The sequence below is a fragment of the Somniosus microcephalus genome, unplaced genomic scaffold, assembly GCF_052327205.1.
Source record: "Somniosus microcephalus isolate GS21.2 unplaced genomic scaffold, FLI_Smic_1.0 scaffold19, whole genome shotgun sequence".
NCBI classification, from domain to species: domain Eukaryota; kingdom Metazoa; phylum Chordata; class Chondrichthyes; order Squaliformes; family Somniosidae; genus Somniosus; species Somniosus microcephalus.
The window spans coordinates 22,748-166,926 of record NW_028225206.1 but is presented as its reverse complement, the minus strand read 5'-3'; the positions used below and the strand labels follow the sequence as shown (position 1 = coordinate 166,926).

Below are 144,179 nucleotides of genomic sequence, written 5' to 3'. Positions count from 1 at the left end.
GTTTCTAACCCGTGCTGTACATATCCTTGGAGTGTTTGATGGGCCAGCATAGAAGGAGCTTTACTCTATCTAACCCGTGTTGTACCTGCCCTGGGAGTGTTGATGGGACAATGTAGAGGGAGGGTTACTCTGTACCTAACCCATGCTCTACCAGCCCTGGGGAGTGTTTGATGGGACAATGTAAAGGGAGCTTTCGTCTGTATCTAACCCGTGCTGTCCCTGCCCTGGGAGTATTTGATGGGACAGTTTACAGGGAGTTTTACTCTATTTAACCCGTGCTATACCTGATCTGAGTGTGTTTGATAGGACTGTGTAGAGGGAGCTTTACTCAGTAACTAACCGGAGCTGTTCCTGCCCTGGGGAGTGTTTGATGGGACAGTGTAGAGGGAGCTTTACTCTGTAACTATCCCGTGCTGTACCTGCCCCGGGAGTGTTTGATGGGACAATGTAAAGGGAGCTTTACTCTGTATCTAACCCGTGCTGTACCTGCCCTGGGAGTGTTTGATGGGACAGTGCACAGGGAGTTTTACTCTATTTAACCCGTGCTATACCTGATCTGAGTGTTTCATAGGACTGTGTAGAGGGAGCTTTATTCTGTATCTAACACGTGCTGTACCTGCCCCGGGAGTGTTTGATGGGACAATGCAGTGGGAGCTTCACTCTGTATCTAACCTGTGCTGCTCCTGCCCTGGGAGTGTTTGATGGGACAGTGTAGAGGGAGCTTTACATTGTTTCTAACCCGTGCTGTACCTGCCCTGGGAGTGTTTAATGGGACAGTGTAGAGGGAGCTTTACTCTGTATCTAACCGGTGCTGATCCTGCCCTGGGAGTGTTTGATGGGGCATTGTACAGGGAGTTTTAATCTGTATCTAACGCATGCTCTACCTGTCCTGGGAGTGTTTGACGGGACAGTGTAGAGGAAGCATTACTCTGTATCTAACCCTAGCATTTCCTGCCTCGGGAGTGTTTGATGGGACAGTGTAGAGGGAGCTTTACGCTGTGTGATGAAATATGCCATTCATCAGGCACGCTGTATTCTCTGTGTATGATTGTGCCTGTGACTGTGACAAGCAGGGGAGTTTAGTTTCAGTTCCATTTCCTTACCTGTATTGTAATGTGTGTAGGGCTCCACCCATACCTGGCCCCTACTTAAGCAGGCCCCAGCGTGTCTCACAGGCAGTACAGCAGATCTCTGGATGAGAGACACATCTCCACTGTGTATTACTTTCTGAGTTAATGAAAGCCTTGCTTTGCTCTGTTAACGTTGGGTCTCGGATTCATTGAGGCACATCAATTTTATTAACTCAGTTTTCAACGCAATGGATCGACTCTTGAAACCCGAACGTTTGGATTGGGACCCGCATGCTTCGGACGCATCGGCATGATTCAGACACTGGTTTAAGTGTATTGAATTCTTCCTGGACAATTCCGCAGCCATCATAGACGCTACGGATGCTGAAAGTATGAAACTCGGAATCCTGCGGAATTGGGTAAGCCACCGGGTTTACCCCCTCATCCAAGACGCCGACATGTACCTGTCCACCTGCGACATCCTAAAGGTGCATTACCAGCAGCCTACGAACGAGGTGTATGCTAGGCTTCTGCTCACTACTCGCACACAGCGACCTTGGGAATCGCTGGATGAGTTCCTAGTCACCCTGAAAATGCTTGGCAAAGACTGCAAGTGCCAAGATGTAAAAGCCGCAGTGTACACTGACGAGCTTGTTGGTGCTGCCTTTATCACAGGCCTCAGCTCCACTTACATCCGGCAGAGACTACTGGAAAAAACGGGATTGGACCTGAAACAGGCTGTGGACACAGCGCGATCCCTGGATGTGGCCCAGAGAAACTCGGACGCCTACTCTTCAGCCCGCGCCGCCCATGCCACCACGTGTGCACCAAGGGCACCACCATCTTGGAAGGCATCTTCCCCGCCCGGCAGCCTGACACCGTCAGGGCCCCGCTCTCCCCCCCAGAAGCCCTACGACAGCCGCGATGCGTCGGGGCACCAACTGCTACTTCTGCGGGCAGCCGAAGCACACCAGAAACCTCTGCCCAGCGAAAGGCACCACCTGCTTTAAGTGCGGTAAGAAGGGGCACTTCGGGAAGGTGTGCAGAGGGAACCCCGCTGGATAACCCGCCACCGCCGCGTGTGCGCTGTGGGAGCGGCCATCTTGGACGCCATCTTGCCCGACCTCGTGGGGTCCGCCATCTTGTGAGCAGACAGCGTGGACGCCATCTTGTCTCGATCAGGGCCCTACAGTGGCATCGGTCACAGTGGACCAGACCAGATCGCACCCGTTATCCAAATCAATGGTGGACATCAAGGTAAATGGGTGCGGGGTTAAATGTTTAATTGACAGTGGAAGCACGGAGAGTTTTATTCACCTTGGACTAGTCCAACAACTCTCTCTAACGGTGGTGCCTGCTTGGGGCACCATCTCTATGGCTGATAAAACCCAGACATCAACTATTATGGGTTACTGTGCGGTACAATTGTCCATTAACGGAACTGTATACGATAATTTTAAATTACTAATCATGAAGAGTCTATGTGCGAGCGTGATCTTGGGCCTGGACTTCCAGTGCCACCACCAAAGCATCACGCTCAATTACGGTGGGTCCCAGCCGCCCCTCACAGTGTGCGGCCTGGCTACCCTGAAGGTAAAGCCGCCTTCGCTATTCACGAACCTTACTCCCAACTGCCGGCCAATAGCGACCAAAAGCAGGAGGTACAGCTGGGAGGACAGGCAGTTTATCGCGACCGAGGTGGACAGGCTGCTGAGGGAGCGCATTATTGAACGCAGCAACAGCCCGTGGCGCGCCCAAGTGGTGGTGGTGAGGGGTAGTGAGAAGAAACGGATGGTGATCGACTATAGCCAAACGATCAACATGTACACCCAACTAGACGCCTACCCGCTACCCCGCATATCAGAAATGGTGAACCAAATTGCCCAATAACGGGTGTTCTCCACCATCAACCTCAAGTCAGCGTACCACCAGCTCCCTATCAGACCAGAGGACCGCCCGTACACCGCCTTCGAGGCGAACGGACGCCTCTACCAATTCCTCAGAGTCCCCTTTGGGGTGACGAATGGGGTCTCGGTCTTCCAGAGGGAGATGGACCACATGGTCGATGACCACCACTTGCAGGCAACCTTCCCCTACCTCGACAACGTCACCATCTGTGGTCACAACCAGCAGGATCACGACTCGAACCTCGAGAGGTTCCTGAAAACCGCACAAAAACTCAACCTCACTTACAACAAGGACAAGTGCGTTTTCAACACCACGCGCCTCTGCATACTAGGCAGCGTGGTGAAGAATGGGGAAATCGGACCAGACCCCGACCGATTGCGCCCCCTACGGGAGCTGCCCCTGCCCAACACTCCCAAAGCCCTGAAAAGGTGCCTGGGGTTATTTTCTTATTATGCCCAATGGGTCCCCAACTACTCCGACAAAGCCCACCCCCTCTTGAATGCATCCTCTTTTCCGCTCTCTGCTGAGGTCCACGCCGCCTTCAAAAGCATTAAGCGGGATATTGAGCGGGCCATGCTACAGGCAGTGGTCGGGAACACTCCCTTTCAAGTGGAAAGTGATGCGTCTGACTTTGCCTTGGCGGCCACCCTCAACCAGGGGGGGCGACCCGTAGCTTTCTTCTCGAGGGCCCTCCAAGGGCCCGAGATCAGACACTCCTCTGTGGAAAAGGAGGCCCAAGCCATCGTGGAGGCAGTGCGCCACTGGCGCCACTACCTAGCCGGCAAACGCTTCACCCTACTTACCGACCAGCGGTCGGTAGCGTTTATGTTTAATAATAAACAGAAGGGGAAGATTAAAAATGATAAGATTCTCAGGTGGCGGATCGAGCTCTCCACCTTCGAGTATGATATCATTTACCGGCCAGGGGCCCTTAACGAATCCCCCGACGCCCTCTCACGAGGGATGTGTGCCAGCGCCACCGGGGATCGGCTACAGACCCTCCACAACGACCTCTGCCACCCAGGGGTCACACGGCTGTTCCACTTCATAAAGTCCCGCAACTTAGCCTACTCGATTGAGGAAGTTCGGTCTCTGACCAGGAACTGCCGCACTTGCGCTGAGTGCAAGCCTCGGTTCTACTGCCCAGATAGAGCCCACTTAATCAAAGCTACACGGCCCTTTGAGCGGCTCAGCTTAGATTTCAAGGGCCCCCTCCCATCAGTCAACCGCAATGTTTACTTCCTGAACATTGTGGACGAATACTCCCGTTGCCCATTCGCCTTCCCCTGCCCAGACATGACCAGCGCCACGGTCTTTAAATGCCTCAACAGCCTGTTCTGCCTGTTCGGTATGCTGAGCTACATCCATACGGATAGGGGGGCGTCCTTCATGAGTGAAGAGCTACGCCAGTACATGCTGTCCAGGGGGATCGCCACGAGCCGTACCACCAGCTACAACCCCCAGGGTAACGGTCAGGTGGAGCAAGAGAACGGGACAGTATGGAAAGTAGTCACTCTAGCTCTAAGGACCAAGGGCCTCCCTACCTCCCGCTGGCAGGAAGTCCTCCCAGATGTGCTCCATTCGATACGGTCCCTATTGTGTACTGCCACTAATGCCACGCCTCATGAACGAATGTTTGTCTTTCCCCAGAAATCCACCTCAGGCGTATCCATGCCGTCATGGCTCTCCACCCCAGGTCCGATATTTGTACGAAGGCATGTGAGGGGTCACAAGACGGACCCTCTCGTGGAGTCAGTGCACCTACTCCACGCCAACCCCCAATATGCGTATGTCCGGCACGCCGACGGAAGGGAGGACACCGTGTCCATAAAAGACATCGCCCCAGCCGGTAACAACAACAACCATGACAACAACAGCAACAACGATCACAGCAACTCTTACCCACCCACAATTCTTTCATCACCCCCGGAAGAACATAGACCAACGGTGCCCTCACCATCTACCCCTTCAACAACCCTGGCGGCGCCCCCGGCAGAGACCCAGGAGGCCACCGGGGACACCCAGCCGACACCCGCGGCACCACAACAGCTACGTTGATCACAGAGGACTACCAAACCCCCGAACAGACTAAATCTGTAGAAGGGGTGAATGTGATGAAATATTCCATTCATCAGGCACGCTGTATTCTCTGTGTTTGATTGTGCCTGCGACTGTGACAAGCAGGGGAGTTTAGTTTCTGTTCCATTTCCTTACCTGTATTGTATTGTGTGTAGGGCTCCGCCCATACCTGGCCCCTAATTAAGCAGGCCCCAGCGTGTCTCACAGGCAGTACAGCAGATCTCTGGATGAGAGACACTTCTCCACTGTGTATTACTTTCTGAGTTAATAAAAGCCTTGCTTTGCTCCGTTAATGTTGGGTCTCGGATTCATTGAGGCACATCACTCTGTTACTAAACCGTGCTGTAACTGCCCAGGGGAGTGTTTGATGGGCAGTGTAGAGGGAGCTTTACTCTGTATCTGACAAGTGCTGCACCTGCCCCATGAGTGTTTGATGGGGCAATGTAGAGGGAGATTTACTCTATCTAACCCGTGCTGTACCTGCCCTGGGACTGTTTGATGGGACAGTGTAGAGGGAGCTTTACTCTGAATCTAAACTATGATGTAACTGACCTGGGACTGTTTGATGGGACACTGTAGAGGGAGCTTTACTCCGTATCTAACCCGTGCTGTACCTGCCCTGTGAGTGTTTGATGGGACAGTGTAGAGGGAGTTTTACTCTGTATCTAACCAGCGCTATTCCTGCCCTGGGAGTGTTTGATGGAACAGTGTTGAGGGAGCTTTACTCTGTATCTAATCAGCGTTGTGCGTGCCTTGGGAGTGTTTGAAGGGACAGTGTAGAGGGAGCGTTACTCTCTATCTAACCTCAGCTGTACATGCCCTGGGTGTTTTCATGGTACAGTGTAGAGGAAGGGTTACTCTGAACCAATCCCATGCTCTACCTGCCCTAGGGATTGCTTGATGAGACAGTGTAGAGGGAGCTGTAGTCTGTATCTAACCCTAGCTGTACCTGCCCCGGGAGTGTTTGATGGGTCAGTGAACAGGGAGCTTTACTCTGTATCTAACCTGTGCTGTTCCTGCCCCGGGAGATTTGGATGGGACAGTGTAGAGGGAGATTTACTCTGTATCTAGCCCACGCTGTACCTGACACGGGAGTGTTTGCTGGGTCAATGCAGAGGTAGCTTTACTCTGTATTTAACGTGTGCTGTAACTGCCCAGGGGAGTGTTTGATGGGACAGTGTAGAGGGAGATTTACTCTGTACCTATCCCGTGCTGTACCTGCCCCGGGAGTGTTTGATGGGACAATGTGGAGGCAGCTTTACTCTGTATCTAACACGTGCTGTACCTGCCCCGGGAGTGTTTGATGAGACAGTGTAGAGGCTGCTTTATTCTGTACCTAACCCCTGCTGTAACTGCCCTGGGGAGTGTTTGTTGGGACAGTGTAGATGGAGCTTTATTCTGTATCGAACCCGTGCTGCACATGCCCTGGGAGTGTTTGATGGGACAGTTAGAGGGAGCTTTACTCTGTAGTTAACCGGTGCTGTTCCTGCCCTGGGAGTGTTTGATGGGACAGTGTACAGGGAGATTTACTCTGTATCTAACCCGTGCTGTTCCTGCCCCGGGAGTGTTTGATGGGACAGTGTCGAGGGAGATTTACTCTGTATCTAACCTGTGCTTTTCCTGCCCTGGAAGTGTTTGATGGGACAGTGTAGAGGGAGATTTACTCTGTATCAAAACCGTGATGTCCGTGCCCTGGGAGTGTTGATGGGAGAGTGTAGACGGAGCTTTACTCTGTTTCTAACCCGTGCTGTACCTGCCCTGGGAGTGCTTGATGGGACAGTGTAGAGGGAGCTTTACTCTGCATCTAACCCGTGCAGTACCTGTCCCGTGAGTGTTTGATAGGAAAATCTAGAGGGAGCTTTACACTGTATCTAACCCGTGCTGTACCTGCCCTGGGGGTGTTTCAAGGGACAGTGTAGAGGGAGCTTTACTCTGTATCTAACCCGTGCTGTACCTGCCCTGGGATTGTTTGCTGGGAGAGTGTAGAGCGAGCTTTATTCTGTATCTAATCCGTGCTGTTCCTGCCCTGGGAGTGTTTGATAGAACACTGTACAGGGAGCGTTACACTAATCTCTGCAGGACCTGTCCTGGGAGTGTTTGATGGAGCGTTAATCTGTACATAACCCTATCTGTAGCTGCCCTGGGGAGTGTTTGATGTGACAGTTTAGAAGGAGCTTTACTCTGCATCTAACCCGTGCTGCACCTGCCCCGTGAGTGTTTGATGGGATAATGTAGAGGGAGCTTTACTCTGTATCTAACCCGTGCTGTACCTGCCCTGGGAGTGTTTGCTGGGACAATGTTGAGGGAGCTTTGCACTGTATCTAACCCGTGCTGTACCTGTCCTGGGGGTTGTTTGATGGGACAGTGTACAGGGAGCTTTATTCTGTACCTAACCAGTGCTGTTCCTGCCCTGGGAATGTTTGATGGGACAGTGTAGAGGTAGCTTTACTCTGTACCTAAACCGTGCTGTACCTGCCCCGGGAGTGTTTGATGGGACAATGTAGAGTGAGGTTTACTCTGCATCTAACCCGTGCTGTACCTGCCCTGGGGATTGTTTGATGGGACAGTGTAGAGGGAGCTTTGCTCTGTATCTAACCCATGCTGTCCCAGCCCTGGGTGTGTTTGATGGGACATTTTAGATGGAGCTTTACTTTATCTCTAAGCCGTGCTGTACCTGCCCTGGGAGTGTTGATGGGAAAGTGTAGAGGGAGATTTACTCTGGATCTAACCCGTGCTGTACCTGCCCTGGGAGTGTTTGATGGGACAGTGTAGAGGGAGTTTTACTCTGTATCTAACCTGTGCTGTACCTGCCCCGGGAGTGTTTGCTGGGACAATGTAGAGGGAGATTTAATCTGCATCTAACCCATGCAGTACCTGCCCTGCGAGCGTTTTATGGGACAGTGTAGATTGAGCTTTACTCTGTATCTAATCTTTGTTGAACCTTCCCTGGGAGTGTTTGATGGGACAGTGTAGAGGGAGTTTTACACAGCATCTAACCCGTGTAGTACCTGCCATGGGAGTGTCTGATGGAACAGCGTAGAGGGAGCTTTACTCTGTGTCTAACCCTTAAGATAACTTCCCTGGGAGTGTTTAATGGGACAGTGTAGAGGGAGCTTTTCTCTGTATCTAATCAGTGTTGTACCTGCCCTGGGAGTGCTTGATGGGAAAGTGTAGAGAGAGCATTACTCTGTATCTAACCACTGATATACCTACCCTGGGAGTGTTTGATGGGACAGTGTAGAGGGCACTCTACTTGATCTAACACGTGCTATACCTGCCCTGATTATATTTGCTGGGACACTGTAGATGGAGTTTTACTCTGTATCTAACCCGTGCTGTACCTATCCTGGGAGTGTTTGATGGGTCAATTTAGAGGGAGGTTTATTCTGTATCTAACACGTGCTGTACCTGCCCTGGGATGTTTGATGGGACATTGTAGAGCGAGCTTTACTCTGTATCTACCCACTGATGTGCCTGCCATGGGAGTGTTTGATGGGACAGTGTAGAGGGAGCTTTACTCTACCTAACACGTGCTAAGCATGCCTTGAGGGTGTTTGATGGGACAGTGTAGAGGGAGCTTTACTCTGTATCTAATCCATGCTGTACCTGTCCTGGGAGTGTTTGATGGGAGAGTGTAGAGGGAACATTACTCTGCACCTAACCCGTTCTGTACCTGCCCTGGGAGTGTTTGATGGGACAATGTAGAGGGAGCTTTACTCTGTATATTACCCGTGCTGTACCTGCCCTGGGAGTGTTTGATGGGACAATGTAGAGGGAGCTTTACTCTGTATATTACCCGTGCTGTACCTGCCCTGGGGATTGTTTGATGGGACAGTGTAGAGGGAGCTTTTCTCTGCATCAATCTGTGTTGTAACTGCCCTGGGAGCTTTGATGGGACAGTGTAGAGGGAGCCTTACTCTGTATGTAACACGTGATGTCACAGCCCTGGGATTGTTTGATGGGACAGTGTCGAGGGAGATTAGCTCTGCCTCTAACCGTGCTGTACATGCCCTGGGAGTGTTTGATGGGACAGTGTAGAGGGAGCTTTACTCTGTAACTAACCTGTGCTGCACCTGCCCTGGGAGTGCTTGATGGGACAGAGTAGAGGGAGCTTTACTCTGTATCTAACCTGTGCTGTACCTGCCCTGGGGATTGCTTGATGGGACATTGTAGAGTGAGCTTTACTCTGTATCTAACCCGTGCTGTACCTGCCCTGAGAGTGTTTGATGGCACAGTGTAGAAGGAGTTTACTCTGTTTCTAACTCGTGCTCTACCTGCCCTGGGAGTTTTTGATGAGGCAGTATAGACGGAGCTTTACCCTATATCTAACATCCATGCTGTACCTGTCCTGGGAGTGTTTGATGGGGCAGTGTAGAGGGAGATTTACTCTGTTTCTAACCCATGCTCTACCTACCGTGGCAGTTTTTGATGAGGCAGTATGGAAGGAGTTCTCCTCTGTATCTAACCCATGCTGTCCCTGCCCTGGGAGTGTTTGATAGGACAGTGTAGAGGGAGCTCTACTCTGTATCTAATCAGTGTTGTAACTGCCCTGGGAGTTTTTGATGGGACAGTGTAGAGGGAGCTTTACACTGTATCTTACCCATGCTGTACATGCCCTGGGAGTGTTGGATGGGACAGTTTAGAGTGAGCTTTACTCTGTATCTACCCACAGATGTACCTGCCATGGGAGTGTTTGATGGGACACTGTAGAGGGAGATTTCGTCTATCTAACACGTGCTAAACCTGCCCTGAGAGTGTTTGATGGGACAGTGTAGAGGCAGCTTTACTCTGCACCAAACCCGTGCTGTACCTGCCCTGGGAATGTTTGATGGGACAATGTAGAGGGAGCTTTACTCTGTATCTAACCCGTTCTGTACCTGCCTTGTACGGTGTTTCTCTTGCTCGGTGAGCAAATTTTCCCTGATTCCTCTCATCCAAACACTCCTGGTAATTAACTATCTATGACCCCCACGGCATATGCAGTTCCCATTTCAGAAAAATTACCTTGTGTACAGTTGGACAATAATAGGCAGTATTATCTTATACTATAACACATTCATTTATTCAGATGTGAAGGGGGCCAATGCCCCTTGCACCACCTGCATACACCTTTTATTAATCAATCAAAACAAAACTTCACCAACGGCTATAACATAACAGTATTCACACACTTAAACCATACTGTGGCTGACATCCAAAAATGGAGGGCCGCTTTAACTTTTAATACTAGCCGCTTACACTGGGGTGTCCTCTTCCCCCACTCGTACATAGCGTTCTCTCCATTCTCCTGTGTTCTCATGCCTCTGGAGGCGTTTGCCTCTTTTGCAATGCACGAACAATAAAAATATTACAATTAACACCTGACACACTACTAGGATGTGGGATGCTATTCTAATCCAGGCCGGGATCTCTATATTGGTGAACAGGACCCACCATGGTGGGGTGACTATGTCCAATATGTCTTTCCCTATCTCTATTGTCTTCTGCTCCAGTGTGTAGAAATGTTTCTGTGAAACTGTAACGGCTTTTAAGATCTTGGTGAGGTGTTCGGGGAGAGGGGGAATGACATATCTGAAATGCGCGATGAATCGCTGCAAGTCCGTGAAATTCTCTTTTACAGTGAGGTGAACGGTGGAGGGTGCAGGAATGGGGACAATCCGTTGTTGTGCCACTTGAACTTCAGCCCTGGGTTTGAAACAGAAACTGCTGTCACTGACCGGACACCCCTCGTGCTGTCCGTGGCGGTAGTGAGGCGCTGCAGTGGTGACACATGTCCCACCTCCGATATATGCCACCTGCGGGGGCACATGGTCCTTTGTCATTGCCTCCATGGTGCAATTTATCGGCTTCACGCTAGCGGCTCTGAACCCGCACTGTGGTTTCAAAAAGGCATTCAAATGCTGGGGGCACAGGGTGATGTGTGCTCCCCGGCTACGACACCCTGAGAGGTCGGTGCCTGTCATCGTACGCTCCCATCTGATGACATAAGGTGGGACCACTGTGTAATGAATGTGCGCACCCCCCTGAATGACTCCAATGTTCTCCACCCTGTATACCGGGGCGGGCTTTGCTGTGGGACCCAACACCGGCATCCTTACCACTATTCCCATGATAGTGTGGTTTGAGCGTCTGCAGTCCACTGGGACTGGGTACGCTTCTGCAGCTAGTCTGAGCTGGCACGGACTTAATGCATTCTCAAAAGGGTGGAGTGCTTGCAAGTGCTTGTTGCTGATCCAGGACGGGACCAAACCTTGTTTCAAATCCTCCAGATTACTGCGGCCCTCGCCCAGTAACCACGCCCCGTATAGCACACAAGCCTCGTTCTGCGCAGACTGATCGGACGCATTCCAATCCTCCTTAATGAGCGCATTTACCGTCCTAGCGTGCTTCTCCAGCTCAGCGATTATTTCCTTTAAGTGTAGTGTCATGGCTTGGTCTTCATGCAGCTCAGAACCCACTACCTTATTTTCGCCTGTCAGTATGTTCCTCAACTGTGTTTTTAAACCATTGATCTGTGTCTGCAGCTCCACGTTGTCGAGCGCGTTGACAACAGATGTTCCGGTGTTAAAAGCAGTGAAAATGTCATTTACAGTACCCCTTCTTTGCCTTCCTACCCGATCCAAAACTTCCTGTGGTGTGGTGTATAATTTGGCCTTGTCGATGTCGGCAAAGTCAAACTCGTAAAATTGTCTGAACATTCGGGTCAACAGTACCTGGTACAACTGTTCTGTTTCCCTGGGACACCACTCCGGCAATCGTACCTCAGTGAGATTTAAAATCACTGAAGCCACCGCATAGTGTACCCCTTGGTACAGCACCTGACCGGTGGGTACCAATACTAGACCATTCCCGGGTCCCTTTGTGGTGGTGGGGCACCCTTCCATCTGGGCTAGTGCTACTGGAATCGTGGGCAGTGGCTTTCGTGGGCGGGTGATGAGTTCAGTGGCGTTTACTGGAATCGGGGGTATGGGGCTCCGCATGCCCGAGTGCTGACATCCCATCTCATCCCCTTTCCTTCATCTTGCCACTGCCTCTGGAAAAAGATGGATACGCCCTTGGGGCAAGCGCGTTTCGAACCCCACATACAGACATATATCCCTTCATCTGGTTCCCACCATTTGTCCCAACACACACGTAATTGTCCGTGAGTCCCCGTAATTGTCCGATGGGTATTGTTACCCAGTCGTTCCCACTCGATGGTAGAGTACTTCATGTCCTTCCCCAGCTTTCGTAACCACCACCATCTACTTAACGGTACGTTCCCATTACACACCAAACAGATCCTCTTTCCCACGGTAGCGCTGACTCTGGGTGCAAGGATCCTCACCCGAGGGCACGATAATGAAGTCTCTTGTTAGGCGAAACCGAAATTGCTGGAGTATTCCGTAGAATTCGTCCCCAGCCATCCTGGCCATCTCCCTTGGTGGAAGTAGGTGGCGGTTTCCTCAACCTCTCGCTTCCCCGTCCCATCCGTCGCGATGGGGGCTGTGTCCCCGGAACATCCGAACACGATGATGTCCTTGGTGCAGCCCCGGTAGGCCAGCCCGCACCGGATCGCCGTGATCGCTACGAGAATCCTTTCCATCGTATCTCGGGTTTCTGTAATCGATAAGATGATGTAGCCAGGCTCCCAACAGGTGCTGGCTTAATTAAACGGACGCTGGGGTCCCCTGACCCCGCTTCCAAACAACCACACATTCTGGGCAGACTCCGAAAACTACCTTTTAAACATCCCCATCATCTTACACTTTACCCATCTTAAACTAACATTAATCACTTACCTAACTTAACTTATCATTACCTAAACCTATGTTCAGCACCGCCCTCCTCCGGGCAGCCTACTTAATTCCTGTGAGGGCTGCAGCGTGCCGCTCCCTGTGGCGGGGCTGCACTGACCTTCGGCTTTGATCCCCCGCAGCCTGTCGCTGCTGAACGGGAATCGTGCCTTTCTTGGGCTGCTCTGGACCGAGGTTGGGGAAGATAGGGAGAATTTGGCCATTGCTTTATGGGCTGGGGCATTCGAGTCGACCTACGAGGGGCTGCCTTGGGTGAGGCTCCCAGGGCTGACGGACCGGGGGTCGGGACTTTCACCGTCACAGCCTGTGGTTCCACCACAGCTGCCAGCTCCTGCTCCACTCCCTCTGGCTCCGCCCCCCGGGGCCAGGATTTGTGACATCCGACTCCACCTCGCCTGTCCCTGCAGGTAGTGAGTCTCCGCCCCCAATCCCTACCTCCCCTAAGCTTGAGTCGAGGGCGGGATCTTCGTCCTCCGACTCTTCCTCCTCTGTGATCTGGTCTAGGGCGGGGTCGAGCTGTTCGGGCTCTTCCTCGTCCGAATCCCAAATCAGAGGGGAGACCACCCACTCCAATGGGATGACTCCTCCCTTCACGCAGGCCACTGTTCCAGCCTGTGTGGTCTGTGACTCTGTCGCAGTCTGAGGATTTTTGTCCTCAGACCTGGCCCCGGTTGTTGGCCCTTGTGCACCCGACTTAAACAGTTTGCACTGGTTATGTGAAACCATTTAGTACGTCGGGGCACCTTCAATGCATAAACCATGGGGCTGGCCTTGTCTACAATGCTGTAAGGCCCCATGTACAGTGGTTCAAAACTCCCCACCCGGGCATAGTTCCTAACCGACTTCCCACTCTTGTTGCTTACGAGGTTCCAGCAACAGTTGATTTCACTGGTGCTGTCTCCCCATGTTCCCAGCCGCCTGCCCATAAATCTGTTTCAGGCGCCCCAAAAGGGTTTGCACGAACTTCTCTCACTTCACCTCTTGGAGCTGGCCCTCAGTGAGCACCGGGGCTAGTACATGGGTGGGTGTTCGCATGATCCTTCCAGTCATTAATTCGTGCAAGGAGTACCCCGTACTTTTGGACTGGCTGGCCCGGATCCCCATGAGGACTGAAGGCAGGATCTCCGCCCATTTCTGGGGCGAGCCCATTGTCTCTTTCCTCAGCTTTTCCTTGAGGGTCCGGTTCATGCGTTCAACAATCCCGGATGACTGGGGATTGTACGCTACGTGCCACTTCCCTTCAATGCCCAAGAGCATGAGGGTGTTCTGCATCACTTGACCGGTGAACTGACTCCCTTGGTCGGACTCCACAAAACGGGGGAGCCCCCACCGTGACAACACTTCCCGGACCAAGATCTTGGCAGTACCCAGCGCCGTAACTGTTCTGTATGGGAAAGCTTCTACCCATTTTGTCAATACATCCACCAGGACAAGGCAATACTTATAGCCGCCTTGGGCGGCGGGCAGGGGCCCTGTGTAGTCGACCTGAATCGACTGCCATGGGCCCTCTACCCTTCTGATGTGCCCCATGGGCACCTTCCTTTTCTGGGGGTCTGGGTTGTTTGCAGCGCACACAAGACAGCTTGCACAGAACTCGCGGACATCGTCTCTAAGTCCTGGCCACCATCCCGCCTGCTCTACCCGTTGCCAGGTAACCTCAGGCCCGGGGTGTCCTGCCCCTGGACCCTCATGGGCCAGTTGAAGGAATTCCCTCCGGTGCTGCTGTGGCACAACCCACTGTCCCTCTCGGAACAGCATGCCTTCCTTGACTGAAAGGGCTGCCGTACTGTACGGACCCTCTACCTGCTTGCCCTCAGAAATGGCTTTGAGGACTGTTTTAAGGGCGGGGTCCAGGGTCTGGATGGTCTTTAGGTCTAGGGTTAGTGCCACCCCTGTGTTCCCTAGAGTCCCCTCCCCATCTCGGATCGCCGCCACGGGTCCGGGTCCATAGGGGTCCCAGAAAATGCCGATGCGGGCACCCTCCCTGGCTAGCATATCCGCCTGCTGGTTACCCTGACCGCGGGGTTCTGTGGTGGAATGAGCCTTCACCTTGTGGATGAACACCTCCCCTTCCGCCCCCACTGCTGCCAGGATCTTTTCCAGCAAGGGCTTAACAGTTAAAGGTCGTCCGTCCACGGAGGTATATCCGCGATAAGACCAGATGGCAAGGTATTCTGTACACGAATTGCACGTGAACATGCTGTCCGAGCAAATCGTGTATGGGGTTGGGAATGTCTCCGGGTGGGTAACCACATACGCCACCGCAGACAGTTCAGCCTCTGTGCACTCATAGTGCTGGGGAGCTTAATCGCCAGGGCAATGTCTGCCACAGGGTCATAAACTCCACACCCTGTGTGTCGTTCGCCAGCAGATACCGTGCTGGATCCGTCTACATAGATTTCGCGGCCTGTGGGGTGTATCCCGGCCCGTAAACCTATGTCGACCTCCCATACCCCTTCTACGGAACACCGATGGGCTGTTCCGGGATATACCAGGTTGGCTGCGAGCTTCGGCTCGCAGAGACCTTTAACTTTGAGATCCATCTGGGAAAGGAGGAGGGTCCAGTGTGCAATCCGAGCGCTGCTTACATTCCCATCCTTAATCCTTCCATCCAGAAGCATCTTTGTGGGGGTGTGATGGGTGAGGAGCATGATGGGAGAGGTTCCTGTGAAGATCACTGATCTGTTCACAGCCCAATGCATGGCCAGGAGACACCGTTCGCAATTGGAAAAACTCCTCTCCACATCCATAAGTACCCTGGAGGAATAGACTACTGGTCTCAGCTTGCCGTGTCGTTCCTGGAGCAGCACGGCGCTCAGGCTGTCTCCACTAGTGGCTACTTCCAGGAAAAACTCTACCCCCCCATCTATGGCCCCTAGGGCTGGCGCGGTCTGCAGATCTCTTTTCAACTTCTCGAATGCTGCCTGACAACCCTCATCCCAAGACCACTCGACTCCCTTGTGTAAGAGTCGGAGTAGCGGGGCTGCTGTGGCTGCATAGTCCTCGATGAAATCCCTGCAGTACCCGGTCAATCCCAAAAAGGACCTTACACCCGTTACTCTGTTGGGGATCGGTAGATCTTGCACCGATTCCCGTCTAGCCTTATCTATGGCTCTTTCCCCAGCATGGATGGCCAGACCCAGGAATTTCACCTCCTGCTGGCCGATCTGTGCTTTCTTTGGGTTTACTTTAAAACCCTCTCTTTCCAGCAGCTCCAATAATTCGGCTAATAGTGGGCCGTGCTCCTCCCTTGAATCCGTGAACAGGAGTAAGTCGTCCACATACTATACTATCTGATTGGGCTGGCTAAATTCCTTTTAACTTCCCGCGATGCATTGATGGAAAATGCTGGGGCTTTTGTGAAACCCTTGTGGCAAGCAGTTCCAAGTATACTGTTGCCCTTTAAAAGTAAAGGCAAACTTGTACTGATCCTCCCGCCACATCGGAATGGACCAAAAACCATTCGAGATATCCAGCACCGTGAACATGGTCGCAGATGCTGGAATACTCCCTACCTATTAGGTCGGCAACTGCTGCTACCATGGGCGCACAGGCTGGGATGTTACTGTTGAGGACTCTATAGTCCACCGTGGCCCTCCACGAATTGTCCGGCTTCTTTACCGGCCACAATGGGGAGTTCACGTGAGTGGCTATTGGTCTCAACACGCCCTGCTGCACCAATGAAGATATTGCTATCTCCCTGTCGGGTTCGGCCTCCTTGGGGAAGTTATACTGCTTTTGGGGTCGGATCATGGGGTCCCCGTCTTCGATGACCTCAAACCCGGTGACTCTCCCACAGTCGTGCTTGTGGGTGGCGAACGCGGTCAGATTGCCCGACACACACGCCTGCAAGTCCGTTGGGACGTCTGCGACCATAAGCTCGAGATTGTAACCTCCTGACGGCTTCATGGTGCACAGGGTCCCCTTTTCTCCCTTCGCTGGGATCACAACTACCTTTCCTAACCCATTCTCGGCTCCCCAGAGACAGTGATTTCTAAGGTCCACGAGGATTCCATGCTCCACCAAGAAATCATGCCCGAGGATGCCTTTCCCACCCCCCTCATTCCACTTCAATAGGACGCACGTCCATGTGGTGTGGAGTGCTCCCAAATGAATGCAGAGCGGGATGGAGTGCGCGCCAGCCTGTTCTCTGCCTGTGAAACCCGCTACTGAGAATGGAGCCTGGGTAGATAGAGGTGAAGCAAAAGGCTTAGCTGTGTGGATCACGGTGCATGATGCTCCCGTATCCAACAGGTAACTACCCTTTTCCTTTTCCACCTCCATCTCCACAACGGGTCTTCTCCACGCGTCATAACGGAGCGGACACAGGTAGACGGGCTGCGCGGGCTTCAGTCATTTGGGCGCTTCGGTTGCGGTTGGGGAAGCAACAGGGCTGCTGGCAACTGCCACCTTCCCCTGCGAGGTCATTAGAGACCACATTGCCTCTAAAACTGACTCGATCATATCGGGATGGATCAACACATCGGCTCCCCTCTCCCGGATGGGCTCTTGGGCTGGGGCTGGGGAAGTTTTTCCCTTTAAATCCTTCCAGGGATTTTTACAGTCCCGGCGCCAATGACCCTCCTTTCCACACCCGTAACAACTGCTCTTGGCTTGGGGGGCGTGATTCCCCTCCTGATGCCATTCCTTTTTAGCAGGAGCTGCAGGCCTTGCCTCATGCACCTTTCCTTTTGAGGAAGGCACATCCCTACTCTTGTTGTTCCTGTAACTTATTGTGAGCTGATCCAGTACTACTTCCTCCATGGAGCGTGGGTTAGTGGGGTCAAACCATGCTTTGGCCTGCTCCCTCAACGGCGGCAAGCAATTTGCGACCAGACACCAGAGCCAATGAGCCCTTTGGTCATCATTTAGCGCATTCCGGTCCGGTCCTCCCGGGCAGCTGCGCCGGTACACTGGCCACAACCTTCCGGCGAAAACCCGTGGGGGTTCTCCCTCTAGCTGTACCGTCCGTTCCAATCGGAGGAACGGAGTTCCGTCACCCTCCCCTATAATCTCCAGGATCTCGTCCCATATCTCCTTGTACGTCTTTCGCCCTCTTTTGCTCTCGTCAGGGAGACACTGGAGGAGCGAGCTGTCCAGGGAGAACAGCAGCATTTTGGACTGTTCAGCCCCGTCGCAGTCATTAACTGCTGCGGTCTGCTCCACGTCCCTAAAATGGACGGAGGGATCTCCTGACTCGGAGAGTTTTGGGATGTGACTTATCATTGCCCTCTGCTGTTGCGCGGTGTGGGGCATTACGATCTGATTCACGAGGGGTCCGTCATCGCCATTTTCTTCGTTCGGACCGAGCCTTCGGTGTCGAGTTGGACACATCGGCGCCGGCCCCGACTCTACTACCTGGTGTTCCTCTACCTCAAGAACCTCTGGGTCTGACATCTCCGTTTCCTTCCCCGGAGTCCAAGACTCATCATAGGCAGGAGGTGCTGAGGGCTCGGGGGTTGGTACCCTAACTGCCTCCTGTGGAATTGGTCTTGTTGAATCCTTGGCTTACAGTAACTGGCTTGCTGGCGGGTTTATGAGACACACCAAGCCGGTTGCCTTTGTTAGGGCCATTCTCAGGTCCTCTAGCTCTCTGTGGCAAGCGCTATGGTTGGTGTTCTCAGACCTGTCCTGCATGGTCATCTTATAAGCTGCCCTAGCCCCCAAGATACTTTCCTCCTGTGTCGCTACCTGCTTAGCTAGGTGGAAACACCTCTCTCTCATTCTACCTTCACTGGCCTTGGCCTCAGTGACCTGACATTCCAAATACTCTATCCGGGTTTCATGGTGGTGAGTTACGGATTGGTGTTCCTGATTCAGTACGTTAAGCGATTGAATCAGTTTCTGATCTCCCGCAACCTTTTCCTCTACTTCTGTGAGCAGCCCTTTGATCTGGGCTGTCTGCGCTACAACGACTTGGTCCAAAAGCTGGACTTGCTTCTTGTAGCACATCAGCCAGACCGCCTTTTCCACTGACTTTTATGCTCTTTCCCTTCTGTCCACTTGATGGCTGCGTCTAGAGGACGCCTGTCTCACAATAGGTCTGATATCCACTGTTTTGTAAGGTTTACCTTCCCAAAAACATAGTCCGCTATCCCCTCACCCATCACATTTCGTTTATTCAAACCTTGATCTAACACGCTACATTCCTGCTGCCAAGGTCCTGCCGCGGTCGCCATTTCTGTAGGGGGTTTCTCTTGCTCGTTCTGGTCTCCTACCAGGCTTCGTGCAATAATTACCCTTGAGTGGTTCGACCCACTCTCCCCTATGGTTCTAGACCTTGGACTTAGGTGCAGGGGACTGTAGTGCAGAGAAAGACTCAATAGACCAGGTTGAATAGCACGAAATGGATGCTTTTATTATTAAACAGTCTGCAGCATTATAAAATACATGTCATAAGCACAAATTAAAGCAATTACAAGCATGCACATATCTATAAACTTAATTCCATGGAAATGGGAAACACACGGCACATCGAAAAAGGGAAAACACATTACGATTACCCTTACCCCCCTCCCCTAGACCTAGACTAAGTTTCGACCTGAGGAACTCGGAATCATGCTCACCACTTTCAGATTCGCAAAAGAGGGGGTTCGCAGCCCCTTTGGCACAGCTTTCCGTCGTCACGTGGATTTGGAAACTTCTGGCACAGCTTGTTTTTCTCTTCTCTCAGGCGATGAGGCAGCGGACACAGCCTCGATGAGCGCTCGTCATGACTGAATCCGTTAACAGTTGTTGAAGAACTGGATGCCCATGGAAGAATCTGCCACCGATGTGATGTTGAGGCACTGGAGTGTAGGACCATTAGTGTCTTCTTCTCCGACCTCGGTCGTCGGTCTCTCGATGGTCTTCCACGGGGCAGGACGCTGGTACCGAATTGCTTTCTTTATGCAGTCATAGTTATCCTTTGAAACAGAGCTGGAGGGTGTCTTTTCCTTCGGCCTGGGTCGTCGATGATCTCCCGACAAAAGTACCCGGGCCACCCTCGTCGTCGTCCCGTCGTCACCGGGCCTTGCCTGGCCGAGCTGGCTTCCAAGCCAAAGTCTTCTCGTCGTCCCCGAAGTTACGAATTGTAGCGTAGCGAAGCTGGTTTTCTTCCCCCAAAAAGAAGAAGCGTCCTGAGAAGCGAAGCGCCCTGATGGACTTTTTAATCCATAGTTATACCCTTTTGGGACAGTCTTATCTCCCGCCAGATCATAGTCCAGTCTTTTTAATATTCTTGGCGGGCAGAAATCTCTGCAGGGGCGCTTTGTCTTGTAACGGGAGCCGGTGATAGCCTAACTGGCCTTCCTGGCTGATAATGTCTTTTACTTTGTCACCGTAACTCGGTTTGCATATTGATTGATCTGGAGATTGCCCTTGATGGCTGTTAAACGGTCTTTCCTTTGTACAGTAAATGGGTTTAAGTGTTCGTTCAATTGTCCACCCATTCCTTGATGGGCCCCATCCTGTTACCTGAAAATGTCTTGTACTTAGAATCCAATTATTATGCATGCTCAGTTCCCTGAGTTTCGGTTTCCCGATACTGGCTTTCGCGGGCTTACTGTCCTCAATCCACAAGCCTGTCTGGCTTGCAGTAACAGAATTCAAATGGTCCCAGAAACTGATCACGAGGTCCGGCGGCCAATTTGTATGCCCCTTTTTTATCAATGGTTTTTCTGTATAAGCTTCTTTTGGTCAATAAAGCTGCATTAATAATCCTGTTTTCTTGCATGATTAGTCAATGAAATTTTTCGAATCTTACAGCCTTGGGGATTGTTTGATGGGACAGTGTAGCGGGAGCTTTACTCTGTATCTAATCTGTGTTGTAACTGCCCTGGGAGTTTATGATGGGGCAGTGTAGAGGGAGCTTTACTCTGTATCTTACCAATGCTGTACCTGCCCTGGGAGTGTTTGATGGGACATTCTAGAGGGATCATTAGTCTGTATTTAACCCATGCTGTACCTGCCCTCGGAGTGTTTGATGGGGCAGTATAGAAGGAGCTTTACTCTGTATCTAACACGTGCTGTTCCTGCCCTGGGAGAGTTTGATAGGACAGTGTAGTGGGAGCTTTACTCTGTACCTAACCCGTGCTATACCTGTCCTGGGAGTGTTTGGTGGGACAGTGCAGAGGGAGCGTTAATCTGTATCAAACCTTAGCTGTACCTGCCCCGGGAGTGTTTGATGGGACAATGTAGACGCAGCATTACTCTGTATCCAACCTGTGCTCCACATGCCCTGGGAGTGTTTGATGGGACAGTGTAGAGGGAGCTTTACTCTGTATCTAACCCATGCTGTATCTTCCCTGGGGAGTGTTTGATAAGACAGTGTAGTGGGAGCTTTACTCTGTATCTAACCCGTGCTGTACCTGCCCTGGGAGTGTTTGATGGGACAATGTAGAGCGAGCTTTACTCTGTATCTAACCCGCGCTGTACCTGCCCTGGGGGTTGTTTGATTGGACAGTGTAGAGGGAGCTTTACTCTGTGTCTAATCTGTGTTGTAACTGCCCTGGGAGCTTTTGATGGGATAGTGTAGAGAGAGTTTTACTCTGTATCTTACCCGTGCTGTACCTGCCCTGGGAGTGATTGATGGGACGGTGTAGAGGGAGACTTACTCTGTATGTAAGCCGTGCTGTACCTGCCCTTGGAGTGTTTGATGGGACAGTGTAGAGGGAGCTTTACTTTGTATCAAACCCGTGCTGTACCTGCCCTGGGAGTGCTTGATGGGACAGTGTAGAGGGAGTTTTACACTGTATCTAACCCGTGCTATTCCTGCCCTGGGAGTGTTTGGTGGGACAGTTTAGAGGAAGCTTTACTCTGTATCTAACCCGTGCTGTACCTGCCCTGGGGATTGTTTGATGGGACAGTGTAGAGGGAGCTTTACTCTGTATCCAACCCGTGCTGTTCCTGCCCTGGGAGTGTTTGATGGGACAGTTTAGAGGGATCTTTACTCTGTTTCTAACCCATGCTCTACCTACCCTGTGAGTGTTTGATGAGGCAGTATAGAAGTAGATTTACTCGGTATCTAACCCGTGCTGCTGCTGCACTGGGAGTGTTTGATGGGACAGTGTAGAGGCAGCTATACTCTGTATCTAACCCATGCTGGGACTGTCCTGGGAGTCTTTGATGGGACAGTGTAGAGGGAACGTTTAGCTGTATAAAATCCGTGCTGTACCTGCCCTGGGGATTGTTTGATGGGACAGTGTAGAGGGAGATTTACTCTGTATCTAATCTGTGTTGTAACTGCCCTGGGAGTGTTTGATGGGACAGTGTAGAGAGAGCTTTACTCTGTGTCTTACCCGTGCTGTACCTGCCCTGGGAGTGTTTGATGGGACAGTTTAGAGGGCGCCTTGCTCTGTATGTAACCCGTGCTGTACCAGCCCTGGGATTGTTTGATGGGACAGTGAAGAGGGAGCTTTACTCTGTATCTAACACGTGCTGTACATGTCCTGGGGGTGTTTCATGGGACAGTGTAGAGGGAGCTTTACTCTGTATCTAACCCGTGCTGTACATGCCCTGGGAGTGTTTGATGGGACAGTGTAGAGGGAGAGTTACTCTGCATGTAACCCGAGCTGTACCTGCCCTGAGAGTGTTTGATGGGACACTGTAGAGAGAGCTTTACTCTGTTTCTAACCCATGCTGTTCCTGCCCTAGGTGTGTTTGATGGGACAGTGTAGAGGGAGCTTTGCTCTGTTTCTAACCCATGCTGTTACTGCCCTAGTTGTGTTTGATGGGACAGTGTAGAGGGAGCTTTTCTCTGTTTCTAACCCGTGCTCTACCTGCCCTGGGAGTGTTTGATGAGGCAGTATAGAAGGAGCTTAACTCTCTATCTAACCCGTACTCTTCCTGCCGTGGAAGTGTTTGATGGGGCAGTATAGAAGGAGCTTTACTCAATCTAACCTGTGCTGTACCTGTCCTGTGTGTTTGATGGGACATTGTAGAGGGATCTTTATTCTGTTTCTAACCCGTGCTCTTCCTGCCCTGGGAGTGTTTGATGAGGCAATATAGAAGGAGCTTTATTCTGTATCTAACCCGTGCTGTTCCTGCCCTGGGAGGGTTTGATAGGACAGTGTAGAGGGAGCTTTGTTCCATATCTAATCTGTGTTGTAACTGCCCTGGGAGTTTATGATGGGACAGTGTAGAGGGAGCTTTACTCTGTATCTTACCCATGCTGTACCTACCCTGGGAGTGTTTTGTTGGGACAGTGCAGAGTGAGCTTTACTCTGTATCTACCCACTGATGTACCTGCCCTGGGAGTGCTTGATGAGGCAGTATAGAAGGAGCTTTACTCTGTAACTTACCCGTGCTGTTCCTGCCCTGAGAGTGTTTGATAGGACAGTGTAGAGGGAGCTTTACTCTGTAGCTAATCTGTGTTATAACTGCCCTGGGAGTTTTTGATGGGACAGTGTGGAGTGAGCTTTACTCTGTATCTACCCACTGATGTACCTGCCTTGGGAGTGTTTGATGGGACAGTGTAGAGGGAGCTTTACTCTATCTAACACGTGCTGTTACTGCCCTAGTTGTGTTTGATGGGACAGTGAAGAGGGAGCTTTGCTCTGTTTCTAACCCATGCTGTTACTGCCCTAGTTGTGTTTGATGGGACAGTGTAGAGGGAGCTTTTCTCTGTTTCTAACCCGTGCTCTACCTGCCCTGGGAGTGCTTGATGAGGCAGTATAGAAGGAGCTTTACTCTGTAACTTACCCGTGCTGTTCCTGCCCTGAGAGTGTTTGATAGGACAGTGTAGAGGGAGCTTTACTCTGTAGCTAATCTGTGTTATAACTGCCCTGGGAGTTTTTGATGGGACAGTGTGGAGTGAGCTTTACTCTGTATCTAACCCATGCTGTACCTGTCCTGGGAGTGTTTGATGGGACAGTTTAGAGGGAGCTCTACTCTGTACCTAACCCGTGCTGTACCTGTCCTGGGAGTGTTTGATGGGACAGTGTAGAGGGAGCTTTGCTCTGTAACAAACCTTAGCTGTATCTGCCCCGGGAGTTTTTGATGGGACAATGTAGACGCAGCTTTACTCTGTATCTACCCACTGATGCTCCTGACCTGGGAGTGTTTGATGGGGCAGTGTAGAGGGAGCTTTACTCTGTATCTAACCCGTGCTGTAACTGCTCTGGTGATTGTTTGATGGGACAGTTTAGAGGGATCTTTACTCTGTATCTAATCTGTGTTGTAACTGCCCTGGGAGTTTTTGATGGGACAGTGTGGAGAGTGCTTTTCTTTGTATCTTACCCGTGCTGTACCTGCCCTGGGAGTGTTTGATGGGACAGTGTAGAGGGAGCTTTACTCTGTATCTAACCCCGTGCTGTACCTGCCCTGGGAGTTTTTGATGGGACAGTGTAGAGGGAGCTTTTCTCTGTATCTTACCCGTGCTGTACCTGCCCTGGGAGTGTTTGATGGGACAGTGTAGAGGGAGCTTTGCTCTGTTCAACCTCGCAGTTTCCGAAGCTCCCTCTACTTTTGACCCCTTGATGGGCTTCGACTTCTCTCTCTGGAACGCCCCCTTCCCTCCCTGCAGCTCCTCCTTAATTGGACCCCAGTGGCTTCACCAAGGCTGGGGTAGGCCTGCTGAGTGGCCGAAAGCCTGGATCGATTGATACACTAGCATGGAGTCTCCAGGACCTCTGTGCAGCTCAGGATGGAGTGCGCAGGCCTTCTCCGATGCACAGGAAAGGACTGTGCAGGGCATCACTGAAGCACTGGGAAGGACATTTCAAGGCCCTCTACAGCTCTTGTGAATGATGGGGATGTGTTGGTTACTGTCGCGGGTTTGACAGACATTAAAGTTGTATTTCCTTGCTGATGTGTTAAATCCTTGTTCTGTTTTTTGCCGTTACTTTTGTGTTAAATCCTTAGTTATGTGTTAAGCCGTTCCTTTAGTGTTATTTCGTTAGTTTTGCTTTCTGCTGCAATTGCTTTATGAATTTGGAAGGCTCCACTTTGTGAAAATAAAGACAATTTTTTATTTACATTTATATTGAAATAAAGAATAGATTTGCCTTTCTAATCTAGGCTTTATTAACTTTAAAATCCCAGCAGCATATTTTCCAACACCAGTCTCCCACAATGACTGGAGAGAACTGAATTTAAGATGGCCACCACAAATCACCTGACATCCACTACCAATGAGTTTACAGTATATATCTCAAGGTAGAAACAAACAACCAATTACAATACTTCTTACTAATACAGAGAACAACCACCCCATTCACCAATCACAATACTTCTTATTAAACATAGGAAATAATCACCACATTCAACCCTCCTTTTAAAGCATGCTCCAACCTAAATAACCTTTACAATTTATAATTAATTTATTTACAACTAAAATACAAATATAATATTTCAACAATTTTAAAACATTACTATCAATTTAAAAGTCCATTTTCAATCGGTCGACCGGATATCTTATTCATCTCGACCTTCTTAACCTTGGTGAAATTCCTTGCCCTCCCACACTCGGAGACACTGAAGTATCAACTGCAGGAAGGCTATCCATATCCCGATTATCAACGGTTTCCGGATTGGAAATCCCATCAGGAAGTAAACTAGGACGGTCATGAACATCCATCAAAGGCTGACTAATAGAAGTATAATTATCTGCAATAGCATTGGAAACATTCGTAGTATCTATAACAACATCCACATTATCTGAATCATGACTATTATTAGTATCCTTGGAAGAGGGCTGGCCACCACAAGGAGCCAAGTCTTTAATTGAAACAGTACTTTCTTTCCCATCTTGGAATCGAATATGAGCATATTGGGAATTTGCCTCCAACAGCTCCACCTCCTCCACTAAAGGATCATATTTTGACAATCTAACATGGCGTCGAAGCAACACAGGTCCCTGCATAGTAAGCCATGAAGGTACCGAATATCCCATAGTAGATCTCCGTGGGTAATTAAAGAGCCTTTCATGGGGGGTCACATTAGTAGCCGTTGAAAACAATGATCTAATGGAATGCAGGGCATCAGGCAGTACCATTTCCCACTGTGTATTCTTAAGATTTTGGGATGTCAAAGCCAACATAACTGCCTTCCAGAACACCCCATTGTATCGTTCGCACTGTCCATTACCCTGGGGGTTATACGGGGTAGTTCTACTAGTAGAAATTCCCTGACTCTGAAGGTATTCCTTCAACTGGGAAGACATAAAAGAACTTCCTTGATCCAAATGGATATACGCAGGCATCCCAAAGATGACAAAAATTTGAGTCAGACATTTGATAACTGTAGCAGCTGATACATCTGCGCAAGGAAAAGCAAAAGGAAACCTTGAAAACTCATCCACAACAGTAAATATGTATCGATTTTGAGTCGTTGAAGGAAGAGGCCCCTTAAAATCAACGCTCAAATGTTCAAAAGGAGAAGTAGCCTTTATAAGATGAGCTCGTTGAGGCTTAAAGAAATTCGGTTTACACCGAGCACAGATAGAACATGATGAAGTCATCCGCTTGACGTCTTCAACTGAAAAGGGCAAATTCTTACTGTGTACGAAGTGTATCATCCTCATAACCCCAGGATGACATAAGGCATTGTGAAGATTAATAAGCGTATCTCCATGAATGACAGAACAATAAGCCCTCGACAGTGCATCAGCAGCAACATTATCCTTCCCCGGACGATAAACTATATCAAAATGGTAACATGCCAACTCAATCCTCCACCTCATTATTTTATCATTTTTGATCTTTCCAAAATGTTTAACATCAAACATAAAGGACACAGATTTTTGATCAGTTACCAACGTGAAATGTCGCCCCGATAAATAATGTCTCCATTTACGCAGTGCTTCTACTATTGCATATGCCTCTTTCTCTATTGAAGAATGCCTTTTTTCACTATTGTTCAAAGTACGTGAGAAAAAGGCCACAGGTCTTCCATTTTGGTTCAGAGTAGCCCCAATTGCAAAATCAGAAGCATCCATCTCAATCACAAAGGGAACCTGCTCATCAATAGAATGCACAACTGCTCCTAGGATATCCTTTTTAAATTTATCAAAACATGTCCTGGCCTCCCATGATAGAGTATATGTCGTAACCCATATAAGGGGCCGGATCTTCTGTGAAAAGTTTGCAATCCAATTAGAATAGTAAGAAAACAGTCCAACAACTCGTTGCAAAGCCTTAGAATTAGTAGGATAAGGTAAATCGATCAATGGTCGCAGACGTTCTGGATCTGGTTTAATCTTATTTCCCGAGATAATATACCCCAGTATATTTACCTCAGTAGTCGAAAAGATACACTTCTCTTTATTAAAAGTTAAACCAACTTTTTCCGCAGCTTGAAGGAATCTTTCTAAATTAGAATCATGCTCCACCCTTGATTTACCACACACCGTGATATCATCTAAATATGAAAAGGTGTCAGAGAGAGAGTTATCACTTTTAAAAGCATCCATTGCCCGTTGCAAACAAGCAACACCATTAGTAACACCAAATGGTATTCGGCAAAACTGATACAGCTTTCCACCAGCCTCAAAGGCTGTATATGGTTGATCCCTCTTAACAATAGGAATCTGATGATAAGCACTCTTTAAATCAATAGTGCTAAAAAAACTTATACTGAGATACTTTGTTGATCAGCTCATCAATCTTAGGCAAAGGGTACGCATCTAATTGAGTATACCTATTAATAGTTTGAGAGTAGTCTATCACCATTCGTTTCTTATGCCTCTCGTTAGTGGTGACAACTACCTGAGCCCGCCAAGGCGAACAACGAGGTTCAATGATTCCTTCCAATAAAAGACATTGGACTTCAGAATTAATAAATTCTCTATCCTGACTGCTACACCTTCTTGACTTGGTAGCAATTGGCTTACAATCCGGCATCAAATTGGAAAAAAGTGATAATGGAGAAATGGATAAAGAAGTTAATCCACAAATGGATAAGGGTGGCTTAGCCCCTCCAAACGAAAGACTGAGAGACTCGTGTAATTTAAGCACATCATGACCAATCAAAATATCAGCACAAAGATTAGGCAAAACAGATAGGCATATATCAGTATACATATTACCTAGAAGAATCAATTTCACAAGGCAACAACCAGCTACTTGTGAAGTAAGGGTCGTCTGAGCCATACACACCTGATAAGTAACAGGCAAGATTTTCAAACACTTTTCCTTCGCAAACTGAAGACTTATAAAACTCTCGGTACTGCCCGTATCTATGAGAGCCTTCACTTCTAACCCATTAACTTGGGCCATAACTATAGCTTTGTTTAGGCCATGAGCAAATGCAGCAGAAATTGATGCAATAAACGCCCTCTCTACAGGTTGAATAGTCGCAGAAGAGAAGGTAATTGAACCTAATGATTTACAAACACGTGCATAATGACCTCTCTTGCCGCATTTACTACATACAGCCTCCCGGGCAGGACACTTCAAACGAGGATGTTGGACGTTCCCACAAAAATAACACTTCTGAATCCTAGAGGCAACAGCCGCCGAAGTAGAAGGTGGAGCTGTTGGAGTAGAAACTATTTCAGAATCTAGTAAACCACTCCCATTAAGTCCACCTAATTCCTTTTCATCCGGAACTGCCGAAACCACAGTCACAGGCTGATTAGAAAGAGCATAAGAATCCGAACTTCTCTGAGCCATATCCAATTTAGAAGCTTGCTCAAAAGCACTCTTGAGATCCAAAGTCTTATTTTCTAACAACCGTTGATGAATTGATCTAGACAGTAGTCCATTAATAAAAACATCCCGTACCGATTCTTCCTTATATTCTTCGGCCGTCACGGCTTTATAATTACAGTTAGCACTAAGGTGCCGAAGTGCTTGTAAATAAGTATCCAATGATTCTCCCACCTGCTGCCTACGGGCAGGTAGAAGGTAACGTGCAAATACCTCATTCTTTGGTTTAACAAAAATCTTCTCCAATGTAGAAATAGCCAATTCGTAAATTTTACAGTCCAAAATATACTTATGCACATCCGGAACAATGTAGTTGATCAGCATATTCAGCTTATTCAGAGACTCTTGTTCCAACACACCCAAAAAGTTTGTAAATGTACAATACCAATGTTTCCATTTATCATCCACTCCTGCAGAATTAGGGTCAGCATTGAATCGTTCCGGTTGAAGATATCGCTCCATTCTGATAAAAAGTTAATATATTGAAATAAAGAATAGATTTGCCTTTCTAATCTCGGCTTTATTAACTTTAAAAACCCAGTAGCACATCTTTCAACACCAGTCTCCAACAATGACTGGAGAGAACTGAATTTAAGATGGCCACCACAAATCACCTGACATCCACTACCAATGAGTTTACAGCATATATCTCAAGGTAGAAACAAACAACCAATTACAATACTTCTTACTAATACAGAGAACAACCACTCCATTCACCAATCACAATACTTCTTATTAAACATAGGAAATAATCACCACAGATATCTAATCTATTTACACTTAATCTGTCCTTCATAGGCTTTCGGTGAACCGGACGGTCCTCTCCCAAACACACCAAACAATCCGTCAGTGGGGCCTAGAAACGAGTCGTTATGAGCCTCTGACGAACGGCCCTTCCAGTTTCGGGAACCCTCCCGTCTTCCTCCTCCTCCTCCTCCTCCTCTTCTGGTCCTTCAAGCTCGGCTGGCATTGGCTGGGTGTATTGGATGGCGAGGTTGTGGAGCATGCAGCAGACAACGACGATGTGGGTGACTCGATCCGGCGAGTACTGCAGGGCACCCCCCAAATGGTCGAGACATCGGAACCGCTGCTTCAGCATGCCGATTGTGTGCTCCACAGTGTTCTGTGCCGCCTGATGGCTGGAGTTGTAGTTCTCCTCTGCCTGGGTGCTTGGCGAACGTAGCGGTGTCATAAGCCATGGGAACAGAGGATAGCCCTTGTCTCCAAGAAGCCAGCTCGTGGGTGAGCCAGGGCCTCAAAAAGGTCTGCCACTGTGGTCTGACGCAAGATGAATGTGTTGTGGCTGCTGCCAGGGAGTTGTGCATTAACTGCGAGGATCAGCAGCCGGTGGTCACACACCAGCTGTACATTAAGGGAGTGGAACCCCTTGCGGTTGCGGTAATCCTCAGGGTTGTTCACAGGTGCCCGCAAAGCCACGTGCATACAGTCAATGGCGCCCTGCACCATGGGGAAGCCAGCTATTGCCGCAAAGCCTTCTGCACGCTCCTGCTGCTTCTCCGGTGTCAAAGGGAATGAAATAAATTGCTGCCTCCTGTTATATAGGGCATCTGTAACTTGACGGATGCAGCAATGCACTGCAAACTGGGAAATGTTAGCTATGTCCCCAGTCGCAGCCTGAAAGGAGCCGCTGGCACTTCACAGGAGCGTAGGACAGACAAAAGTTTAACACCGAACCACATAAGGAGATATTGGGACAGGTAACCAAAAACTTGGTCACAGGTAGGTTTTCACGAGTGTCTTCAAGGAAGAGAGAGAGGCGGAGAGGTTTAGGGAGGGAATTCCAGAGCTTGGGGCCGAGGCAGCTGAAGGTACGGCCGCCAATTGTGGGGCAATGAAAATCGGGGATACACAGGAGGCCAGAATTGAAGGACAGCAGAGATCTCAGAGGGTTGTAGGGCTGGAGGAGGTTACAGAGATAAGGAGAGGAGCGAGGCAATTGAGGGATTTGAAGACAAGGATGATTATTTTTAAATCGAGCCTTTGCCATACTGGGACCCAATGTAGGTCAGCGAGCACAGGGTTGCTGGGTGCACCGGACTTGGTGCGAGGTACGATATGGGGCAGCAGAGTTTTGGATGAGCTGAACTATACGGAGCGGGAAGATGGGAGGCCGGCCAGGAGAGCATTAGAATCGTCGTGTATGGAGTATCAAAGGCTCGGATGAGGGTTTCAGTAGCAGATGAGCTGAGGCAGGGGCAGAGACGGGTGATGTTACGGGGGTGGAAATAGGCGGTCTTGATGGTTGAGAGGATATGGGGGTCGGAAGCTCAGCTTAGTGTCAAATAGGAGACAGAAGGGAAAAAGACAAGCAGAGAATAACCATTTGAGTCTGTACAAGCAACAGATCTGATAAATTCCCAGGATTAACTCACATTCCCGATGTATATGCAATACATTGACAGCAACATTGTCCAATGTCCAGGCAGAAGGTGTGTAAGAGTTTGCAGTAAGATTTAACTGCAGAAGCTGCTTGGCCCATAAGAACACTCACAGATCAGATCATGGTGTGAATTGCCAAGCTCCGTACAGCTTGTAGATCATTAGCACCTTCATTATCGACAGTCTCACAAACTTTTCAAACTTTCATGAAAACATTACAGTTCATATGAGTGTCTATAAGTGTGCCTGTGTGAGTGTGTGAGTGTATTTGGGTGAGTGAGTGTGTGTGTGAGACTGAGAGTCATAGATTCATAGAGTCATAGAGTTATACAGCACAGAAAGAGGCCCTTGGGCCCATCACGTCCACGCCGGCCATCAAGCCCTGTCTAATCTAATCGCATTTTCCAGCATTTGGTCCGTAGCCTTGTATGCTATGGCATTTCAAGTGCTCATCCAAATGCTTCTTGAATGTTGTGAGGGTTCCTGCCTCTACCGCCCTTTCAGGCAGTGAGTTCCAGATTCCAACCACCCTCTGGGTGAAACAGTTCTTCCTCAAATCCCCTCTATACCTCCTGCCCCTTACCTTGAATCTATGCAACCTTGTTATTGTAAAAAAACTGCACATTTCACCCCGAACGCCATCAAACTGTCGCTTTTGCTCCGGTCCTGACGTATTATTTCCCTCTACATTGGGGAGACCAAACGCAGATTTGGTGACCACTTTGCAGAACACCTCCGTTCAGTCCATAAGAGGGACCCCGAGCTTCTGGTTGCCTGTCACTTTAATTCACCACTCCATTCCCACTCAGAGCTCACTGTCCTCGGCCTCTTGCATTGTTCCACGGAAGCTCAGTGTAAGCTCGAGGAACAGCACCTCATCTTCCGATTAGGCACTCTGCAGCCCTCTGGACTCAACACAGAGTTCAACAATTTCAGCTCATAACCTCTGCCCTTATCATATTTAGATATTTTATCCACACTTTTTGTTTGCCCTTTTCCTTTCTTTTCTTCCCTCCCACGTGGCAGCTGTCTTTCATTCTATCAGCGCAATTCACACTTAGAAACATAGAAACATAGAAGATAGGAGGAGGAGTTGGCCATTCGGCCCCTCGAGCCAGCTCTGCCATTCAAGGAGATCATGGCTGATCATCTAAACTCTGTACCCTGTCCCTGCCTTCTCCCCATATCCCTAGAGCCGTTTAACCTTAAGAAATATATCTAACACTTCATCCAGAGCCATCCTCTGTTTCTTAACCTGTCCCATTACCTTCTCCTCTTGCCTTGAATATCTCTTAATGCCTCTTTAATTCTCCTGCCTTCGATCCTATCACAGACCTTCCCTTCTGTTCTTTCATCCCATCACCCATTTACAAGCCCCTAAACTTGCTTTTAAATCTGTTTCTTTTCCTGCTTTTTTCCAGTTCTGACAAAAGGTCATTGACCTGAAACGTTAACTCTGTTTCTCTCTCCACGGAAGCTGCCTGGCCTGCTGAGTTTTTCCAGCATTCTTTGTTCTTATTTCAGATTTCCAGCATCCGCAGTATTTTGCTATTGTATAATTTCGCTGTTTGTTTCCTTCCTTAGAATTAACTTAATGACGATTGTGATCCTATCTCGGTGGCATAGTGGTTAGCACTGTTGCCTCACAGCGCCAGGGACCCGGGTTCGAGTCCGGCCTCGGGTGACTGTCTGTGTGGAGTTTGCACATTCTCCCCGTGTTTGTGTGGGTTTCCTCCGGGTGCTCCGGTTTCCTCCCACAGTCCAAAGATGTGCGGGTTAGGTTGATTGGTTGTGATAAATTGACACTTAGTGTTAGGGGGATTAAATACGTGGGGTTACAGGGATAGGGTGGGATATGTGTTGTTGTAGGGATTACGGGGATCGGGTTGGATATGTGTTGGTGCAGGCTCGATGGGCCGAAATGGCCTCTACCTGCACTGTGGGGTTTCTGTGATTTCTGTGAAGTGCAGTCTCTCCAACTGTGTCATTCGCTACCTGGTGGCCATGGCAACAGCGGATCTACCCTATCAATCCCCTTCAGAATCTTTTATGTTTCAATGAGATCACCTTTCATTCTTCTAATCTCCAGAGAGTATAGGCCCATGCTACATCATTTCCCTTCATTGGACAGCCCCCTCATCCCAGTAATCAATCGCGTGGACCTCCAAGGCAGGTATATCCTTCCTTAGATAAAGTAACCAAAACTGTGCACAGTACTCCAGGTGTGGTCTCACCAAAACCCTGAACAACTGCAGCAAGACTTCCTTACTCTTATACTGCAACCCCTTGCAATAATGGCCGACATGCCATTTGCCTTACCCATTGCTTGCAGTACCTGCATGCTAGCTTTCTGTGCTACTTGAACGAGGACATACACGTCTCACAGAACATCAATATTTAAAAGATTCTCACCATTTAAAATATATTCTGTTTTTGTATCCTTCCTTCCAAAGTGAATAACCACACATTTCCCTACATTATACTTCATCTGCCACATTACTGCCCACTCACTTAGATTACCTATATCCCTTTGCAGATTCTTGGTGTTCTCCTCACAGCTTGCTCATCAGCAAGGTTTCTATCATCAGCAAACTTGGTACATTACACTCAGTCCCTTCATCTAGGTCATTAATATAGATTGTAAATAACGGACGCCCCAGCACTGATCTTGTGACACCCCACTAGTTACAGCCTGCCAACCCGAAAAAGACCCATTTATCCCTACTCTCTGTGTTCTGTTCTTTAACCAATTCTCTATCCATGCTTCTATATTACCCTATACTCCATGTACCCTTATCTTCTGTAATAACATTTTATGTGGCACCTTATCGAATGCCTTTTGGAAATCCAAATATACTACATGCACTTTATCTACCCTGCTAGTTACATTCTGAAAAATCTCTAATAAATCTGTCAAACACATTTTCCTTTCCTAAAATCAAATTGACTCTGCTAATCAGGTTATGATGTTCCAAGTGCCCTGATTCCACACCCTTAACAATGAATTCCATATGGTCAGCAATGTATGACTTGGGACAGCAGCCTGATGAAAGGTCATCTACCTGAAACGTGAACTCGGTTTCTCACTCCAGATATTTTCCTGCCCTGCTGAGTGTTTCCCGCACTTTCTGTTTTTATTATTGATTTCCAGCATCTGCAATATTTTACTTTTGGTACCTAATTTCCAGCTGGGTTGCTACAAAAATTCGAACATATGTTGTATCTCCTGAGTTTGTAAATATCTGAGTCCCAAGCGCTCATCCTTGTGACACCACAATAGTTACAGCCTGACAATCTGAAAATGACCCATTTATCCCTACATTCTGTTTTCTCTCTGATCACCAATCCTCTATCCATGCTAATAACTTACCCCCAAACCCATGTGCCATTATCTTGCTTAACAATCTTTTATGCGGCACATTATCAAATGCCTTTTGGAACTCCAAATATACTATATCCATTGGTTCCCCTTTATCTACGCTGCTGGTTACATCCTCAAAAAACTCTAATAAATTTGTCAAACATGATTTACATTTCATATAACCATGTTGATGCTGCCTAATCATATGGGCCCTGAATTTGTGGCCAGAGGCTTCCCGTAATGAATTGCCTCTGATCTGCAAATAAAATGCCCGTGTACCTGGTGGTCTGGAGATTCATGGTCCTGGGCTTCTCTGGGTACCCGCGGATAGAGGCTCACATACCTCAGTGGCGCACGTGGTTTGCAAGTGCCCCTGGGATCAGGTGGACCATCGCAATGAAAGAAAGAATGGGATCCCAATCATATTTATGGGGATTCCATATGTATGGAAACACCATATGCATAAATGGGCATACACCCAAAATTACAACTACACAGCAAATAAATAAGAAATAAATATTTAAAATTAATTAAAATGGCATTTAATTAAATATTATACAAAAATGTAATTTTCTGAAAAAGAAATAAAAATGTTTAAAGGGGCTAAAAATAAACTTACCTTATTGCACTAGTTTTTAAATGTATAAATTATTGATAAAAAATTGATGGATTCGGAGCTGTTTGGAGACCAGTCACTAGTGGTGTCCCATACGGATCAGTATTGGGATCTTTCCTCTTGACCATTTTTATTACTGATCTAGATATAGGTGTTGGGGGCACGATCTGCAAGTTTGCAGATAGTACTAGGATTTTTGCGCCTGTCCAGACTGCTGATGATGCTCGATTGCTTCAGGCCGCTCCTGATGTGTTGGGGGCTTAGGCTTGTGATTGGCAAATGATGTTTAACTTGGTTAATTAGGACCAGGGGTCATAAATTTAAGTTGTAAATATTAAGTACAAGGCCAGCACTAGCTGAGATGTCAGGGGGTGGGACACTTCCCAGAGAATAGTGGGGCTCTGGAACCATCTGCCGGCTCAAGCGGTGGACGCCGATTCGCTGACTTCCTTCAAGCGAGAGCTGGACCTGTTTCTGGCCGGGCTGGAGATCAATTTGTACAAAAGGTTGGTACTGTATAGAATTATCAGTCTGCAGTGATCTCCTGGTCTAGATTCGATTGCCTGGGGGTGTCGGAGAGGAATTTCCCAGATTATTGCCCCTAAATGGGCCATGGATTTTGGCTGGTTTGTCGCCTCTCCCGGGAGATCACATGATGGCGGGTGCAGTGGAAAGTGTATTTATTATGACAGGCAAGTTATCACACGTGTGGGACATGCTGGATGGAGCAGAGGGTATTTTCCTGTCCTTCTATGTTGTTAAGTGTTTGTAGGTGTGGCGGGGTCCCAGAATCATCCCCGGCTGCTCTTTTCCATTTGATCCCGTGCTGTGTTCCTATTTAATGCCCATCACCCGTTGCCTTGAGCAGATGGTGGCGGGCCTTCTCCTTGACCCACTGCTGTCCTTATGGTAATGGTGTTCCCATGATGCTGTTAGGTGAAGAATTCACGTGTTTTGTCCAAGTGATGATAAATGAACGGTGATATATGTGCACGCTAGAAAGCTTTGCTTATTTTTGTAGTTCCCATCTTTACTTAAAGTGGCGCATTTCCCTCCCACCGGAGCAGGAAGGTGATTGGCTCCTCGGAGATACACGAGACCAACTCCAAATATTTCCCACCTCCATCTTTCTGCGCGAGTGCTTCAAGTTGCTGTGACAACCGGTTGCTGCCATCACCCAGAGCTCACACTCACAGTATTGTAAGTCTGTTTGATATCGACAAAACTCACCTCAGGGGGCCCAGTCTGTCAGATCGGGGCAGGACCGGATACACCTGCAAAAACCAGTGAGTGGGGGCAGAGTTATGAGGGGCTTTCCCCTGTTTAACTGATTTTCATCTTGCTGACAATACGGCTTGGGGAATTCTGTCGTTAAATGTATATTTCTGGTGAGTTGTTCCATTCCACATGGCATCCTGGGAATGAATTATTTGCCTGTTTCAGACTCGTGGTAACTTTATAGTAACACCTCAGCTGTGTCCGTTCATTGATCTGTGTTAAATATTCAAGCTCTTTTCACTCTCCAGATCTACATTCACTCTTGGAGAAATCAGACACACGTTTAATTTCATTTATTGAGATACAATGGACAGTTTCTGCAAAAGAAAGTCTTGCTTCTGATCCCCTCTTTGGATTGGATCATAACGAGTTACCCATTTACAGGCCGCACTCCCTCTGATTGTGTTAGATTCTTTAGAGCTTTAATGTTTCATTGACCTATAAACACAGGTAAAAAATCAGCCAAACCGCTCCTGGATTCTTCTATTTCAATTCAAAACTACAGGGAGAATTGCTGCTCCTGTTGTACCTGAAATTACTGATACATTTGGACACAGTAACTGACTATTTATCCTGACCTGTTAATCATTTTTGTTATAGATTTGGGAAAGTTTACACAGATTACGGCCATCTTGTACTCTGATTCAGTCTTTGCGATAAGGGTTAAGTTTATTTGCAGACACTAAGATGTCATGTGTTTCCAGTGAATTAATGACATTACCCAGATATGCTTCCTCCTGATACATTGAACCGCTGGATGATATTCAGACTATGTTCAAACCCCCAGATGAAATGTCCAGCAGCAGTATGTCAATATTTCACGGGAGCATTCAACAAAACGCGAGCACAGAAATCACCACAAAGCCAGGTGCTTCCTGTCAGTTCAACAGAACAGCAAAACACACAGCGACTGCTCTAAGACTCTGCAGACTGCGAGCGGCTTTTCACACACTGGGGTTATGGAAGGTCATCCTAGATTCCAAGTGATCAGCATCTATAAAACACTTGCCTTTTCGTTTATAGGGAACACGTCACGTCTCTCCCTGGTACAGTACATCGATGGTGGAAATTCAGATCTTCTGATTACCTGTAAATATGTCTGCTGGCTGTCCTTCTCTCTGAGATTCTCACTGAGTGATTGAAACACATTTCCTCAAATATCTGGCAACTTGTCCCAAAAAGTTGCAAAGTTATGGACTGCGACTGTGAAGCAGTTCTGACCGGCACGGCTCAGACACACTGTCGCCTTGCAGTGGATCAATGCAGCAAAACTGCGAAAGAATCAATGGTGGTCCCTGGACAGAGGGTGACTGTAGAATCACAACAGTCAGCGACAATAGTCAGAGCAGGGTCAGCTCCAGTGAAAAACTGGGCCATAAACAAAGGGGTCGCTGTACATTGGGTAAATGCAGCAAAACTGCGCATTAACAATGGAGGTCGCTGTTCAGTGGGTGAATGTAGAATCACTGCAGTCAGTGGTAATAGCCAGAGCAGGCTGGGCTCCAAAACAGAACTGTTAAAAAGTAAACAAAAATTCCAGGAAATAAAATATATATTAGTAGGCAATGATAAGTACCCAAATAAACAAATTATGTGGAACATAATGTTCCAAGAGGAAATAATCAGTGAAGATAAATGAACAATCATTCAGAACCGTGATCCTTGTGATGGGGATAGAAACAATTTTGGGCAGTATTTCTTCAGAGTGCACTGATTCACAGATTGGCTTAAAACCACTTGAACATACAATGATAACAGTTACAAAGAACTTCATAGAATCTACAGCAGGACAAAAAGGAAGCTTGACACAACTGGACTATGCCAGTGTGGAAATTCCACACAAGCCTTCTCCCACTCCAATGACCTCATCCCACCATGCTCCGTACCCGTCTATTACCTTCCCTCTCATTTAAGTATCACGCCTCCCATTGAATGTATCAATGTTATTTGCATCAAACACCCCATATGGCATCGAGTTCTACATTATCACCATCGTCTGTGTGAAAAATAAATCCACCTAGCTGCTTTATCTGATCTGTTAGAGGCTATTTTATATTAATGCCTCCTTGTCATGAACTCAACCACAAGCAGCAACAGTTTCTCCACATTCACGCAATCAGACTCCTTCATAATTTTGAAGATCTCTAAACTGCCTCCTCTTAGTCTTCTCTTTTCCAGAGAGCAGAGCCCTGGCCGGCCCAATCTTTCTGACAGTCGCATCTTCTCAATTCACGTATAATTCTTGAAAACATTATCTGCATTTACTCTAGTCCTTCATTATCATTTTTATAGTCATAGAGTCATAGAGTTATACAGCACAGAAAGAGGCCCTTCGGCCCATCGTGTCTGCGCCGTCCATCAATCCCTGTACAATCTAATCCCATTTTCCAGCATTTGGTCCATAGCCTTGTATGCAATGGCATTTCAAGTGCTCTTCCAAATGCTTCTTGAATGTTGTGAGGGTTCCTGCCTCTACCACCCTTTCAGGCAGTGAGTTCCAGACTCCAACCACCCTCTGGGTGAAAAAGTTCCTCCTCAAATCCCCTCTAAACCTCCTGCCCCTTACCTTGAATCTATGCCCCCTTGTTATTGACCCCCCTAATAAGGGGGAAAGTTCCTCTTTAGCTACCCTATCTATGCCCCTCATCATTTTGTACACCTCAATCAGGTCCCCCCTCAGCCTTCTTTGCTCCAGGGAAAACAACCCCAGCCTGTTCAGTCTTTCTTCATAGCTGAGGCGCACCATCCCAGGTAACATTCTGGTGAATCTTCTCTGCACCCTCTCCAAAGCAATCACATCCTTCCTATAGTGAGGCGACCAGAACTGCACACAGTACTCCAGCTGTGGCCTTACCAGCGTTTTGTACAGCTCCATCATAACCTCCCTGCTCTTATATTCTATGCCTCGGCTAATGAAGGCAAGTATCCCATATGCCTTTTTAACCACCTTATCTACCTGTTCCGCTGCCTTCAGGGATCTATGTACATGTACACCAAGGTCCCTCTGACCCCCTGTACTTCCTAGGGTCCTACCACTCATTGTGTATTCCCTTGCCTTATTTGTCCGTCCAAAATGCATCACCTCGCACTTTTCAGGGTTAAATTCCATTTCCCACTTTTCCGCCCAAATGACCAACCCGTTTATATCGTCCTGTAGCCTGAGGCTTCCCTCCTCGCAATTTACCACCCCACCAATTTTCGTGTCATCTGCGAACATACTGATCATACCTTTTACATTCTCATCCAAATCATTTATGTAGATCACAAGTAGCAAGGGACCCAGCACCGATCCCTGAGGTACCCCACAGGACAAAGGCTTCCAGTCACAAAAGCAACCTTCGACCATCACCCTCTGCCTCCTGCCACTCAGCCAGTTTAGGATCCAACGTGCCAAGGCACCCTGGATCCCATGGGCTCTTACATTCTTGACCAGTCTCCTATGCGGGACTTTGTCAAAAGCCTTACTGAAGTCCATGTATACCACATCCACAGCACTTTCCTCATCCACACACCTAGTCACCCCCTCGAAAAATTCAATAAGTTTGGTCAGACATGATTTACCCTTGACAAAGCCATGCTGAATATCCCCGATTAATCCTTGCCTCTCCAAGTGGAGACTAATTTTGTCCCTCAGAATTTTTTCCAATAATTTCCCTACCACAGATGTTAGGCTCACTGGCCTGTAATTCCCTGGTTTTTCCCTGCTACCCTTCTTGAATAATGGTACTACGTTAGCTGTTCTCCAGTCCTCTGGTACATCCCCTATGGCCAGAGAGGTTCTGAAAATTTGTGTCAGAGCCCCTACAATCTCCTCCTTTGCCTCACACAGCAGCCTGGGATACATCTCGTCCGGGCCTGGGGATTTATCCACTTTTTGGCCCTCTAAAACCGCAATACATCCTCCCTCTCGATGCTAATATGTTCAAGTATATCACAGTCCCCTTGCCCGATTTCTATGTCTACATCGTCTTTCTCCATAGTGAACACAGATGCAAAAAATTCATTTAAAACCCCGTCTACATCATCTGGCTCCACACACAGATTGCCACTTTGGTCCCTAATGGGCCCTACCCTTTCCCTGGTTATCCTCTTGCCCTTAATATACTTATAAAACATCTTAGGATTTTCCTTTATTTTGCTTGCCAGTGTTATTTCATGGCCCCTCCTCGCTCTCCTAAATTCTTTTTTAAGTATGCCCCTGCACTTTTTATACTCCTCCAGGGCTTCCCCCGTCTTTAGTCTTTTGTAACTGCCAAAAGCCCCCCTTTTTTTCCTAATGCATTTCTGTATATCCCTTGTCATCCAAGGTTCCCTTTGCTTGTTGGTCCCCCCCTTGACCTTTACGGGAACAAATTGGCGTTGTACTCTCTCTATTTCCCTTCTGAAAGTCTCCCACTGCTTTGATGTGGATTTTCCTATAAGTAGCTGCTCCCAGTCCACTTTGGCCAGATCCTGCCTTATCATATTAAAATCGGCCTTCCCCCAATTTAGAACCCTTATTTCCGAGCCGTCTTTGCCTTTTTCCATGACCACCTTAAATCTCACCGAATTATGGTCACTGTCGCCAAAATGCTCTCCTACTGACACTTCCACCACTTGCCCGGCTACATTCCCTAGAATTAGGTCCAGTACCGCCCCCTCTCTTGTAGGACTTGCTACATGTTGGCTCAAAAAGCTCTCCTGGATGCACTTTAAGTATTCTGCGCCCTCTAAGCCTTTCACACTCTGACTATCCCAATTAATATTGGGGAAGTTGAAATCCCCCACTATTAATACCCTATTATTTTCGCACTTCGCTGAGATTTGCCGACATATCTGTTCCTCTATCTCCCCCTGATTGTTTGGGGGCCTATAGTACACTCCCAGCAAAGTGCTTGCCCACTTTTTGTTTTTAAGTTCTACCCATATGGCCTCATTAGACGATGCCACTAATATATCATCCCTCCTTACAGCAGTAATTGACTCCTTAATTTATATTGCAACACCCCCTCCCATTTTACACCCCCCTCTGTCTCACCTGAAGATTCTATACCCCGGAATATTGAGCTGCCGGTCCTGACCCTCCCTCAACCATGTCTCCGTGATAACAACAATATCGTACTCCCATGTGTTCAACAACAACTTCAGTTCATCCACCTTATTTGCAAGACTTCTTGCATTAAAATAAATGCCTTCCAGCCTTGCCATATTCCCTTTTGCCTTCACATATTTGCTCTGCTTTCCCAGCTGACTTGTTTTTTCCTCCGTATTTGGCTGTAAATCACCCCCTACTATAGCTCCACTCTGTATCCCATCCCCCTGCCAAGTTAGTTTAAACCCCCCCCAACAGTGCTAGCAAACCTCCCCGCAAGGACATTGGTCCCCCTCTGGTTCAGGTGTAAACCGTCCGACTTGTACAAGTCCCACCTTTCCCAGAATCAGAACCAGTGATCCAGGAAACTAAAGCCCTCCCTCCTGCACCATCCCTTTAGCCACCATTCATCTGTTCTATCTTCCTATTCCTATACTCGCTAGCACGTGGCATCGGGAGTAATCCAGAGATTACAACCTTTGAGGTCCTGCTCTTTAATCTTCTACCTAGCTCCCTAAATACTTGTTGCAGGACCTCATCCCTTTTTTACCTATGTCGTTGGTACCAATGTGGACCATGACAGCTGGCTGTTCGCCCTCTCCCTCCACAATGCCCTGCAGCCACTCAGTGACATCCTTGATACAGATCAGAACTGCACACATTGCTCCAAGTGATCTAACCAAGGTTCTATAACATTTAAAATTACCTCGCTGCTTTTATATTCTCTGCCTGTAGAAATGAATCCAGCACATTGGGTGGGTGCTCGGCAAGTCGGGCAGAGGAGCACAGCGTAATGAGCAGCAGCAGCAGACTCATGACATGCTGCAGCACGTCGGCTGGCAGCTCCATTTCGGGTAACTCGCAGTCCGGATGGGAGGAGGGGAGCCGGGCATGGTGGCCAGAGTGGGAGAAGCAGGCCACCACACATGGAGTCAGCAACAGTGAGGAGAAGGCCGCGGTGAAGTGGAGGACGGAGCGGCTGAGGGACAGCGTGCTCCCACTGCCATGGGAAGCCATTGTATTGAATCTGAACGCGGCACTGTATGTATAGCTGACGCATCCCTACGGGGAACAAGCATTCCTTTGTACTTGTTACATATGGCAAATAAATCTAAACTGAATCTGTATCTGAATCTATATTCCCAGGTCTCTTTAGTCCTCTACTCCATTTAGTTTCTTACCATCGAAGGAATAAGTGGCCTCCTCATTCCCACCAAACAATATAAACCACCTCAAGGTAAGGAGAGTTGGCAGGGATATATAACAACAGAGAAGCTCTGTGATAGGGTGGAAGGCAGGAATGTTTAAATGGACAACAGATTCATTACCTGCACCCGCTGTCTGAAAGAATAGGAGCAGGGATTATGATCTGAAACTGTTGAACTCGATGTTTAGTCTGAAAGGTTGTCAACTACCTCATCGAAAGATCAGGTGCTGTTCCTCGAGCTTCCGTTGAGCTTCATTAGAATAGTGCAGTAGGTCACGGTCAGAGATGTCAGAGTGGGAGTGAGGCGGAGAATTAAAATGACATGTGACCAGAAGCTCAGGGTCATGATTGCAGACTGAATGGAAATGTTCAGCAAAGCGATCACCCAATCTGCATTTGGTCCCCCAAATGTAGAGGAGACTGCATCGTGAGCAGTGAATGCAGTAGACTAAATTGAAAGGCGTAAATCGCTGTTTCACTTGGAAGGATGATTTCGGGGCCTGGACGGTAGGAAGGGATCAGGTGAAAGAGTAGGTATTGCATCTACTGCGCTTGCTTGGGATGGTGCCGTGGGAAGTGCAGCTGGTGCTGTGGGTGACGGAAGAATGGAACAGGGTTTCATGGAGGGAACAGTCCTTTCGGAATGTTTAAATGGGGGTGGAGAGGAAGATGAGTTCGGTGGTGTGATGTAATGTTTAACTACTTGTCGAAATTCAGCATCATACCGCCACAATGAAACATCAGAGCAGGTGCTCAATAGCAGACAAATGAGATAAGCCTCGAGAGACAACTACAGAGATCGTTCATTGGACACCCGCTTTCTAAAAGTTGACCCAAATTGTGGATCGAACTTCTATTGGCAATCACTGAATAAACAACGGAAAATTATACAATTATTGAGTGAACTGATGTGTTTAAAATTGTCGTTTGGAACATAATGGAACCGATGCAGAAAGAACTAAAGAGAGCAAGAGACAGGAGCTGAATCATTGTACGGAACCATCACTCACAAGCTAACAAGAGCTAGACAAAAAAGGACATGAGCCGAATCACTGCACTGAATTTTCCCTCACAATTTAACAATAAGAACTAAATACCCATAGAGCAGGCACCCGCTATTTGAAGCATCGAAATAACATAAGAAATAGGAGCTGGAGAAGGCCATTTGGCCCTTCGAGCCTGCTCCGTCATTCAACAAGATCATGGCTGATCTTCTTCCTCAACTCTACCTTCCCCCACTATCCCCATATCCCATAATTCGCTTCGTACCCCCAAAAATATTGACCTCTGTCTTGAATACACTCAACGTCTGAGCAGCCACAGCGTTCTGGGGTCGAGATTCCAAAGATTCACAAACTTTTGAGTGAAGAAATTTCTCCTCATCTCAGTCCTAAATGGTCGACCACTTATTTGGAGACTATGACACCGCCAGGGGAATCATTTTATCAGATTTACACCTGTCAAGCCCCTGATGAATTTTAAATGTTTCAATTAGATCACCTCTCATTCTGCTAAATTCTTGGGAACATAGTCCTAGTCTACCCAATCTCTCCTCATAGAACTATCCCATCATCCAAGGAACCAGTTTAGTGAACCTTCGTTTTACTCCCTCGAATGCAAGTATGCCTTTCCTTAGGTAAGGAGACTGGAACTGTTCACAGTACTCCAGGTGTGGCCAGACTAATGCCCTGTATAATTGTAGTAAGAATTCTTTACTGTTATACATGAAGTCCTTTGTAACAAAAGTTAACATACTATTTGCTTTCCGAATTGTTTGCTCTACGTGCATGTTAACTTTCTGTCATTCATGTACAAGGACACCCAGGTCCCTCTGAATGCAAACATTTCCCAGTCTCTCACCATTCAAAAATATTCAGATTTTTTTTCCCTACCAAAGTGGATAACTTCAATCTTCCCCACAGTGTATTCCATTTGCAATCACAGAATCACAGAATCACAGAAACCCCACAGTGCAGATAGAGGCCATTTCGGCCTATCGAGCCTGCACCGACACATATCCCACCCGATCCCCATAACCCCTGCACCAACACATATCCCCGTAACCCCACGTATTTAATCCCCCTAACACTAAGGGTCAATTTATCATAGCCAATCAACTTAACCTGCACATCTTTGGACGACAGTGTTCTTACCCACTCTGTCAACCTGTCTATATCTCTCTGCAGCCTCTTCGCGTCCTCCTCACAGCTAACTTTCCCAATGAATACTGTGTCATCAGCAAACTTGTATATGTTATGCACAGTCCCTTCATTTAAGTCATTAATATAGATTGTAAACAGCTGAGGCCCAAGCACTGATCCTGGTGATACTCTGCTAGTTAAAGCCTGCCAAACCGAAAAAGTCCCATTTATTCCTACTCTCAGTTTTCTGTCCATTAACCAATCCTCAATCCATGCTAATATACTACCCCCTATGCAATGAGTCCGATATTTGTGTAATAACCTCTTGTGTGGCTCCTTATCGATGGCTTTTTAAAAGTCCAATTGCACTACATCCACTGGTTCCACCTTATCCATCCGACCAGTTACATCTTCAAGAACCTGTAACAGATTGGTCAAGCACGATTTTCCTTTCATAAAACAATGTTGACTCAGCCTAATCATATTTCGATGTTCTAAGTGCCCTGTTACCATGTTCCTAATTATCAATACTAGCAAAACTAAACATTCTGAGCTTCAGACCACATTCAGACTGAAGGTCAACCCAACAGCTTGCTAAAGGTCTCCTGTTGGAGTGATTGCCCTCTCTGAAATGCAAATCAAATCATTTGAGTATCTCTGTAGAAATTCGCTGCGAATTCTCCATATTCCGCTGTTTCTTCTACTAATGAGACAGATTTGGGATTTTGGAGAATCCACCGGAATCTATAATAATGAGACACACAAATCCCAGTCCAAACACAATGCTATCAATACCCGCACAATTGTTTAACTGAGGTCCTTTTAAACGGCCCCTTTAGGTCACTGACAGGAGAACAGAACTTTCAAGTAGATATTTCAGCTAGTTATCGCTGTCATTTTCTAACATGTTATAAAGGCCATTGTACAACATGTCTGAATGGTTCAGGTCGGTTTTTGTCTGTGTGTTTAACGGCTTGTTTAACATTCGGTTAAAGGCCTTGCAGTCTGTGACTGACAATAAACGCTGTAAACCACACACTCTCTCAATTAATACACTGATTGTAATCAGGATGTAGAAAGAGTTTGAAAAGGGCAACACACTAGGTTTAAACTATAAAATATTACAGTGCTCAGACATAATGGAAGAACTCTCTTCGAGACTATTGAGTTGTCTACCTTTAATATGATATATATATCCAGGATTAATTAAAAGGATGATAAAAACAGAAAATGCCGGAAGTACTCAGCAGGTCAGGCAGCAGCTGTGGAATGACAAAGAGTTAACATTTCAGGTCAACGCCCTTCGCCACTGTTCCTGGCACTAACCATCTCAATTTCACCATGGACATCCAGTCCCTCTACACCTCCATCACCCACCAGGATGGCCTAAGGATCCTCTGCTTCTTCCTTGAGCGGAGACCCAAGCAGTCTCCATGCACCACCCTTACATTGAGTAACTTCTCCTTTGACTCCACTCTCTTCCTGCAAAGAAAAGGTGTTCCTATGGAAACCGTATAGGTCCTAGCTATGCCTGCCTTTGCGTGGGACATGTGGAACATTCTTTGTTCCGGTTCTAGTCAGGAACCCTCCCTCACCTCTATTTCCGGCATATTGATGCCAGTATTGGTGCCACTTCCTGCTCTGCCCCAAACTGGAAAATACCTTCATCTTTGTTTCCAATTTCCACCTCTCCCTCGCCTTCATATGCTTCATCTCCGATTCTTCCCTTCACTTCCTCGACCTCTCTATCACCATTTCTGGGGATATGCTGTTGACCAACATCTTCTATAAGCACACTGAGTCCCACAGCTACCTTGATTTCACTTCCTCCCATCCCGCTTCCTGCAAGGATTATATTCCATTCTCCCAGTTTCTCCATCTCTGCCGCATCGATTCTGAAGATGGCACCTTCCATACCATTGTTTCTGATATGTCTTCCTTTTTCCTCAACCGAGGATTCCCCTCCACCATGATTGTCAGGGCCCTCGACCGTGTCCATCCCATTAATTGGACTTATGATCTCACCCCTTACGCTTCCTCGCAGTGCCTTGATAGGGTTTCCCTTGTCTTCACCTTCCACCCCACCGGCCACCACATGCAACGGATCATCCTCTGCCATTTCCATCACCTCCAGCATGATACCACTACCAAACAGATCTTCCCCTCTCCTCCCATTTTATCATTACAAAGAGTCTGTTGCCTCCACGACACCATGGTCCACTCTTCAATCACCTAAACATCCTCTCCCAATCGGCACATTCCCATGCAAACGCAGGACATGGAACACCTGCCCTTTTACCTCCTCAATTCCCAACATCCAGGGCCCCAAATAGAATAGTAGAGCACAGAAGGTGGCCATTTGGACCATTGTGTCTGCGTCCGGTCTTCTGAAGCGAAATCCGGTTAGTCTCACTCCCCTGCTCTTGCCCCATAACCCTGCACTTATTTTCCCCTTCAAGTATGTATCACATTCCGAATTGAACACTACTGTAGAATCGATATCAACCACCCTATCAGGAAGTGCATTCAAAATCCTAACCAGCTGTTGCGTAATAAAGTTTTGCCTCATTTTCACCCCTGATTCTTTTGCCAATCAGCTTAAATCTGTGACCTCCAGTTATCGATAGATCTGCTATTGGCAATGGTTTCTCTTCATTTACACTATCTAAACTCCTCATAGCCTTATCTGCTCGAAGTAGAACAACCCAAGCTTCTCTGGTCTATCCAAGTAACTGTAATCCCTCAGCCCTGGATCCATTCTAGTAACGTTCTCCTGTACTCTCTAAATCATTCACCTTCACCTCCTTCCTAAATTGTGGTGCCTAGAATTTACTTTTACTTTTTTCAATTTAGTATACTGTATTTTCTGCTCACGATCCTGACTCTTCTCCATAGGGAGACCAAACACAGATTGGGTGATCGCTTTGTGGAACACTCCATTCAGTCCGCAAGCTTGATCCTGAGCTTCTAGTCACCTGTCATCTTAATTCTCCGCACCAATTCCATTCTGACCTCACTGTCCTCGGACTCTGACACTGTTCCAATGAAGCTCAATGGAAGTACGAGGAACAACACCTCATCATTCGATTCAGCACTTTAGAGCCTTCATGTCTCAACACTTAGTTCAACGTTTTGAGATCATTACCACTGCTCCCACTGTGTTGCACAGCAGTTGCTGGTAATGATTCTGCTTTTGTCATTCTCAGCTCATCTAGACCCATTTTTTGTTTCATTACTTGTCCCATTATGACCCCCTTTTGCCTCGCAACATCATCCAGTTCGTCATTTAATCACTCCCGCTTTCCACCCTATCACAGACCTATCCTTTTGTTCTTCCCTCCCCTCTCCCTTTCATTGTCTCTGTACTTGCTTAAAAACTGTTAAATGTAGAGCAGTTTCCAGCTCTGCTGAAGTGTCATCGATCTGAAACGTCAACTGTTTTTCTCTCCGCAGATGATGCCTGGGTGTCGATGAGTGTAGTGTGTTTGATGTAGTCTATATGGATTTTAGCAAGGTTTTCGACTGAGATTTGGACAGGTTGGGTGACTGGGCAGATGCATGGCAGATGCAGTATAATGCGGATAAATCCGAGCTTATCCACACTGGTGGCAAAAACAGGAAGACAGATTATTATCTGAATGGCAATTGATTGGGAAAACGGAAAGTGCAACGATACCTGCGTGTCCTTGTGCACCAGTCACTGAAGGTAAGCATGCAGGTGCAGCAGCTGGTTAAGAAGGAAAATGTTAGGCACGCCTTCATAGCGAGAGGATTCGAGTACAGGAGCAAGGATGCCTAGCTGCAGTTGTACACGGCCTTGGTGAGACTACACCTTGAGTATTGTGCACAGTTTTGTTCGCCTTATCTGAGGAAGGATGTTCTTACCATGGAGGGAGTGCAGCGAAAGTTCACCTGGGATGGCAGGAATGACATATGAAGAGAGATTGAGACGATTAGGATTATATTCGCTAGAATTTAGAAGAATGAGAGGGGATCTCTTTGAAACTTATAAAATTCTAACAGCACTAGACAGACTAGATGCAGGAAGGATGATTCCGATGGTGGGGAGTCCAGAACCAGGTGTCACAGTCTACGGATAAGGGGTAAGCCATTTAGGACAGAGATGAGTAGGAATTTCTTCACCAAGAGAGTGGTGAACTTGTGGAATTCTCTACCACAGAAGGCAGTTGAGGCCAATTCATTAAATATATTCAAGAAGGAGTTAGATATATTTCTTAAGGCTGAAGGGATCAAGGGATATGGGGAGAAAGCAGGGAAAGGGTACTTAATTTGAAAGATCAGCCATAATCTCATTAAATGGGGGAACAGGCTCAAGGGGCCGAATGGCCTACTCCTGCTCCTATCTTCTATGTTTCTATGTTTCTATTTCACGCATGGCAGACTGGTCACATAAGTAAAAGCCCATGGGATCCAAGGTAATGTGGAAGTTGGATCCGAACTTGGCTCAGATGCAGGAAACAAAGTTCGAAGGCTGTTTTTGTGACTCGGAGGCTGTTTCCAGTGAGTTCAGCAGGGCTCAGTACTAGGCCCTTTGTTTTTTGTGGTATATATCAATGACTTAGACTTGAACGTAGGAGTATGATTAAGAAGTTTGTAGATGATACAAGAATTGGCCGTTTGGTTGATAATGAAGAAGAAAGCTGCAGACTGCAGGAAGATATCAATGGACTGGTCAGGTGGGCAGAACAGTGGCAAATGGAATTAAATCCGGAGAAGTGTGAGGAAATGCATTTGGGAAGGGCTCACAAGGCAAGGGAATACACCATAAATGGTAGGACACAGAGAAGTGCAGAGGATCTCAGGGACTTTGGAGTGAATGTCCACAGATCCCTGAAGGTAGTGGGACTGGTAGATAATTGGTTTAGAAAGCATACGGGAAGTTTGCCTTCATTCGCCGAGGCAAATAATATAAGAGCAGAGAGGTTATGCTTGCACTGTATAAAACACTAGTTAGACGACAGCTAGAATATTGTTGCAATTCTGGTCACTTCATTACAGTAAGGATGTGATTGCACCAGGGAGGGTGAAGATGAGATTTACGAGGATATTGCCCGGGTTGTGGAATTTTAGCTATGAAAAAAGATTGGATAGGCTGGGGTTGTTTTCTTTGGAAAAAAGGAGGCTGAGGGAAGACCTAATTTAGTTGTACATAATATGAGGGGCCATGATAGAATGGACAGGAAGGACCTATATCCCTTAGCAGAGGGTTCGATAACCAGGGGGCATAGATTTAAAGTAATTGGTAGTAAGTTTAGAGGGGATTTGAGGAGAAATGTTTTCACCCCGAGGGTGGAGGCAGTCTAGAACTCACTGCCTCAATGTGTTATGTTTTATTCGTGTATGGCATCTGGGCATTGCTGGCAAGGCCAGAATGTATTGTCCATCCCTAGTTGCCCTTGAGGAGGTGCTGGTGATCCGCCTTCTTGAAATGCTGCAGACTGTGTGTTGAAGGTACTCCCACAGAGTTGTTAGGGAGGGAGTTCCAGGATTTCGACCCAGCGACGATGAAGGATCAGCGATATACTTCTAAGTTAGGATGGTGTGTGACTTGGAGGGGAATTGAAGCTGGTGCCATTCCCATGCGCCTGCTGGCCTTGTCCTTCTTGGTGGAAGAGGGCGTGTGTTTGGGAGGTGCTGCTAAAGAAGCCTTTGCGGATTGCTGCAGTGCATCTTGTAGATGGTATACACTACAGCCATGTTACACTGGTGGTGAAGAGAGTGCATGTTTAAGGTGGTAGATCGGGTATCAATCAATTGTGCTGCTTTGTTTTGGATAGTGTCGAGCTTCTTGAATTGGAGCTGCACTCATCCAGGCAAGTAGAGACTATTCCATCACACTCCTTAATTGTGCCTTGTAGATGGTGGAAAGGCTTTGGGGAGACAGGAGGTGATACACTCACAGCAGAATACCTAGCCTCTGACCTGCTCTGTTGCCACAGTATTTATGTAGCTGGTCCAGTTAGGTTTCTGGCCAATGGAGACCCCCAGGACGTTGATGGTGGGGGATTCTGTGATCGTATTGCCATTGAATGTGCCGTCGTCAGTGAACATCCCCATTTCTGACCTTATGTTGGAGCGAATTTCATTGATGAAGCAGCTGAAGATGGATCGACCTAGAACACGGTCCTGAGGAACTCCTGCAGCGATGTCCTGGGGCTGTGATGATTGACTTTCAATCACCACAACCATCTTCCTTTGTGCTATGTATGACTCCAGCCCGTGGAGCGTTTTTCCACCGATTCCTATTGACTCCAGTTTTACTCCGGCTCCTTGATGCCACACTCGGTCAAATGCTGCCTTGATGTTAAGGGCAGTCACTCTCACCTCACCTCTGGAATTCAGCTCCTTTGTCCATGTTTGGCCCAAGGCTGTAATACATAGATACATAGATACATAGAAGATAGGAGCAGGAGTAGGCCATTCGGCCCTTCGTGCCTGCTCCGCCATTCGATGAGATCATGGCTGATCCTTTAATTCAGTATCCCGTCCCCGCCTTCTCTCCGTAACCCTTAACCCCTTTTGCCCGTAGAAATATATCTAATTCCCTCTTAAATATATTTAATGAGCTGGCGTACACTGCCCTCTGTGGCAATGAGTTCCACAGGTTCACCACTCTCTGAGTGAAGAAATTCCCCCTCATCTCTGTCCTAAATGGTTTAGCCCTTATCCTTAAATTATGTCCTCTAGTTCTGTTCTCACCCGCCAAGGGAAACATTCCTTCTGCATCCAGTCAGTCTAGACCTGTCAGAATTTTATACACTTCTATGAGGTCCCCTCTCAATCTTCTAAACTCCAGTGTGTACATCCCTAAACTACATAGTCTCTCCTCATAGGTCATTCCCGCCATTCCTGGTATCAGCCTGGTGAATCGCCGCTGCACCCCCTCCATGGCAAGAACATCCTTCCTCAGATGAGGCGACCAAAACTGTACACAGTACTCGAGGTGTGGTCTCACCAGTGCCCTGTACAGCTGCAGCAAGGTATCCCTGTTCCTGTATTCTAACCCTTTTGCTATGAAGGCCAGCATACCGTTTGCCTTCTTGACCGCCTGTTGCACCTGCATGCTCGCCTTCAGTGACTGGTGTACAAGAACACCCAGGTCTCTCTGTACTTCCCCCTCTCCCAATCTATTGCCATTTAAATAATAATTTGCCCTCCCGTTCCTGCACCCAAGGTGGATAACTTCGCACTTGTCCACATTATAGTGCATCTGCCATTTATCCGCCCAATCGCCCAGTCTGTCCAAATCGCTCTGGAGCTTCCTGGTCTCTTCCTCTGAGCCCACCCCCCCTCCTAGTTTAGTGTCGTCTGCAAATTTGGAAATGCTGCATCCGACTCCCTGATCCAGGTCATTAATGTAAATTGTGAACAGCTGGGGGCCCAGGACAGATCCCTGTGGTACCCCACTTGTTACTGCCTGCCATTCAGAAAATGAGCCGTTTATTCCAACTCTCTGTTTTCTATCTGACAGCCAGTTCCCTATCCACGCCAAAACTTTCCCCTTTATCCCATGAGCCTCAATTTTCCATGCTAATCTTTTATGTGGGACCTTATCGAAGGCCTTTTGGAAGTCCAGGTACACCACATCTACTGGCTCTCCCCCATCTATTCTACCAGTTACTCCCTCAAAAAATTCCAATAGATTAGTCAAGCACGATTTACCCTTTGTAAATCCATGTTGACTCTGTCCTATCCTGTCCCCATTTGCTAAGTGCTCCGCTATTTCATCCTTAATGATGGACTCCAGCATTTTGCCCACAACTGATGTAAGGCTTACAGGTCTGTAATTACCTGCTTTTTCCCTACCCCCCTTTTTGAATAGTGGGGTAACGTTAGCTACCCTCCAATCCATCGGTACTGTTCCCGAGTCTAATGAATTCTGAAAAATCATCCTTAGTGCATCCGCTATCTCTAGGGCCACCTCCTTCAGTACCCTAGGATGCATGTTATCAGGCCCTGGGGATTTGTCCACCTTCAATCCCTTTAGCTTCCTTAACACCATATCCTTAGAGATATTGATTTGCGTCAGTTCCTCCTTTGCCAATGTCCCTATTTTTCCCGATATCCCAGGGAGGTTTTTTGTGTCTTCCTTCGTAAAGACTGACCCAAAGTATGCATTTAGTTGATCTGCCATTTCCTTATTTCCCATTATATATTCCCCCGTATCTGACTGCAATGGACCAACTTTGGTTTTCACCAGTCTTTTCCTTTTGATATACTTATAAAAGCTTTTGGAGTTAGTTTTTATATTTTCCGCCAGCTTGTTTTCGTAAGCTATTTTGCCCCTCTTGATTATGCCCTTTGCCCTCCTTTGCTCTATCTTAAACTGTTCCCAATCTTCCGCTCTGGCGCTTTTTTTGGCTATTTTATACGCCCTATCTTTGGATTTTATGCTGTCTCTAATTTCCCCTGTTATCCACGGTTGAGTCACCTTTTTAGATTTCCTTTTATGCCAGATTGGTATAAACAAATTTTGCAATTTTGTCATTCTATCTTTAAATGTTTGCCATTGTTTATCTACCTCCAGTCCTCCCAGGAACGTTGTCCACTCAGACCTACTCAGTTCCCGTCTCATGGCATCATAATTCCCCTTGTTTAAATTCAGGACCTTAGTCTCTGAGTCAATTTCTTCGCTCTCCATTTCGAGTGAGAAATCGATCATGTTATGATCGCTCTGACCCAAGGTAATGAGGTCTTGAGCCGAGTGGTCCTGGCGGAATTAAACTGGGCATCAGTGAGCTGGTTAGTGGTGATTAAGTGTCACTTGATAGCACTGTCGATGACACCTTCCATCACTTTGCTGATGATTGGGATTAGATTGATGGGGCAGTAATTGGCTGGGATTGATTTGTCCTGATTTTTGTAGACAGGACATACCTGGGCAGTTTTCCACAGTGTCGGATATATGCCAGTGTTCTAGCTGTACTGGAACAGCTTGGCGAGAGTTGCAGCTAGTTCTGTAGCACAGTTCTTCAGCACGGGAGCCGGGATGTTGTCGGGGCCCATGGGCTCTAGAGGCCGAAATCATCATCACATTTAAAAAGTACTTGGATATGCACTTGAAGTGCCGTAACCTACACGGCTACGGACCAAGTTTTGGAAAGTGGATTAGGCTGGATAGCTCTTTGTCGGACACCACGGACAAGATGGGCCGAATGGCCTCCTTCTGTGCTGTAAATGTCTATGATTCTATGACCTGCTGAGTGTTTCCAGCATTTTCTGTTTTTATTTCAGATTTCCAGAATCTGCAGAGCTATGCATTTGTATTAAAATAATGATGTTAAGCGAATATAATAAAAGATGGAAAAGTGTTCTTTTTGTGATATTGCCAACGAGAAAGTTCCCTCTCCTTTCTAAACCCCCCTTGGGGCTGGAGTAGAATAATCCCCTTTGCCTTACATTGCCCGTTAAATTTCACTGAGTGCAAGTTAGCAGAGAGTGCTGTGAGTTTGAGTAAGTGTGTGAGTTCTTTAATTGTTATTTCTCTTTAAATCATTCTTGATAAGATTACTTAAGCAGTTTAAGTAAAGGGGAAAAGTTAAATATTTGGGATTCTGTTGGTTTAAGTAGAGTAAAACAAGGTTACACTGCAGTAGGAGTAAATTGGCACAGCAGGCAGTGGAAACCAGTTTTCTAACCAATCAGCAGGGGTGACTCATTTGGCTGTTAACAAACAAACAGTATAAAAAGACCAGTCCTAGTGCGAGCCAGCAGAGAGTGCTGTGAGTTTGGGTAAGTGTGTGAGTTCTTTAATTGTTATTTCTCTTTAAATCATTCTTGATAAGATTACTTAAGCAGTTTAAGTAAAGGGGAAAAGTTAAATATTTGGGATTCTGTTGGTTTAAGAAGAGTAAAACAAGGTTACACTGCAGTAGGAGTAAATTGGCACAGCAGGCAGTGGAAACCAGTCTTCTAACCAATCAGCAGGGGTGACTCATTTGGCTGTAAACAAACAAACAGTATAAAAAGACCAGGCTAGTGCGAGCAAGCACTGAGTGCGAGTCAGAAGAGAGTGCTGTGAGTTTGGGTAAGTGTGTGAGTTAGGGTAAGTGGGGTGTTAGGTGCTCTTTTCAATCTTTATCTCTGTGGGTTGTAGTTAATAAGGCCTTTCTGGTGCAGAGTGACTGCTGGTAAACCATTAAACTGGTGTAATTAGAGGGATTGATTTAAATTAAATCCAATTAATTAAAGGTGATACTAGCATCTATAATCAGGTGTCCATAACTAACAATAAAAAATTTAATTAATTACATAGAATGGAGCAGGTGATGTGTTACTGTTGCGAGATGTGGGAGCCGGTGAACCCCATTGAGGCTCACAGTGATTACGTCTGTGACAAGTTTCTGCTGCTACAGGAACTCCAGCTCCGTGTTGATGAGCTGGAGTCTGAGCTTCAGACACTGCGACACATCAGGGAGGGGGAGAAGTACCTGGACTCTGTGTATCAGGAGGTGATCACACCTATGAAGTTCATTCATTCAGATGTAGCCTATGGTCAGGGACAGGACGGTGTGACTACAAGTGAGGCAGGTATGGAGAACCAGGAGGTATAGCTGGAGGAGCCGCAGCCATTGCTCTTGTCCAGCAGGTTCGAGGTTCTTACTCCCTGTGGGGACGGGAGCAGGGACTGCAGGGAGGATGAGCAACCTGGCCACAGCACCGTGGAACGGGGGGCCATTCAAGAGGGATGAGTAACTAGAAATGATGTAGTGGTAGGGGATAGTATTATTAGGGGGATAGATAGAGTTCTCTGCAGCCGAGAGCGAGAGTCCCGAGGGCTGTGTTGCCTACCCGGTGCCAGGGTTAAGGACATCTCCTCTGGGCTGGAAAGAAACTTGCAGTGGGAGGGGGTGGATCCCGTTGTCGTGGTCCATGTTGGTACAAACGATGTAGACAGGACTAGGAAGCTGGTTCTGTTAAAGGAGTATGAACAGCTAGGGGTCAAATTAAAAAACAGAACCTCAAGGGTAATAATCGCTGGATTATTACCTGAGCCACGAGCGAATTTGGCTAGGACAAATAAAATTAGAGAGTTAAATCCGTGGCTCAAAGACTGGTGTGGGAGAAATGGGTTTTGCTTCCTGGGACACTGGCACCAGTACTGGGGCAGGAGGGAGCTGTTCCGTTGCGACGGGCTTCACTTGGTCAGTGCTGGGACGAGAGCCCTGGCGGATCATATAGCTAGGGCTGTAGGGAGGGCTTTAAACTAACTAGTGGGGGGGAGGTTCCAAGAGAGCAAATATTAAAAATAACAACAGAGAAGGTCATAGACTTAGGTAGCAGTGGGGAAATTAAAAACCAGAGCGTGTCAGGAAGGGGCAGAAGGTATGGAGTAAAAGGTAAAGTAATAAAAAGGGCAAAAGCAGGAACTAAGTATCACAAAACATCTTTGAAAGTTCTCTATCTGAATGCACGTAGCATTCGTAACAAAATAGACGAGTTAATGGCACAAATAACTACATATGGGTATGATCTTGTGGCCATTACAGAAACATGGCTGCAGGGTGACAATGCCTGGGAATTAAACATACCAGGTTATTTAACGATCAGGAAGGACAGGCAGAAAGGGAGGGGAGGTGGGGTGTCTATGTTAATAAAGGAAGGAATCACTGTAATACAGAGAAATGATATTGGTTCATAAGATCAGGATAATGAAACAGTTTGGGTGGACATAAGAAATAATAAGGGGGAAAAAACACTAGTGGGCGTAGTCTATAGGCGTCCGAACAGTTGCAACTATGTTGGACGGAGTGTCAATCAGGAAATAGTTGAGGCTTGTAATAAGGGAACATCTATAATTATGGGGGATTTTAACTGTCATATTAATTGGACAAATCAAATTGGGCAGGGCTGCCTTGAGGATGAGTTCATTGAGTGTATTAGGGATGGGTTTCTTGAGCAGTATGTAACTGAACCGACCAGGGGGCAAGCAACCTTAGATCTGGTGTAACGAGACAGGATTAATAAAAAAGGTCCTCGTAAAGGATCCCCTTGGAATGAGTGACCATAACATGGTTCAATTCCATATTCAATTAGAGGGTGAGAAGGTTGGATCTCAACCAAGCGTGCTGAGCTTGAATAAAGGAGTCTATGAAGGTATGAGAGCGGAATTGAGTAGAGTGGATTGGGAAAATAGATTAAAGGGTAAGACGATACATGATCAGTGGTGTACATTTAAGGAGTTATTTTACATCTTCCATAAAATATATATTCCACTGAGAAGGAAAGGGTGTAAAGGAATAGACAGCCATCCGTGGCTATGTAAAGAAATTAAGGATAGCATTCGACTAAAAACAAGGGCATATAAGGTAGCCAAATCTAGTGGAAGGATAGAGGATTGGGAAAACTTTAAAAGACAGCAAAACATAACAGAAAGATTGATTAAGAAGGGGAAGATAGATTATAAAAGTAAATTGGCAAAAAATATAAAAACAGATAGTAAAAGTTTTTATAGTTATATAAAAAGAAAAAGGTTGGCAAAAGTAAATGTTGGTCCCTTAGAGGATGAGACGGGGAAATTAATGGTGGGAAATGTGGAGATGGCAAAAACACTGAAAGAATATTTTGTATCAGTCTTTACAGTAGAAGACACTAAGAATATCCCAACACTAGACAAACAGGGGGCTATAGGGGGGAGGAGCTAAACACGATCAAAATCACTAAGGAAGTGGTACTCGGTTAAATAATGGGTCTCAAGGCGGATAAATCACCTGGACCTGATGGCTTACATCCTAGGGTCTTGAGGGAAGCGGCGGTAGGGATTGTGGATGCATTGGTAATAATTTTCCAAAACTCCCTGGACTCAGCAAAGGTCCCGGCAGACTGGAAAACTGCTAATGTAACACCCTTATTTAAAAAGGGCAGTAGGCAGAAGGCTGGAAACTATAGACCAGTTAGCCTAACATCTGTGGTAGGTAAAATTTTGGAGTCCATTATTAAGGAGTCATTAACAGGACATTTGGATAATCATCATTTAATAGGACAAAGTCTGCATGGTTTTATGAAGGGGAAGTCATGTTTGACAAATTTGCTGGAGTTCTTTGAGGAAGTAACATATAGGGTGGATAAAGGGGAACCAGTGGACGTAGTGTATTTAGACTTCCAAAAGGCATTTGACAAGGTGCCACACAAAAGATTATTGCTTAAGATAAAAAATCACGGGATTGGGGGTAATATTCTGGCATGGATAGAGGATTGGCTATCTAACAGAAGGCAGAGAGTTGGGATAAATGGTTCATTCTCAGAATGGCAATCAGTAACTAGTGGTGCTCCGCAGGTGTCGGTGCTGCGTCCCCAAATCTTTACAATCTATATTAACGATTTGGAGGAGGGGACCGAGTGTAACATATCAAAATTTGCAGATGATACTAAGATGGGAGGGAAAGTAGTGAGTGAGGAGGACATAAAAAACCTGCAAGGGGACATAGACAGGCTAAGTAAATGGGCAGAGATTTGGCAGATGGAATGCAATACTGGAAAGTGTGAGGTTATGCACTTTGGCAGGAAAAATCGTAGAGCAAGCTATTATCTTAATGGCAAGATACTGGAAAGTACTGAAGTACAAAGGGATCTGGGGGTCCTGCTGCAGGAAACTCAAAAGGTTAGTATGCAGGTGCAGCAAGTGATTAAGAAGGCCAATGGAATGTTGGCTTTCATTGCTAGGGGGATAGAATATAAAAATAGGGAGTTATTGCTTCAGTTGTACAAGGTATTGGTGAGACCGCACCTGGAATACTGCATACAGTTTTGGTGTCCATACTTAAGAAAATATATACTTGCTCTCGAGTCAGTACAAATAAGGTTCACTCGGTTAATCCCGGGGATGAGGGGATGGACATATGAGGAGAGGTTGAGTAGATTGGGACTCTACTCATTGGAGTTCAGAAGAATGAGAGGCGATCTTATTGAAACATATAAGATTGTGAAGGGATTGGATCGGGTGGATGCGGGGAGGATGTTCCCGATGATGGGTGAAACTAGAACTAGGGGGCATAGTCTTAGAATAAGGGGCTGCTCTTTCAAAACTGAGATGAGGAGGAACTACTTCACTCAGAGGGTGGTAGGTCCATGGAATATGCTGCCCCAAAAAGCTGTAGAAGCTACATCATTACATAAATTTAAAACAGAAATAGACAGTTTCCTAGAAGTAAAGGGAGTTAAGGGTTATGGGGAGCGGGCAGGAATTTGGACATGAGTCTAGGTTCCGATCGGACATGGCCCTGTGGCTAGCGGAGCGGGCCCAGGGGCCGTGTAGCCTGATCCTGCTCCTATTTCGTGTGTGTAATTCTGTTAGATTCAGGAGATGGTTCTGTGATAGTAGAATGGCGGTTAGGATCAGATCAGCCATGATCTTATTAAATGGCGGAGCAGGCTCGAGGGGCCGATTGGCCTAATCCTGCTCCTATTTCTTATGTTCTTATATTCTTATGAGATTTCTGCCTGATCCCTGTGCCCCTCTATCTATATATACTGTCTGTCCAGTACATTTCTGGTGAAATTTCAACCTCACCCTCTGGGTATTATTCTGATGGGCAGATCGCACGCCCTGTCCAGAACTTGGCTGATTTTAATTCTACTGAAATCAGGTAAGAAATGAAATATTTAGTCAGACACACCAGCTTGCTATAGAATTTCACCACTCAACAAAAACAGACCTATTTCCCATCAATACTCGACTCAACAATGGAACTTAATCAGTAGTTTTTGTTCAACGACCATTGATGCAGCTCCTGGTAATTAAAGGATTTTCAGATGCCAAGGGCCTAAGCTCTGGAATTCCCTTCCTAAAGCACTTTTTTATTATTCGTTTATGGGATGTAGGCGTTGCTGGCAAGGCCAGCGTTTATTGCCCATCCCTAACAGCCCTTCAGAATGTGGTGGTGAGCCGAATACTTGAACCGCTACATTCCGTGTGGTGAAGGTACTCCTAGAGTGCTGTTAGGTAGGGAGTTCCAGGATTTTGACACAGTAACAATGAAGGATCGGCGATATACTTCTAATTCAGAATGGTTTGTGACTTGGAGGGGATCTTGGAGGTGGTGGTGTTCCCATGCGCCTGCTGCCCTTCTCCTTCTAGGTGGAAGAGGTCACAAGTTTGGGAGGTGCTGCCGAAGAAGACTTGACGAGTTGCTGCAGTGCATCTTGTAGATGGTATATAAAGCAGCCACGGTTTGCTGGTGGTGCAGGGAGTGAATGTTTAAGGTGGTGGACAGGGTGCCAATCAAACGGGCTGCTTTGTCCTGGATGGTGTCGAGTTTATTGAGCGATTTTGGTGCTGCATACATCCAGACAAGTGGAGAGTATTCCATCACACACTTTAATTGAGCCTTTTGATGGTGGAAAGACATTCGGGAGTCAGGAGGTGAGAGACTCGACGCAGAATACCTAGCCTCTGACCAGCTTTTGTTGCCACAATATTGATGTGGCTGGTCCAGTTAAGTTTCTGGTCAATGGTGACCCCTAGGATGTTGATGATGGGGGATTCAGCAATCGTAATGCCGTTGAAAGACAAGGGACTATGGTTAGACTCTCGCTTGGTTGAGACTGTCATTGCCTGGCACTTGTGCAGCGTGAATGTTACCTGCCACTTATCAGCCCAAGCCTGAACGTCGTCCAGGTCTTGTTGCATGCAGGCATGGACTGCTTCATTATCTGAGGAGTTGTGAATGGCACTGAACACTGCAGTCATCAGTGAACATCTCCATTTCTGACCTTATGTTGGAGGGAATGTCTTTCATGAAACAGCTGAAGATGTTTGTGCCCAGGACACTGTCCCGAGGAACTCCTCCAGCGAAGTCCTGGGGCTGTGATGATTGACCTTCAACCACCACATCCACCTTCCTTTGTGCTAGGTATGATTCCAACCAATGTAAGATTTCCCCCGATTCCCATTGACTTCAGTTTTACTAGGGCCCCTTGATGTCACACTCGGTCAAATGCTGCCTTGATGTCAAGGGCAGTCACTCTCACCTCACCTCTGGAATTCAGCTGCTTTGTCCATGTTTGGACCAAGGCTGTGATGAGGTCTGGAGCCGAGTGGTCTTGGTGGAACACAAAGTGGGCATCAGTGGGCAGGTATTTGGTGAGTAAGTGCCGTTTGTTAACACTGTCGATGTCACCTTCCATCACTTTGCTGATGATTACGAGCAGACTGATGGTGCAATAGTTGGCTGGATTGAATTTGTCCTGCTTTTAGTGGACAGGATATACCTGGGCAATTTTTCACATTGTCAGATAGATGCCAGTGTTTTAGCTGTACAGGAACAGCTTGGCTACAGACGCGGAAAGATCTGGAGCACAAGTCTTCAGCACGAGAGCTGGGAGGTGGTCGGCGCCCATAGCCTTTGTTGTATCCAGTGAGCTCAGCCATCTCTTGATATCACATGGAGTGAATTGAATTGGTTGAAGACTGTCTTCTGTGATGGTGGGGAGCTCAGGAGGAGGCCGATATGAATCATCCACTCAGCACTTCTGGCTGAAGATTGTTGCAAACGCTTCAGCCTTGCCTTTTGCACTCACGTGCTGGGCTCCACCATCATTGAGGATGGAGATATTCATGGAATCTCCACCTCCCTTTAGTTGTTTAATGGTACACCACTGGATGTGGCAGGACTGCTGAGCTTTGATCTGATCCGTTGATTTTGGTATCGCTTAGCCCTTTCTGTAGCTTGCTGTTACACTTTTTAGCATGCATGTAGTCCTGTGTTGCAGCTTCCCCAGGTTTGCACCCTTTGTTCGGTACGGCTGGTGCTGCTCCTGGCATGCTCTTCAAAACTCCTCATTGAACCAAGCTTGGTCCCCTGGCTTGCTGGCAATATTAACATGAGGAATATGCCAGGCCATGATGTTACTGATTTTGGTGGAATACAATCGTGCTGCTGCTGAAGGTCCACAGCGTCTCATGGATGCCCAGTTTTGAGCTGCTAGGTCTGTTCTGAATCTATTCCTTTTAGCATGGTGGGGGTGTCATACAACACGATGGAGGGTGTCTTTAGTGTGAATACGGGACTTCGTGTCCACAATGACTGCGGTTGTCAATGTTACCAATACTGTCATGGACAGATGCATCTGCAACAGAGAGATTGGTGAGGATGGGGTCAGGCGGGTTTTGCCCTCGTATTGGTTCTCTCACTACATGTCACAGGCCCTTACTGGCAACGATATCCTTCAGGAGTCGGGAAGTTCGGACAGTAGTGGTGCTACAGAGCCACTCATGGTGATGGACATTGAAGTCCTCCACCCAGAGTATGTTCTGTGCGCTTGTTACTCTCAGTGCTTCTTCCAAGTGGTGTTCAACATGGAGAGGTACTGATGTGCGATAACCCAGAACTTACGATCTGTCAAGTTTCTTCATGGCAGATCATAACCAGCCACTACAAATTCACATTCGGTGGTGCAGATTTGTGTGATTGGCACAACTATTGCCCAGTGAATACCCACCAAACCCTTACACCTGGCAAAAGTAGGCATAAGTCTCTCTTAAATGCATGGGCATTTAAATAAATGTTAAAACAATTTTTTTAATGCTTTAAACATTCACTTACTTTTAAAATTAGTTCAGGTTATTTTTGACCCGTTTATAAATGTTTGAATTTATTATTTAAAAAGTTTAATCTATAATTAAAAATTTTAAAATAGGATATTTTAATTAACTTTGAACTTGTAATTTTTTTTTTATTTCAGTGTTGTGAAATTGTATTTATCAGGTGATTGCTATTCTGCTTATGGGAGGAAGGGTTTCGACCTGAAACGTTGACTCTATTTCTCTCTCCACGGATGTTGCCTGGCCTGCTGAGTTTTTGCAGCATTTTCTGTTGTTGTTCCGGATTTCCAGCATCCGCAGTATTTTGGTTTTGACATTTCAGTACTTGTCTATTGTATGGAGAAATAGATGTAATGAACCAGCATTATATGTTGTGGTTATATATTATATAAAAAAGAAATAATGAAATAATTTAGCCAGAATTAAACAATGCGAATCGACCATATGTTTTACCAAAACAATATCTGAGTAGAACATAAGAACATAAGAACAGAAGAAGTAGGAGCAGGAGTAGGCCATACGGCCCCTCGGGCCTGCTCCACCATTCAATAGGATCATGGCTGATCTGAGCCTAGACTCACGTCCACTTCTCTGCCCGCTCCCCATAACCCCTAATTCCCTTATCAGCTAGGAAACTGCCTATCTCCGTTTTAAATGTATTTAATGTTGCAGCTTCCAGAGCTCTCTGAGGTAGCAAATTCCATAGATTTACTACCCTCTGAGTGAAGAAGTATTCTCCTCATCTCAGTTTTGAAACGGCAGCCCCTTATTCTAAGAAAATGCCCCCTAGTTCTAGTCTCACCCATCAGTGGAAACACCCTCCCTGCATCCACCCGATCAAGCCCCCTCACAATCTTATATGATTTGATAAGATCGCCTCTCATTCTTCTGAATTCCAATGAGTAGAGGCCCAACCTACTCAACCTTTCCTCACAAGTCAAACCCCTCATCTCCGGAATCAACCGAGTGAACCTTCTCTGAACTGCCACGAGAGCAAGTATATATTTTCTTAAATATGGAAACCAAAACTGTACGCAATATTCCAGGTGTGGCCTCACCAGTACCCTGTATAACTGAAGCAACACTTCCCTGCTTTTATACTCCTTCCCCCTTGCAATCAAAGCCAAGGTTCCATTGGCCTTCCTGATCACCTGCTGTACCTGCATACTAACCTTCTATGTTTCGTGCACCAGGACCCCCAAATCCCTTTGTACTGTAGCACTTTGCAGTTTCTCTCCATTTAGATAATAAATTGATCTTTGACTTTTTCTGCCAAAGTGCATAACCTCACACTTTCCAACATTATATTCCATCTGCCAAATTTCTGCCCACTCACTTAGCCTGTCTATGTCCTTTTGCAGGTTTTTTATGTCCTCCTCACTCACTGCTTTCCCTCCCATTTTGTATCGTCGGCAAACTTGGATATGTTGCACCTGGTCCCCTCCTCCAAATTGTTAATATAGATTGTAAAGAGTTGGGGTCCCAGCACTGACCCCTGCGGAACACCACTAGTCACTGATTGCCAACCCGAGAATGAACCATTTATCCCAACTGTCTGTTTTCTGTTAGATAGCCAATCTTCCACCCATGCCAGTATATTACTCCCAGTCCCGTGATTTTTTATCGTGTGCAGTAATCTTTTGTGTGGCACTTTGTCAAATGCCTTTTGGAAGTTCAAATACACCACATAATAATAATATAATAATAATCAACTTTATTGTCATTGTTAGTGCACAAGTGCAGCACAACAAAATGTAGGCTTGCGGCTCCCGAGAGTGTACATTTAGGTTAAGACATTTAACATTCAACATTCATTTGGCTTGTAATACATAAACATAACCATAATAAAGTGCGTTGGCAGATGTGCAGGCTTTAGAGTTTATTTGTGGAGTTCAGTAGGATGACAGCCCTGGGAAAGAAGCTGTTCCTAAATCTGGTTGTTCGGGTGCGAATGCATCTGTCGCGTCTCCCAGATGGCAGGGGGGTGAACAGACTGTGGCTGGGGTGGAAAGGGTCTTTGATGATGGTCAGTGCCCTCCGTAAACAGCGTTTCTGGTAGATATTCTCTATGGTCGGTAGCCGGGTGCCAGTATTGCGTTGGGCAGTTTTGACTACCCGCTGCAGGGCTTTCCGGTCACAGGAGCAACAGCTGCCATATCATACCACTGGTTCCCCTTTATCCAACCTGTTTGTTACGTCCTCAAAGAATTCGAGCAAATTTGTCAAGCATAACTTCCCCTTCATAAAACCATGCTGACTCTGTCCGATTAAATTAAGCTTATCCAAATGTCCTGTTACTGCTTCCTTAATAATGGACTCCAACATTTTACCAACCACAGATGTTAGGCTAATGGGTCTATAGTTTCCAGCCTTTTGTCGACCTCCCTTTTTAAATAAGGGCGTTACATTAGCAGTTTTCCAATTTGCTGGGACCTTTCCTGAATCCAGGGAGTTTTGGAAAATTACCACCAATGCATCCGCAATCCCTGCCGTTACTTCTCTCAGGACCCCAGTATGTAAGCCATCAGGTCCTGGGATTTATCTGCCTTAAGTCCCATTATCTTACCGAGTACCATCTCCTTACTGATTTTAATCATGTTTAGCTCCTACCCCCTATAGCCCCCTGTTTGTCCAGTGTTGGGATATTTTTAGTGTCCTCTACTGTAAAGACTGATACAAAATATTTGTTCAGCATTTCTGTCATCTCCATGTTCCCCAGCACTAATTTTCCAGTCTCATCCTCTAAGGGACCAACATTCACTTTAGCCACTCTTTTACTTTTTATATAACTGTAGAAATTCTTGCTATTTGTTTTTATATTTTTTGCTAGTTTACATTCATAATCTATCTTCCCTTTCTTAATTAATCTTTTAGTTATTCTTTGCTGCCTTTTAAATGCTTCCCAATCTTCTATCATCCCACTAGATTTGGCTACTTTATATGCCCTTGTTTTTAGTCGGATACTATCCTTTATTACGTTACTAAGCCACGGATGGCTGTCTTTTCTTTTACGCCCCTTTTTCCTCAGTGGAATGTATTTTTCTTGAAAATTGCAAAATATCTCCTTGAATGTACATCACTGCTCATGTGCCATCTTACACCTTAATCTATTTTCCCAGTCCACTTTAGTCAACTCTGCTCTCATACCTTCATAGTCTCCTTTATTTAAACTTAGTATGCTGGTTTCAGATCCAACTCTCCCACCCTCCAACTGAATTTGGAATTCAACCATGTTATGGTCACACATTCCAAGTGGATCCTTTACTTGGACATTTTTTATTAATCCTGGCTCATTACACAGGACCAGATCTAAGATTGCCTGCCCCCTGGTTGGTTCAGTAACATACTGCTCAAGGAACCCGTCCCTAATGCAGTCTATGAACTCTTCCTCAAGGCTGCCCTGCCCAATTTGATTTGTCCAGTCAATATGAAAGTTATAATCTCCCATGAATATAGCTGTTCCCTTATTACAAGCCCCAACTATTTCCTGATTTATACTCCAACTAACAGAGTTGCAACTGTTAGGAGGCCTATAGACTACGCCCACTAGTGACTTTTTCCCCTTATTATTCCTTATCTCCAACCAAACCGTTTCATTATCCTGATCCTTTGACCCAATATCATTTCTCACTATTGCAGTGATTCCATCAGCCCATCGGTGATACTCACATAAGAGTATTTAGATAAACATGAAGCTATTTAAACATATTGGTTTAACTATTGGCGCCTGAACTTCCCGGAGCTGCAGTTCCACCGTTCGAGGGTAGAACAGAGAATATGTGAGAAACAGTGAGCGGTGGGAGTGAGTGGGACTGGAGATGGACACAGAGAGGCGAATGAAAGCTTTGATCTAGAGCATGTAGTGACATTGTACTTTTATCAGAGGGATGGAGAGACAGAGAGAGACAGGCAGACAGAGACGGATAGATATAGAGAGACACAGGCAGAGAGAGAAATGCAGACAGAGACACAGACAGAGATGAGAGTGAACGCAATTAACTACAGCATGAGGTGACCCTGTACAAGAATCAATGGGATGGAAAGAACGTTATAGAGAAAGAGACATAGAGAGAGAAAAATGATAAAATATAGAGAGAGAGCCAGAGAGAGCGAGGGAGACAGAGAGAAAAGAGAGATATTGAAACAGAGAGAGGAGAGTGAAACCAATGAACTGGAGCACGTGAGAAACCTATACACTAATCAGAGTAATGGATAGATAGATAGATAGATAGATAGATTGATAGATAAATAGATAGATAGATAAATAGATAGATAGATTGATAGATAGCATGCCAGTGAAAAAATACACTAGAGTGGTTGTCAATCAGTACACCAAATAAAGGAATGAAGAGAGAGATAGCCCACAAGACAATAGAAAGATGGAAACAGAGAACCTCGAGCAGGCAGGGTGATAAGGGAGGTAAAGTTGCAGGAGGGTTTTATAAGATCAGGACAGAGCAGCACAACCGGGAGAGACTGATTTCCGGGAAAGGTAAAAGAAGGAGAAAGACTGGGAAAGCCATTTCATGGGCTTTCTCTTCACGCTTATTTAATGGCATATGGCAGACATATACCGACATTAAAGAGTTGATGAGAATATTAAACCTTGCTGGGCAGAGCGATTGGGGTGAGAGAGTGCGGCAGGAAAGTGGCCGAATCATACCGGTGTGCTGCATGTTCTACTTCATTGTTCTGACCTCCTAGACATGCAGTAAAAGCAGTCCCTCTGCTCCATGTACAAGATCCACGACCAAGTTACGATGCGGCTTTCGGGCAAAATGGGAACCCATTTCATGGAGGCAGGACTCAGGGTAAGAGCACTGGCAGACTGTGACATAGCAACAGTGGGGCAATCAATCCCAAGATGGGAAAACTTCTATTAAACCCCCGAACATGGGGCCGTGTATTTTCAATTCCGTAGTTGTTGGTGCGTGAGTCTGGTAAATGGTGCTGGATTTAATCTGCTAGAGCATCAAGAAGAATGACACCCTGCCAGCGGCCCTGTGTCACAGCATCCACCGTGCTGAAGGCAGTTGGCCCATCTTACGTCTAAATGGGAATCTCTGAGACTCTGGGGACAGCGCTGGAGGCATTACCTGTAGCCTGAAGAACCTTTCCAGTGCTCTGTACTGGAAAACGGCCCCGGTCCGCTGGATAAACTCCAGTGGAACACTTGGACACAAGAGGTCCCGAACCCTTGGTTCTGTCAAAATGCATCTACACTCTCTGCAGTCAGGTCAATAGAGTCTGTCTGTCAGGGAGAGGGTTTGGAATCATTATCTCGACCTGTGTTTACTGCTTGACACTGGCTTACTGGAACCATTGGGCTCTCAGTTGCCCCTCCGTCATTCTGCTCCGTGTCTCTGACACTCCAGCACTGCAGTGTCGGGCTCCAAATGTGTCTGTTGGTGTCCTTACCTGTCACAGTTTCCCCAAATTTATGAGGAGCCGGAATTCTTGTTTTATTCTCCCTCACTACGTTCCTTTCTCTGTATGGAGCTGTCCTAATTATCACATCACATTTAGTAGTGGCTGGAAAGAGTCACTGGGTTTGGAGGCTCCTGTTCCGCTTTTCGTTATATTCGGGAGATTGAACAGTTGTGTGAAAGCGAGTTTCATTCAGCCTGTGATTGTTAATCCCGTTTTGTTCTGTAGCGGATATTTTACATTAGAGGCAGAAGGTATCAGATGTGATATCGGGAAAAGCAAATGGACCTGAGCGACAGTTTAGTCTGGGTCTCCTTTTTCACCAGACACAGTCATATAGGCCGCCAACTAAAGGGGAATTGTCCGTGGATCGGCTCTCTACCTCTGTATAGTCCAGGGCGAGGAACACTAGGGGACGCGGTTAAAGTGAATAAACCAAAGACTGAATCTTTGTTCAGAGTGAGATCATTATAGCTGCAGTACTGGGGGGACCCACTGGAACCATTGTGGGGCCGATCACTGATATTAAACTCCAGCTTTAGTGCGTGTAAGGGACGAAGGGAAATCTACCGGGTGATTAACAATCACGGTATTTATCAGAATGGAGAATGATTTCATATTAACGTGTTACATATAATTACCTTAATATGTTATAATTTAAAGCAACTGCTGCTCTCATGTGTGAGGTGACCTGTTGCTGCTCCGGGCCTGTCCCAGTGGGGTTATCGGTCCAGCTCTAGCCCGTCTGGTGTTGACCGCCAGCGGGAATGGTGACCGGCCCGACTCGGGAATCTCCCGGCTCGGAGTGTTCATGGATCTCACATTCTCCTCTCTGTATCGGTGAAGTCAATTTAAAAAAGTGAGCGCCGCTACACTGTGAACCACTCTTGGGAAAGGCATTAACTGGGATTGAATCCATCTGATTGTCGGTGTTTAATCACTCAATCCTATTCCGAATACTTTAGTGCTGGGTAAAGGGCTGCAGCACATCAGAAAGTGACAGGATTCATTCTTCTTTATATGTAATAAAATGATAATATCAGTGATAACGATCAGTAAAGTTGGTCTGAGACCAAAATCATCTCTCATGGGGATTTACGTCCGTGTTTCCCTGATAGACTCCTATTTTCACTCACAAACCGGTAATCAGTGTTGAATAACATTCGGGTGGAGTTAGCGCGGGGTCTTGGAGTCAGAGTCAAATGTGCGGCACTGTTGGAGTCTGGACTGCACAGTGGGGCACAAGAGTGTGTAGCTCTGGGGGGCTTTGGAGATTTGATAGTCAGGGGAATAGACAGGCGTTTCTGCAACCACATATATGAGTTCCCAATGGTGTATTGCCTCCCTGGTGCCGAGGTAAAGTATATCATTGAACGGGTGCAGGACATTGTGCGAGGGGAAGGGGAACAGGAGAAGTTGTGATCCATATTGGAAACAATGGCATTGGGAGGAAAAAGGCCGAGGTCAAACAGGCAGAGTTTCAGAAGATGGAAAACTATTAAAGAACAGGTCCTCAAAGGTGATCTGCTCCGAATTTCTCCCAGTGCCACGTGCCAGTGAGCACATAAACAGGAAGAGAGTGCAGGTGAATGCGTGGCTGGAGAAGTGGTGCAGGATGGAAGACTTCAGATGTCTGGGGCATTGTGACCAGTTATCGGGTAGGGGGGACCTGTACAGGCAGGACAGCTTGCACCTGAGCAGGGCTGGGACCAATGTCCTCATGGGGAGTTTTATTAGTGCCCTGGGCGAGGATTTGAACTAATTTGGCCGGGAAAAGGGCACCAGGATGTAGCAGCAGGGAGGAGAGACCAGGTGCATAGAAACAGCAACAGAACGAACAGTAATTGCAGTAAGTAAATCTAGGAGGGACGAACAGCAACAGAACAAACAATAACTTATTAAGAGAAGTAAGGAAAATGAGGAAAGAAACAAAGCCGACTAGCATGGTTTTGGAATGCATGTGTGTTAGTGCAAGGACTGCTACAAATAATGTTGACGATCTACAGGTGCAAGTTGCCACGTGGGTTTATAATAAATTCACTTTGAAGGAAAACTGGCTTAAACATGGGCAGGAATGTGAACTAAACATTCATGGCTACAATATAGTAAGGAGGGATAGGGAAGGGGAAAAGAAGGGCTGGCAGATTGATCAAGGATAATATTACAGTTCTAGAAAGGGACGGCATATTAGATAGTTAAAACACTGAATAGATGAGCTTAGAGTTACGGGACAGAAAATGAGCTGTTACATTTCTGAGGAATGAAACAGTACTGGATCTAGTTCTGGGTAATGAAGTAGAGCAAGTGCAGTGTGATTCAGAGTGAGAACATCTGGGTAATAGTGATCATAATATAATTATGTGTAACTTGTTATGAACATGGTACAAGAAAAATTAAATGTGAAAATAATCAAATGGAAGAGAACTAAAATTTCACTGATTTGAGAAGTGATCTAGCATATGTGGATTAAAAAAAGACCAGGAAAACAGTAAAGGGACAATGACCGGCCTTGAAGGTGGAGATGTTTCGGGCACACTACAAACATATCCCCATAAAGAGGGAAAATTGGGTATCCAAAACTAGAGCTCCCTGGATGACAAAGAAAATAGAGATTAAAATAAAACAGAAAACTGAGGATTATGACAAAAGGAAGATAGAGAATACAATTGAAACCAGGCAAATTAAAGAGAGTGCAGAGGGCAATTGAAAAAGGATATAAGAGCAAAGAGAGAGAATGCTAAAATATTAGCTTGTAATGTAAAAGGAACCCCCAAATCTTCTACATACGTATAAGAAGTGAAAGGATAGTTAAAGGAATTGTGAGGCCGATTAGGGGCAAATAATGAAATATTCTTGTGGAGGCAGAGGGCATGACTGAGCTACTGAATGAATACTTTGCATCTATTTTCACAAAGGAAGAAGATGAAGTTAATGCCGGAGTAGAGGAGTGGGGAGTAGAGATATTGGATAAGATAAAAAATATAGAAAGGAGGTGCTAAATATGTTGGCACCACACAAAGTTAACAAGTCACCCGGTTCAGATGGGTGAATCCTAGCTTGCTAAGGGAAGCTAGGATAGAGATAACAGACGCTCTGATCACAATCTTTCAATCTCCTTGGATATTGGAGTGGGGCCAGAGGGCTGGAGGATTGTAACTGTCACACACTTCTTCAAAAAAGCGGAGAGGGAAAAACCAGGAAACTACAGGCCTGCCAGTCTAACGTCAGGGCTGGTGGGAAAAACTACTAGAGACCATTGTCAAGCACAAAATTAATTTTCACTTGTAGAAGCATAGGTTAATAACGGGCAGTAATTCGTTTCTGACTAAACTGATTGAGTTCTCTGATGAAGTAACAGAGATGACTGATGAAGGTACTGCAGTACATGTTGTATCTATGGACTTTCAAAAGCCATTTAATAAAGTATCTCACAGAAGATTATTCCGAAAATAGACGCTCATTATATTAAAGGGATGATGGTAACTTGTGTTGTACATTGGCTAAGGAATAGGAGGCAGAGAGTAGTGGTGAAGGAATTTTTATCTGACTGGATAGAATTATGAAGTGGGGTCCCCCAGGTGTCGGTATTAGGACCATTGCTTTTCTTGCAATCTATAAATGACCTGGACTTCTGTGCATGGAATACAATTTCAAATATTGCAGGCGATATACATTTACACAACGTATTAAATAGTGAGTGTTATAAATGTCATAAATCATCAAGAAACTACTCGCAAAATAATGCTGGATGGCCAACTGTTGGCACCGTCCAAGGAGTATAAATACTCGGGCATCGGCCCCAGCCTGCCAGGGACATTTTGTAAGACAAGGAACTAGTGGAGTACAACTAGACCTCCATGTTCTGAAACAAGTTGATTAAAGCCTTGCTTTATGCACAAACCAATTGCGTAGTGAGTTTTATTATGTCAGTGAACATTATAGTAGCAGAATTCAGAAAGACATCGACATACCGGTGAAATGGGCAGACGCATGGAACATGCAATTTAACGTGGATAAGTGTGAAATGCTGCACTTTGAGTGGAATAATATGGAGAGACAGTATAATCGTAATGGCACTATTTTGAGGGGCGCAAGAACAGAGGGAACTGACAAATATTTGTAGATGACTGGGGAAGTTGAGAGGGTGGTTAAGAAAGCGTATGGGATACTTGGCTGTGTAAATATGGGTATTGAATATAAAAAACTAGTCAATAATGCTAAAACTTTACAAATCTCTGGTTATGCCTCAGCTGGAGTATTGGATACAATTCTGCGCACCAGACTTAAGAAAGGAGTATAGGGTTATAGGCAAACAGCTGGGGATGTGGAACTAAATTAAACAACTCTTTCTAAGAGCCGGCACAAGCAGAACGGGCCGAATGGTCTCCTTCTGTTCTGTATGATTCTGTGATCCGGATGCGGGGTCGGTGATTCATTTTGTTTATCAGACTCACGCAGATCAACGGCAGTGGATGGAACCTGGGCTCTTTGCATCTATTAATGGACAGGTTCCTTCTCATTGGTGTATTTTACCAGGCTGCAATTCACGGTTAACACATTTCAAAATCTATTGGTTATTTTGAAAGAAACATTGGTTTCTGTACAAACAGTAATCCACGAATTAAGTTCCAGTTCAGTCGGGGTGTCAGAAGGTGCTGAAGGGCCCGCTCGGTAACCGGGAACAACATTCGGTTAATGTTCATGTCCCGTCGCTGCAACTGGCTCCGGGGACGATGCTGCGGTCTTTCCTGACCATCTTTTTACTGCAGCTTCTCAACTGTGAGTCATCGCTGATTATTAATATTACAATCTGTGCCTCATTAATACAATTATTGCTCTTTACTACTGAACATATTGAAGTGATGTGGAAAGCAAATGTTATTTTCTTGAATTGTAATAATGTCATCTGGAGCTTAATGGGATATCGGGGCTGGTTTCTCAATCGCCTTCACATGCTGCTCCTGTACAGACAGAGCAGACTGGAGTTCAAAATCTAATCGGACGATTTAAACTGAACCTGTTCGAAGTAGAGCGCGTTCACTGATAGAATGGAGTGTATCGGGCTTTGGGTCCATTTACAGAAAACTGGTATATTTTATTCAAGTTTGCAATTGATTGGGATCGTATGAGGTGAATATTGAAATGGTTTATTTAATTTGTAGAATTTTCATTTAATACATATTTTGGGCAGTTTGTTTGATTTTAAGTTCCATCAACTTCAAATAGGGAATCAATTCTCCATTTCTGTCGGTCACAATGAGCGGGTTTAGAATATTGTTCATCTGATTAACACCTATTTTAAATTCCCACTCGAGATTTGTGTAAAACTTAGATTGAAAACATAAATCGGCCACAAATACCGCGGCAGTTTTGTTTTGTTTTGTCCCCTGCGGCTTTTGTACAGACAGAGCAGACTGGAGTTGAAATTCTAATCGAATTATTTAAACCGAGCCTGTTGGAAGTAGAGCGCAGTCACTGTTAGAATAGAGTGTATCGGTGTCTGGGGTGTAAGTGAACACGCACACATATCTGTGACTGATATTTCTCAGTAGAAATGCTGTCTGACCCCCGTGTTTTGCAGAGTTTGTCCAGCGTTAGGGTGTTGTACAAGGTATATAATATTGTATAATAAAATATTACCTAGCGGTGCAACCAATATTGTTTCAATTAGCATTAATTCTTAGTATTTTTTACTACTCTATCCCAAAAGAATATGTCACTGAAACTTCTTGAATCTCTGGGGAGTTTACTGTGAGTGTTGTTGTTTAGTTTATCTATGTATACGCTTTTTATTACCACGTTAATATAATTATTGGTCTTTACTACTGAAGACATTGAGGTGATGTGGAAATTTAAGGTTGTGTCCTTGAATTTTAATAGTGTCCTGTAGAGTTTAATGAGATATCGGACTGATTTCGCATTCGCCTTCCACCTGTACCTTTTGTACAGACAGAGCGGACTAGAGTGGAAAATATATTCGGATTATTTAAACTGAGCCTGTTAGAAGTAGAGCGGTCACTGTTAGAGAAGACTGTATCGGAGTCTGCGCTGTAAGTGAAATCTCTGAGTGCAGAACATCATTGAAAGCTGCACCTACTGCCGACTGAACTCACACACACATTTCTGTGACAGATATTTCTCACTAGAAGTGCTGTCTGACCCCCGTGTGATAGAGTGAACTGAAATATTTTAAAAAGTTTTTCAGTATTAGAATGTTGGATGAGTTTATAAATATTTTCTAATAAAATATTAACTAGTGGTGGAACCAATATTGTCAAAATTAACATTAATCATTAGTACAATTACAATTAAATACACTCTCCAACTATTGATGTTAATATAATTTCCTAAATCTTTGGAGAATTTTCTGTGTGTGTTGTTGCTTAGTTAGTGATTACCTTCTAAGTTTTGAACTTTTAATATTAAATTATTTTTCCAGATCTAACAATTACATGTACAGAGTCATGTAATAATTAAGCTTTCTCAGTCTGTGTCCACATGCCCCATTCTTTTCATACAGAGTCATGTAGAATTTAATGAGCTATTGGGATTGTTTCTAAATCTCCTTCCACATTCTCCATACTTTTTATAAAGTGTCATGTAGGGTTTATTCATATTTCGGGACTTGTTCCTCAGTCTCCTTCCACTTGCTCGATATTTTTACCTGAGGTTTTTGGTCGGTGACTCCATTCAGTTTCTCTCTGTGTCCAGTGTGTGTTTGGTTATATTTATTAACCTCTATCAATAACAAATGCTGGTTACTGACAGGGAAATATTATCGTACTGCTATCAGACACTTGATCTGTGTTTAAATTTATATTATTTTTAAAAACTGATTAAATTATCTACAAAACAGGACTTTAGTATTCAAAGAACATTTTCTGCAAATCATAGGACGGAGAAAAAGCATGAAATGTGTATCACTCCCTGAATCATTTTCTCAAGTCGCCTGCTGATCACATTCAATTTGAAGAAAACGGGCATCTTTTCTTCAAATTTGTCATTCATTGGGATCGCATGAAGTGAATATTGAAATGCTTGATGCATTTTGAAGAATTCTCTTTTAAAACATATTTTGGGTTGGTTGTTTCATTTTAAATTGCATCAACTACAAGTAGGGAAACTTTACCCATTTCTGTCGATGTCATTCTATTCAGATATAAGAATATTTTACATCCGAATAGCAATTATTTTAAATTCCCAGGTGAGCCTTGAGCGAAATTTAATTTTAAAACCGAAATCTAAGGCACTACCGCATCAGTTTGTTTTATTTTGTCCCCTGCAGCTCCTGCACAGACAGAGCAGACTGGAGTTGAAATTCTAATCCGATTATTTAAACCGAGCCTGTTGGAAGTAGAGCGCATTCACTGTTAGAATAGAGTGTATCAGAGTCTGGGGCGTAAGTGAACTCACTGAGTGTAGAACACCAGTCAAAGCTGCACCTACTGCCGACTGAACACGCACACACATTTCTGTCTCAGATATTTCTCAGCAGAAGTGCTGTCTAACACCGTGTGGTACAGTGAACTGAACTATTTTAAATAGATTATTCAGCATTAGAGGGTTGGAGAAGGAATTTAAATATTGTTAAGATAGAAACTACTTAGACGTGGAACCAATATTGTTCAATTTGCATTCATTATCAGTACAATCATTGTTAAGTTTACTCTCCAAACAAATATGTTCCTGACATTTCCACACTGTCCGGGAGTGTGCTTATTGTTGTTTAGTCACTGATGACCTTCAAAATTATGAACATTTTATCTGAAATTAATCATTCTATTTCATACATTTGTATTAACAGTGTCACGTAATAATTAACGTACCTCAGTCTCCTTCCACATGCCCATGTTTTTATACAATATCAGGTAGTGTTTAATAAGATATCCGGACTGGTTTCTCAATCTCCTTCCAACTGCTCGATAACCTTTGCTGAGTTTGTCGGTCGATGACTTCATTCAGTTTCTCTCAGTTTTTAGTGTGTGTTTGGTTATATTTATTAATCTCGATCATTAACAAAGCCTGGTTTACTGACAGGGTAACATTATCGCACTGTTATCAGATGCATTGTACGTTTAACGAACTATGTTACCGTGATTTATTTGATGTTATAAAATTGATTGGAAACTAAAATCCTGCTTTATAGATAGCTTAAAGAACATTTGCTGTAAATCAGAGAACGGAGAAAAATCATGAAATGTATCCCACTCCCTGAATCATTTTCACAAATCGCGTGTTGATGAAAATCAATTTACAGATAATGGGCATATTTGATTCAAATATGTCATTCATTGGGATCGTATGAAATGAAGTGAAGTGAAGTGAATATTGAAATGTTTTTGTTAATTTGTAGAATTTTAATTTAATACTTATTTTGGGTTGTTTGTTTGATTTTAAAATGCCATCAACTTCAAATTGGAAACAATTGTTCAATTCTCTCGGTGACAGTAAATATGTGTATTATGTATTGCATCTGATCAAAACTTACTTTAATTTTCAGAGGATCTTTGTGTCAAATTTAGATTTTAAACCGAAATCGAGCACAAACTCTGCACCAGTTATTGTTATTTTGTTCCCTGTGGCTCTCGTACAGACAGAGCAGACTGGAGATGATATTCCAGTCGGTGTTTCAAACAGAGCCTGTTGGAAGTAGAGCGCGGTCACTGTTGGAATAGAGTGTATCGGAGTCTGGGGTGTAAGTGAACTCACTGAGTGTGGAACACCAGTCAAAGCTGCACCTACTGCCGAATGAACCCACATAGAGATTTCGGTCCCAGATATTTCTCAGTGAAGCGCTGTCTGACACCATGTGATGCAGAGAATTGACCTTTTTTAAAAAATGTGTTCAGCGTTGGAGCATTTGACAAGGACTATAAATATTGTAAAAGTTAAATATTAACTAGAGGTGGAACCAATATTGCCTCAATTAGTAATCATTATTAATGGAGTTCTTATCAAGTACACTCATCATAAATGATGCTATTGAAAGATCCTAAATCACACCGGGTTTTGCTGTATGCTATTTTTGTTTAATTTGTGAGGATCGTCAAAACTATGAGCTTTTTATGTTAAATTAAGCTTTCTATTCCATACATTTGTACGAACAGTGTCATGTAACAATTAATGTTACTCAGTCTCTTTCCACATGGTCCATACTTTTTCTACAGAATCATGTAGTGTTTAATGAGATAACGGGACATGTTTCTCAATCTCTTGCCACATGTCCCATACTTTATATACATTGTCATGTAGTGTTTAATGAGGTATAGGGACTTGTTTCTTAATACCCTTCCAATTACTCCATAGTTTTAGATAGTGTCATGTAGCATTTAATGAGATAGCGGGACATGTTTCTCAATCTCCTTCCACATGTCCCATGCTCTGGTAGTTTTGTGTAACAAATCCTGATTTTGTTTGTATATTTAACTTCGGCAGATAGCGATCAGAGCACTTTTTCCTGTTCTTGTCAATATTCGATGCGTGTTTGCTGATTTTCTAACCATTGTAACGTTTATCCAAGCACTAGTTAAGGGCTATGGAGATATTTTGTTTGAAATTACTCTTTGCGCTGTTAACGCTCAGAGTCTGGATTGTTTGGTGTGAGCTCCCTCTGGTGTTTTACTGGAGGTTTTAACCTACAATTAAAGATTTTCTATTCATTTGCTTCTTAAACATAACAGGACTCATTTAATTGTGAAAGCTGTTCAAGTCGGACTTGAAATCATTTAATATAAAATAATTATTTTGATTCTTGACAGACCTGATAGTCTGACATGAGAACACTTTTCTTATAAACACTCTCTAGTGACTCTATTTTGTAATCTCAAAATGACCAATTCTAACAGAAGCGTTGAGTTTTTAACGTTTTTGAGTAAATACTGAAAGAATTTTCCCACTCGTCTGTCAATGGTTAACAATAAAAGATGAATTTGCAGGACAGCAGAGTGTTGGGAAGGACTGCAGAGGCTCTCCTGGAATGGAAGTTTGTAACGCTCTGTCAACATTACAGAGCCCGGGCCAAAACGAGACCAGAGAGATTCTGTTTGGAAACTGCTCTCATTCAAGTATTCTTGACAAACGCAGCTGAGGACAGGAATCGGTTTCACGTTGTCTGTAATATACAACCGGGGGAATAGAAAGAGACCTGGAGATCTGTGGGACACAATATCATCAGGGGGGTTGGGAGCAGGTCAACAAACTGGCTGCATTTCAAAAAGCAGCAAAGCTTAAGCAGTGAATGAGAGGACCATTAACCGAACATCATTAACAGGTAAAATGATGGACCAATCGGCGAGGACAGTTTACAAGAGAATTCGCTCAGCAGGAACTTAATGAGGAACACCCAGCACGGAGATAGGAGGTGGGAACCCGCCTGACAAACGGCTCATTTTGTTTTGTTTGGCGAATTTAGAAATAAAATGAGTAGCAGAAACTTCCAGTTACAACTTTATTGAAACGTTGACATTTCCACGTGGAAAACATTGGTTTAAAATAAAAGAGATGAAATGCATCACACAATAAGATTATCTGTAACATAATTTCAATCATATTTGTGTTCCATCATGAACTTTGCATGGGAATCCTTTACCTCGCTACCTAATATCACTGTGAGAGAGCCCTCAAATTCGGCTGCCCTCAAAAGTTGTCACCATCCTCCGGCTGCTTCACGACGACATGCCATCCGTGTTCCAGACCAATGGATCCACCGCAAACCCAATTCACGTATGGACCGTGGTCAAGCAAGGTTGTGTTATCGCAGCAACGCTCTTCTCAATCTTCCTTGCTGCAATGCTCCATCTCATCCTCAGTAAGCTCCTCGCTGGAGTGGAGCCAATCTACAGAACAAACAGGAACTGTTCAACCTCCATCACCTCAAGTCCAGTTCCAAGGTCGTCCCATCCTCTCTCATCAAATTACATTATGCAGACAATGCTTGCTTCTGCGCACACTCTGAGGTCGAACTCCAAACCATCGTCAACACCTTCACTGAAGCGTACGTGAGCATGGGCCTTACCCTAAACATCCGTAAGGCAAAGGTCCTCTATCAACCTGCACCCGCCACACAATACTGCTCCCCGATTATCAAAATCCATGACGACGCCTTGGACAACACGGGCCACTTTCCGTACCTCGGGAGCCTACTGTCAACAAGGGCAGACATCGATGACAAAGTCCAACACCGCCAGTGCAGCCTTCGGTCGCCTGAGGAAGTGAGTGTTTGAAGACTAGGACCTCAAACCCAGCACCAATCTCACAGTCAAAAGAGCAGTAGTGATACCCGCCCTCCTGTATGCTTCAGAGGCATGGACCATGTACAGAAGGCACCTAAAAGCACTGGAGAATTACCACGAATGCTGCCTCCGCAACATCCTGCAAATCCATTGGCAGGATAAAGGCACCAACGTCAGTATTCTCGCTCAGGCCATCATGTCCAGCATCGAAACTTTGTCCACGCTCTATCAGATCCGATCGATGAGCCAGGACATCCGCATGCCCAGTACGAGACTCCCAAAGCAAGCGCTCTACTCGGAGCTCCAACACGGCAAGAGAGCCCCAGGTGGGCAGAGGAAACACTTCAAGGACACGCGCAAAGTCTCCTTGAAAAAGTGCAACAACCCCACCGACACCTGGGAATCCCTGGCCCAAGACCGCACAACGTTAAGGAGAAGCATTCGGGAGAAGCAGGTCCATCACCACCGCCATCTCTGGGCACCTACACACTGGTAATAAATGGGGCCCGAGCACCGTCATCACAAGGAGAGAGTGCGCCCAGGGGTCAGTGTGTGTTTGTGTGAAAATCATTCTCGATAAACTGTAGGCACTTTACAAATGTCAGGTTGCTGCATAGATTGTATTTGCGGTTTTATAAGGAATGAAGAACAGATGAAATCACAGACCCCGGTATCAGTTCTTTCGCAAATTGATGGGAAATTTTACCGCACAGTTCTTTGTATTTGTGACTTTTCTTTCTGACAGTTTTATCCATTTCTTGCCCTAGCGAACTCTAATTCTCAATGTCTCATTTCAGGCAGACCCGGGAACAGTCAAGCTCACCCGTCAGGTAATCGCCTTTTATTGTCACGTTATCTGGAATCTCTCTGCTCTGATCCATCCCATTGAATATTAAGGCTGGATGACAATCTCAGGGCCTTTTTGATCACCGATTAACCCGCTCCTCGTGTGTCCCTCGGACAGGAAGAGTGTTTCCCGCGGACTGTTACTAAAGATCTTTAATTCCAGCCGAGAGGCGGCTGCTGCCTTCATGCAGAGCGACAATAAACGGGGTCCCTGAAGGGCAGAGTGTGAAGGACCGGCTGCACTGACACTGCTGCCGGTCCCACAGCAGCTCTCACATTCACCTCACCAATCAGTGCTGACATTAGGATCACATGACCATCCAGCCCCGCCTCTTCCTCTATTGTCTCCTGGGATTGGGGGGAATTTCCTCCAATCCTGACTGGGGCTGTGCTCTCACTACGTTCGGCCAATCGGTACTGACCATGATGGACAGCTGACCATTGCAGCCACGCCCATCTCCCGACCTCTGGAGGCTGGAATATATTCTGAGCCAATCACCACCCGGCCCCGTGGGTGCCGCTCTGGTGCTGGGAACTTCCCGCTGACTCCCGGTTCCCTGCTCGTTCACACCGTTTATTAATATTTCCATCTCCCTTTTGCCATGTTTAATATTTACTCCGGGTTTTATTCGGGGTCTGGGCACAGTCTGATGTTCCCATTGATTCCTCACATGGTCCCTCTGGCCTGGTGAATGGGGGCGGTCCGTGCGCTGGGAGACTGCGGGTTTAATACACTCTAACCGCTTGATGTTATTTCTGATATTTTACAGAGACGGTGAAGCTGAGACTGGTGAATGGGGGCAGTCCGTGCGCTGGGAGACTGGAGGTTCACTACAGGGGACAGTGGGGGACTGTGTATGATTATCTCTGGGACCTGCCGGACGCCGCTGTTGTGTGCCGGGAGCTGGGCTGCGGGGCCGCGCTGTCAGCACCGGGCGGGGCTCACTTTGGGGAAGGGTCCGGACCCATTGTGACGTTTAGTGTTCGGTGCGGCGGGACCGAGGCCGCTCTGCGGGAGTGTGATTCAGATCAATGGAGTCACTATTCCAGGTCACACTCCAGGGATGTCGGCGTCATCTGTGCAGGTAAACATCTTTCTTCTGTCTCTCATCTCCCGCCGCCTCTGATTGTTTCCGGAATAAAGCGGAAGTAAAATTATCAGCGGGTGTCCGTCCCCGGAAAGAGAGAGATTATAATTCCAGTATTCCCCGGTTATTATTAATGTTATATTATTAATATTAGGATTAATGTTTGTGTTATTATAATATTACTGTTATTTAATACAATAAACACCCCCACCGGGAGCAGTAAATAGCTGACACGCGGCACATTTACAATGCAGACAGAACAAGTTTCCATTGAGATTTGCCCCAAAGCCGCAGTGAATGAGCTGACCCGCTGGAAATGTCACAATCTCAATCCAACTCTCCTTTCTCAACCCAACAGCCGCTACCGGGCATGCGCCGTGAGCCCGGCTCTGCGCCTGCGCTCATCGCTTGTTGTGCGATCTGATATTTTCCACAGACTGTGAATCTGAGACTGGGGAGGGTGGTTTCTCAGCCTCAGGGAGCCTGGGCAATGGGTCCGCGGTTACTGTGGGCAGCACGGGAGGAAATACACAGTAAGATCCCACAGATGCCTGTACATTCCCATTCATTTCCAGTTTTGATAAATATTGAGAAGATAAAAAGGACAGAATCTTAGACAAATGACTCCAATAGGGAGTTCAGGGGAAACAAATTTACCCAGAGAGTAGTTCATTTGTGACCCGCTTATATTTATGGCTCCGAGTTTTGCTCACCCCACAAGTGGAAACCTTCTCTATTCTACCCTATCAAATGCTGTCATATTCTTAAATACCACTACTAATTCCGCCCCTCAGCCGTCTTTTTTCTAGCTTGTTCAATCTTTCCTGATAGGTATTGCCTCTCAGTTCCAGAATCATCGTTGTAAATCTTTATTTTCTCAGTGCCTCTTTATCCTTTTTATAAATTGGAAACCCGAACTGTGCACAGGATCGGACAAAGTCAACATACATTTCCAAAGGGTAAATCATGCTTGACTAATCTACTGGAATTTTTGGAGGATGTAACTGGTAAAATAGATAAGGGAGAACCAGTGGATGTGGTGTTTTTGGACTTTCAGAAGGCTTTCGATAAGGTCCCGCATAAGAGATTAGTGTGTAAAGTTAAGGCACATGGGATTGGGGGCAAGGTACTGAATTGGATAGAGAACTGGTTGGCAGACAGAAAGCCAAGAGTTGGAATAAACAGGTCTTTTTCCGAGTGGCAGGCAGTGACTAGTGGGGTACTGCAGGGATCGGTCCTTGGACCCCAGCTATTCACAATATATATTAATGATCTGGACAAGGGAACTAGATGTAATATCTCCAAATTTGCAGATGACACAAAGCTGGGTGGGCGTGTGTGCTGTGAGGAGGATGCCGAGAAACTCTAGGATGATTTGGACAGGTTGGGTGATTGGGCAGAAGCATGGAAGATGCAATAAAACGTGGATTAATGTGAGGTTATCCATTTTGGTAGCAAAAACAGGAAGGCAGATTATTATCTGAATGGCAATAGATTGGGAGAAGGGCAAGTGCAACGAGACCTGGGTGTTCTTGTGCACCAGTCGCTGAAGGTGTGCATGCAGGTGCAGCAGGTGGTTAAGAAGGCAAATGCTATGTTGGCCTTCGTAGCGAGAGGGTTTGAGTACAGCAATAAGGATGTCTTGCTGCATTTGTACAAGGCCTTGTTGAGAGCACATCTTGAGTATTGTGTGCAGTTTTGGTCACCTTATCTGAGGAAGGATGTTCTTGCCATGGAAGGAGTTCAGCGAAAATTCACCAGGCTGATACTTGGGATGGCAGGAATGACGTATGAGGAGACATTGGATCGATTGGGCTTGTACTCGCTGGAATTTAGAAGAATGAGAGGGGATCTCATCGAAACTCATAAAATTCTAACAGGACTAGACAGACTAGATGCTGGAAGAATGTTCCTGATGGTCGGGGAGTCCAGAACCAGGGATCACAGTCTAAGGATAAGGGGTAAGCCATTTAGGACAGAAATTAGGAGGAATTTCTTCACCCAGAAAGTGGTGAACCTGTGGAATTCTCTACCACAGAAGGCAGCAGAGGTGAATTCATTAAATATATTCAAGAAGGATTTGGATATATTTCTCAAGGCTAAAGGGATCAAGGGGTATGGGGAGAAAACAGGAACCGGGTACAGAATTTGGATGATCAGCCATGATCGCATTGAATGGCGGAGCAGGCTCGAGGGGCTCCTATCTTCTATGTTTCTATGATAATCTAAGTATGGTTCAACCAAGGTTCTATACAAGTCAAACATAACTATTCTCCTTTTCAATTCTGTCCCTCTAGAAACAAACCTGTGTTTGCTTTTTCTATGGCTTTATTAACTTGCGTCACTACTTTTAATGATTTGTGTACCTGTACCTCTAGATCCCATTGCTACTCTACCCAATTTAGGCACTTACTTTCCAAGAAAAATGACTTATTGTGTTGTTTACTATCCACTCTGCTACTACCCGAACTCAAAGTGTTTATTTACACCAAATTCCCAGAATTTCCCTCTAAAACAAAAGCAAAATACTCCGGCTGCTGGAAATCTGAACTAAAATCCGATAATGCTGGAAGCACTCAGCTGGTCAGGGAGCATCTGTGGAAAGGCAGAGTTAACGTTTCAGGTCGATGACATTTCATCATTACGAAAGCAAGAGGGAATATTCGGGGGCAGCTGCTGTTATTGGGGGAACAATCCGTGTACAGAGATGGTAGCCATTATCAAACGGAGTGGTCTGTGTCCCGCTTATCAAAGGGAACGGCCTGTGACCCGGTTATCAAAGGGAGCGTGTAGAGGTTCTGGATCGTTGCCAATTAACCCTTTCACTCCCAAGTTCCAAAAGATTCGACTTGACCCGTATTGGTGACAGTAATTATATTTTGTTCAGTTTAAGTGAGATTTGATACATTACAGCATCTGAGCGGTAGTTAAACAAGGTGCAATCAAGATTTATATTTCCCGTTATGCCCTGGGTAGAAGACGCGATATCCAGGGTTCAACTCCAATCGGCCCTGGCCTCGAGGCTCGCCCGGCCGCCTGGTGTGACGCGTGTGGGTCCTCCAACAACCCGAATCCCTCCTCGGCTGGTCTGGAGGATGTTCCCAAGCTCTTTGCTGACTGTCTCTACAATCTATGTGTTTCAGAAACCCCCTTCTTATACTTCATCCCAGCAAAGCCTCTGGGGACCAGTTAACCCAATCACTGACTTACACCTGAAAGCCCGTGTACAATTACAGGGATGCCCCGAACCTAATGATCCCGCCTGCCCCCGTCAGGCCCTCATCCCGTAACACCCTGACATCATCTGTTTTTGACCATCAAGACTCCTATCTGGGGTGGTTCTGGCAACACAAACGGAACATGTCTCCATAGGCTGAGATGTGGTGTCCTTGCTGTTTGACTATGTTTTTAATTCACTGCAGATATCAGAACATTCGACAAAGTGGCAGCCACACAGGACCTTGCTAGTTCTGTTCCCACAGACACGCTGTCTGTTCTTATTATTATGTTTGCTGAGAGGCAGTTTTAAAAAGTTAATCAAGGGAGGCCCAGCGGCTCGGTTTTTTCCATTTTAAAATCTAATCAGGTCTACCCATGGCATATTACATCAGGGTTTACAGGTACAGTTATAATCAGGGTTTACAAGTATGGTTATAAATGAAGCAATAACACAATGAAATCTTTAAACTAGAATGCATAATATAATCATTGATTTAGTTCAGTTCAGCAAGAGAAAATAAAAATGCGGATTTCCCAGGATTATCACAACCTGTCTGGGACCCGGTTATCAAAGGGAGCGGTCTGGGTCCCGGTTATCAAAGGGAGCGGTCTGGGTCCGGTTATGAAAGGGAGCGGTCTGGGTCCGGTTATCAAAGGGAGCGGTCTGGGTCCCGGTTCTCAAAGGGAGCGGTCTGGGTCCGGTTATCAAAGGGAGCGGTCTGGGTCCGGTTATGAAAGGGAGCGGTCTGGGTCCAGGTTCTCAAAGGGAGCGGTCTGGGTCCGGTTATCAAAGGGAGTGGTCTGGGTCCGGCTATGAAAGGGAGCGGTCTGGGTCCGGTTATGAAAGGGAGTGGTCTGGGTCCGGTTATGAAAGGGAGTGGTCTGGGTCCGGTTATGAAAGGGAGCGGTCTGGGTCCGGTTATGAAAGGGAGCGGTCTGGGTCCGGTTATCAAAGAGAGCGGTCTGGGTCCGGTTATGAAAGGGAGCGGTCTGGGTCCGGTTATCAAAGGGAGCGGTCTGGGTCCGGTTATGAAAGGGAGCGGTCTGGGTCCGGTTATCAAAGGGAGCGGTCTGGGTCCGGTTATCAAAGGGAGCGGTCTGGGTCCGGTTATGAAAGGGAGCAGTCTGGGTCCGGTTATGAAAGGGAGCGGTCTGGGTCCCGGTTATCAAAGGGAGCGGTCTGGGTCCGGTTATCAAAGGGAGCGGTCTGGGTCCGGTTATCAAAGGGAGTGGTCTGGGTCCGGTTATCAAAGGGAGCGGTCTGGGTCCCGGTTATAAAAGGGAACGGCCTGGATCCGGTAGCATAAGTGTTGGTCGGAGTTAAGAGATCCTGTTTACTGAGAGCTGTACTGACTGTGGATTTGCGTTCCCTGAAATTAATCCGGGCAATTCGGTGTATGTGCTGAACGGTTACTCGCTGTTAGTGGCGGAGGTCGATGAGGGAGGATCGGGATCACTGCGGCTCCCTTCACATCGGCACTCTCTGTCTCAGTTAAACAGGAACCGAGGGGAGAGCGAGTGGGGAAGAGAGAGAACATGGCTGGAAATCTGCACTCCGGCCCGTGTTTCTCATCAATCATGTCCACTATAGTCGTCGTCTTGTGAGGACATTTGCTGAAGTGTTTGATTAAATGAATAACTGGTTATGGGAATTTCACTGTAAAACTTTGAATCTGATGTTAGAGATCGGTCCCTATATGGCGATGTAATATTATTAATTGAGCTTGCATCTACTGCTTTTTGTGGGAAGGAGTTCCGCACTTCTACCAACCTTAATATGAAGAATTGTTCCTGAACTCTATTGAATGGCCTGGCTCTGATTTAAAGGTTCTGTCCCCTGGTCCCAGACTCCCCGTCGGTGGAAGAAGTTTCTCTCTCTCTGTCCTACCAGTTCCTTTCAAAATTCTATAAACACCATTTAAATTTCCCCTTAACCTTCTAAACTTCAGTTAATACAAGCCTAGTTCATGTCATCCCTCCTCATAATTTAACCCTTGGAGCACTGGCAGTGTTCTGGTGAATTTGCGCTGCACTCCTTCCAAGGCCAATATCTTCGTTCTGTTGTGCGGTGCCCACAACTGGACCCAGCTCTCCAGATGTGGTCTAACCAGGGCGCTGTATAGCTGTAGGAAAACCTCCTCCCGTTTACATTTTAGCCCTCTAGATATAAAGGCTAACATTCCATTAGCATTTTTTATTATGTTTTTGTAACTGACCACTGCAGTTTAGTGATCTGCGTACATGTACCCCTCAATTTCTTTGGGCCTTCAATGTTTCTACCTTTTCAGCATTTAGAAATTCACGACTCTATCTGTTTTTGATCGAGCGTAGTTCTTGGCCTTGATCCTCAAATGTCCAATCAGCGAACAACAGCAATCAGCAAACAAACCGAATGCTCAACTATGTAAGCAAAAGAGTGCAGGGCAAATCAGGGTGTCTGGATTTCACGGAACAGAGCTCCATCCAGTCACGCCTTGTGCTGTGTGTATACATCCGGTCACGAGGCACAAGAGCTCAGAGTTAAACTAGACAGTGCTCTGACCAGGCCTCGCCTTGTGCACCGTGTATAGTTCCGGTAACGAGGTACACGGGGACAATTAAACCCTGGAAGTGGTGTAGAGCCAAAACTGGAGTCAGATCTCTACAAACCGCTGTGCTGAATAATGGGCCTTGTAGCGGGATGTGATCTGCTGGAGGCAGTAAATGGGGCGAAATCGTGAATCAGATAAAAAAAACTTTAATTTGAACATGTCAATACAACAAGGTGTGAAATACTGAAGGGAGAGAAAGACAGACTTAGGACTGGTGTCCGGATATTCTTCTCACAGAGAGCGATGGAGGATTGGTCTGGAATCTGGTGTAGATTGATTGAGGAAAATAGAATCATTGACAAGGCAGATGCGAAAAGCCGTCTTTAGGGTCATTCTGGGTTAATGAGCTGTACCGGCTCCAACCGTCATCATCAAACGGATGCATCGTGTGTTGTGTAAAGGCAGGGTGTTCCTGGAGGGAGACGGGGTGGTCGGGAAATTCTCCCCTCGGTGTCCTTCAGTTACAGGGTGAAAGCGAGGGCGCCCTCTGCCGGCCCATCTCGGCCTCTACTTTCTGGAGGAGAACATGGATGCGGCCGGCAGTGGAGCCAACCCAAAGTGGGTGCAGGGAGGACAGAGATTGCTTGACTTCGATTTACTCTTCTCTCTCTATCGATACTTTGCCGCGTTCTCTCTGCTGATACAGTGCGTGTTTGTAACATCAGAGTGACGGCCACTGGGTAAGGTACCAACAAATAAAGCAATATTATAAAAAGCCAGACAGTCACATTATAACCAATAGCGTTAGAGGAAAAACAGCATCATCGGTATTGGACCAGAATGGAACCAATCTGAGAACCAATAGTGTCAGACCTGTCATTAATCAGATGTGTACTCATTTGCAAATATTTTATGGTGAATATCGTGAGTATTGTGATTATTATGATTATTCAGATCACAGATTTCCTAGACTAGTATCCGGAGACTCCCCATGCTCGGGCAGACTGGAGGTCCAGTACGGTGAAACCTGGGGAACAGTGTGCGACCTTCACTGGGATTTGAATGACGCCAATGTGGCCTGTGCTCAGCTTCAGTGTGGAGCCGCGGTGTCCGTGCCAAGAGGGGCTTATTTTGGAGAGGGCACTGGACTTCTACGGAGTGATGTCTTTGAATGTACAAGGCAGCGAGACAAGTCTGGTTGGCTGCCCTCTTTCTCCAGTAAATCACCACCAGTGCACCCACAGGAACGATGCCAGTGTGATCTGCTCCGGTGAGTACAGACTTACTGAACAACAGACAACTTCCTCCTTAATATTGGGAAAACTGAGGAAGGTGACATTCCTGTGTTTCTCTCTAACAATATCATATATAAACTAGTCCTTACAGTTTACTATTATTGTTATAGGTCTGGCCGAACACGTCAAAATATCCGCAATAATTTGTCAATAGAAAGTTTCTAAACTTAAAGGTTTCTTCTGAAGTAAGCAGATTTGTTGCTAGTTTATTTACCGCCTGCACTGAACGTATTTTTCTCTTAGACAGTTGATGTCACAATCGGTGTCTAACAACTCGCTAGTCGCGCACTGTCTCATTAAACTTGTGCACACCTCATAGACCATCACGGTAGGTTCATTAATAGGACACCGCCTCATTCACTACGGGTTATCATCATTAATCACACGCTGACATCATTGACCGAGAACATCGTTCAATGTACTTTGACTCATTAACAAATTACAGACTTTATTAACTACAGGTTAACTTAAGTAACAACTCAGAACCCTTGCTAAAAATAAGCTGACTTGATGAACTGTGCATTGACGTCATTAGTTTGGTTCCTTTTTTGTTAACCATCCCTTGATTCTGACTTGATTTGTCGTGCACTGATGTTATGGGCGGTCGATTGTCCTCGTTGCCCAAACACGGACTTTCTGGTCCCTTCACTGCGCTCCTTAACCATCCGCTGACGTCATTAAACCGACACTGTCCTAAACCCCGGGCACCATTTCCATTGCTGATGCTCCTGTGTGATGGTGCCTGCACTGCGGTCATTAGCCCAACATTCACTTGATTAACAGCGCAATGATGTCACCAGCCGTGCACCGTCAACTTTACCGGTACACTGACTTAGGAGACCCGCACTGAACTTCTCAGTGTTGCAGTCACTTTAATTAGCATCAATCGTAGTAACAAGACACTGATCACTTATCTCATTAACTGTTCACTGACCTAGATAATTGACCATTGTCCCCAAAAGTCGGACATTGACTTCATAAACGCGCATTGACCTAATTAGATACTTTGATGTGAACACCAGGCCCTATTAATTGTACCACATGGCAATAGCATTTCGACCCACCCTGTCCAGAGTCACACTTACTGAACAGCGGGGTATCAGGGGGCGGCTGTACTCCCGCACTGGTCAGTACAATCAGGCCAGAGGGAGAAGATTGGGCAGTTATATTATAGAATCAATTCTCTTTACTCCCCACAGCTGATATGATGGGAAACAAATCCATATGATCAGAAATAGGAGATTCCGTACCTCTAGCCTGTTCGGTCATTCTATTAGATCATGACTGATATGTATCTCAACTCTATTTATCTGCCTTTGAGCCATATTCCTTGCTACCCTTAACAAACAAAAATCTATCACAGTGTTGAACATTTCGATTGAACTCAGCATGCAAAGGCTTTCCTTTGGGGAGCAGGTGAAGAAATTCCAGATTTCCACTACCCTTTATGTGAAAAGTTTCTTCGCAATTTCAGTCTTTGACCCAACTATCGTCAGCTGCTTCATAAGTTGCCTTCCCTCCAACATAACGTCAGAAGTGGTGCTGTTTGCTGATGATTGCAGAGTGTTCAGCTCCATTCGCAATTCCTTAGATAATGAAGCAAGCCATGGCCACTTGCACCAAGACGTGGACATCATCCAGACTTGGGCTGATAGTTCGCAAGTAACATTCGTGCCACACAAGGGTCAGGCAATGACCATCTCCAACATGACATACTCTGACCACCTCCTCTTGATATTAATTGGCTTTACCATCGCCGATCCCCCACCATTAATATTTTCTGTGTGGCCATTTACTAGAAACCCTACATGACCAGCCACATAAATGCCGTGTCTAATACAGCAGGTCAGATGCTGGGTATTCTGCAGCGAGTGGTCCACCTTCTGACTCCCCAATGCCTCTTCACCACCGGCAAGGCTCAGGTCAGGAGTTGATAGAATCCTCTCTAGTTGGGTGCAGCTGCAACAATACTCAAGAATTTCGACACTATCCAGATGAAAGCCGTCCACTTGATTGCCTGCCCATCCACCACCTTAAACACCCAGTCCCTCCATCACTTTAAGCACTGTTGTCATTCTGCTGAATCTGCGCTGCATCACCTCCAAGGCCAAGATATCTTTTCTGAAATGCTGTGCCCAAAACTGAGAGCAGTGCCCCAGTTTGGGTCTGACCAAGACTCGGTACAACTGAAACATCACTTCCTCACTTTTATATTCCAAGCCCATTGAGATAACGGCCAACAATCCATTCGTTTTTCAGGAAGAGCTGTCAACTTTGAGTTATCACACAACTTCTTGGGGTCTTGCAGTAACTTTGATTGCTACAAAGAAATAACTATTTGATAAATTACGGACGTGCGATAGTGGTGGATAAGCTTCCCCCATTTTCTATTTTGCCCCTTATATATACTAAAGGTGATTTACATTCTATTTGAATCTGTATTTGTTTCCAAAACAGGGAACCATGGACCCCGATTGGTTGGTGGGGAGAACAGGTGCTCCGGCCGGGTGGAAGTGCTACACGGAGACCAGTGGGGGACTCTGTGTGATGTTTATTTCAGTTTAGAAGATGCCAGCGTGGTCTGTGAGCACCTTCAGTGCGGGGCAGTCACCGCAACCCCGGGAGCAGCTCACTTTGGGGAGGGAACCGGCCCAGTGTGGAAGGAGAACTACAGGTGCCGGGGGAACGAGTCCCGATTGTGGGATTGTCCGGTTTCATCCTGGGATCAGTTTCGCTGCTCACATGGAAATGACACCAGTGTCATCTGCTCGGGTGAGTCCACTCAGTGTATTGAACTGAAATACACCAACTGTTCTCCTGTCGAGCAGAGTCTCACACCAGTGGCACTATTTCTGTAAGTCACTGATTCACCCGTTTTACTGATCAAGATCACCTTCTTCCTCTGACACTAAGCGAGTCTGAGGTGTGTGTGTCGGTCGATTGGACTGAAGTATATTAGCAATGAATCAAAGGCTTTCAATCCAGTGCACGTTTAATAAATACATATCTCGTGTTACGGTGTAAATCTTTGTAAATACAAAGTAACACCCAGCGGTCGCCACCAACAGCTATTGAAACGGCAAAAAGCCCCCGGGACCACTGCTATAGCACGGAAACACTGCACCAGTATTGGAACCGTTATCAATGTTACCGGTTCAAATATGAATCAACATAGAATTCTCCACACACATCAGCTGTATTTTAACAGAACATTCTGTTAATTTCTTGCCAGATAAATAGTGCGAGATGAGTTTTAATATCCATAAACTGCTCTGTATCTCTGATTATTTCACGAACTTTCCGCACATCACAGTTGTCACGGTGTCCTGGAACACATTTATCCATCAACCAGCCCCAGCTTATAACAGATTATCTGGTCCGTTATCTCATTGCTGTTTGTGGGAACTGACTGAGCGCAAATCAGCTCTCGCGTTTCACACTTAAAACATCGCAACATGTGGACAGGAGGAGGCCCTTCAGCCCCTCCGGCCTGTCCTGCTGCTGTCGCAGTGACAACAAATCAGAAGTACTTCAGTGGCTGTGAAGAGCTTTGGGCCGTCCTGGGAAGCGCTCCATCAATTACACTTCTGTTTGTTTCTCTCCACATCAGCTGAACTGTGAGCAGCCAGAAGCTATTTTGTGCCCGTGCTCCTGCCTTTGATCAGAGCTCATATCAATAGCCAGCCTGGGCCGCCCGCCCTCAGTTAGTTTTTAGCCCCTTTCCCCAGATTAGCCTCCGGAAGCTGCTCGGCATCTCTCTAAAATCAATTCACTGAGAAAAGGTAATGGCGGAGAGGATCACCCTACAAGCGTTGTGGGTAATTATTACAGAAATATAATCATTAAAATTAACAATAACTGTCCGGGTGAGAGTTAGTAAATTATGGGATATTTTGGCTCAGTTTAACCGTTGCTCGCAATGTGTTTCTGTTTGTAGATGAAGGTTGGCCGCCGAGACTGACTAATGGGGGAAGCCGCTGTGACGGGCGAGTGGAGATTTACTACAACGGCAGCTGGGGGAGAGTGCGGGACAACCTCTGGGACCTAAATGATGCCAACGTGGTCTGCAGACAGCTGGGCTGCGGCTCTGCGATAGCCGCTTATAACTCTTCAAAGTACGGAGAGAGTGAAGGGCCCGTGTGGGTGAATGATGTCCAGTGTGAAGGAAACGAGTCTCGGCTCCGGAACTGCAGCTCATTCACATTGAATCCATCTCTCAATGACAGCATCGGCGTAGGGGTCCTGTGTTCAGGTGAACAAATGGTTCAATTTTACAGAACCATCAAGGGGAATATCTAATCTGCTGAGAAAAGTGGTAAATTGGTCACTTGTTCCTCGGTGTCTCTACATCGGTTATTTAACTCAGGGGGTGAGCGAAAAGCGAGAGGATACGGGCTGAACTGGAAAAAAACGAGAACTTGCATTTATATAGCGCCTTAAACGAAAGACAACCTTCGTAAGGTGCTTCACAGGAAGAGAGATGAAGGTATTAGAACAGGCGACTAAAAGCCTGGCCATTTGGGTAGTTTCAAGAGCTGGTCTTAAACCAGGAGAGGCGGAAGGTTTAGGGAGGGAATTCCTGATCTTGGGACCGAGACGGAGAAATTCACGGCCGCCAATTGTGGAGGGAGGAAGTGAATGATGCACAAGAGGCCACATTTGGAGAACAGTAGAGTTCCCGAAATGATTCGGGCTGGAGGTGGTTATAGTGATAGAGGGGGTCGAGTGCATGAAGATATTTGAACCTGAGGATGGTAATTTAAAACTGGAGGCTTTGGCGGACAGGAAGCCAATCCAAAGCAGTGAGCACAAGGATGATGGTGAGTGTGACCTGGTGCGGGTCAGGATATCAGGAGTTTTCGGGTGAGCTGAAGGTTATGGAGGGTGCAGGATGGGAGGACGGCGTTTCAGCAGCAGATGGGCCGAGGCAGGGACGGAGGTGAGTGATGATACAGAGGTGGAAGTCGGCGGTCTTTGTGACGGAGAGCACGTGGGATTGGAAGATCAGCTCGGCGGTCAAATGCGGCCGAGTTTGCAAGTCAGTTCCATTGTGCAGCATAAACGTGCAGACAGATGTGCTGGAGATTCACTGGTCTAAGTTCCATTATGTTGTGTATAAGTATGGAAGGATGTTTTGGCATGGACTGGTCTAAGTGTTATTACACAGCATATGAATGTAGACAGACATTCTGGGCCTGAAATGGTGTAAGTTCCATTATGCTGTACGTACGTTGCATTCTGCAGTATGCAGTGTGCAGCGGAAGTGATAAATAAAGCTGTGGATAAGTCTATAAGCTAGTATTACGGGGGGAGGAATCTGGTGAAATTAACATAAGCCTGAAGATAAAAGAAAGAGGAGGTCTGAGTGAATGTCAGACCAAGGTAACCAATACGGGTAAGATTAACGGTTAGGGAACAGATACACTTATAGAACAGAATTATAAATTGATTGTTAAAAATAAAGTGAGTGGCACAATTAATAAAAACAACTTAATTTGGCTGTACATCTATGTGCACAGCATTCCAAACCAAACAGGAGAACTGGAGGCAATAAATCGAACGATGGAGAAATGAATAGAATGTTATCCTGAAAGGATTAGGGGAAGTGGGGTGGGAGGAGGCTAGTGTGGAGCATGAATACCGGGTTGGACCCCTTGGGTCGAATGGCCTGACTCTGTGCTGTACATTCTGTATAATTGTATGTAATATGTAAGTGCAGACAGATGTTGCGGGATATAATATCATGTACCTGTCACAGACACATTAAAAGCACCATTTTCTTTAGCTGGAGAAGCAGCAATGTTTGGATTGAGTGATGAGATAAATGTATATTTGAAGTATAATCCTCCTGTATTGTTCTCTAACAGGACACGTGCAGTTAAGGTTGTCCGACGGTGGAAGCCCATGTGCTGGGCGAGTGGAGGTTTATTACAGTGGGACCTGGGGCTCAGTTTGTGATGATTCCTGGGACCTGGCCGACGCTGACGTGGTTTGCAAACAGCTGGGTTGCGGGAATGCGGTGGATGTGGAACTTCCTACTGCTTGTGGACCAGGCTCAGGCCCAGTTTGGTTGGATGAACTGAACTGTTCGGGAAACGAATCGTTTCTCTGGGAATGTCCCTCAGCACCGTGGGGTAAACACGACTGTACTCATAAAGAAAATGCGAGGGTGGTGTGTTCAGGTAAGGGAGCTTTCTATCTGCTCATTTCTGCAGGGTTATATGCGAGGCTTTACTCGGGAGATTTTACATAGAATCTACAGCACAGAAACCGGCCATTTGACCAAAATGGTCTGTGCGATATTTTTGCTCCGCACGTGCCTACTCACTCCGTACTTCATCTAACTCTATCTCCATATCCTTCTGTTCAGTTTCCCTCATGTACATATCTAGCTTCAACTAAAGGCATCTACGCTATTCGCCTCAACTACTCTATCTGATAGCAAGTTCCACATTCTAACCACTCTCTGGGTAAAGAGGTTTCTCCTGAATTCCCTGTTGGACAAGCGGCTATTTTATATACAGGTAACCTTGTTCTGGACTCCCCACAATTGGAAACATCTTCTCTATGTCCACCTACCTATTCCCTTCATAATTTTAAAGACCTCTTTGAGGACACCCTTCAGCCTTCTCTTTTCTAGAGGAAAGAGCCGCAGCCTATGCAGACTTATTTGATAGTTCTAAATTTTGCGTTCTGGTATCATTTTTACAACTCATTTTTTGCTCTTTCTCCAGTGCTTGTATATCCTTTTTTAGACCAGTATACTATACATTACTCTAAGTGGGTTCTAAACCAAGTTTCCATACATGTTTTAAAGTAATTTCAAAAATAACAACAGAAAATGCTGGAAAAACTCAGCAGGCCAGGCAACATCCATGGAGAGAGAAATAGAGTCAACGTTTCAGGTCGAAACCCTTTGTCAAGACTGAAAAAGCACAGGAAATGAAACACATTAAAAGGCCAGGCTGGGAAAGGACAAAAGAGAAGTGAAGAGACATTGAGAGGTATTGAAAACGAAACGAGATGGTGATAGGAGTAGTGGAGACAAAAGACGGCTCTAGATTAGGGGGGAAGGGCCAAAACCAAAAGATGTGGATAAAATATAAGTTTAAATGTAATGGGGGCCGAGGTTATGATCTGAAATTGTTGAACTCGATATTGAGTCCGGAATGCTGTAAAGTGCCTAATCAGAAGATGCGGTGCTGTTCCTCGAGCTTATGCTGAGCTTCCGTGGAACATTGCAAGTGCCCGAGTACAGTGAGGTCTGAGTGGGAATGGGGCGGTGAATTAAAATGACAGGCGACCGGAAGCTCGGGGTCACCCTTATGTACTGAACGGAGGTGTTCCAAAAAGCGGTCACCGAATGTGCGTTTGGTCTTCCCAATGTAGAAGAGACCACATCGTGATCAGCAAATACATTATACTAGTTTGCAAGAAGTACAAGTAAATCGTTGCTTCAGCTGGAAGGGCTGTTTGGGGCCCTGGAGAGTGGGGAGTGGGGAGGTATAAGGGCAGGTGTTGCATCTCCTGCGCATGCACAGAAAGGTGTCGGGCGAAGGGGAATGGGTGCTGGGGATGATAGAGGAGTGGACTAGAGTGTCTCGGAGGGAGCTCTCCCTGTGGAATGCTGAAAGGAGGGGGGAGGGGAAGATGCATTTGGTGGTGGGATCACGTTGGAGGTGGCAGAAATGGCGGAGGTTAATTCATTGAATGTGGAGGCTGGTGGGGTAAAAGGTGAGGACAAGGGAAGCCTATCGTGGTTCCGGGAGGGAGGGGCAGGGGTGAGGGCAGAAGTGTGGGAGATAGAATGGACACGGTCGAGGGCCATGTCAACCATGGTAGAGGGGAATCCTCGGTTGAGGAAAAAGGAACTGCCGCCGTGACATTGGCCATCTCCATTTCACTGCTGCCCTCACTAACTCCAACCTACCTCCCACTGAACTTGCAGCACTCCATTCTCTGATCCAACTCTGACATGCCATTAAACCTGCTGACAAGGGTGGTGCTGTTGTTGTTTGGCCAACTGACCTCTACCCAGCGGAACATGAACACCAACTCTCTGACACCTCATCCCACCTCCACCTGGACCATGACCCCACTACCGAACATCAAACCACCGTTTCCAAGACGGTCACTGACCTCATCTACTCTGGGAATCTTCCCCCAGCGGCCACCAACCTCATAGTTCCCCAACCCTGCACAGCCCGCTTCTACCTCCTTCCCAAGACCTAGAAACACGACTGCCCTGCTAGACCCATTGTTTCAGCCTGTTCTTGCCCCACGGAACTTATCTCTTCCTATCTCGACTCTATCTTTTCTCCACTTGTCCAGTCTCTTCCCACCTACATCCACAACTCTTCTGACGCTCTCCGCCACTTTAACATTTTCCAGTTTCCTGGCCCCAACCACCTCCTTTTCACCATGGACGTACAATCCCTCTACATCTCCATCCCCCACCAAGATGGCCTGATGGCACTCCACTTCTTCCTTGAACAGAGTCCAGACCATTCCCCATCCACCACCACCCTCCTCTGACAGGCTGAACTTGTTCTCACATTGAACAACTTCTCTTTTGACTCCACTCATTTCCTCCAAATCAAAGGTGTTGCTATGGGTACCCGCATGGGTCCTAGCTATGCCTGCATTTTCGTGGGATATGTGGAACATGCTTTGTTCCAGTCCTACTCAGGTCACCTTCCTCACCTCTTCTTCCGGTACATTGATGAATGTATCGGTGCCGTTTCCTGCTCTTGCCCTGAGCTAGACAATTCCATTCACTTTGCCTCCAATTTACACCCTTCCCTCACCTTCACATGGTCCATCTCTGACTCTTCCCTTCCCATTTTGGAAGGGGAGGGTGAACAGCCAGTTGTAATGGTGCATATAGGTACCTACGAGGTAGCTAAAAAACGGGATGAGGTCCTAAAAGCTGAACATAGGGAGTTAGGAGGTAAATTAAAAAATAGGGCCTCAAAGGTAGTAATCTTAGGATTGCTACCAGTGGCACGTGCTAGTCAGAGTAGAAATAGATGAATACATGGCTAGAGGAATGGTGCAAGGGGGAGGGATTCAAATTCCTGGGACATTGGAACCGGTTCTCGGGGAGGTGGGACTAGTACAAACTGGATGGTTTGCACCTGGGCAGGACCGGGACTAATGTCCTAGGGGGAGTGTTTGCTAGTGCTCTGGGAGAAGGTTAAAACTAAAATGGCAGGGGGTTGGGAACCTGAGCAGGGAGGCAGATGAAAGGGGATCAATGATAGAAGCAAAAGACAGGAAGGAGACAAGCAAAGGTAGCAGTCAGAGAAATCAAGGGTTTAAATCAAACATGGCAACAGTAAATAATAATTCTAAAAGGTCTAAGAGTGTTAAAAACAAGCCTGAAGGCTTTGTGTCTTAATGCGAGGAGCATTCATAATAATGTGGATGAATTAGCTGTGCAAATAGAGGTAAACGGATATGATATGATTGGGATTACGGAAACATGGCTCCAGGGTGTCCAAGACTGGGAACTCAACATCCAGTGGTATTCAATATTCAGGAAAGACAGGCGAAAGGGAAAAGGAGGTGGGGTAGCATTGCTGGTAAAGAGGGGATTAACACAATTGTAAGGAAGGATATTAGCTCTGATGATGTGGAATCTGTATGGGTAGAACTGAGAAATACCAAGGAACAGAAAACTTTAGTGGGAGCGGTATACAGACCCCCAAACAGTAATGCGAACATTGGGGATGGCATTAAATGGGAAATTAGAGAAGCGTGCAATAAGGGCACAGCAGTTATCATGGGTGACTTTAATCTACACATAGATTGGGCTAACGAAATAAGTAACAATGCTGTGGAGGAGGAATTCCTGGAGCGTATACGGGATGCTTTCCTGGACCAATATGTCGAGGAACCAACTGGAGACAAGGGCATCTTAGACTGCGTACTGTAGAGTCATAGAGTCATAGAGTCATAGAGTTATACAGCACGGATAGAGGCCCTTCGGCCCATCGTGTCCGTGCCGGCCATCAAGCCCTGTCTAATCTAATCCCATATTCCAACATTTGGTCCGTAGCCTTGTATGTTATGGCATTTCAAGGGCTCATCCAAATGCTTCTTAAATGTTGTGAAGGTTCCTGCCTCCGCAACCCTTTCAGGCAGTGAGTTCCAGACTCCAACCACCCTCTGGGTGAAAAAGTTCTTTCTCAAATCCCCTCTAAACCTCCCACCCTTTACCTTGAATCTATGCCCCCTAGTTATTGACCCTTCTACTTAGGGAAAAAGCTCCTCAGTATCCATCCTATCTATGCCCCTCATAATTTTGTACACCTCAATCATGTCCCCGCTCAGCCTCCTCTGCTCCAAGGAAAACAAACCCAATCTGCCCAGTCTTTCTTCATAGCTGAAGCGCTCCAGCCCTGGTAACATCCTGGTGAATCTCCTCTGCACCCTCTCCAAAGCGATCACATACTTCCTGTAGTGTGGCGACCAGAACTGCACACAGTATTGCAGCTGTGGCCTAACCAGTGTTTTATACAGCTCCATCGTAACCTCCTTGCTCTTATATTCTATGCCTCGGCTAATGAAGGCAAGTATCCCATATGCCTTTTTTACCACCTTATCCACCTGTTCCGCCGCCTTCAGGGATCTGTGTACTTGCACACCCAGATCCCTCTGCCCCTCCGTCTTGCCTAGGGTCTTACCATTCATTGTGTATTCCCTTGCCTTGTTAGTCCCCCCAATGTGCATCGCCTCGCACTTTTCCGGGTTAAATTCCATTTGCCACTGTTCCGCCCATCTGCCCAACCCATCTATATCGTCCTGCAGACTGAGGCTACCCTCCTCGCTATTTACCACCCTACCAATTTTTGTATTATCCGCAAACTTACTGATCATACCTTTTACATTCATATCCAAGTCATTAATGTAGACCACAAACAGCAAGGGACCCAGCACCGATCCCTGTGGTACCCCACTGGCCACAGGCTTCCAGTCACAAAAACAACCTTCGACCATCACCCTCTGCCTTCTGCCACTAAGCCAGTTTTGTATCCAATGTGCCAAGGCACCCTGGTTTCCATGGGCTCTTACCTTCTTGACCAGTCTCCTGTGCGGGACTTTATCGAAGGCCTTACTGAAATCCATGTATACCACATCCAGTGCATTACCCTCATCCACACACCTAGTCACCCCCTCAAAAAATTCAATCAAATTAGTCAGACATGATCTTCCCTTGACAAAGCCATGTTGACTATCCCTGATTAATCCTTGTCTCTCCAAGTGGAGACTAATTTTGTCCCTCAGAATTTTTTCCAATAATTTTCCTACCACTGATGTTAGGCTCACAGGCCTGTAGTTCCCCAGTTTTTCCCTACTTTCCTTCTTGAATAATGGTACTACATTAGCGGTTCTCCAGTCCTCTGGCACATCCCCTGTGGCCAGAGAGGTCCTGAATATATGTGTTAGAGCCCTCGCAATCTCTTCCTTTGCCTCACACAGCAGCCTGGGATACATTTCGTCCGGGCCTGGGGATTTATCCATTTTTAGGCCTGTTAAAACCGCCAATACCTCCTCCCTCTCGATGTTAATATGTTCGAGCATATCACAGTCCCCCCGCCCTATTTCTATGTCTACATCGTCCTCCTCCATAGTGAAAACAGATGCAAAAAATTCATTTAGAACCCCTCCTACATCTTCCGGCTCCACACACAGATTGCCACTTTTGTCCCTAATAGGCCCTATTTTTTCCCTAGTTATCCTCTTGCCCTTAATATACTTATAAAACATCTTAGGATTTTCCTTTATTTTGCTCGCCAGTGTTATTTCATGGCCCCTCCTTGATCTCCTAATTTCTTTTTTAAGTATCCCCCTGCACTTTTTGTACTCCTCTAGGGCTTCCTCCGTCTTTAGCCTTTTGTATCTGCCAAAAGCACTCCTTTATTTCCTAATCCATTCTCGTATATCCCCAGCTATCCAAGGTTCCCTGTGGTTTTTGGAACCACCCTTGACCTTTACGGGAACATGTTGCCATTGTATGATCTCAATCTCCCTTCTGAAAGCCTGCCATTGCTCCGATGCAGATTTTCCCACAAGTAGCTGATCCCAGTCCCTTTTGGCCAGATCCTGCCTTATCCTATTAAAATCGGCCTTCCCCCAATTTAGAACCTTTATTTCCGGCCCATCCCTGTCCTTTTCCATGACATTTCCATATGTCATGAGAAAGGATTAATTAGCAATCTTGTTGCGCGAGGCCCCTAGGGGCGGAGCGATCAAAATGTGATAGAATTCTTCATTAAGATGGAGAGTGAAGTAGTTGACTCAGAGACTAGGGTCCTGAATTTAAATAAATGAAACTACTGTGATATGAGTTGCGAGCTGGGTAGGATCGATTGGGTGGATAGGCAATGGCAAACATTCAAAGATCGCACAGATAAATTACAGAATTTGTTCATCCCTGTTTGGCATAACAATAAAACAAAAAAGGTGACTCAACCATGGATAACAAGGGAAATTAAGGATAGCATAAAACCCAAGAGAGAACATACAAATTGGCCAGAAAAAGCAGTAAACCTGAGGACTGGGAGCAGTTTTGGATTCAGCAAAGGAGGAAAAAGGAATTAATCAAGAGGTTGAAATAGAGTATGAGAGTAAGCTTCAGTGAACATAAAAACTGACTGTAAAAGCTTTTATAGACATGTGAAGAGAAAAAGATTGGTGAAGTCAAACATAGGTCCCTTGCAGTCAGAATCAGGGGAATTTTTAATGGGGATCACAGAAATGGCAGATCAATTAAATACATACATTGGTTCTGTTTTCAGAAAGGAGGACAATAATAATCTCCAAGAGATGTCGGCGAACATAGGTTCTAATGAGAGGGAGGAACTGAATGAAATCAGTATTTGTAGGGAAATGGTGTTAGGGAAATTGACGCGATTGAAGGCCAATAAATCCCGAGGGCCTCATCATCTACATCCTAGGGTGCTTAAGGAAGTGACCCTCGAAATAGTAGATGCAATGCTGGTCATCTTCCAAAATTCTATAGACTCTGCAACAGTTCCCATGGATTGGAGGGTAGCTAATGTTCCCCCACTGTTCAAAAAAGGTGGTAGAGAGAAAACGTGGAATTATAGACCAGTAAGCCTGACATCAGTAGTAGGGAAAATGCTAGAGTCCATTCTAAAAAATATTATAGTAGAGCACTTGGAAAACAGTGACAAGATCGGGCAAAGTCAACATGGATTTACAAAAGGTAAATCGTGCTTGACTGATCTACTGGAATTTTATGAGGATGTAACTGGTAGAACAGATGAGGGAGAACCAGTGGATGTGGTGTATTTGGACTTTCAGAAGGCTTTTGATAAGGTCCCGCATAAGAGATTAGCGTGTAATCTTAAGGCACATGGGATTGGGGGCAAGGTACTGACATGGATAGATGACTGGTTGGCAGACAGGAAGCAAAGAGTTGAAATAAACGGGTTTTTTTCTGAGTGGCAGGCTGTGACTACTGCGGTACTGCAGGGATCAGTCCTAGGACCCCAGCTATTCACAATATATATTAATGATCTAGGCGAGGAAACTAGATGTAATATCTCCAAGTTTGCAGACGACACAAAGCTGGGTGGGTGTGTGTGCTGTGAGGAGGGTGCCGAGAAACTCCAGTATGATTTGGACAGGTTTGGTGATTGGGCAGATGCATGGTAGATGCAGTATAATGTGGATACATGCGAGGTTATCCACTTTGGTGGCCAAAACAGGAAGGCAGATTAATACCTGAACGGCAATAGATTGGGAGAAGTGGCAGTGCAACGAGAGCTGGGCGTCCTTTTGCACCAGTCGCTGAAGGTAAGTATGCAGGTGTAGGAGGCGGTTAAGAAGGCAAATGGTATGTTGGCCTTTGTAGCGAGAGGGTTTGAGTACAGGAACAAGGATGTATTGCTGCAGTTGTACAGGGCCTTGGTGAGCCCACACCTTGAGTATTGTGTGCAGTTTTGGTCGCCTTATCTGATGAAGGATGTTCTTGCCATGGAGGGAGCGCAGCGAAGATTCACCAGACTGATACCTGGGGTGGCAGGAATGACGTATGAGGAGAGCTTGGGCCGATTGGGCTTATACTCGCTGGAGTTTAGAAGAATGAGAGGGGATCTCATTGAAACTTATAAAATTCTAACAGGACTAGACAGATTAGATGCTGGAAGGATGTTCCCGATGGCGGGGGAGTCCAGAACCAGGTGTCATAGTCTAAGGATAAGGGGGAAGCCATTTAGGACAGAGCTGAGGAGGAATTTCTTCACCCAGAGAGTGGTGAACCTGTGGAATTCTCTACCACAGAAGGCAGTAGATGCCAATTCATTAAATATATTGAAGAAGCTTTTGGATATATTTCTTAAGGCTAAAGGGATTAAGGGATATTGGGGGAAGGCAGGGACAGGGTACTGAGTTTAATGATCAGCCATGATCTCATTGAATGGCGGAGCAGGCTCGAGGGGCCAAATGGCCTACATCTGCTCCCATCTTCTATGTTTCTATGTTTCTTCCTCGACTTCTCCATCTCCATCTCTGGGGATAGGTTATTGACCAACATTCACTACAAGCCCACTGACTCCCACAGCTACGTGGACTACACTTCCTCCCACTGCGACTCCTGTAAGGACTCTATACACTCTCCCAGTTTCTCCATCTCCCCTGCATCTGCTCCGTCGATGCCACCTTCCACACCAGTGCTTCCGACATGTCTTCCTATTTCCTCAACCAAGGATTCCCCTCTACCATGGTTGACACAGCCCTCGATCGTGTCCATTCTATCACCCGCACATCTGCCCTCATCCCTGCCCCTCCCTCCCGGACCCACGATAGGTTTCCCCTTGTCCTCACCTTTCACCCCACCAGCCTTCACATTCAATGGATCATCCTCTGCCATTTCCGCCACCTCCAACGTGATCCCACCAAAGGAGATGCAACACCTGCCCTTATACCTCCCCCCCTTCCCACTGGCCAGGGCCCCAAACACGCCTTCCAGGTGAAACAGCGATTTACTTGTACTTCTTGCAAACTAGTATAATGTATTCGCTGCTCACGATGTGGTCTCCTCTACGTTGGGGAGACCAAACGTGGATTGGGTGACTGCTTTGCAGAACACCTCCATTGAGTCCGTAAGGATGACCCCGAGCTTCCGGTCACCAGTCCTTTTAATTCACCGCCCCATTCCACTCAGACCTCGGCCCCCATTACATTTTTACTTATATTTTTTATCCATAACTTTGTTTTGGCCCTCCCCCTTTTTTTCTCTCCCACATGGCAGCTGCCTCCCATTCTGCCAGCGCATTTCACATCTAATCCAGAGCCGTTTATTGTCTCCACTATTCCTACCACCATCTCGTCTCGTTTTGAATACCGCTTAATGTCTCTTCACTTCTCTTTTGTTCTTTCCCAGCCTGGCCTTTTAATCTGTTTCATTCCGTGTGCTTTTTCAGTCTTGACAAAGGGTTTCGACCTGAAACGTTGAGTCTATTTCTCTCTCCATGGATGTTGCCTGGCCTGCTGAGTTTTTCCAGCATTTTCTGTTGTTATTTCGGATTTCCGGCATCTGCAGTATTTTGCTATCGTTTAAAGTAATGTCCTTGCTTTTCAATTAAATTCCACTTGAATTGAACCTCCTTGCTTTGTTTGCGTTCTTATGCCCTTGTTAACTTCCATTGCTAGTTTTAATTATTAGTTTAAGTGTATCTTTTGTTCCTCTATCTCAATTAAGCGTTTATTTTCCAAAGATTTTGTGGCCTCCTTATGCTGCTTATGAAAATGCACCACCTAACACTTACCGATAAAAAAATTAATTTACCATTTACACACCCATTCTGCAAGTTTATTAATATCTTCTAATATTTTGTTGCAATCTTCCTCGGTATTAACTATAGCCCCCAGATTGGTGTACTCCATTTATTTAAAATTGTACTTCCAAATCCCAAGTACAAATCGTTTATGCAAATGATGAACAGTAGCAGTCCCTGCACCGATCCTTGGGGAACACCAGTTCTGAGCTTCCACCAGTCTGATAAATACCTTTAACCCCAACTATCTGTTTTCTGTTTTGTAGCCAGGTAGCTATCTATTCTGCTACTTGTCCTCTGACTCCACATCGCCTGACGTCAGTCCTGTTTCTATGACGTGCTAACTTATCGAAGACCTTTTTCAAATCCATGTATATTGCACCCACCACATTACCCTTGTCTGTATTGTCTGTAACTTCTTCTTTAATTCAATAACGTTGGTAAAGCATGACTTTCTCTTAAAATCCGTGTTGACTATTCTTTATTACATATAAAAGCAAAACACTGTAGTTGCTGGAAATCTGAAATAAAAACAGAAAATACTGGAAATATTATGCAGGTCAGGCAGCATCTTTGGTGACACTGACAGAGTTAACGTTTCAGATCGATGGTTTTTCACCAGAACTGGAAAAATATGTAACAGGTTTTTAAGCAAGTACAGTAGTGGGAAAGCTGGGAGTGGAGCAAAGAACATACGCAAAGTCAGGGGAGAATAAATGACAAAACTGGTGATAGTGCCAAGCAAAAGGAAATGGTAATGGGACAAGTAACGAAACTAAAGTTGGGTCTAGTGGAGGTGTAAATGGGAACAGCAGAATCATCAGCAATGGCTGCCATCTGAAAGAAATACAGCAAAGTTATGATCTGAAATTGTTCAACTCAATTTTGAATCCGGAAGGCTGTAATGTGTCTAATCAATAGACGAGGAGCTGTTCCTTGAGCTGACATCGAACTTCCAATTTCAGCAATTGCTGTGTTTTTACTATCCGGTCTGACCCCATATGATCAGCATCCCATACGCCCCTAACTCAGTGAATTTCGAGATCGGCACAATGCTGCACTAATCTTCCATCACCATCACCTCCGTGCCCACTTATCTGGCCAGAATCTGCCCCCGCACAGAGAATGCTTCCTACCATTTTCAGAATTCTCGTTCCCCCTATACCCGTTGCTCTGGCCTCCTACCGTCTCTAGTTCCTTTCATTGGGAACTGCCAACGTGACATCGGCCGTCTCAGTTTCTCTGCTCCACTCACTCACTCTAATCTACCTCCCTCTGACATTGCAGCAATCCATTCTCTCGTACCTAATCCTAATATTGTCATTAAACCTGCTGGCAAGGGTGGCGCTGCTGTTGATTGGCGAACCGACCTCTAACTTGTAGAGTCTGAACGCCCAGTCTCTGAAGCCACCTCGTACCTCCCCGTGGACCAAGACCCCACCACCGAACATCAAGCCATCATTTGAAAGACGGTTGCCGACCGCATCTTCCCTCAATGGCCTCCAACCTCATAGACCCCCAACCCCACACAGCCCGATTCTACATCCATCCCAAGATCTACAAACAGGACTGCCCTGGTAGACCCAATGTTTCAGCCTGTTCTCGCCCCATGGAAATGATTCCTTCCTATCTCGACTTTTTTTCTCAACTTATCCAGCCTCTTCACGCCTGCATCCATGAATCTTCTGACACCTTCCACTACTTGAACAGCTTCCAGTTTCCTGGCACTACCCATCTGCTTTTCGCCATGGACTCTACACATCCATCCCCCACCAGGACGGCCTGAAGATTCTCAGCTTCTTAATTGAATGGTGGGTCAACCAGTTCCCATCCACCACCATTCTCCCCTGCCTGGCTGAAAATGTTCTCACATTGAACAACATCTCATTTGACTCCACTCACTTCTTCCAAATAAATGGCATTGCTCTGGGAAGCCGTAGCTGTGCTTGTCTTTTCGTGGGATATGTGGAACATTCTTTGTTCCATTCCTAGTCAGGCCCCATTCCTCACATCTGATTCTGGAATGTTGGTGACTGTATCGATGCCATTTCCTCCTTTTGTGCCGAACTGGCAAATGTCATCAACTTTGTGAACAATTTCCAGCGCTACCTGGCCTTGACATGGTCAACCTGAGACTCTTCCCGCCCTCGACATCTCTCTCTCCATTTCTGGGGATAGGCTATCGACCAATATCCGCTATAAGCCTACTGACTCCCACAGCTAACTTAACTACATTTCCTCCCAGGCAGCTTCCTGTAAGGATTCTATTCCATTCTCCCAGTTTCTCCATCTCCATCGCATCTGTTCTGATGATGCCACCTTCCATCCTAGTGTTTCCGATATGTCTTCCTTTTTCCTCAACTGAGGATTCCCCTCCACCATGGTTGAAAGGGCACTCGAACTGTCCTTTCCATTGCCCGTACCTCTGCTCTTACCCCATTCCTCCCTCGCAGAACCACGATATGGTTCCCCTTGTCTTTACCTTCGACCCCACCAGCCTCCACATTCAACAGATCAACCTCCAACATTTCTGCCACTTCCAGCATGTTCCCACCACCAAACACATCTCCCCTCCCCCTTCAGCATTCTGAATGGACTGTTGCTTCCGCGACACCCTGGTCCAATCCTCAATCACCCTCAACACCCCGTCCCCTTCCCACAGCACCTTCCCATGCAAGCGCAGGAGAATCAATAGCTGCCATTTTACCACTTCCCTTCCCACCATCCAGGGCTCCAAACATTCCTTCCAGGTGGAACAGCGATTTACTTGTACTTCTTTAAATTTAGTATTGAGCATTCGCTGCTCACGATGCGGTCCCCTCTACATTGGGCAGGCCAAACGCAGATTGGTGTTCGCTTTGTGGAACACCTCCACTCAGTCTGCAAGCTGACACCAAGCTTCCAGTTACCTGTCATTTTTATTCTTTGCCCCCCTCCCACTCTGACCTCGCTGTCTTCAAACTCCTACACCAGTCAATGAAGCTCAACGTAAACTCAAGGAACAGCACTTCATCTTTCGGTAAGGAAATGTACAGAGTTCAGGACTCAACATTAAGTTCAGCAATATCAGATCATAACCTCTGCCCAAATGTTTTCTTGCAGTAGCTATTGCTGATGATTCTGTTACTCCTATTAATACCTCCTCTCGACACATATTGGTTTCTTTTGCCCCATTACCATCTCCTTTTGCCTTGCACCATCATCTCTTTTGTCTCTCAATCTCTCCTGCCTTCCACTCTATCACGGACCTTCCCTTTTGTTCTTTCTCCCCTCCCCAATTTCCCGCTCCTGCACTTGCTTAAAACCTGTTACATCTCTAACTTTATTCAAGTTCTGACGAATGGTCATCGTCCTGAAAATCTAATTCGGTTTCTCTCTCCGCAGATGCTGCCTGACCTGCTGAGTATTTCCAGAATGCTCTGTTTTTATTGTTTGTTTTATTTTCGATTTCTAGCTGTATTTCCATTAAATTTCTGAAATAATTATCGACACTAGTGAACACAACCGGTGCAATATGTGTTGTGCAGTATGAACACACAGAGTTACCAATCGAACCACCTGGACATTTCTTGTTTCATTGACAGAGCACAAAGAGATGCGGCTGGTGAAAGGAAAGCATCGCTGTGAGGGAAGAGTGGAAGTGTTCTACAATGGGACCTGGGGAACAGTGTGCTCGGAGAAACTGGATCGACATGATGCAGAAGTGATCTGTAAACAGTTACAGTGCGGCCCCCTCATATCTATTGAGTATAACACTCGGTTATTCGGAGCGGGATCCGGAACCATTTGGCTCGATGAGATGGAATGTAAATCACACGAGTCCTTCCTCTGGCAGTGTCAGTCAGACCCGTGGGGGGAACACAACTGTTATCACAGGGAGGATGCAGGTGTTGTTTGTTCAGGTAACACAAGGAACCGTTCAATGTGCGGGTGTCATTTAAAACATTGCTGTCCAATAGAGTCAGCATATTTCTCTTCTCAACAGAAGTCAAAGTGACGGAGAGGCCCCACAGCTCAAGGGTCTGCGATCGAGAATCTGATCCTAAACATGAACATTCACCAGGTGCTTCCTCCTCTTCATTATATCAACTATCTAACTTGTACTCCAGGCTTGTACTAAATAAATAACAATAAATGATTCTCTGTGATAGACTCGGGACAACCATTGCGCCTGGTTGGAGGCAACACCAACTGCTCCGGGAGAGTGGAGATATTGTCCAATAACAGCTGGGGCACGGTGTGTGATGACTCCTGGGATATGGCCGATTCCAATGTTGTCTGCAGACAGCTGGGTTGCGGCCCCGCTCTATTGGCCGCAGGAGGGGCCGCAATTGCCCAGGGGGCCGGCCTTATCTGGCTGGATGAGGTGAAGTGCACCGGAAGTGAATCCTTTCTGTCCGACTGTCGTTCCTCACCGGCAGGTCAACATGACTGTGATCACAAGGAAGATGCCAGTGTGATTTGTTCCGGTAAGGGTCGCAGGGCGTTTTCTCGTTCTGTGATCATTACTCATGGATTGCGGAAATTAAGAACAACGTTTATATTTTCAATATAAAATCCTTATATTTGAAGTTGATGAACTGTTTGTACAATATATTCCACAGGACTCGATTTGCCTCCTACTGCTTCTCCGTCCACACCTGCAGGTGCTTACCATTATTAGCACTATTATTAGTATTAATGTTAGCGTTCGTATTAGTGGTATTGGTGTTATTGACATTTTCTTGGTTGTGTTAATTTCTGTAGATAATGTGAGCAGTTCCAAATTGACTGGAACATTTTTAAAATACAAGGCGGACTGTGTCTGTGTTAAACCTTTCTGTAATCTTGTGATTAAGGACAGGGAGGAAAAACCACCTCCATCCCTGTTGCCGTCTGCATAACCCTCGGAGTCCTTCTAATCTGTGAGCTGATCGCACTGATGACGGTAATACAGAGAAAGTCCACAAGAAGAGGTGAGGCTCATATCTTGCCGCTGAATTAACACTTGATCTCAGATCGCTTCATACCCGGGCGAGTCTCCAGTTCACTTCATTTTCCATAGAGTGTCATGTTGTCTTGTTAGCAATAAATCTGAATTCGCTTTTGGCGAATTGTTCCATTCAATGTGCTGCTCGAATGAGTAAAATGTGACATTTAAAAGGGAGAGTTATTTAAAGTGTCCACATTCACTGTCCCAGTTCATCAGCCGGTACATGAGATTCCTGAAGAATTTAATTGCTGCAACAATGGGACAGAAAGTTTATTGAACTGTCTGGGCTGTGCGCTCAGTTATTTATTGGTCTGTAGTGCTTCCTTTATCCATTGGGTGTCCGTTCCACCCCTTCAGTTTCTGGGTCCGGATGCCCAATCTCGAACGCTCTGACCGGGTTCTGTCCACCATGTTGAGAGGTGACAGTTTTATAGGACTTTCTGCATTCTCCGGTGATTACTCTACATCCCAACACAACTATTCCACACCTATCTCACCCGCCCAGCACACTCCTGTACTGTGTATACAGCAAGGCTCCTCTCACACTGACGGGACATGCCAAAGAACCATCAGCTCCTTACTCGCGCTTCCAAACTGATGCTGTCCGCAGAGATCAGTCAACTTCACCCAGCTTCTCTTCAGCTGAACTCCCCGTGTGGCCCCGTAACCGAGCGATCAACTGGAGCTCATTTCTCCTGATATCCCCTCATTCCCTCTTCCCGAGGTCAATACAACTGGCCGCAGTCTGCTGGAAGTGAACATGTGTCTGCACAGAGACACAGACACACACACGGAATCACACACACAACTAAACTCCTCCACATTCACGCTAACTGATTCTGTCCCTTGACTATCACTATATCAGTTATTTGGATTTTTCCGCAGATGAATTCCCGTGAAACGCGCGTGAAGTGAATCAAAATGTTAATCTCCCCGCCCTCCCTCCAACAGGTGCTGTCACTCGCGGCAGGAAGTCACCTGCTTGTTTGTACCAAGCAATTTATGAAGAGATTGAGAATATTCCACCTGGCCAGGATTCCGCTCAGACCCAGGGTTCAGGTCTGTATTTTCCGTTTGATATTGAATCTTCACTGGACAAATGTTGCCTTCCCTTAAATACCCCTTTTAATGGTCAATGTACTGACTGGACACGATCAGCAGTCCGCTCACTGTCCCCATGTGAAGGAATCCTATCACAGTGAGAGTGTCTCTGTGTCCGTGTGTATAGTGAGAACAGCAATGGTTTGGGAAGATTCCCACTGGTCGGTATTTTTCACAGAATGGGATTTTGGGTTGTTTGTAAATAGAGAGCAGAGACGCTGTTTCTATTTCCCACCCGGCTCCACACGGACTCCTTCAGATATCTGAGCCCAGGAATAATAAACCCATCGGCTGATTGTATTTCTTACTTTATATTCACTCAAACATGACATGCAGTCACAGATTGATTGAAACCATCTTCATTCCTTCACTTATCGCCTTTCGTTTGGCCAGATATTCCGATCCCTACGTGTGTTTACGCGCTGTGTACGCACCCGCAGGGACATCGGAAATGCCGGTTTCATGCATGGTCTTGACAGATCCTCCACCTGCCCTGGAGAAGGGCCTCCGCGAGCAGAGAGTTCCGCTTTCTGGAGACCCTCCGCCCGCAGAGTATAGGAATAGGAAGATAGAACAGTTGAATGCGTGGCTAAAGGGATGGTGCAGGAGGGAGGGCTTTAGTTTCCTGGATCACTGGGTCTGCTTCTGGGAAAGGTGGAACTTGTACAAGTCGGACGGTTTACACCTGAACCAGAGGGGGACCAATATCCTTGCGGGGAGGTTTGCTAGCACTGTTGTGGGGGGGGGGGGTTAAACTAACTTGGCAGGGGGATGGGATACAGCGTGGAGCTATAGTAGGGGGTGATTTACGGAGGAAAAAACAAGTCAGCTGGGAAGGCAGAGCAAATATGTGAAGGCAAAAGGGAATATGGCAAGGCTGGAAGGCATTTATTTTAGTGCAAGGAGTCTTGCAAATAAGGTGCATGAACTGAAGTTGTTGTTGAACACATGGGAGTACGATATTGTTGCTATCACGGAGACATGGTTGAGGGAGGGTCAGGACTGGCAGCTCAATATTCCAGGGTATAGAATCTTCAGGCGAGACAGAGTGGGGTGTAAAAGGGGAGGGGGTGTTGCAATATTAATTAAGGAGTCAATTACTGCTGTAAGGAGGGATGATATATTAGCGGGTTCCTCTAATGAGGCCATATGGGTAGAACTTAAAAACAAAAAGGGGGCAAGCACTTTGCTGGGAGTGTACTATAGGCCCCCAAACAGCCAGGGGGAGATAGAGGAACAGATATGTAGGCAAATCTCAGAGAAGTGCGAAAATAATAGGGTAATAATAGTGGGGGTTTTCAACTTCCCCAATATTAATTGGGATAGTCAGAGTGTGAAAGGCTTAGAGGGTGCAGAATTCTTAAAGTGCATCCAGGAGAGCTTTTTGAGCCAACATGTAGAAAGTCCTACAAGAGAGGGGGCGGTACTGGACCTAATTCTAGGGAATGTAGCCGGGCAAGTGGTGGAAGTGTCAGTAGGAGAGCATTTTGGCGACAGTGACCATAATTCGGTGAGATTTAAGGTGGTCATGGAAAAAGACAAAGACGGCCCAGAAATAAGGGTTCTAAATTGGGGGAAGGCCGATTTTAATATGATAAGGCAGGATCTGGCCAAAGTGGACTGGGAGCAGCTACCTATAGGAAAATCCACATCAAAGCAGTGCGAGACTTTCAGAAGGGAAATAGAGAGAGTACAACACCAACATGTTCCCGTAAAGGTCAAGGGTGGGACCAACAAGCAAAGGGAACCTTGGATGACAAGGGATATACAAAAATGCATTAGGAAAAAAAGGGGGGCTTTTGGCAGTTACTAAAGACGGAGGAAGCCCTAGAGGAGTATAAAAAGTGCAGGGGCATATTTAAAAAAGAAATTAGGAGAGCGAGGAGGGGCCATGAAATAACACTGGCGAGCAAAATAAAGGAAAATCCTAAGATGTTTTCTAAGTATATTAAGGGCAAGAGGATAACCAGGGAAAGGGTAGGACCCATTCGGGACCAAAGTGGCAATCTGTGTGTAGAGCCAGATGATGTAGGCGGGGTTTTAAATGAATTTTTTGCATCTGTGTTCACTATGGAGAAAGACGATGTAGGCATAGAAATCGGGCAAGGGGACTGTGATATACTTGAACATATTAGCATCGAGAGGGAGGAGGTACTAGCGGTTTTAGCAGGCCAACAAGTGGATAAATCCTCAGGCCTGGACGAGATGTATCCCAGGCTGCTGTGGGAGGCAAAGGAGGAGATTGCAGGGGCTCTGACACAAATTTTCAGAACCCCTCTGGCCACAGGGTATGTACCAGAGGACTGGAGAACAGCTAACGTAGTACCATTATTCAAGAAGGGTAGCAGGGATAAACCAGGGAATTACAGGCCAGTGAGCCTAACATCTGTGGTAGGGAAATTATTGGAAAAAATTCTGAGGGACAAAATTAGTCTCCACTTGGAGAGGCAAGGATTAATCGGGGATAGTCAGCATGGCTTTGTCAAGGGTAAATCATGTCTGACCAATCTGATTGAATTTTTCGAGGGGGTGACTAGGTGTGTGAATGAGGGAAATGCTGTGGACGTGGTATTCATGGACTTCAGTAAGGCTTTTGACAAAGTCCCGCATAGGAGACTGGTCAAGAAGGTAAGAGCCCATGGGATCCAGGGTGCCTTGGCACGTTGGATCCTAAACTGGCTGAGTGGCAGGAGGCAGAGGGTGATGGTCGAAGGTTGTTTTTGTGACTGGAAGCCTGTGTCCAGTGGGGTACCTCAGGGATCGGTGCTGGCTCCCTTGATGTTTGTGATCTACATAAATGATTTGTATGAGAATGTAAAAGGTATGATCAGTAAGTTCGCAGATGCCACGAAAATTGGTGGGGTGGTAAATTGCGAGGAGGAAAGCCTCAGGATACAGGACGATATAAACGGGTTGGTCAGATGGGCGGAAAAGTGGGAAATGGAATTTAACCCTGAAAAGTGCGAGGGGATGCATTTTTGACAGAAAATAAGGCAAGGGAACACACAATGAGTGGTAGGACCCTAGGAAGCACATAGGGTCAGAGGGACCTTGGTGTACATGTATATAAATCCCTGAAGGCAGCGGAGCAGGTAGATAAGGTGGTTAAAAAGGCATATGGGATACTTGCCTTCATTAGCCGAGGCATAGAATATAAGAGCAGGGAGGTTACGATGGAGCTGTACAAAACGCTGGTAAGGCCACAGCTGGAGTATTGTGTGCAGTTCTGGTCGCCTCACTATAGGAAGGATGTGATTGCTTTGGAGAGGGTGCAGAGAAGATTCACCAGGATGTTACCTGGGATGGAGCGCCTCAGCTATGAAGAAAGACTAAACAGGCTGGGGTTGTTTTCCTTGGAGCAAAGAAGGCTGAGGGGGGACCTGATTGAGGTGTACAAAATGATGAGTGGCATAGATAGGGTAGATAAAGGGGAACTTTTCCCCTTAGTAGGGGGGTCAATAACAAGGGGGCATAGATTCAAGGTAAGGGGCTGGAGGTTTAGCGGGGATTTGAGGAGGAACATTTTCACCCAGAGGGTGGTTGGAGTCTGGAACTCACTGCCTGAAAGGTTGGTAGAGGCAGGAACCCTCACAACATTCAAGAAGCATTTGGATGAGCACTTGAAATGCCATTGCATACAAGGCTATGGACCAAATGCTGGAAAATGGGATTAGATTGGATAGGGCTTGATGGACGGCGCAGACACGATGGGCCGAAGGGCCTCTTTCTGTGCTGTATAACTCTATGACTCTATGACTCTATGACAGAAAACCCAAACAATTCTTACACCTGGTAAAAGCAGGCCTGCTTTAACCAGGATAAGTATTAAAAAGTAAAAAAAAACAATGTTTTCACTCATTTATCATGTAAAAATACTTTCAAAAAAGGTCAGTTTATTTTTAGCCCCGTAAAAAACTTTAATTATTTTGTTCCAAAAATATAATTAAAAAAAAAATATTTAACTTATTGTAATTTCAACTAATTTTCAAAAGGTGATGGCTTATTTTAAAATGTATTTAAAGTTTTACTATGTTTCCGGACTGTCTGTCAAGTGTATGAAGGGAGATTTCCTTCTTTGATTGGCTCCCTGGTGCCCACATGGTCCCAGGTACACTTGCGAACCGCATGTGCCTCTGGGATACGTGGGCCCGGCGCCCTTGGAGTTGGAGAAGCCCAGGAGCAGAACTATATTCACCTCAGGAGCCCTCAGGTAAGCCCGTGGAGTTTTTTCCAGATCGGCAGCCTCCGCACGCGGGAAGTCTCTGATCAGAAAATATGGCCCAAAATTGGCCTCGAAATTGCGGTTGCAGTCCTGCCGCGGGCGAACGACTCTGAACCACAACGAAAGTAGCCATGATGTGGAGATGCCGGTGTTGGACTGGGGTGGACAAATGTAGGAAGTCACACAACACCAGGTTATAGTCCAACAGCTTTATTTGAAATCACAAACTTTCGGAGCGCTGCTCCTTCGTCAGGTGGATGAAGGAGCAGCGCTCCGGAAGCTTGTGATTTCAAATAAAGCTGTTGGACTATAACCTGGTGTTGTGTGACTTCCTACAAGAAAAGTATGCAGCTACCTGCTGCCTCCAGACCTTTGCTCTGTTCCGCTCCTGGGCCTGCAGGCATCTACATGCGTAAATGCCCCATATCCCAGGGGCGCAAGCGGTTCGCAAGCAGTGTGCCAGTCCAATCAATCTCAATGGGGAATTCCTATTTTGCGTATGGGAATTCCATTTTAGTATGGAGTCTCGGTAACCAGAATGGTCCAGATTTCCTGGTGCCGATGACCGAGTATGCGGTGTGTACGCAGCCTCTAGTGCCCCGCAACCTCTGGGTTTCCACGATGCACATGCGCGAAAACCCAGAACATGCGATCTGTCAAGTATCAGCTCGACAGATCCACCGCATCCCCGGAAATGAACATTCGCTGGGGAGAACTGGGCTATTTACCCAACTACTGCCCAGCGAATGCCCGTGAAATTTACACCTGGTAAAAGCAGAGATAAGGACTTCTTTTAACAGCGTAAGACTTTCAGTAAATATTAAAATATTTTCTAATCATTTAAAAATAATAAACGTTTAAAATTAGTTTAGGTTATTTTAAGCCCCTTTAAATCATTTAAATTTATATTTTGCAAAATTAAATTTTGGCTTTATATGTTTTAGTAAATTGCATTTTAATTCATTTTGAATGTGTAATGATTTGATTTTAACTGGTGTGTAATTGTCTTTTTTATGGGATTCCTATCATGATTATGGGGATTCCCCTTTATGATTGGTTGGGCCGGCCCACGTGATCGCAAGGTATTTGCGAACTGCGTGCGCCCCGGGATACGTGGGCCTTTACACAGGTTTGCGCGGAGAGGCCCAGGAGCGCAAGTGTCCGAATATCCGTGACCATCAGGTCGGTTCGCACTATTCTTGCGGCTCGGAGGCATTCGCCCGCGGGAAGCCTGCGACCGCAAATTGAAAGCGCAGTTTCACACCACTTAAATAAAAATAAATAATCAGAGGTTCCAAATTAGTTAAAATACAATTTAATTAAACATTTAAAACAATTTTTCTTGTAGATTAAATATAAACATTTTTAATGGGGCAAAAATAACCTAAACTAATTTTAAATATTTACATTACTTTAAAAAATGTATTTCAAGAATTATTTAAACCATTACGCTGGTAAAAGAAGGCCATACCACTGTTTTTACCAGGCCTAAGGGCTTTGTGGGCATTCGCTGGGCAGTAGTTGGGCAAATAGTCCAACTCTGCACCAGTGAATGTCAATTTCCTGCGGATTCGAACGATCTGTAAAACAGAATCTGGACAGATTGCAAGTTGTGGGTTGTCGGGCATCAAACGCGTAACCCCGGAACTTGCGGGAAACTTACGATGGTGTGTGTACGCCGTCATATGTCACGGAAAATCCGGGCCATTATTTCCAGTATTAGCTGACCTTGGATTCTCTGTCACTAACATTTCATTTTATTCCCTTTAAACAATCCCATAAAAACTCGCTGCTTTTATGAGGCGACAGCCGCATTGTCCCAGATTCCATTTCTCTCGGAGTCTGGATTCCTGTATCTGGAACATGTTCCTCGCAGGAAATCCTAACCAGGGATTGGTTGTTTCTATCCGACTTATTCTAACAGGTTGTATTGTTATGTATAACTTTAATTTACAAATTGTTCTTTAGGATATTAGAACAATAACGCTTATCGAATCGGTGAAACCTTTGTCTTGGGCTATTGTTAGGGAGGGATTTAACCGTTAACATAAATCATTTGGTTAAAAAACAGATGGATGAACGAATCGGATATTGTCCTCCTTGCACTATTTTCTGGCCCATGAGTGGGGCGGGGGCCAATTTTTGCAGTCACCGCTGGCGGTTTTAGAGTCTCTGTAAATGAAAGAGATGATGGGAGGGTGGAGGGATCATGATCAGGAAACCCCGTTCACTCGCTCTGTATTAACAACTATGTTATAGACTATTCTCTCTGCTCTGATACCTGAGATATTGCCTGTACTAATGGGCTGTAATGTATATTATTGAGTCTGACAGCTGGGAGGCCGTCACTTATGATCCATCCGTAGTTTCCCTGATACGGTAATGTGGGCCTTCCTCCAGAACCGCTGCAGTCCTTGTGGTGAAGGATTCCCAAAATGGTGTCAGTTACCAAATTCCAGGACAGTGTCACAGGGGTGATGAAGCGATTATAGGGCTGGAAATTGCTGTCAGAGGCTTCCCGCGGGGGAATGCCTCTGAACCACAAGTAAACTCAGCACCTACCTGGTGCCCCTGGACCTTCGGACACTTGCGCTCCTGGGCCTCCTGGCATAAGCCTGTGTAAAGGCCCACGTATCCCAGGAGCACTTGCAAGCGCCCCTGTGATAAGGTGGGCCAGCCCAATAAATCACAAAGGGGGATTCTCATTCTTATGGGGATTCAATTTAAAGAAAGACTTGCATTTATATAGCGCCTTTCACGACCACTGGACGCCTCAAAGCACTTTTCAGTTAATGAAGTACTTTTGGAGTGCAGTCACTGTTGCAATGTGGGAAATGCGGCAGGCAAGTTGCGCACAGCAAGCTCCCACAAACAGCAATGTGATAATGACCGGATAATCTGTTCTTGTTATGTTGATTGAAGGACAAATATTTACATACGGAATCCACTTAAGCATAATAGGAATCCCCTAAAAAAGTACATTTTAACAAAACTGAAATAAAAATAAATCATCACATGGTCAAAATTAATTAAAATAAAATGTAATTAAACATTTAAAAGAAAATTTAATTTTTGAAAAATAAATTTAAACTTTTTTCAAGGGGCAAAAAATATCGGAAACTAATTTTAAACGTTTATATATGTTTAAATCATTTAAATAAATGTATTTTACTATGTATTTAAATGCTTACACTGGTACAAGAAGGCATTACTCTTGCTTTTACCAGGTGTAAGTGTTGTGTTTATTCGCTGGGCGGTAGTTGGGCAAAGAGCCGAGCCCTGCGCCAGCGAATGTCCATTTCCTGCGGGTGAGCACGATCTGTCAAACAGAATCTTGACAGATTGCAAGGTCTGCGTTTTTGTTCAAGTGCATCACATGTGGAAACACGGAGCTTGTGGGACACTTATGACCATGTACATTGTGTGTATGCGATCATAGGCCCCGGAGAATCCGGTTTATGTTTTCTGCTCCGATATCCTGAACAACCTCTCCAATAACCATCCATTATTTGTGTTTGACAGTTTATGGTTCCACTGACTCCCTCAATCAGATTGAATATTACACCAGTGACGTTTTAGGTGACACTGACCCGGGATCAGAAAATGCTGAAGGGAACGCCTCCAGTATTCAGGGTGGGTACATTTTGATCTGAACCGTTGATTCTGTAAATTCTGTAACCTTGCTGCCCTCAGTGCTTCTTCCAAGTGGTGTTCAACATGGAGGAGTACTGATTCAGCAGCTGAGGGAGGGTGGTTGGTGGTAATCAGCAGCTGGTTTCCTTGCCCGGCTCGACCTGAAGCCATAAGACTTCATGGTTCTGGAGTCAATGTTCAGCACTCCCATTACCAATCCCTCCCGAATGTATAGCACTGTACCGCCACCTCTGGTGGGTCTATCCTGCCGGTGGGGCATGACATAGCCAGGGTCGGTGTTGGAGAGGTTACCTAATGGCTTTAATGTATGTTTCTGTGAGTATCACTATGTCAGGCTGTTGCTTGCTAGTCTGTGGACAGCTCGCACAATTTTGGAACAAGTCCCCAGATGTTCGTGAGCAGAACTTTGCAGTGTTGACTGGGCTGGGTGTGCCGCTGTCGTGTCCAAGGGGGATCATGATCAGGAAACCCCGCTCACTCTCTCTTTACTAACCGACTGTGTTATACACTATTTTCTCTGCTCTGATACCTGAGGTATTGCCTGTCCTAATGGATTATACATTATTGTGTCTGACTGCTGGGAGGGCCGGCATTTATGGTCCATCCCTAGTTGCCCTGATAAGGTAGTGGTGGGCCTTCCTCTGAACCACTGCAGCCCTTGTAGTGAATGATCTCCCACAATGGTGTCAGTTAGGAAATCCCAAGATTTTGTCAATGGGACGATGAAGGTATTATGTTGTCTGCTCCGATGTGCTAATCAATCACTCTAATAACCATCCATTTTTTGTGTTTGACAGTTTCGGGTTCCATTGACTCCCTCAATCAGATTGAATATTACACCAGTGACATTTTGGGTGACATTGATCCGGGATCAGAAAATCCTGAAGGGAACTCCTCCACTATTCAGGGTGGGTAAATATCCCAATTACTACAATCATTTGTTGGACTTCACACAGTTTATTACCTAAAACCAACAACTAAAGACATCAGAGCTTACTCGCCGAAAAATGACAGTGTCAAGGATCCGTAGTACTAGACAGTGATTTTTGTTACAAAATATTGTGGAAATACTTTGGATTTGAAACAAAATCATATCGATTTCCCCCAATGGTATAATGGAAGGAAACATTCAGTTCATTGTGTTTCCTCACACGGCTCCATGGGCCGTGAAATGTGAAATGTGTGTGCAGCTTGGGTGGGTGATTCAATGCGATATTTGTGACTTTAACACGGAGACTAAACTACCTCGACACGACACGGTCCAATCATTCCCCCAGATAACCCCACTTCACCCGAAGACCACATTGGTCCACTCTCCCGCCCTGCAAGGCCCGGGTAGATTGATTTATAATAATATCATTCTGAGTACTCAGTGCTGGCATTTGGTTTCAGTGGAAATCTCTATTTCCTCCCAGGTCCGGTTCCGGGCGATTATGACGATGTTGAGACTGGAGTCACTGACACTCAGGGCGGTCACTTTCTGCTGGACGGTGGTCCTGATGATCTCCTCACACTCAGAAGTGCCGGCGGTGATCTCTCCACTCTCGGTGAGTTACATCTCTGATATTCCCGCAGTCACCAGCCCTCTGTGTAGGAATGGACTGGCGCTGTTTTAAATTCCCTTTTAATCGGCGGTGACACAGAGTGATGGTTGATTTAAGACCATGTTGTGATTACAGGGAATGAAGTGTTCTAGAAAAGAGATCCTGATGCTGTTCAGTGTGGATTATCTTCCTTGTTAATATTCGCACCAGGAATCATTCCAGTGCTCAAACTGAACCGCCCGATTGTCGGATATTAGACGCACCTCGTCTGCTGTCACCCAGCGGTAAAACCCAGCACGGGGGTGTGGGTAGAAAACAATTCTCTTCCACTCACAGACGAACAAAGTCCAGCCCCTTCACCAAATTGACAGATATATGTGACCCACACTGATGCGGGTTTTACCGCCATCATTAATCCATAATCTGTCTCTCCCACAGTGTACAGCTCTCAGACCCGCACTGATCCCGGTTTACCTGTTCCTTCCACTCCTGGTAACAATGACCATGTTCACTGGGACACGTTCACAACCCCGGACATTCCGCCACCGATGGGCAGTGATTGTGTGGCTCAAAATGTTACATCTACGTCAAGCCGGTAAGAGCAATGTTTTATTATCTGTTGCATTGTTTGTGTCCCAGTGCTGGGGGAGTGTCCAGTCCCGGGTGGATTCTACTGTGTGACAATGGGCAGTGAGTTCAACCGTTAGTGATACTGAAACTAGCAGAGAGAACATGCTGTGCATTTACTGTGGAAATAAATACCCCATTATACTGGCTGTAATTAATTCAATTCTGTGATTGTGGGGAGTGTGTTTAACGGCAAATGATACTGAAACTGTCAGAGAGAAGATGTTGTTTATTTATTATTTAAATAAAAGGCTAATTGAAGTGAAGTATCAGAGAGAACATTCTGAGTAGTGAAAAAGACTCCATTTGATTGTATGGTGTGTTGGTGAATTGTTTAATCCTCTCTCGCTCTCTCAAGGTGTTTTTTTTCCTTTCAGAGAGAATTAAGTGGAAAATCCTGGTTGCGATGTCTCGGGGCGTGTCACAGTGTAGCGGGAAATAACCTGTGTTAAATCTGAGCGAATATCCATTAACTTAACGAACAGTGTGAACATGCTGAATGTGCTTTTCTTCACGATATAAACATCAATGTATTTGATCAATCGCCATGTAAATTTGTTTTGAAATACATAGATTTAGCTTTTCTCTATATTCTGGCTGCGTTCTGCTTAATTAAACATTATAAAAGAGGAAGAATGTATTCGGATCATTGCTCTGTCTATAGTAATACTGTAAGACACTGCTCTGCGTGGATTAAGCAACTGTGTAAAAGAGATTAAGAACATCTGTTTATTGCTGAAGGTTTTATATAAACTTCATTTTGTAACCGCTTCACTTTTACATCCTCCATTTAAGATTGTTCAGAACCCGCAGGGGGTCAAAGGAATAGTCTGTCTGTTTTATCTCCCTTTATTGTAACTGGTCCCTGCACCGCCATATACTCGATGTACAGAGACTGCTGCAGTCTCCTACTGGAAATGGTGATGTACATTGCGTTGAAAAATAAAAATGCATTTATTAAACATTATTTGAAATCTGTGCCTTTGTCGATGTTCATGTTTTTATTATGTCCCATCAGTAAACACACACCAATCCCTAGATACAGCACAATGTTGTTTTGCTGCACGACACTTGTCCCTGGGAATTCGGCGTATGGCAGGAGACCAGGAGAATCAGATCAGAGTTCCACAGCCACTGTTTTTGGACTTTAATTCTAAAAGCTAAATATTTCAGTTATTCAGCCGCAGGGAGAAATGGTCACTCAATCAGAAAAACGCCTGTACCGTGCAGTGTCCGCCAGCAGGTGGCGATGCTTATTCCATCAGTGTGACCACTGCAATGGCAAGTGTCCACCAGCAGAGGGCGAAAATTATTATATATAAATACAGGAAATGCTGGAACCACTCAGCAGGTCAGGCAGCATCTGTGGAAAGAGAAACAGTTAACGTTTCATGTCAGTGATAACTTCAGAAATTTAAAATGTCAGAGATTAACCGCTTTTAGTAAATAAAGAGCCAGGGAAAAGGGGGCATGAAAAGATCAAAAGGCTGAAGGTCTGTGGTAGGATGGAGGGCAGGAGTGATTCAGTGAATCCTCGCTTCCCTCACTCTGAACCATGTCCCTGTGAACTTGCAGCATTCCATTCTCTCAGGTACAAACCTGACATTATCATTAAATCTGCTGATAAGGGAGTCGCTGTTGTTGTGTGATGAAAATAGCGCCACCTTGTGGGGTCTAAACACAAAGGCCCACAATTTGCGAGCGGAGGCTTCCCGCGGGTGGATGTCTCCGACCTGTGAAAAATCTCCGCATTTCCCTGGTGGCCCGGGAGGTTTGGAGGCTCGCGATCCTGGGCTTCTCCGGGTCCGCGCGGGCAGAGGCCCAGGGATCTCAGGTGCGCATGCGGCTCACAAGCGCCCATGGGATCACATGGGCCAGCTCAACCAATAAAAGAAGGGAACCCCCATTCATATTTCTGGGAGTTTCGTGCGTACGGAGCTCCCATAAGTGTGAATGGGATCACTTTAAAAATACACAAACACATAAAATAAATAAATAAATTACATATTTAAATTTAATTAAAATGCCATTTAATTAATTATTTTAAACGAAAGTTTTAACTTTTTGAAAAAAATTAAATGTATTAACGGGCTAAAAATCAACTTACATTATTGCACAGTTTTTTTTAATGTATAAATGAGTGATAACATTTTATTTTGCTATTTTTTAAAACTCTGATTCTGGTAACAGCAGGCCTCACACCTGCATTTACCAGGCATAAGAACTTCACAGGCATTCAGCGGGCGTAACTTGGGCAAATAGCGGAAATCTCCACCCGCAGAGACCCATCGCCCTGGGATACAGAGGACCTTTCAAGAAGATTCCGATCAGAAAATGCTGGAAATACTCAGCAGGCCAGGCAGCATCCGTGGAGAAAGAAACACAGTTAACGTTTCAGGTCTGGGACCCTTCATCAGAACTGGAAAAACCTGGAGATGTAACAGATAATAAGCAGGATCAGAGACAGGGGGGCGGGTTAGGAGGGGAGGAAGGAATTGAAAGAACATCCTGTACTTTTGTAAGAGGCAGAAAAGATAAAATGTTGCAAATTGGAATGGCAAAAATCATACTGCATGAAAAATGGGGGCAGGGATAATTATCTGAAATTGTTGAACTGAATGTTGAGTCCGGCAGCCTGTAAAGTGCCCAATCGAAAGATGAGCTGCTGTTCCTCGAGCTTGCGTTGATCTTCATTGGAACAGTGTAATAGGCCGAGGACAGTGAGATCAGAGCGGGAGTGAAGCGGTGAATTAAAGTGACAGGCGACCGGATGCTCAGGGTCACCCTTACGGACTGAACGGAGGTGTTCCACAAAGCGGTCGCCCAATCTGCGTTTGGTTTCCCCAATGTAGAGGAGACCGCATCGTGAGCAGCAAATACAGTATATTAAATTGCAAGAAGTACAAGTAAATCGCTGTTTCAGCTGGAAGGGGTGCTTGGGGCCCTGGACAGTGGGAAGGGAGGAGGTAAAAGGGCAGATGCTTGCACGGGAAGGTGCCGGGCGAAGGAGAAGGGCTGTTGGGGGTGATTGAGGAATGGACCAGGGTGTCGCGGAGGGAGCGGTCCCTTTGGAATGCTGAAAGGGGAGGTGAGGGGAAGATGTGTTTGGTGGTGGGATCACGTTGGAGGTGGCGGAAATGGCGGAGGATGATCCATTGAATGTGGAGGCTGGTGAGGTGAAAGGTGAGGACAAGTGGAACCCTATCGTGGTTATGGGAAGGAGGGGAAGGGGTGAGAGCAGCAGTGCGTGAAATAGAATGGACACAGTCAAGGGCCGTGTCAACCACGGTAGAGGGGAATCCTCGGTTGAGGAAAAAGGAAGACATGTTGGAAGCACTGGTATGGAAGGTGGCATCGTCAGAACAGACGCGACGGAGACGGAGAAACTGGGAGAATGGAATAGAGTCCTTACAGGAAGCAGGCTGGGAGGAAGTGTAGCCCAGGTCGCTGTGGGAGTCGGTGGGCTTGTAGTGGATGTTGGTCGAAAGCCGATCGCCAGAAATGGCGACGGAGAAGTCAACGAAGGGAAGGGAAGAGTCGGAGATGGACCATGTGAAGGTGAGGGATGGGTGGAAATTGGAAGTAAAGTGAATGAACTTATCTAGTTCAGGGCGAGAGCAGGAAATGGCACCAGTACAGTCATCGATGTACCAGAAAAAGAGGTGAGGGAGGGTTCCTGAGTAGGGCTGGAACAAAGAATGTTCCACATATCCCATGAACAGGCTGGCATAGCTAGGGCCCTTGCGGGTTCCCATAGCAACACCTTTAATTTGGAGGAAGTGAGTGGAGTCAAAGGAAAAGTTGTTCAACGTGAGAACAAGTTCAGCCAGGCGGAGGAGGGTGGTGGTTGATGGGGACTGGTTGGGCCTCTGTTCAAGGAAGAAACGGAGCGCCCGAAGTCCGTCCTGGTGGGGGATGGAAGTGTAGAGGGATTGGACGTCCATAGTGAAAAGGAGACGGTTGGTGCCAAGAAACTGGAAACTGTTAAAGTGACAGAGGGCGTCGGAGGAGTCGCGAATGTAGGTGGGAAGAGACTGGACAAGGAGAGAAAAAATAGAGTCGAGATAGGAAGAGATAAGTTCCGTGGGGCAAGAACAGGCTGAACAGACGCGATGGTGTCTACCAGTGCTGTCCTGTTTGTGGATCTTGGGAAGTAGTTAGAATCAGGCTGTGCAGCGTTGGGGGACTATGAGGTTGGCGGCCATGGAGGGAAGATCTCCAGAGGAGATGAGGTCAGTGACACACTTGGAAACAATGGCTTGATGTTTGCTAATGGGGTCATGGTCCAGGCATGGGTTGGAGGAGGTGTTGGAGAGCTGGCGTTCAGCTTCCACACGGTAGAGGTCGGTTCGCCAAACAACAACAGCACCACCCTTATCAGCAGGTTTAATGATAATGTTAGGGTTGGATCGGAGAGAATGGAGTGCTGCAAGTTCAGAGGGAGGTAGGTTGGAGTGAGCGAGGGGAGCACAGAAATGGAGACGGCCGATGTCACGTCAGCAGTTAGCAACGAAAAGATCTAGAGAGGGTAAGAGGCCAGAGGGAGGGTCCAAGTAGAAGGAGCATTTAGAAAGCGGGAGAAAGGATTGGCCATGTTTTCACTATCCCCTCTGACCTTCCCCTCTCTGACCCCGAACGATCAGTCCTCAGCAAAGGCCTGAGCTTCATCCCCTTATGCCGCTAACTGAATGAATTTTGAGCTCGGCACAATGCTGAGCTCTTCTTCCGTTGCCTTCATCTGCGTGCCCACTTCTCTGGCCAGGAGTCTTCCCCCGCATGGCTGATCCTTTCTCCCGCTTTCTAAATGCTCCTTCTACTTGGACCCCTCCCTCTGGCCTTTACCCTCTCTAGATCTATTCATTGCTAACTGCCGACGTGACATCGGCCATCTCCATTTCTCTACTCCCCTCTCTCACTGCAACCTACCTCTCTCTGAACTTGCAGCACTCCATTCTCTCCGATCCAAACCTAACATTATCATTAAACCTGCTGATAAGGGTGGTGCTGCTGTTCTTTGGCGAACCGACCTCTACCGTGCAGAAGCTTAACGCCAACTCTCCAACACCTCCTCCTACCTTCGCCTTGACCATGACCCCACTAGCAAACATCAAGCCATTGTTTCCAAGTATGTCACTGACCTCCTCTCCTCTGGAGATCTTCCCTCCATGGCCACCAACCTCATAGTCCCCCAACCCCGCACAGCCCGCTTCTACCTCCTTCCCAAGATCCACAAACAGGACTGCCCTGGAAGACCCATCGTTTCAGCTTGTTCTTGCCCCACGGAACTTAGCTCTTCCTATCTCGGCTCTATTTTTTCTCCCCTTGTCCAGTCTCTTCCCACCTATATTCGCGACTCTTCCGATGCCCTCCGTCACTTTAACAGTTTCCAGTTTCCTGGCCCCAACCGTCTCCTTTTCACTATGGATATCCAATCACTCTACACCTCCATCCCCCACCAGGACGGGCTTCGGGCGCTCCGTTTCTTCTTTGAACAGTGGCCCAACCAGTCCCCATCCACCACCAACCTCCTCCGCCTGGCTGAACTTGTTCTCACATTGACCATGTTCTCCTTTGACTCCACTCACTTCCTCCAAATTAAAGGTATTGCTATGGGAACCCGCATGGGCCCTAGCTATGCCTGCCTGTTCATGGGATATGTGTAACATTCTTTGTTCCAGTCCTACACAGGTCCCATCCCTCACCACTTTTTCTGGTACATTGATGAATTTATTGGTGCCATTTCCTGCTCTCGCCCTGAACTAGATAAGTTCATTCACTTTACTTCCAATTTCCACCCTTCCCTCACCTTCACATGGTCCATCTCCGACTCTTCCTTTCCCTTCCTTGACTTCTCCGTCTCCATTTCTGGCGATCGGCTTTCAACAAACATCCAGTACAAGCCCACCAACTCCCGCAGCTACCTGGACTATACTTCCTCCCACCCCGCTTCCTGTAAGGACTGTATTCCATTCTTCCAGTTTCTCCGTCTCTACCGCATCTGTTCTGACGATGCCACCTTCCATACCAGTGCTTCCGACATGTCTTCCTTTTTCCTCAACCGAGGATTCCCCTCTACTGTGGTTGACACGGCCCTGGACCGTGCCCGTTCTACTTCCCGCACTGCTGCTCTCACCCCTTCCCCTCCTTCCCAGAACCAAGATAGGGTTCCCCTTGTCCTCACCTTTCACCCCACTAGCCTCTGCATTCAGCGGATCATCCTCCGCCATTTCCACCACCTTCAACGTGATCCCACCACCAAACACATCTTCCCCTCACCTCCCCTTTCAGCATTCCGAAGGGACTGCTCCCACTGTGACACCCTGGTCCACTCCTCAGTCACCCACAACAGCCCTTCTCCTTCACCTGGCACCTTCCCATGCAAGCGCAGGAGATACAACACATGCCCTTTTACCTCCACCCTTCCCACTGTCCAGGGCCCCAAACACCCCTTCCAGGTGAAACAGCGATTTACCTGTGCTTCTTGCAATTTAATATACTGCATTCGCTGCTCACGATGCGGTCTCCTCTACATTGGGGAGACCAAACGCAGATTGGGCAACCACTTTGCGGAACACCTCCGTTCAGTCCGTAAGGGTGACCCTGAGCTTTCGGTCGCCTGTCACTTTAATTCATCGCTTCACTCCCGCTCTGTTTTCAATTCAATTCAATTCAATTCAAATGCTTTATTGGCATGAAAGTTTACAGAGAACCATATTCCCAAAGCTTACATAGCAAAAAGGTACAGCAGGATGGCCTGCGGGCCCTGCGCTTCATCCATGCATGGCGGCCGAACCAATACCAATCCACAACCACCCTCCTCCACCTGGCCAATCTCCGTCTCACATTAAACAGCTTTTCCTTTGACACTGCTCACTTCCTCCAAATAAATTTGTCACTGGTTAACCCACATGGGTCCAAGCTATGCCTGTCTTTTAATGCTATAGAAAATAACGAATATATTGCAGTGATATTCCATTGCAATATTCTAATGCATTGCAAATTACTATTATACTGCAAAGCCATATTCTATTGCAATGTGCTACGTCATTGCAAATGACTATTATATTGCAAGGTAATATTCCAATGCAAAGTTCTATTGCATTGCAAGTCAATTTTATACTGCAAAATGTTATTCCATTGCAATGCTCTATTGCATTGCAAATGATGATTATATTTCAAATTGATATTCCATTGAAATATGCTATTGCATTGCCAATTACAATTTTATTTTAAAGCGATATTCCATTAGAATGTGATTTAGCATTGCAAATGACTATTATATTGCAAATTTATATTCCATTGCATTTTGCTATTGCATTGCAAATGACTATTTTATTGCAAAGTGATATTCCATTGCATTTAAAATGACGATTAAATTGCGAAGCGACATTGTATTCCAATGTGCTATTGCATTGCAAATGATTATTATATTGCAAAGTGATATCCCATCGTAATTTTCTATTGCATGCAAATTACTATTATATTGCAAAGTGATATTCAATTGCAAAGTTATATTGCATTGCAAATAACGAATATTTTGCAAATCGATATTCCATTGCAATTTGCTATTGCGCATTACAAATGACGGTTATATTGCAAAGTGATATTCCATTGCAATGTGCTTTTACATTGCAAGTGACTATTACTTTGCTAAGTGATATACCATTGCAATGTTCTAATGCATTGCAAATGACTATTACTCTGCAAACTGAAATTACTTTGTAATGTGCTGTTGCATTGCAAATGACGATACTATTGCAAAGTGATATTCCATTGCAATGTTCTATTGCATTGCAAATGATGATCATAACGCAATGCGATATTCCATTGCCATGTTCTATTGCATTACAAATAACGATTATATTGCAGTGATATTCCATTGCAATGTTCTAATTCATTGCAAGTTACTATTATACTGCAAAGCCAAGTCCCATTGCAATGTACTACTTCATTGCAAATGACTATTATATCGCAAGGTAATATTCCAGTGCAAAGTTCTATTGCATTGCAGATCACTATTATACTGCAAAATGTTATTCCATTGCAATGTTCTATTGCATTGCAAATGACAATTATATTTCAAATTGATATTCCATTGCAATATGCTATTTCATTGCCAATTATGAATTTATTTTAAAGGGATATTCCATTACAATGTGATATTGCATTGCAATTACTATTATATTGCAAATTTATATTTCATTGCAATTTACTATTGCATTGCAAATGACTAGTAGATTGCAAAGTGATATTCCATTGCATTTTGTATTGCATTGCAAATGACGATGATATTGCAAAGCAACATTGAATTCCAATGAGCTAGTGCATTGCATATTCAATTGCAAGGTTATATTGCATTGCAAGTAACGATTATTTTGCAAATCGATATTCCATTGCAATTTGCTATTGCGTTGCAAATGACAATTATATAGCAAAGTGGTATTCCTTTGCAATGTGCTTTTGCATTGCAAGTAACTGTTACATTGCTAAGTGATATACCATTGCAATGTTCTATTGCATTACAAATGACTATTATATTGCCAGGTAATATTACATTCCAATGTTCTATTGCAATGCAAATGACTTTTATATTGCAAACTGATAGTCCATTGAAATGTTCTATCGCATTGCAAATGATGGAATTATTGCAGTGATATTCCATTGCCATGTGCTATTGCATTACAAAAGACTCTTATATTTTAATGTAATAATCCATTGCCATATGCCTTTGCATTTGAAATGGCTATTATATTGCAAATGGATAGTCCATTGAAATGTTTTATCCCATTGCAAATGACGATTATATTGCAGTGATGTTCCATTGCAATGTTCTCTTGCATTGCAAATGACTAATATATGGCATGGTACTATTCCATTGCAATGTTCTATTGCATTGCAAATGACAATTATATTGCAAAGTGATATTCCTTTTCAATGTGCATTTGCATTGCAAGTAACTATTACATTGCTAAGTGATATACCATTGCAATGTTCTATTGCATTACAAATGACTACTATGCTGTTAAGTGATATTCCATTGCAATGTTCTATTGCATTGCAAATGACGATCGTATTGCAAAGTGATATCCCATTGAAATATTCTATTGCATTTCAAATGACTGTTATATTGCAAGGTAATATTCCATTCCAATGTTCTATTGCAATGCAAATTACTATTATATTGCAAACTGATATTCCATTGCAATGTTCTATTGCATTGCAAATGACGATCGTATTGCAGTGATATCCCATTGAAATATTCTATTGCATTTCAAATGACTATTATATTGCAAGGTAATATTCCATTCCAATGTTCTATTGCAATGCAAATTACTATTATATTGCAAACTGATAGTCCATTGAAATGTTCTATTGCATTGCAAATGATGAAATTATTGCAGTGATGTTCCATTGCAATTTTCTATTGCATTGCAAAAGACTGTTATATTTTAAAGTAATATTCCATTGCCATATGCCATTGCATTTCAAATGGCTATAATATTGCAAAATGATAGTCCATTGAAATGGTTTATCGCATTGCAAATGACGATTATTCTGCAGTAATGTTCCATTGCAATGTTCTCTTGCATTGCAGATGACTAATATATTGCAAGGTCATATTCCATTGCAATGTTCTATTGCATTGCAAAAGCATAATATATGGCAAAGTGATGTCCCGTTGCAATGTGCCATTGCATTTCAAATGACTATTATATTACAACGTGATATTAGATTGCAATATTCTATTGCATTACAAATGACTACTATATTCTTATGTGATATTCCGTTGCAATATGCTATTGCATTGCTAATGATTGTTACATTGCAAAGTGATATTCCATTTGAATGAGGTAATGCATTGCAAATGACTATTATATGGCAAAGTGATATTCCATTGCAATGTTCTATTGCTTTGCAAATGACGATTATATTTCAAATTGATATTCCATTGCAATATGCTATTGCATTGCCAATTACGATTTTATTTTAAAGCAATATTCCATTACGTGATGTTGAATTGCAAATACTATTATATTGCTAATTTATATTCCATTGCAATTTGCTATTGCATTGCAAATGACTGTTATATTGCAAAGTGATATTAAATTGCATTGTTATATTGCATTGCAAATGACAATTATATAGAAAAGTGACATTGCATTCCAATGTGATGTTGCATTGCAAATGGCTATTATATTGCAAATTTATATTCCATTGCACTTTGCTATTGCATTGCAAATGACTATTATATTGCAAAGTGATATTCCATTGCAATGTTATATTGCATTGCAAATGACTATTGTATTGTAAAGTGATATCCCATTGCAATTTTCTATTGCATTGCAAATGACTATTATATTGCAAAGTGATATTTAATTGCCATGTTATATTGCATTGCAAATAACAAATATTTTTCAAATCGATATTCCATTGCAATTTGCTATTGCATTGCAAAAGCATATTATGTTGCAAAGCGATATTCCATTGTAATGAGATTTTGCATTGGAAGTGACTATTACATTGCTAAGTGATATACCATTGCAATGTTCTATTGCATTACAAATGACTACTATGTTGTTAAGTGATATGTCATTGCAATGTTATTATGCATTGCCAATGACTGTTACTCTGCAAACTGAAATTACATTGCAATGTGTTGTTGCATTGCAAATGATGATAATATTGCAAAGCAATGTTCCATTGCAATGTTCTATTGCATTGCAAATGACTAATATATTGCAAGATAATATTCCATTGCAATGTTCTATTGCATTGTAAATGACTATTATATTGCAAACTGATAGTCCATTGAAATGTTTTATCGCATTGCAAATGACAATTATATTGCAAAGTGATATTACATTGCATTGTTATATTGTTTTCAAAATAGTTGTGTTTTGGAAAATGATATTCCATTGCAATTTGTTTTGGCATTGCCAATGATGATTATATTGCAAAGCGAAATTACATTGCAATGTGCTATTGCATTGCCAATGACTATTATATTGCAAAGTGATATTCCATTGCAATCTACTATAGCATTGCAAATGACTGTTATATTTAAAATTGATATTCCATTGCTATGTTCTATTGCATCGTAATGTGCTATTGCATTGCAAATGATGATTTTATTGCCAATTGATATTCCATTGCAATATGTTACTGCATTGCCAATTACAAATTTGATTTAAAGCGTTATTCCATTACAATGCGATATTGCTTTGCAAATTACAATTATATTGCAAATTTATATTCCATTGCAAAGTGCTATTGCATTGCAAATGACGATTATATTGCAAATCGATATGACATGACAATTTGCTATTGTATTGCAAATGACAATTATATTGCAAAGTGATATTCCATTGCAATGTGCTTTTGCATTGCAAATGACGATCACATTGCAAAGTGATATTCCATTGCAATGTTCTGTTGCATTGCAAATGACTATTATATTGAAAGGTAATATTCCATTGCAGTGTTCTATTGCATTGCAAATGACTATGATATTGCAAAGTGAAATTCCATTGCAATGTGCTGTTGCATTTCAATTGAGTATTATATTACAACGTGATATTAGATTGCAATCTTCTATTGAATTAAAAATGACTACTGTATTCTTAAGTGGTATTCCATTGCAATATGATATTGCATTACAAATGACTATTACATTACACAGTGATATTAGATTGCAAAGTTATTTTGCATTGCAAATAACCATTACTCTGCAAATCGATATTCCATTGTTCTATTGCATTGCAAATGACGATTATATTGCCAACTGATAGTAGATTGAAATGTTCTTTTGCATTGCAAATGACGATTGTATTGCAGTGATGTTCCATTGCAATGTTCTATCGTATTGCAAATGATGGTTATACTGCAAAGCTGCATTGCATTACAAGGTGTTATTGCATTGCAAATGACTATTAAATTGCAAAGTAATATTCCATTGCAATGTTTTATTGCATTGCAAGTGACGATTATATTTCAGAGTGATGTTCCATTGCAATGTTCTCTTGCATTGCAGATGACTAATATATTACAAGGTAATATTCCATTGCAATGTTCTATTGCATTGCAAATAACTATTATATTGCAAACTGATAGTCCATTGAAATGTTCTATTGCATTGCAAATGATGATTATATTGCAGTGATGTTCCATTGCAATGTTCTATTGCATTGCAAAAGCATACTTTATGGCAAAGTGATATTCCATTGCAATGTGCCATTGCATTTCAAATGACTATTATATTACAACGTGATATTAGATTGCAATCTTCTATTGCCTTACAAATGACTACTATATTCTTATGTGATATCCCGTTGCAATATGCTATTGCATTGCTAATGATTATTACATTGCAAAGTGATATTCCATTAGAATGAGGTAATGCATTGCAAATGACTATTATATGGCAAAGTGATATTCCATTGCAATGTTTTAATGCTTTGCAAATGACGATTATATTTCAAATTGATATTCCATTGCAATATGCTATTACATTGCCAATTACGATTTTATTTTAAAGCAATATTCCATTACATTGTGATGTTGCATTGCATTTGCTGTTACATTACAGTTTTATATTCCATTGCAATTTGCTATTGCGTTGCAAATGATTATTATATTGCAAAGTGATATTAAATTGCATTGTTATATTGCATTGCAAATGATAATTATATTGAAAAGCGACATTGCATTCCAATGTGATGTTGCATTGCAAATGACAATTATATTGCAAATTTATATTCCATTGCAATGTTATATTGCATTGCAAATGACTATTGTATTGTGAAGTGATATCCCATTGCAATTTTCTATTGCATTGCAAATGACTATTACATTGCAAAGTGATATTCAATTGCAATGTTATCTTGCATTGCAAATAACGAATATTTTGCAAATCGATATTCCATTGCAATTTGCTATTGCATTGCAAATGACAATTATATTGCAAAGCGATATTCAATTGTAATGAGCTTTTGCATTGCAACTATTACATTGCTAAGTGAAATACCAGTGCAATGTTCTATTGCATTACAAATGACTACTGTGCTGTTAAGTGATATTTCATTGTAATGTTCTAAAGCATTGCCAATGACTATTACTCTGCAAACTGAAATTACATTGCAATGCATTGTTGCATTGCAAATGACGATAATATTGCAAAGTGATATTCCATTGCAATGTTCTTTTCATTGCAAATGACTAATATATTGCAAGGTAACATTCCATTGCAATGTTCTATTGCATTGCAAATGACTATTATATTGCAAACTGAGAGTCCATTGAAATGTTCTATTGCATTGCAAATGACGATTATATTGCAATGATGTTCCATTGCAATGTTCTATTGCATTGCAAAAGCATATTATATGGCAAAGTGATATTCTATTGTGTCCTATTGCATTGCAAATGACTGTTATATTTTAAATTAATATTCCATTGCCATGTGCCATTGCCTTTCAATTAACTATTATGTTGCAAACTGAGAGTCCATTGCAATGGTCTATTGCATTGTAATGTGCTATTGCATTGCTAATGATGATAATATTGCAAAGTGATATTCCATTGCAATATGCTGTTGCATTGCAGATAGTGATTATATTTTAAAGCGATATTCCATTACAATGCACTATTGCATTGCAAATGCCTATTATATTGCAATGTTATCTTCCATTGCAATGTTCCATTGCATTGCAAATGCCTATTATATTGCAATGTTATATTCCATTGCAATGTTCTATTGCATTGCAAATGACAATTATATTTCAAAGTGATATTACATTGCATTGTTATCTTGTTTTCAAAATAGTTGTGTTTTGGAAAATGATATTCCATTGCAATTTGCTTTGGCATTGCAAGCGTCTATTATATTTCAAAGTGATATTCCATTGCAATGTACTGTTGCAATGCAAATGCCTATTATATTGCAAAGTGACATTTCATTAAAATGCGATATTGCTTTGCAAAGGACTATTAAATAGCAAATTTATTTTCCATTGCAAAGTGCTGTTGCATTGCAAATGATGATTATATTGCAAAGCGAAATTAAATTGCAATGTGCTATTGCATTGCCAATGACTATTATATTGCAAATTGATATTCCATTGCAATCTACTATTGCATTGCAAATGACTGTTATATTTTAAATTTATATTCCATTGCAATGTTCTATTGCATCATAATGTGCTCTTGCACTACAAATGATGATTATATTGCCAATTGATATTCCATTGCAATATGTTATTGCATTGCGAATTACAAATTTTATTTAAAGCGATATTGCATTACATTGCGATATTGCTCTGCAAAAGTCTATTATATTGCAAATTTATATTACATTGCAAAGTGCTATTGCATTGCAAATGATGATTATATTGCAAATCGATATTACATGGCAATTTGCTATTGTATTGCAAATGACAATTATATTGCAAAGTGATATTCCATTGCAATGTGCTTTTGCATTGCAAATGACAATTATATTGCAAATTGATATTCCATTGCAATGTTCTGTTGCATTGCAAATGATTATTATATTGAAAGGGAATATTCCATTGCAGTGTTCTATTGCATTGCAAATTACTATTATATTGCAAACTGATAGTACCTTGAAATGTTCTTTCGCATTGCAAATGACGATTATATTGCAGTGATGTTCCATTACACTGTTCTGTTGCATTGCAAATGACTGTTATATTGCCAACTGGTAGTAGCTTGAAATGTTCTTTCGCATTGCAAATGACAATTGTATTGCAGTGATGTTCCATTGCAATGTTCTATTGCATTGCAAATGATGGTTATATTGCAAAGTGGCATTGCATTACAAGGTGCTATTGCATTGCAAATGACTATTAAATTGCAAAGTAATATTCCATTGTAATGTATTATTGCATTGCAAGTGACGATTATATTTCAGTGTGATATTCCATTGCAATGTGCTATTGCATTGCAAATGATGAACATATTGCAAAGTGATATTCCATTGCAATGTTCTATCGCATTGTAAATGATTGTTCTATTTTAAATTGATATTCCATTGCAATTCACAAGATCCTGCAAATCCATTGGCAGAATAGGCGCACCAGTGTAAGTGTTCTTGCTCAGGCCAACATTCGCAGCATCGAAGCTTTGACCACACTTCATCAGCTCCGATGGATGGGTCACATTGTCCACATGCCCAATACGGGACTCCCAAAACAAGCGATCTACTCAGAGCTCCGACACAGCAAGAGAGCCCCAGGTGGGTAGAGGAAACACTTCAAGGTCACCCTCAAAGCCTCCTTGAAAAAGTATAACATCCCCACCGAAACCTGGTAATCCCTGGCCGAAGACCACACAAAGTTGAGGAGAAGCATCCGGGAAAGCGCCGCACACCTCAAGTCTCTTCACCAGGAGCACGCAGAAGCCAAGCGCAGGCAGTGCAAGGAGTGCACGTCAACCCAAGCACACCACCCAACCTCCCCTTCAACCACCGTCTGCTCCACCTGTAACAGAGATTGTAGGTCCCGCATTGGACTCATCAGTCACCTGAGAACTCATTTCTAATGTGGAAGCAATTCATCCACGGTTCCATGTACTGCCTCAGAAGATGCTAAGTGATATTACATTGCAATGTTCTATTGCATTGTAATGTACTATGGCATTGCAAATGATGATTATATTGCAATGTTCTATTCCATTGCAATGTTCTGTTGCTTTGCAAATGATGATTATAATGCAATGCGGTATCCCATTGCAATGTTCTATTGCATTGCAAATGACAATTATATTGCAGAGATAGTCCATTGCAATATTCTAATTACTATTATACTGCAAAGCCATATTCCATTGCAATGTGTTACTTCTTTGCAAATGACTTGTATTGCAAGGTAAAATTCCAATGCAAATTTCTATTGCATTGCAAGTGAATATTATACTGCAAAGTGATATTCCATTGCAATGCGCTATTGCATTGCAAATGACTATAATATTGCAAAATGTTATTCCATTGCAATGCTCTATTGCATTGCAAATTATTATTATATTGCAAAATGATATTACATCACAATGTTATATTGCATTGCACATAGTGATTTTTTGAAAAGTGTTATTCCATTGAAATTTTCAATTGCATTGCAAATGAGAATTATATTGCAGTGATATTGCATTGCAATGTTCTATTACATGGCAAGTGACGATTATATTCCAAATTGATATTCCATTGCAATGTGCGATTGCATTGCCATTTACAATTTCTTTTTAAAGCGATATTCCATTAAATGTGACATTGCATTTCAAATGACTTTTTTATTGCAAATGTTTATTCCATTGCAATTTGCTATTGCATTTCAAATGACTATTATATTGCAAAGTGATATTCCATTGCATTGTTATATTGCCTTGCAAATGACTATTATATTGCAAAGTGATATTCAATTGCAATGTGCTATTGCATTGCAAATGTCTATTATATAGCAAAGTGATATTCAATTGCAATGTGCTATTGCATTGCAAATGTCTATTATATTGTAAAGTAATATTACATTGCAATGTTCTATTGCATTGCAAATGATGATTCTAATTCAAAGTGATATTCCATTACAATGTGATAATACATTGCAAATGACTATTACATTGCAAATTTATATTCCATTGCAATTAGATATTGCATTGCAATTGACTATTATATTGCAGAATGATATTCTATTGCATTGTTATATTGCATTGCAAATGAGGATTATATTGCAAAGCGACATTGCATTCCAATATGCTATTGCATTGCAAATAACTATTATACAGCAAAGTGATATTCAATTGCAATGTGCTATTGCATTGCAAATGTCTATAATATTGCAATGTTATATTACATTGCAATGTTCTATTGCATTGCAAATGATGATTATATTGCAAAGCGATATTCCAATGCAATGTTGTATTGCATTGCAAAGGACGGTTATATGGCAAAGCGATATTCCATTACAATATGCTATTGCATTGCAAATGACTATTATATTGCAAAGTAAAATTCCATTGCAATGTTTTATTGAATTGCTAGTGACGATTAAATTTCAAAGTGATATTCCATTGCAATGTGCTATTGCATTGAAAGTGACTATTATATTGCAATGTGATATCGCATTGGTACATGAGCAGTGGTGTACATTCAAGGAGATATTTCACAACTTTCAAGACAAATATATTCCACTGAGGAAAAAGGGGCGTAAAAGAAAATACAGCCATCCATGGCTAAGTAAAGTAATAAAGGATAGTATCCGACTGAAAACAAGGGCATATAAAGCAGCCAAATCTAGTGGGAGGATAGCAGATTGGGAAGCATTTAAAAGCCAGCAAAGAATAAGTCATAGTCATAGTCATAGAGTTTTACAGCACAGAAAGAGGCCCTTCGGCCCATCATGTCTGCGCCGCCCATCCATCCCTGTCCAGTCTAATCCCATTTTCCAACACTTGGTCCATAGCCTTGTATGCAATGGCATTTCAAGTGCTCATCCAAATGCTTCTTGAATGTTGTGAGGGTTCCTGCCTCTACCACCCTTTCAGGCATTGAGTTCCACATTCCAACCACCCTCTGGGTGAAGAAGTTCCTCCTCAAATCCCCTCTAAATCTCCTGCCCCTTACCCTGAATCTATGCCCCCTTGTTATTGACCCCCTTACTAAGGGGAAAAGTTCCTCTTTATCTACCCTATTTATGCCCCTCATCATTTTGTACACCTCAATCAGGTCCCCCCTCAGCCTTCTTTGCTCCAAGGAAAACAACCCCAGCCTGTCCAGCCTCTCTTCATAGCTGAGGCGCTCCATCCCAGGTAACATCCTGGTGAATCTTCTCTGCACCCTCTCCAAAGCAATCACATCCTTCCTATAGTGAGGCGACCAGAACTGCACACAGTACTCCAGCTGTGGCCTCACCAGCGTTTTGTACAGCTCCATCATAACCTCCCTGCTCTTTTATTCTATGCCTCGGCTAATGAAGGCAAGTATCCCATATGCCTTTTTAACGACCTTATCTACCTGTTCCGCTGCCTTCAGGGATCTATGTACATGTACACCAAAGTCCCTCTGACCCTCTGTACTTCCTAGGGTCCTACCACTCATTGTGTATTCCCTTGCCTTATTTGTCCGTCCAAAATGCATCACCTCGCACTTTTCAGGGTTAAATTCCATTTGCCACTTTTCTGCAAATCTGACCAACCCGTTTATATCGTCCTGTAGCCTGAGGCTTTCCTCCTCGCAATTTACCACCCCACCAATTTTTGTGTCATCTGCGAACTTACTGATCATACCTTTTACATTCTCATCCAAATCATTTATGTAGATCACAAACAACAAGGGACACAGCACCGATCCCTGAGGTATCCCACTGGACACTGGCTTCCAGTCACAAAAGCAACCTTCGACCATCACCCTCTGCCTCCTGCCACTCAGCCAGTTTAGGATCCAACGCGCCAAGGCACCCTGGATCCCATGGGCTCTTACCTTCTTGACCAGCCTCCTATGCGGGACTTTGTCAAAAGCTTTACTGAAGTCCATGTAAACCACATCCACAGCATTTCCCTCATCCACCCCCCTAGTCACCCCCTCGAAAAATTCAATCAGGTTTGTCAGACATGATTTACCCTTGACAAAGCCATGCTGACTATCCCCGATTAATCCTTGCCTCTCCAAGTGGAGACTAATTTTGTCCCTCAGAATTTTTTCCAATAATTTCCCTACCACAGATGTTAGGCTCACTGGCCTGTAATTCCCTGGTTTATCCCTGCTACCCTTCTTGAATAATGGTACTGCGTTAGCTGTTCTCCAGTCCTCTGGTACTAACTAAAAGATTAATTAAGAATGGGAAGATAGATTATGAAAGTAAACTAGCAAAAAATATAAAAACAGCTAGCAAGAGTTTCTCAGTTTTTTAAAAAGAAAAAGGGTGGCTAAAGTGAATGTTGGTCCCTTAGAGGACGAGACTGGGAAATTAGTAGTGGGAAACATGGAGATGGCAAATATGCTGAACAAATATTTTGTATCAGTCTTTACAGTAGAGGGCACTAAAAATATCCCAACACTGGACAAACAGGGGGCTATAGGGGGGGAGGAGCTAAACATGATTAAAATCACTAAGGAGACGGTACATAAGAACATAAGAAATAGGAGCAGGAGTAGGCCATACGGCCCCTCGGGCCTGCTCCGCCATTCAATAGGATCATGGCTGATCCGAATCTAGACTCATGTCCACTTCCCTGCCCTCTCCCCGGTAAGATAGTGGGACTTAAGGCGAATAAATCCCTGGACCTGATGGCTTACATCCTAGGGTCTTGAGAGAAGTGGCGGTAGGGATTGCGGATGCATTGGTGGTAATTTTCCAAAACTCCCTGGATTCAGGAAAGGTCCCAGAAGATTGGAAAACTGCTAATGTAATGCCCTTATTTAAAAAGGGAGGTAGACAAAAGTCTGGAAACTATAGACCAGTTAGCCTAACATCTGTGGTTGGTAAAATGTTGGAGTCCATTATTAAGGAAGCAGTAACAGGACACTTGGATAAGCATAATTTAAACGGACAGAGTCAGCATGGTTTTATGAAGGGGGAGTCATGTTTGACAAATTTGCTCGAATTCTTTGAGGGCGTAACAAACAGAGTGGATAAAGGGGAACAAGTGGATGTGGTGTATTTGGACTTCCAAAAGGCATTTGACAAGGTGCCACACGAAAGATTACTGCACAAGATAAAAAATCACGGGATTGGGGGTAATATCCTGGCATGGGTGGAAGATTGGCTATCTAACAGAAAACAGAGAGTGGGGATAAATGGGTCATTCTTGGGTTGGCAATCAGTAACTAGTGGTGTTCTGCAGGGGTCAATGCTGGGACCCCAACTCTTTACAATCTATATTAATGATTTGGAGGAGGGGACCAAGTGCAACGTATCCAAGTTTGCCAACGATACAAAGATGGGAGGGAAAGCAGTGAGTGAGGCGGACATAAAAAAACCTGCAAAAGGTCATAGACAGGCTAAGTGAGTGGGCAGAAATTTGGCAGATGGAATATAAATGTTGGTAAGTGTGAGGTTAAGCATTTTGGCAGAAAAAATCAAAGAGCAAGCTATTATATAAATGGAAAGAAACTGCAAAGTGCTCCAGTACAAATGGACCTGGGGGCCCTGGTGCATGAAACACAGAATGTTAGTGCAGGTGATCAGGAAGGCCAATGGAATCTTGGCTTTTATTGCAAGGGGGATGGAGTATAAAAGCAGGGAAATCTTGCTGCAGTTATACAGGGTGCTGGTGAGGCCACACCTGGAATACTGCATGCAGTTTTTGTTTCCATATTTAAGAAAAGATATACTTGCTCTCGAAGCAGTTCAGAGAAGGTTCACTTGGTTGATTCCGGAGATGAGGGGGTTGACTTATGAGGAAAGGTTAAGTAGGTTGGGCCTCTACTCATTGGAATTCAGAAGAATGAGAGGCGATCTTATTGAAACATATAAGATTGTGAGGGGGCTTGATCCAGTGGATGCGGGGAGGATGTTTCCACTGATTGGTGAGACTAGAGCTAGGGGGCATAATCTTCGAATAAGGGGCTGCCCTTTCAAAACTGAGATGAGGAGAAACTTCTTCACTCAGCGTGTAGTAAATCTATGGAATTTGCTACCTCAGACAGCTGTGGAAGCTGCGACATTAAATAAATTTAAAATGAGATAGACAGTTTCCTAGCTGATAAAGGAATTAGGGGTTATGGGCAACGGGCAGGGAAGTGGACGTGAGTCTTGGTTCGGATCAGCTATGATCCTATTGAATGGTGGAGCAGGCCTGAGGGGCCGTATGGCTTGCTCCTGCTCCTACGTATGTTCTTATGTTCTTATGTTATGTTCTTATGTATTGATTGGAGGATGTGAGCAGCCTCTGGACCAATGGGAGGTTAGGAGTCACTGTGTGGGGATTGGATTAGGTGAGCAGGCTCTGGGCCAATGGCAGGGCAGGAGTCAGTGTATGTGGATTGGAGGATGTGAGCAGCCTCTGGGCCAATGGCAGGGCAGGATTCAGTGTATGTGGATTGGAGGAGGGGAGCAGGCTTTGTGCCAATGACAGCTTAGGAGTCAGTGTGTGGGGATTCGATTAGGTGAGCAACCTCTGGGCCAATGGCAGGGCAGGAGTCAGTGTATGTGGATTGGAGGAGGGGAGCAGGTTCTGGGCTAAAATCTAGCCAGGGTAAAATGGAACCAAAGACTGACAGGAAAAACTGTAACAGAACAATGGGTGATCTTTAAGGAGGAGATGTTCCAAGTACAGGCTAGGTACATTCCAACAAGAGGGAAGGGTGAGGGAACCAAAGCAAGGGCTCCTTGGATGGCGGGGGAGATAGAGAAGATGATGAAACAAAAAAAGAGAGTCTACAATGCATGTCAGGTGAATTCTTCAAGGGAGAACCAGACCAAATACAGTAAGTTGAGAGGGGAAGTAAAGATGAAAATAAGATTGGCAAAGAGAGAATATGAGAGCAGAATGGCGGTTAACATAAAAGGGAACCCAAAACTCTTCTACCAGCATGTAAACAGTAAGCAGGTAGTAAGAGGCGGGGTGGGGCCTATTAGAGACAAAGAAGGTGATATATGCTTAGAGGTGCAGGGCAAGGCTAGAATACACAATGATCACTTTGTATCGGTGTTTACTAAGGAGGTGGTGCTGACAAAATATCAGCAGAAGTGGAAAAGGTAGAAAGGGGTGAAAATTGATAGACAGGATGTACTAGAAAGGCTGGGTATGCTTAGAGTAGATAAGTCACCTGGTCCAGATGGCTTGCATCCCAGGTTGCTAAGGGAATTATGGGAGGAGATAGCAGAAGGGCTTGCCATAATTTTCCAATCTTCCCTAGATGCGGGGGAGGTGCCTGAGGATGGGAAAGTGGCAAATGTGACACCATTGTTCAAGAAAGTGTGTAAGGACAATCCTAGTAACTACAGGCCAGTCAGTTTAACATCAGTGGTGGGTAAAGTTTTAGCAACAATAATCAAGGAAAAAATTAACAGGCACTTGGAGAGGCTTAAGCTAATTAAGGAGTGCCAACATGGATTTGTAAAAGACAGATCATGTTTGAAGAAACTAATTGCATTTTTTAATGAAGTAACAGGGAGGATTGATGAAGGGAATGCAATGGATGTTGTCTACATGGATTTTAGGAAGGCATTTGACAAAGTACCACATAAAAGGCTGGTTAACAAAATTGAGGCTCATGGGAATAGGTGGGTCAGTGGCAGCTTGAATAAGGAATTGGCTTAAGGACAGAAAACAGAGAGTTGTGGTAAATGGCTGTTTTTCAGACTGGAGGATGGTAGACAGTGGTGTTCCCCAAGGGTCAGTGCTGGGGCCACTGCTTTTTTGATATATATAAATGACCTGGATATTGTAATACAGAGTAGAATTTCTAAATTTGCCGATGACGCCAACTTGGAGGTGTGGCAAACAGTGAGGATGATACCAATCGACTGCAACAGGACATAGAAAGACTAGCAGAATGGGCAGGCAAGTGGCAGATGGAATTATTACAGATAAGTGTGAGGTGATGCATTTTGCCAGAAGGAACAGGGAGAGGCAGTATACACTTAACGGCACAGTTTTAAAGAGTGTGCAGGGACAGAGGGACCTGGGAGTTAATGTGCATAGGCCCCTGAAGGTGGCCGGACATATTGAGAGAGTGGTTAACACAGCATATGGGATCTTGGGCTTCATTAATAGAGGTACTGAGTACAAAAGTAGAGAAGTTATGCTGAACCTTTATAAAGCGCTGGTTAGGCCACAACTGGAGTATCGTGTCCAGTTCTGGTCACCACACTTTAGGAAGGATGTGAAGGCCCTTGAGAGGGTGCAGAGATTTACCTGAATGTTTCCGGGGATGGGGGATCTTAACTACAAGGACAGGTTGGAGAAGCTGGATTTGTTTTCATTAGAGCAAAGGAGGTTGAGGGGTGATTTGATAGAGGTGTACAAGATTATGATGGGTTTTGGTAGGCTAGATGTGGAAAGGCTGTTCCTACAAGTTGATGGTACAAGGACTCGGGGACACGGATTTAAGGTTTTGGGCAAGAGATACAGGGGGGATGTGAGGGAAAACTTTTTTATGCAGCGAGTGGTGATGATCTGGAACTCGCTGCCAATGGAGACACTCAATGCTTTCAAGGGGGGACTGGATAGGCACTTGAGGGAAATGAACTTGCAGAGTTATGGGGATAGAGCGGGGGTATGGGACTGACTGGCTTGCTCTAGAGAGCCGGCACGGACTCGATGGGCCAAATGTCCTCCTTCTGTGCCGTTATGACTCTGAGACTCTTTCATTCAGTCGTTCATTCAATTATTAATTCATTCTGACATTCAGTCATTCCAACCATCATTCTTTCAATTTGTCAATTCAGTCATTTCATTGAGTTAAAGATTTCTGTGTCGTAGATTGCTAGCTTTTCACTGAACTTTCAATTTTTAATAAAAACAGAAAATGCTGGAAATACTCAGCAGGTCATTTTTAGTCTGCCTTGTCACATTGTGATATCTTTCAACAAAAGTGCTTACTTCACTGAGTTCCAGCTTTACCTGTTGTGGATTATTGGCCCAAACACTGTGGCCAGCAGCATCGTTCCCGAGTATCTTGATAGGCCACCAGTTCACCATTAACTTGTGGTATATTTCAAAGGCGGTATGGCGGTACACTACAAGATACGGCCATTATTTTTTTAACTGTATCCAACTCATTTTTATCCGTTCTTGTCAGTTTTTGTGTTTGTTCAGCAGAATGCTTATTACAACAACAACAACTTGTGCCTTTAATGTAGTGAAACCTCCCAAGGTGCTTCGCAGGAGCAGCAAATAAATCTTGACACTGAGCCACATAAGGATAAATTAGGGCAGGTGACCAAAACCTTGATCAAAGCTAGGTTTTAAGGAGCGTCTTAAAGGAGGAAAGAGAGGTAGGGAGGCGGAGAGGTTTAGGCAGGGAATTCCAGAGCTTAGGGCCGAGGCAACAGAAGGCACGGCCATCAGTGGTTGAGCGATTATAATCAGGGGTGCTCAAGAGGCCAGAGTTAGAGGAGCGCAGATATCTCGGGGGGGTTGTATGGCTGGAGCAGGTTACAGAGATAGGGAGCGGCGAGGCCATGGAGGGATTTGAAAACAAGGATAAGAATTTTGAAATCGAGGCGTTGCTTAACCGGGAGCCAATGTAGGTCAGCGAGCACAGGGGTGATGGGTGAATGGGACTTGGTGCGAGTTAGGACATGGGCAGCCGAGTTTTGGATGAACTCAAGTTTACGTAGGGTTGTATGTGGGAGGCCAGCCAGGAGTCTGTTGGAATAGTCAAGTCGAGAGGTAACAAAGGCATGGATGAGGGTTTCAGCAGCAGATGAGCTGAGGCAATGGCAGTCGGGTGAGGTTACGATGCTGGAAATAGGCGGTGTTAGCTGTGGCGCGGATATCCCACTGACTATCTTGCTTACCTCTACAAGACCAGCTCTCAGTCA

At 45.1% G+C, this 144,179-nt stretch overlaps 1 protein-coding gene across 1 annotated transcript; it reads left to right on the top strand.

Annotated features, from left to right (window-relative positions):
- The first annotated feature begins 72,276 nt into the window (after positions 1–72,276).
- LOC147083902 (scavenger receptor cysteine-rich domain-containing protein DMBT1-like) lies at positions 72,277–119,654 on the top strand. Its single transcript, XM_085980058.1, has 17 exons — positions 72,277–72,322; positions 79,572–79,604; positions 80,391–80,705; positions 87,413–87,621; positions 87,692–87,728; positions 90,211–90,525; positions 91,691–92,005; positions 93,621–93,935; positions 107,147–107,479; positions 107,557–107,610; positions 107,723–108,031; positions 108,167–108,208; positions 108,401–108,517; positions 109,486–109,593; positions 118,309–118,419; positions 118,927–119,058; positions 119,494–119,654. The coding sequence occupies exons 1-17, from the start codon at positions 72,277–72,279 to the stop codon at positions 119,652–119,654; spliced, it is 2,952 nt and encodes a 983-aa protein (XP_085836184.1).
- Positions 119,655–144,179: the final 24,525 nt, after the last annotated feature.

Coding starts and splice junctions, on each gene's coding strand:
- LOC147083902 (XM_085980058.1), top strand. CDS start 72,277: ATGCTGCGGTCTTTCCTGACCATCTTTTTACTGCAGCTTCTCAACT. Junction 107,480..107,556: donor TTCAGGTAACACAAGGAACC/GTTCAATGTGCG, acceptor CAGAAGTCAAAG/TGACGGAGAGGCCCCACAGC. Junction 118,420..118,926: donor GAACTCCTCCACTATTCAGG/GTGGGTAAATAT, acceptor ATTTCCTCCCAG/GTCCGGTTCCGGGCGATTAT.